The 128,033-nt window shown below is 44.6% G+C and overlaps 1 protein-coding gene and 3 long non-coding RNA genes across 7 annotated transcripts; 2 read left to right on the top strand and 2 right to left on the bottom strand.

Annotated features, from left to right (window-relative positions):
* Positions 1–15,441: 15,441 nt before the first annotated feature.
* FERMT2 (FERM domain containing kindlin 2) lies at positions 15,442–102,739 on the bottom strand. 4 transcript variants are annotated; one of them, XM_081192416.1, is made up of 17 exons: positions 102,558–102,739; positions 100,975–101,139; positions 83,000–83,233; positions 54,777–54,911; positions 43,159–43,191; positions 42,319–42,544; positions 42,115–42,217; positions 40,846–40,953; positions 39,081–39,215; positions 35,231–35,280; positions 31,467–31,591; positions 28,391–28,497; positions 26,984–27,205; positions 21,427–21,447; positions 19,241–19,365; positions 18,234–18,375; positions 15,442–16,998 (listed from the first exon to the last, which is right to left on the bottom strand). In XM_081192416.1, the coding sequence occupies exons 2-17, from the start codon at positions 101,129–101,131 to the stop codon at positions 16,825–16,827; spliced, it is 2,097 nt and encodes a 698-aa protein (XP_081048542.1). In that variant the 5' UTR covers positions 101,132–101,139; positions 102,558–102,739; the 3' UTR covers positions 15,442–16,824. The 4 variants fall into 4 exon arrangements, with proteins under 4 accessions (XP_081048542.1, XP_081048543.1, XP_081048544.1 ...); XM_081192417.1 differs by lacking the exon at positions 21,427–21,447; XM_081192418.1 differs by lacking the exon at positions 43,159–43,191 and having other exon boundaries at positions 102,558–102,738.
* Positions 24,200–25,823, top strand: LOC308587652. Its single transcript, XR_014008507.1, has 2 exons — positions 24,200–24,965; positions 25,052–25,823. It is a non-coding gene; the product is annotated as an uncharacterized lncRNA (long non-coding RNA).
* A 174-nt stretch (positions 102,740–102,913) lies between the features above and the next one.
* Positions 102,914–109,730, top strand: LOC308587485. Its single transcript, XR_014008408.1, has 3 exons — positions 102,914–103,339; positions 105,823–105,895; positions 108,521–109,730. It is a non-coding gene; the product is annotated as an uncharacterized lncRNA (long non-coding RNA).
* Positions 109,731–110,565: 835 nt separating this feature from the next.
* LOC308587445 lies at positions 110,566–112,383 on the bottom strand. The gene is made up of 2 exons (XR_014008390.1): positions 112,253–112,383; positions 110,566–111,693 (listed from the first exon to the last, which is right to left on the bottom strand). It is a non-coding gene; the product is annotated as an uncharacterized lncRNA (long non-coding RNA).
* Between the last annotated feature and the right edge of the window lie 15,650 nt (positions 112,384–128,033).

The raw sequence follows: 128,033 nt of genomic DNA, 5'->3' as shown, positions 1-128,033 counted from the left end.
AAACTTGTGATGAGGCACTTTTATATTATCTATATATCATCTATCTATCTATCATCTATCTATCTATCTATCTATCTATCTATCTATCTATCTATCATCTATCTATCTATCTATCTATCATCATCATCATCATTATCTATCTATCTATCTATCTATCTATCTATCTATCTATCTATCTATCTATCTATCTATCTTTCTGTCTATCTAAGAACTGGAAAAGACCACAAGGGTCATCTAATAATAATAATAATAATAATAATAATAATAATAATAATAATAATAATTTATACCCCGCCCTCCCTGGCCAGAGCCAGGCTCAGGGCGGCTAACACCAGTAAAATTACAGTAAAAACATAAGGGGGGGGGGGAAACCAATTTAAGGTACAGGTTAAAATGCAATTTAAAATGCAGCCTCATTTTAAAAGTAGCCCATAGATGAAAACCATAAGGGGAGGGAAACTTAAGGGTCAGACTGAGTGCAAACCAAAGGCCAGGCGGAACAGCTCTGTCTTGCAGGCCCTGTGGAAAGATGTCAAGTCCCGCAGGGCCCTGGTCTCTTGTGACAGAGCGTTCCACCAAGCCGGGGCCAGTACCGAAAAGGCCCTGGCCCTAGTTGAGACCAATCTAACCACCTTGTGACTTGGGACCTCCAAAGTGTTGTCATTTGTGGACCTTAAGGTCCTCTGCGGGGCATACCAGGAGAGGTGGTCCCGTAGGTACGGGGGTCCTACACCACATCTAGTCCAACCCCCTGCAATGCGGGAATCTTTTGTCCAAAGTGGGGCTCGAACTCCACAACCCTAATATTAAGAGTCTCATGCTCTACTGATTGAGCTATCCCAGATCTCTCTAGCTATCCACACACGTATACATATTCTCTCTCCTCCCTGCCTATTGATATCATGCAAGGGCCTTCACTGCAATTTCTCTGGTGCCTGCTAAAAATATTCTTGTTTAGAAAAGCCTACACAGATGTTTAGAAAGCTGATATGAGTTTTAATCTGTTTTTTTTAAGTCTGTTGTTACTTTAACTTTTCACAAGTCTTAAATTATTATTGTTAATTTTTCTTATTGGTTGTCTTATTTTCCTTCTTTTTGTAAACCGCTTTGAGGTTCTTTTTTTTAAAACAACAACGATCAAGTGGTGCTTATTTATTTCATGAAACAAATAAATGAAGATTTCGTTTGTTAATTGCTTCCTGCAAAACACCCTGAAGCCATTGAACAATAACCCGGAATAATGACACCCGCACGTAATATCCCTCATACGTAATCCCGCTAGCAGACTCAGGTGCTGCGCTGTGATGACTCTGCAGCCAAAGGGGTGGGGTGGGGATGGGGGTGGCATGGAACATTCTAGAAGAAAGCATGCAATGCTGAACAGATGCACTCGTGCTGCAACACTCTGTTGCAGGCCCTGCTGTTTTTTCTTATCATTCACGGAAGCGCACGAGCCGTCCTTGCGTGATACATTCTCGTGCCCTGATGCACAGTTTGGGAACAGCCTGACACCACCCAAAATATGCAGGCACCCCCCTCCGTTCATCATGTGTTTCCCCTTTCCCCAGGAATAACATCTTTGAGTAAATCCAGACAGAACTGCATTTGTTTCCAATCACCCCTTCCAATCCTAAAGGCATTCCACAAGAACATCAGGAAAGCCTGGCTGCTGGATCAGGCAAAGGCCTCTGTCGTATCTGGCATCCTTTTCCCCACAGTGGCCTACCAGATGCCTCTACAAAGTCCACGTCATGTGCAAGCCATGCGCAAGTGGCCAAAGTTAGCGTGCATATGCATTTTCTTTCCATTTAACCTTTTGAAAATAAAATAAAATAGCCATCGCTTTATCAGTGCAGCAAATGGATTTTTGCAATGCTTTGTTCTTGTTTAGTCGTTTAGTCATGTCCAACTCTTCGTGACCCCCTGGACCAGAGCACGCCAGGCACTCCTCTCTTCCACTGCCTCCCGCAGTTTGGTCCAACTCATGCTGGTAGTTTTGACAACACTGTCCCACCATCTTGTCAGAGCCAGTGTGGTGTAGTGGTTAAGAGCAGTGGACCCGTAATCTGGTGAACTGGGTTCGATTCCCTGTTCCTCCACTTGCAGCTGCTGGGTGACCTTGGGCCAGTCACACTTCTGTGAAGTCTCTCAGCCCCACTCACCTCACAGAGTGTTTGTTGTGGGGGAGGAAGGGAAAGGAGAATGTTAGCCGCTTTGAGACTCCTTCGGGTAGTGATAAAGCGGGATATCAAATCCAAACTCTTCTTCTTCTTCGTCTTCTTGTCCTCTGTCGTCCCCTTCTCCTTGTGCCCTCCATCTTTCCCAACATCAGGGTCTTTTCCAGGGAGTCTTCTCTTCTCATGAGGTGGCCAAAGTACTGGAGCCTCAGCTTCAGGATCTGTCCTTCCAGTGAGCACTCAGGGCTGATTTCCTTCAGAATGGAGAGGTTTGTTCTTCTTGCAGTCCATGGGACCCTCAAGAGTCTCCTCCAGCACCAGAATTCAAAAGCATCCATTCTTCAGCGATCCGCCTTCTTGATGGTCCAGCTCTCACTTCCATACATCACTACTGGGAAAACCAGAGCTTGAACTATACGGACCTTTGTTGGCAAGGTGCTGTCTCTGCTTTTTAAGATGCTGTCTAGGTTTGTCATTGCTTTTCTCCCAAGAAGCAGGCGTCTTTTAATTTCGTGCTATACTTGTGCAAATGGGTCTGCATTGCCAAAGAAAACAGTCCTCTCTCTCTCTGGGGTGTGTGCCCCTCTGCTTTGCAATTGCAGCGGGTGGGGAGAGGCAATATCGTTTCCATAGGTGCAAACTCCCTGGGGACCTGGGTGTTCGAGCACCAACAAAATTCCCCATGAAGGGGCTGGGCACCCACAAATTTTGGTGCATGGCACCCACAGCCCCGGGCACCCACAGTTGCAGGGCCAAGTTGGCACTTCAGATCCTTTCACTAAGGACAGGACACAGGTTGTGGGTTTTGCAGGTAGGGCATCACTAGAGCTGCTCATCACCTGTTTGGTACCTTCTGAGCTCTGAGAGTTGATGAAGCTGATGAACGGACAGTAGTCATCAATCCAGGCAGGCCGCTTTGGCTTCAACATCGAGCCACACAGACCGAAAACCATTCCCGGAAGATTCCTGTACAGTGGTACCTTGGTTCTCAAACACCTTGGTTCTCAAACACCTTGGTTCTCAAACGCCGAAAACCCGGAAGTAAATGTTCTGGTTTTTGAACGCTTTTTGGAAGCCGAACACCCGATGCGGCTGTTGGCTATTGTTTCAAACAGACTTCCGGAACAGATTAAGTTTGGCGCTTTTGTATTTGCTATTTATTTTGTGTTTTTGTTTTTGAGGCTTTTTCGGATTAAGTTTGAGAACCAAAGTACCACTGTATTCTGTTGTGGGGTCTTGCAGACAGGGTTGTTCTTTGTGGATGGAGACTTGCATCTGAGAATGCCTTTTGGCTGCCTCCGGTCCATTATGTTGTTACGGGCCATCGTTCATCGCCTCTGGCTACCCTATTTAACCTTTTCCCTTGCTCTGCAGCCCCCCTGGCAACCTCTACTTCCTGATTTGGGAAAAGAAACCTTGGGACGAGTTACCTGATGGTGTCTTCCCTAGAATCATAGAATCATAGAGTTGGAAGAGACCACAAGGGCCATCGAGTCCAACCCCCTGCCAAGCAGGAAACACCATCAGAGCACTCCTGACATATGGTTGTCAAGCCTCTGCTTAAAGACCTCCAAAGTAGGAGACTCCTCCACACTCCTTGGCAGCAAATTCCACTGTCAAACAGCTCTTACTGTCAGGAAGTTCTTCCTAATCTTTAGGTGGAATCTTCTTTCTTGTAGTTTGGATCCATTGCTCCGTGTCCGCTTCTCTGGAGCAGCAGAAAACAACCTTTCTCCCTCCTCTATGTGACATCCTTTTATATATTTGAACATGGCTATCATATCACCCCTTAACCTCCTCTTCTCCAGGCTAAACATGCCCAGCTCCCTTAGCCGTTCCTCATAAGGCATCGTTTCCAGGCCTTTGACCATTTTGGTTGCCCTCCTCTGGACACGTTCCAGTTTGTCAGTGTCCTTCTTGAATTGTGGTGTCCAGAACTGGACACAGTATTCCAGGTGAGGTCTGACCAGAGCAGAATACAGTGGCACTATTACTTCCCTTGATCTAGATGCTATACTCCTATTGATGCAGCCCAGAATTGCATTGGCTTTTTTAGCTGCCGCGTCACACCTGGGTTTTAATCGACACATGGGATCGAGGAAGGCTGCAGAGCGCAGACGTCTGGTGCTGAGATGTTTCTCCATTCTCCAAGGAAGTATTTGCCCAGTAAAATAAATTATTTATTACTCTTTTATTTATTAAAATTAGCACTTTATATAGCCCAGGGCAACCCAAAGTGACTTACAGCTAATTATTGGACAAAATGTCTCTAAATGTCTGCAGCTGCTCTCCTCATTCTTTTCAAGGGAGATAATATTAACAGACAGACACCTTCCATAAATTCTCTTCTACTAGCAGCCAGGCTCATAATAATGAGATTACTGGAATAATAATAATAATCTTATTATTTATGCCAAAAGTAAGGCAAATAGCACTACTGGAAAAAATAATAAAATAAAACTGATTCAGAACTTGAAGCACAAAGACTTATTTGTAATTGAATGATGCAGCTTTATTGCATACATGGCTAAAAAGGAAAATAGAGGACTCCCTGCACATTATAAAACTTTTCGGTTAACTTAATCTGTTTATTGCCTTCTATACAAACAGCAGTCTGGAACAAAAGCTTATGTTATTAGGCTGTTATTCTGCATGTACTGCCTGAACATCAGCTTCTGAGGGTGGGATATTTCAATAACTGTACAATGTGGTTTTACATTAAAATAATTTAATAAAACATTTTTTAAAAAGACTTTTTAAAAAAGAATGGAAAGAAAGGACACTTCCAAACACCCTTCAGATCTCTGAAAATAAGTGGAACTCAAGGCAAAACCTGTACCCCGCCTGTGATAATTTCACCCAAAATTTCTCTCCCTTTTGATAATTCTCAAAAGCAATTGCCTTTCTCCTGTTTTGCCGCTAAGCAGATACCAAGCGATTTCTGTCCTGTGATTCTAAACAAGATGCACACCCTTGCCACCTTATGTGCCTGTTCTAAACCCTTATAGGGATACAGTGGTACCTCGGGTTAAGTACTTAATTCGTTCCGGAGGTCCATTCTTAACCTGAAACTGTTCTTAACTTGAAGCACCACTTTAGCTAATGGGGCCTCCTTCTGCTGCCGCGCCACTGGAGCACAATTTCTGTTCTCATCCTGAAGCAAAGTTCTTATCCTGAAGCACTATTTCTGGGTTAGCGGAGTCTGTAACCTGAAGCATATGTAACCTGAAGCGTATGTAAACCGAGGTACCACTGTATATATTAAAAAAATCAACTTTTAAAACAGGATTTGGGTTAGCTGGGTAAAGACGGTGTCTGGCGGTGTCGTGGCAACCCGGGCTGCTTTGGAAAACGTTGGTGGTAATGTAATAGCCCACAGATTGTCCATTCAGCTAGCCTTTGAAGCAGAAATCCATAGTGTGGTTTTACAGAGAAGATGCACAGGCAGTTTTGCACCATCCGCTTTTTACAGGCCTGCCCACAAAGAACGCACGCGACCCGCCTTTCCCGCGGTACCTGTGGCACGAGCAGATTCTGGTTAGTGGTTCCAGTGCAACACATGCACCCCCTGAATTCACGGTATAGGAAAAGGCGGAGCAGGCCGCACATTAACCCCAGGGAGCAGGTGGGAGCAGCAGACTGACCTTGTGGCATGGAATCCTGTGTTTATAGCCCGCAACATACCGCAGCCATTAAAACCTTTCACCACTTGCGGGAGGTCCTTCATCAGTGTCCTTACACCACCGAAAGATCTCCGCCAGGCTGCTCTGACAGCTGACGGGTGAAGCTCTCTCCTTGGTCCCTTGCCAGGGACGGCATAGCTTGGCTTCCATGGGCATTAAGCATCAGATATGAGAGATGCGCTTCCTGTGCATGGTCCCTGGCCAAAGGTGGTGCTGGGAGCAGAGCCACCACACACAAGCAAACTCTCTCTCTCTCTCTCTCTCTCTCTCTCTCTCTCTCTCTCTCACACACACACACACACACACACACAAGCACCAGAGCTTAATCTCTGAAGTCTCTAGGGCCCAAGCCTACATAGAAATTGTATTCATTAGGTCCAGTCGCGACCGATTCTGGGATTGCGGCGCTCATCTTGCTTTATTGGCCGAGAGAGCGGGCGTACAGTTTCCGGGTCATGTGGCCAGCATGACTAAGCCAGAGCAGCGCACGGAAACACCGTTTACCTTCCCGCTGGAGCGGTACCTATTTATCTACTTGCACAGGTGTGCTTTCGAACTGCTAGGTTGGCAGGAGCAGGGACCGAGCAACGGGAGTTCACCCCGTTGCGGGGATTCGAACTGCTGACCTTCTGATCGGCAAGTCCTAGGCTCTGTGATTTAACCCACAGCGCCACCTGCGTCCCTTAGAAATTGTATACTTTGGCCCAAAACTGGTTCTCTCTTAAATCAGGAATAGGATGGCATCGGGAGACAAACATAGATTTGTAGAGTTAGAAGGGACCCCAAGGGTCATTTAGTCCAGGGGTCAGCAAACTTTTTGAGCAGGGGTCCGGTCCACTGTCCCTCAGACCTTGTGGGGGGCTGGACTATATTTTGAAGAAGAAGAAAATGAACGAATTCCTATGCCCCACAAACAACCCAGAGACGCATTTTAAACAAAAGGACACATTCTACTCATGTAAAAACACGCTGATTCCCGGACCGTCCGCAGGCCGGATTGAGAAGGCGATTGGGCTGCATCCGGCCCCCGGGCCTTAGGTTGCCTACCCATGGTCTAGTAGTCCAACCCCTGCCATGCAACCAACCAAGTCAGATGGACACCCAACATCTGCTTAAAAACCTCCAAGGAAGGGGAGTCCATCACTTCCCAAGGGAGACCGTCCTCACTGTCAGAAGTCAAACTGTTGGAGAGTTACAGCGTGGGCGTGGACCTGCTGGGAAGAACTGGAGCCAGGAGCCGGGGGTGCTGGCGGTTCCGGGTCTGGCGACGGTCCTCCAACCGATCGTCTATCTGCAGCCTCCGCTGAATAAGGGCGTCCAGCGTGGTGAGACGATCCATCATGGCCAACTGGTCCAGTATCTCATCCGACAGTCCCTCAAGATACTGGTCCCGAAGTGCAGAGTCATTCCAAGACAAGTCTTGCGCCAACAGCCAAAATTCCATGGTGTAGGCGGCCGCAGTGGACTTGCCCTGTTTCAAACGCCTAATTGCCCGGTTGGCTTGACTCTCCTTCTGGGGGTTACCGAATGCAGCCTCCAAATGGTTGCAAAACCCCATATAGTCTGTCAGCAAGGGGGAGTCTTGCCTGAGCAGCGGCAATGCCCACTTGGCCGTCTGGTCCTTTAACAAACTGATCAAAAAGTGCACCTTGGTGCGGTCGTCAGGGAAGTTCCAGGCTCGCCCCTGAATATACAACTTGGCCTGGGCGAGGAACTTGGGAAAGCTGGCCGGGGCCCCATCAAATTTCTCTGGCAAGGCCACTGGGTACTTGCCTGGAGCTAGGGCGTCGGCCACAGGAGCTGGTAGGGCGTCCAACCGCTGCTGAAGTGCCGTAACCGCATTGCTGAGCTGCTGCACGGTGTGAGTCAAGGCCTGGTTCTCCTGGGCTATTGCCAACAGCGTAGCTGCTTGGTCGGCCATGGCTTCTGGCTCTTCCTGAACGCACCCCAACAAAGAGGGAGTGCGGGTGTGGCGGGAGCAAACTGTGCTGGTCCAGGGGGGAGGTTACCGTGGGGCGAGGTCCAGGACCTGAGTTGAGGGTTGCCAGACAGTCCTCCTCGGGCAAAGCAGGGTCCACAGCGAGAAGCCGGGCAAGGACAGGAACTCTGGGGGAACAGGACTGGATGCTGGCCGAAACAGCTCACCAACGACGTTGCTCCCGCAACCTGGGACCGGGCTGCCTGGCCTTTATCTTCTTCTAAGGCCGGGGGCGGCCCCGGCCCCCAGGAGACCCGCCTCTCCTGGCCTTAAGGCGAGCACTCCTCCTGGGAGAAACCAGTTCCATTCGCCTCTCTGCCCTGAGCCTCTGCAGTTCAGGAGAGGCTGAAGGGTTACTGGACCCAGGGGGAGACTCACCTGTAGGCACTGAGTCCTCAACCACCTCCGGAGCCAGAGTGGATTCACCTGGTGCCTGCTCCTGAGGATCCGGCACAGGTGCAGGCGCTTCAGAATCAAGGCCCTGCCCCAGTTCAGCCAGCCCTGGAGGCGGGGACTCCTGTGCAGGCTGGGATTCCTCCGGTTCAGCCTCTGAATCGGATTCCCAGGCCATCACACAGCGTCTGCTGTGTCTTTAACAACCAATATGGGAGAGACATATTTTGTTGCAGCTGGGGCAGACGAAGGCTGTGCTGCTGCAGATGTGCCCTGGCATTTCTTCTCTCTCTGCTCCTCCCAGCAGTCATTCCTCCTCTGGTCACTACTGTGGATACAGAACCTGTCTGTCTCCTGGCATTGCAGCTTTCCGCAAAGGATTCCCACACAGCGGGGGTGATGTTGCCAGTCTTCATACAACGTTTGCAGACATCTTTATAACGCAGAGTTGGTCTGCCAACAGGTCAGATTACAACTTGCATGAGCTTTGGATGTTGGTCATGCTGGCCGTGGCTTCATAGCTGTCAACTGTCCCTTATTTGGCGGGAAAGTCCCTTATCCCAGCGCTGTCCCGCTGCTGTCCCTTATTGATGATGTCCCTTAAATTTCCTGGGTTTCAAAGGAAGCAGCTCCTCTCCCTCCCTTCCAGGGAGGAGGGAGGCTCCAACTGTGTTTCTTGGCTGCGTTGCTCACCCAATAAGGAGTCTGAGAACGACTGGGGGGGTGGAGCTTGCATGCCTTGTGCCAATCAAATCGGGGACTCGCCTTTGCTCAGCGCTTCCCAGCGGAGAGGTGACGGTGGTTTTCCTTGCTGCATCCCCTTTGCTGGGTTGCTGCGCTGTGGGAACCACCGCTTGAGGCTTCGTTTGGCTGCTGGCTGGGCTTTCTGCCTTTGGCTCGGAGGGGCTCAGAAGTTGAACATACCTGCGCTCTGAAAATCCCTTATTTTGGCTGCTGATCCCTTATTTTCGAGGCTGCTGATCCCTTATTTTCAAATCTGTAAGTTGACAGCTATGTGTGGCTTAGAGGAGAAATGGGTCCATCAATATCTAGAGGACCACAGGCTCTCTCCACTGCAACCTAAATCTCTCTTTCGTGGCCAGGGCTGGTTGAGGACATTTTAGTGCCTGAGGCAAAACAGAAAGTGCTGCCTCTTCTTCCTCCTCAGGTTTCAAAGGACAGCTGCCACTCAAGAGACCAATGGCCTGACTCTGTATACAGTGGCTTTACATGAACTTCCACACAGGGGTCTGTTCCAAATTCAGAATGCTGCTTTCAGCCCTTCACAGGATGACTACACAGATAAAGTCTCCTCTGCCCTGGGTCAGCAGAACAGTGGGCTAGCCATTTCGGCAGCCTGCCTGCACCAAAAAGGTTGACACGACCTACGAGTGCAGCGAAAGGATGACTGAAGGAGCTGAAGTCAATGCTGGGAATGAGATCCAGAGAGGAAGGAGGGTCAGCTAAGGGCCATGGGAAGGAGGACAGCTCTTTGAAGAAATAATAATCTTTGTTCCAGTGGCCAGCAAGGAATGCATGTGGCTGTGTTGTTTCATTCTCTCTCTCTCTCTCTCTCTCTCTCTCTCTCTCTCTCTCTCTCTCTCTCACACACACACACACACACACACACACACTCCCTTCACAAAATTCATGCAAAATTCACTGTGAATTCATGGTACATGCTCTTTCTGACCCACTCTTGCCCAGTCCACACACTGGCAACAAGGGACATGTCACCGTATGACCAGATTCAGGGAGTCGATAAGCTGCCCTCTGTTCGGGTTGTGGTTTCTTCCTCTTATGTAAAACAACAGGAGAACTCACGAAACCCTACAAAATAGCAAATGTGTCCCAGTGTGATAAGAACACAGAAAAGGTCTTCAAGATACAGAACCTCCAATGCTGCTGTACGAGATTACAAAACAGGAACTAAAGACTCACTCCAGAACGGGAACGTTTTATCTTTTGCAGAGATAATAAATTGGAACGTTTCTGAGAATTTGTACGTGCAAAATTCTCTTCAGGCTTTCTTGCAATGCTGAGTCAATTTCTCATCAGGGGGCCAATTGCCAGATCCCGACATACCAACTGTGAACTGACAGGACCTTTCCAGGGATAGGAGATATCTAGCTTTGGGGGGGGGGCACTAAATATTGGATCCTTGAATGTCTACATATTTCTGCTCTACTTGAAAATGGAGTGCAATAGTGGAATTAGGGAATATGTATTTTTGGACAACAGAGTTGATGGGTACAAAAATCATGACACCCACCACAAAGGAAGAACAACTCCAGCAGAGGTGAACAACTTGGCTTTGTGTATTTCAATCTTAGCATGGTCCAGTGACCGTTTTCGGTTGGCTTCTCTGATTTTTGCAAAAGTAGTTTTAAATGAGTCTCAGCCCACATACTTTGCCATTCCAAGTCTGTTAACTGAATATTAAGCTCTGCCTCCCAAGTGGCTTGTAACCTTCCCCAAGTCGGAAACTAAGCATCTTGCATATGGCTCATTAGATGTAAGAGATGGTTGTTCGTTTCTCATGAAGGTCTGCTAGAAAAACTACTCTTTTAAATAGCAATAGCTTTTACTCACGGTGTCCTTGCACTTGTTAGATTAAATATACATGCACAAAGCAGGCAGGTATTACTTATGTTATGAATGTGTTACATAGATTTTTCACTAAAACTCTTACAAACTCACACTCTTGAGGCAAAATAAAAAATTCCTTCCAGTAGCACCTTAAAGACCAACTAAGTTAGTTCTTGGTATGAGCTTTCGTGTGCATGCACACTTCTTCAGATACACTGAAACAGAAGTTGCCAGACCCTTCTATATAGTGAGAAGGTGGGGAGGGGTATTACTCAGAAGGGTGGTGGGAATGGGAGATTGGCAGATAGCTGAGATGAGCCTGTTGACAACTCTTAACGACTGTAATAGGTCTTACAGGAAAAGGCAAGGGGTGAGAAGGTGAGAAATGGCTTAGTCATGTATAATGAGATAAGAATCCAATGTCTTTGTTCAGACCAGGTCTCTCCATGGTTTTAAGTTTGGTAATGAGTTGCAATTCAGCAGCTTCTCTTTCCAGTCTATTTCTGAAATTCCATTGTAGTAAAACAGCTACTTTGAGATCTTGTATAGAATGTCCTAACACTCTTGAGGCAGACAGCAGAATAGAACAGACCTACTGCTCAGGGGCTCTAACAGAACAAAAAGACTTATTAACTGACTTATTAACGAGTATGCATTACTTAGCATTTTGGAGGCTCTTATCTCACAAAAGGTCTGCTTCTCACATGGCTTGCAATCCTCTCCAAGTTGGAAATTGAGTGTTAAGAAGCGTCTCATTTGGACAGTATTTCCAAAATTGTCCCACTCCTCCTCATTGAAGCTTGATCACACGATCCCTCCAAAAGGGTTAACGAGCGCTGAGCAAACCTCTGTATTTTTATGTGTGGTTTGAAGAGGAAAGAGGGAAGAGGAGGGAGAAGGAAATGAAGCCCTTACAAAGTAGCTTGACAGTCACAGAAGAAGCGCTCCAGCCACTGCTGCCTATGTGCTTATTGAGGAGAGGTCTTCTATGCAAGCACCAGCCCCTCCCAGAGAATACTGGAACCAAAGCATAGAATCATAGAATCATAGAGTTGGAAGAGACCACAAGTGCCATCGAGTCGAACCCCCTGCCAAGCAGGAAACACCATCAGAGCACTCCTGACATATGGTTGTCAAGCCTCTGCTTAAAGACCTCCAAAGTAGGAGACTCCACCACACTCCTTTTTTTTTTAAAAAGATTTTTATTGGTTTTACAAATTTTAAAAAACAGACAAACACTTAAGAAAACAAACATACACGTATAAATTCATAACATATTTTCATAAACCTCTTTTCTGGGACTTCCCCATACCCCCCCTTTCTGCATCCCAATGTCTAAAATTTTATAGCAACTCCCAATTGTTACTTTCCAACCTCAGTCATCTTAGTCATCTCTATATTCTGACCTTATGTCACTGTATCCCTTTGTTCCTAAGAACCAAAACACTCTAACATTCATTGAGTTTATAATAGTCCTTAAGGTAACTTTTGAATTTTCTCCATTCTTCTTCCGCTGTCTCTTTTCCTTGGTCGCGGATTCTGCCTGTCATCTCAGCCAATGTCATATAGTCCATCACTTTCATCTGCCATTCTTCCAGAGTGGGTAGATCTTGTGTCTTCCAATGCTTTGCGATGAGTATTCTTGCTGCTGTTGTAGCGTACATGAAAAAAGCTCTATCCTTCTTTGCCACCAATTGGCCGACAATGCCCAAGAGAAAGGCCTCTGGTTTTTTAGGAAAGGTACATTTAAGTACCTTTTTCATTTCATTATAGATCATTTCCCAGAAAGCCTTTATCTTCGGGCATGTCCACCAAAGGTGGTAGAAGGTACCTTCAGTCTCTTTGCATTTCCAACATTTGTTATCGGGCAGATGATAAATTTTTGCCAGCTTGACTGGGGTCATGTACCACCTGTATACCATTTTCATAATGTTTTCCTTTAAGGCATTACATGCCGTAAATTTGATACCGGTGTTCCATAACCATTCCCAGTCATCTGACATGATGTTATGACCAACATCCTGTGCCGACTCCACCACACTCCTTGGCAGCAAATTCCACTGTCAAACAGCTCTTACTGTCAGGAAGTTCTTCCTAATCTTTAGGTGGAATCTTCTTTCTTGTAGTTTGGATCCATTGCTCCGTGTCCGCTTCTCTGGAGCAGCAGAAAACAACCTTTCTCCCTCCTCTATGTGACATCCTTTTATATATTTGAACATGGCTATCATATCACCCCTTAACCTCCTCTTCTCCAGGCTAAACATGCCCAGCTCCCTTAGCCGTTCCTCATAAGGCATCGTTTCCAGGCCTTTGACCATTTTGGTTGCCCTCCTCTGGACACGTTCCAGTTTGTCAGTGTCCTTCTTGAACTGTGGTGCCCAGAACTGGACACAGTACTCCATGCCTAATCAGCAACATATTGCTGATTATTATTATTGTTTTGGCAGGGGGGAAAGTGTGGACCAGAAGTGAAGAGGAAATGGGAGGGGAGGAAAGGGCAAAGGGCAGGTCTGTGCCAAGTTTGTGTCCTAATTTCCATGCCAAGGGAAACTGAATCCAGCTGCGAACAGCCATCTAATTAAGAGATTTTGCAAGTATTTGCTTATTTTGCTCAACTTACTCTGCTTTTAGCAGTCACGGAGAGGCAAGAAAATCTGCTGAGCAATAAAATCCCACTCCCTGACGAGTGAAAACTCATGAAGCCTTCTCACCATGTTTCAAAATACCCCTTCACCGTCATGAGGGCTAGAAACCTGATTGTGTGTGTGGTGTGTTTGAAAATCTTAGGATGGTGACACTGATGGCTGTTGGGGTCCCTTCCAGCCCTACAATTCTTTGAAGCAAGATGCAAATCTACACCTGCGTTGTGCAGCAGAGGGTCATTCCTGCCTCCTGCTTATAAGCCACACTGTGTCTCCCTTTCTCTTTCCTGTTCCAGCCACACCTGACTTGTTGATTAAGCTCCTCCAGTAAATTCTTAGCTGGCATAAAACGGTCTGAGGAAGAGCTTCTAGCCTCATAGGAATTGAACTTTTCCCACACAAGGAAATAAATTAGCTTAACCCGTGGCTTTTTCGGAAGGTGACTTTGACAAGAGGAATTGTCACTACTACCAGAGAAGCCGTAAATGTAGACCTGAACGACCGTATTTTTCGCCCTATAGGGCACACTTATTTTGGGGGGGGGGGCAATAAAGAAAAAAACTTATTCCCCCCCCCCGAGCCCCAAAGAGCAAAGAAGCCATGACAGTGAGCGGGATGGATCCCACTCGCTGTCCTGGCTTTGTTTTTAGCCTCGGGGCTGGGGGTCCGGAGCTTACGGGGCTGGGGGCGGGGGAAGGCCAAGCTTCCCCCAACCCCAGACTGGTCCGGGAGTGATGGCGAGGTTGCGCTCAACCTCGCCATCGCTCCCGGAGCTTGCTGTCCGCAAGCCTTGGGAGCCCGGCGGGAAGTCGCGCCGGCTCCCAAGGCTTGCGGAGAGCTGCCTGAAGCCCGGGGTACGCCCCACTGCGCTCCCCGGGGTTCGGGAACTCCCGCCGGGCTCCCAAGGCTTGCGGATAGCTTCCTGAAGCCTGGAGAGCGAGAGGGGTCGGTGCGCACCGACCCCTCTCGCTCTCCAGGCTTCAGCGAAAGCCTGCACTCGCCCCATAGGACACACACACATTTCCCCTTCATTTTTGGAGGTGAAAAAGTGTGTCCTATAGGGCAAAAAGTACGGTAATTTTTGGACGAGAAATGCATTTGTCCGATTTAGTCTGTTTGGTGTTTGGCAACACTGCAACATTCGCATCTCCGTCCAAATCCCTGTGTCTTTTAGATTTCCTCATCTCACCTCGATGAGCACCCGCTCTTCCAGAATGTTTAACGGCAAACGTCCAAGTGCTTCTGGCAGAGCAGCCTCATGCCCTCACCCACCTGTGCATGCCTCCAAGCTCAGCTGAAAGCTTATGTGCTGGGATGGGGTAGAGAGGACGGACCCCCTCCCTGGGGCTCAGCCAATCAAACACCCTGCCCTTTCTCCCAGAGTTCCCTCCCATATCTAGTGGTCAAGAGATCCTGAACACAAATGGCTTAGCTAAAATAAGTTATGCAACTCTCCTGCTCAAGCCTCATCGAGAAAACCAGTTGCAGTGAGACCAAAAGAGCAACATGCAGCAAATTTGACATTTGTATGTCTCCATTATTGAGGCTTGCAAAACTGATGCGTTTAATGAAGATGGTTTGGCCAGATTGCCTTTATTAGCTTTGGAAGTTACATTTCATCTCCAACAGGAAGGAAGCCCACTTTGTGATTATTTCCCACTAGAAGCAACCTCTGCACGCTGCCTCTATAAAATTGCCTTCAGATTACATTAACCTACCAATTTGAAAGGGTACAGAGGCGATGTTTAGCTCTAAACAAATTCAGCCTGGCTTGTAGAACTTCATGATTTATTCCCCCCAAATGTAATTAGCATTGACTCTGGAACACTTATGACTGAGCAGCTCTGGGAAATACTATTATAGGTCAAGAAATTACCTCTGTGATGCACTAGACTCTTCCCCCGCCCCCCAAAAATGTATTTTTAGTTTTCCAGAGCAATACAACCACACATACTAAATGGACACACAGAGACTGGAGGTTAAATAAAAGATTTGACCTTTATTTAAAATACAAGGCATTTATACATAGTGTTTTATGTCACGGGACTAATAAGCACAATACTGGTTTCTCCCCTTGGCATAGGCAGGGCGAGTTGGGGGTCTCCCTGGCTGTTAGTGTTAATTTCAAAGCGGGGACCCTCGAGCCAAGGCAACTGAGTCTTGTTAAGGGCTTTGTGGCATAGCTATAAGGAAGTCAGGATTTTAACTTAGATTAAAAACATACCATAAGGCCAATGCGCTTGGTACTATTGCGATTCCTACTTTGGCTTGTGAGACTAGTTTAAAAAAGAAAAGAAATAAAGAAAAAGGAAGAAAAACCTGTACAATTTTATAAAATTTGTGTTTTTCTTTTTACATTAGTTACACGCACGCGCACACACACAAATCCTTATACTTCATAGACCTTTACTTCATATTGTAATGATGTCTTCCTTTTTGCATATCATCATAGGTAGACAGTGACTATGCTGGTGAATACTAAAGGTGTTCGTAATACAATACGGTGTAAAAAAAAAAAAGATAAAGGGAAAGATGAAAGAGACACACATGCACACACAATATATATATAAATGATTATCAAAAGGAAACAAGAAGTTATAACAGATACGCTTTAAAACCTAACGAAGGGAGTATTTTTCAAGGCCACGCATGATTGCTTTTTGTAAAAAGCTCCAGATCCTTGCAATGGACCTGATTTACGTAGTGCGAAAAATAAGTGGCCAAAGGACAGAGTCCGCCAAGCACCACTGCTGCACATGAGGCACCCATGCGCAAAACCCCAACGAAACGAATGGGGAAAGAGGGGCAGCAAAGAGGGCTTCCTGGATTGCACACCAAAAAAATAATAATGCTACTTCTAAAAGTAGGAGGGGTGTTGACACATGGATGTCAATTTTTACAATATATATATATATATATATGTATTTATTTATTAAAAACTCACAAAACATGCATTAACCATGATAAATAGACTTCATATAGATTAGGCCCTGGGTATCTTTATAGTTAAGATGGCTTAGAGGTGTTTATTGATTTGGTTAGCTTACATCTGTCAGAAATTAACCTGACCAGGCCCCACTGTCTGGCTGAGGTGGGGCAGGGGAGGGGCGTGGGGGCGAGAGGCACAAGCGTCAGCGTTACACAGTTTGTGTTATTGTCTTGCTCTAGCAGATTAACGGAAGTGCTGTTTAGTGCACATACAAACTGGTCTGCTAATGCAAAAGTTTCCATGATATTTAAAGAGTAAAGATACACTTCAAGCTTAACTTGATTAAGCAGCATATTTCAGATAACAGCTGTTGAAGTTAAATATTAATATGGCCGTTGAGTTTCTGTCAGTACAACGGGAGGTCTCATCCGACTCACACCCAGCCACTGGTCAGTTTGTAGAACATCTCTTCGTCTAAGCTTTCGTTCTGGTCTTTCGCACGCGTTGACAAGAAAATGTAGCCGCCAATGAACTCATGCACCACTTTGCAATCCACTTCGGTGCAGATGAAGGACACTCGGACGTCATCGGCAAATTCTACTGTTACCTGAAAGTGGAAGGCAAAGACAAAACTTTGTGCCAGCCTAAATGGTTGTGCCCAAGGGCCCTTCATGACAACACTGCCACTTAACTCACACCTATTCAAATTCTTATCCAAATTCCTCTGAAGAGCCCAGAGGAGTGCACACAGCAGTGGAGGAAGCCGCTCGGGAGCCTGGGGCGGGGCGAGGCGCTCTGCAGGGCCTTCAATGAGTCTGCCTGCCTCCTCCCACTCAGCCACCCTACAGCTGGGGGGGGGGGGAGGCAGCGGGCAGACAGTTTGGGCAGTGCGGAGCCTGTGTGCACCCAAGCCACCATATCTCTCATTTTGTCACCCCCCCTCAGTGGTGGCACCTGGGGCGGCCCAGAACCACTGCACCCCCTTCCTCCGCCCCAGAGTGTACACAGGAATTATTCCGTTCTATCACAACACCCCCATAAAGTAGGCTAGGCAGAGACTGACTGACTCAAAATCACACAGCTCCATGGCTAGCAGGAATTTGAACCCCGGCCTCCCTGCCCTAGGTCCAATATTTTATTCACTGCAGCACAATCCAGATGATTCTCCCAACCAAAGCTGAGAGGACTAAGAATACGGGGAAAACACATGTGATCCCTCCCCTCTTACATGCCATTTCCTTCCTCAGCTTTGTCAAAACCAGGAGGTTTAATTTGTGGCTCTGACAATGTTGCTGGACTTCAGTTCTTAGAAGCCCCAGGCGGCACGACTAGCTTCCAGGGATGATGGGATCTGTAGCCACAAACAACATGTAGGAAGCTAAAGGCTAGCCACCACTTCTCTAACCAGAGTTTGCTCTGACGACTGAATCGAGGAACTATGGTTAGTGCCATTCATATGGCTACATTTCCCATCTGACTGACAGAATGGAAAGACCTTAGATAGCCACAGTCTTTCCTTATCAAGTGACTGCCATATCCTTCAATAAGACAACCTAGTCAAATGCTGAGATCATCGATTGCTAATTCAGTTGGTCACATGAGCCACCATTTTTAACGTCTTCAATGTATAATCAAAGTGTGTAAACAATCTGAAGTTCTTTAGGATATATTTTGGCCCTCAGAATTTTCCCCGGGTCCCACACCCTCTGTTCTTAGGCCACATCCCTCACTGGTTCTGCTTCAGATCGCAGGTTTTGTGGCCTGACTGCCATGTGTCACTGAATGGAGACAGTGTCTCTTGCCGACCTTCAGCATGCCTAGAGAACTCTACGCCTTGCTTACCATTTTTATTTCCCAGTTCACGTTCCACTGTTTCATGTTGCTGAACCGCCATGTCTTGATAGCGTCGCTGGTGCTTGCATCCATCCGTATCAGCCGGTTGTAGGCGATCCCAATAAGTTCTTCTTTCTTGCCCCCTTGGAACCTGAGGTGTCCAAGTTGTATAAATAAACACTTTTACATCAATGTCTCAATCTTTCCAAAAGTGCCTAACAGTGAGAAAGTACTAACTGCCTCCAGAGAAGCCCACTCCTTGGGCTGTTTGCTGCACTTACTGTGCCATGAGTTAAGACTACGTGAAGCGTGGCTCCCAAAGGCAACAAAGCAAGCCTTCTGCACTGACTCATGCAGAAGAACAACGGGTAGCCTCCTTCAAGACGTGGCCATTACTCAGCATCGCTGTATGAGGAGCAACTGAATGGCCCGGTTACAGCCAACGCAGAAGCAGGGTGGAATCAGGTGGCCCACAAGAGGCCACGAAGGTGGTAAATCTGGAGAAGTAAAATAATGGCAAGATGCAGCAGGCAAGGATACCGGTAAGGAGTGGGCACTTTGGGAGCAGTTTCATCTGTCAGATTTGGATCTTGAGTACACTAGCAGTTTTCATGTGGCTCAGTACGTCCCACCCTCCCTCCGCCAGCACTTTGGAAACGCTGTCCTATGTTTACATTCAGTCTAACAGATTTTTTACTGCTCTGTATTGCTTTTTATTCAGCTGTTTTCATTGCCAGCTGTTTTCGGTGACTTACGTTGGATAGGCAGTGTAGAATAAAAAGTTTCGGGGTAGGGAAAACCTTTACTCGTGATTGTGCAAGGCACTCTTTCCCTCTGCCTAAATCCCAGTGAGACAACTCAAGAGCAGAAGGTTTATATTGTTATGCTCCCAGTTCCACGTTCTTATGGGCAGTGAGCAGGCATAACCCGGTAACTGAAGAAGCCCATATACCCAACTTGCCATTTCCATCTCTCACTTCTGAACATTGATGTTTTTGGTGGATAACTGCACAGACCTTGCAATGAAGTGTGTGATGCCGAACTCTGGGAGGGACTGCCAAGCTTGTATAAATCTCATTTTGGCTTCAATGAGACTCATCTGGGCGACGTTCTGATGGGCCTCCAAGATCCGGGCAGTGATCTGTAGGGTAGCAACACAGAGAGTTGATACTCTGCACTGACAGTGGCAAGAAGGGAACAAAATACAGAGAGCTGCACAAAGGGGGGGGGACAGAGGAGAAGGTCTATAAAATGACCCCAACATGCCCCTGCACAGTTTCTCACCTGCGCTTAAACTTGCAACTGTGCTCCTGCAAATATATTGTAAATACTGATCTCTGAAGATGTTTTTCTGCGTGATGTTTGTCTTGAAAATGTGAGCTGCTCTGATTATCATTATTTTTAATAACCCTGCACATTCACAGAAACAGCTGTGCACCCATTTGTCAAGTGGTGGGAAAGGGAGCGCGCCTTGGGAGACGCAAAGGCGTCTGAGATTGTGCAGGGCCGGATTCCCTTCCTCCCCAAAAAGGAAGAAATGGGCTTCGATATGTGCACCGACACGTGCACCGATATGAACCCGCAAATGGGTGATGGGCAATATCAGTTACATGCAAGTAAGAAAAAAATGTCCCCAAATTAATTAGCTAGTGAAAAATGACAAGTATACCCATGGCTGTCTCAGCTACCTTTTATTTTTTTATGACTAAACATTTTTTCTAATCTCTTTGAATGTGGAAAAAGAATGAGGACAAAGTAGGCAGCCTCTGCAGAAGTCTCTGGATTAAAAAAACAGGCAACGCTTCCAGGAACCAGAGTTCTCAGCTCCTCTGTCTCTCCCGCACTGAGGTTCCTGTTCCCTTTCCCTTCCTTGTTTCCCCCCCGTCCTAGTTAAGTCTTCGTTGGAAGGATTTGCAGTTTTTAAAAACCAAGCATGTTAGCAAAAGCAAAGGTCACAAATGTGCTGCCGAAGAAGCTGGTGGGGGAGGATGCTGAGCGAAGGAAACAAGGCTGCTCATTCTTCCTCCCCCATTCTAGAATATGCATTCTTCATTCATCCAGAGGGGCATTAAACGCAGGAGTGAAATCTTCTGCTCACTTGCAAAGAAGGCCTTCGAGTGACCAGCGGCAACTGGCAAAGTGCTTTCTCCGCATACAACCCGCCTGCCACCGCAGAGCTATTACAGGTGCTTGACGGCTTCGCTCAGAGCTGGGCTGGCAAGGGCCAAGAGCCAAAAGGGAGCGCATGCACATTTAGTCCCCGCACTTGGCAACGCCATGGGTAGCTGCAAGTCATGAATGTCTGGCCAGGAAGTGTTAACTTTCCATCACCTCCGCGGTCTCGCATTTTCCTTGTTTCTTATTTTATGTGTTTGACCATAAGCCTGTAGGCCTGGCCATCTGCTTCGTTGTTCTTAATGGCCGTGCAGCACCTAGTTGTTTAAACACTTGATTTATTTATTGCTACTATTAAGGAAGAGAAGGGACAGCAGGAGCACTGTGCAAGCAATGGGCTATGGGAACAGAGTGCACCATCAGGGTTGCTGCCTATCCATAACTCTCTCCCTGTCTCCTGGAAGCCAGAAGTCACGAGAGGGATCAGCGAGAGCAGCTGCATTAAGAGGTCTCCTTTTTTCCACGGCTCACTGACTTGGCAGGTGCTCACCCCTAAGCTAGAATGCGTGACCATTAGAGCATCCTTGCCAGATCAGAATTTCCATCCAGCCCAGTGCCCTGTTTCCAACGATGGAAAGCCAGATGCTTACAGAAAGCCCACAATTCCCTGTTTTGTCTTCCAGTCGACTGCTTGTTTTAGAGCTACAGTTTCTCTGAATATGGAGGCTCTATTTCACTATTGCTGGTATCTAAGCCCTTTATTGATCTGCCATTACTAGTGCATTTCCAGGTGTTAGTGCCAGAAAGCAAAGGAGGAGACGTAGCCACGTACAAAACACAGCCCACCCTTGTCTCAGAGGAAAGCAGGCAGAGGAGAGATGGAAGGGTGGGGAATCTCCGCCTGTTGCTTCTCGTTTACTCGTATGCCGTGACATAGCATAACACCACACGGAAGCGCTTGCAAGTCAACACACGCTACGCTCCTTATAGTGCATCTCTGAGAGCCCCTTCCCTGCTTTTAAGCATATATTCACAACACAGCAAAGTCTTTTAAGTGCTTATTTATTTTATGTTTACTGTCACTTACCAAGTCTCTTATATAGCCTGGCTGCAGAAGGCAAATGCGAAGAAAAGAAAAGGAAGCAGAAAAAAAAAGAGGCAAATCAGAAATATGGCAACAAAGCAAAGGGAGGAAAATGTGCAAATTATCAACAATTGTCGTTCAAATCAATTAAAACAAAACAAAAACTCAAAACCTTTTACCATGAACAACTGTCCTGGGGTGAAAAGCAGCAGGAAATGAGCACAAGCATGAAGAAGGGAGCAAAAAGGAGTGCAGCAAGACCAGGGGCTCCCCAGGCACTTTGGACTGAGGCAACCCAGGGCTGGCTGGGGCAGGGGGCAGCCCAAAGCACCTGGGGGGCGGCAGGTTGAGGAAGGCTGTTCTAGAGAATGGAGACTCAGCCATGGGACGACCTTCCACAGCCCACAGAATCTTGGAAGATTTTCACCCTGTCTTCTAAGGCAAGCTTTTAGCTGACCGAGTTGATGAAAAATGGAATGGCAAACAAGTCAGCAAACCAAAATAAAAATGCAGGATTATCATCTCAGACTGGAGAGCAAGAAAAAAGAAGCGCAAGTTAAACTGTGTTTTCTGCAGCTCCTGATCTCCAGATCCGTGGAATGAACTTTTGTTTTCTGAGCAAAAAGAATCACGTACTGCAGCATAACGAACTGTTGCTTTGAGTGTGTACAGCTCAATTGCTGAATGTATGCAAGTTACCCAAATCACATGCAAAAAAGCAGCAATCTCCAGCATGTTTCTGGCGCGGCGGCTGTAGTGAAATAAGAGGCCACCTGCAGTTTGAGAGCACCAGCTCCTCTCCTCTAGCAAATGTGAAAGGAAAGGTAAAATGGGAAGAGGGTTTCCTGTTTCCACTCTTCTTCTGCAGTCAGGAATACTCAGGCACAGCTTATATTCGGCAGAGAGTGAAAAATTGCTTGCAAAGACTACCAAGAAACCTAGAAGTACTCAAGCAGTGCAGTGCCACCAGCATATCAAGTACAGTGGTACCTCTGGTTACATACTTAATTTGTTCCGGAGGTCCGTTCTTAACCTGAAACTGTTCTCAACCTGAAGCACCACTTTACCTAATGGGGCCTCCTGCTGCTGCCGCGCCGCCAGAGCACGATTTCTGTTCTCATCCTGAAGCAAAGTTCTTAACCCAAGGTAATATTTCTGGGTTAGCAGAGTCTGTAACCTGAAGCGTATGTAACCTGAAGTGTATGTAACCTGAGGTACCACTGTACTAACCACTGGGCTGCTGCAGCATCTTGGAATGATTTGAATGTTTGACTGAACCACCACAGATCTAACATCTAACATCCATTTTCCCCAACCAAGTCTGTCTGTATATTCTGCTGTGGTTGGCCAGGGCAGAGGACTGCACCTGACTGAGCACTCAGAAGCAATGAGCTGCCACACAATATGAATTCTGAATGGCAACAACAACTTCTATAGGTAAGAGGAAGAGATCCGATTTCAACTAAATATGGGGGAAACTCTGCACCCCCGTTGGCACTTTTCACCAAATGTCTTTTTGCCAAGAACTACCTCCATTTTGAGGGACGCGGGTGGCGCTGTGGGTTAAACCACAGAGCCCTAGGGCTTGCTGATCAGAAGGTCGGTGGTTCGAATCCCCGCGACGGGATGAGCTCTCATTGCTCGATCCCTGCTCCTGCCAACCTAGCAGTTCGAAAGCACATCCAAGTGCAAGTAGATAAATAGGTACCGTTCCGGCGGGAAGGTAAACGGCGTTTCCGTGCGCTGCTCTGGTTTGCCAGAAGCGGCTTAGTCATGCTGGCCACACGACCCGGAAGCTGTACACCGGCTCCCTCGGCCAATAAAGTGAGATGAGCGCCACAACCCCAGAGTCGGCCACGATTGGACCTAATGGTCAGGGGGCCCTTTACCTCCATTTTGCAGAAGGGCTCGTGGGAAAAAGGCTCCCTTTCTGAGGCCCAACACCTGGCAGCATCTCCAGTTGAAATGCAATCTCAGGTAGAGTCAGGCAGGCAGGGAAAGTCCTCTGTGTTGAGAACTGTTGCCAGTCAGAGCGGACAGCACAATGCTAGAAGAGACAGACTTCAGTAGCAGAGCCTTGTCCCCAGCATCTCTGGGCAGGGCAGATTTCCTGCCTAAAATGCTGGAGAGCTGCTGCCACAGTCAGTGCAGACAGCAATACTGTGTGAGATGGATCAATGGTCTGAATCAATCTAAGGCAGATTCCTACATTCCTTAACTGTCAAGATTTGATTCCTAGAGCTTGCTGCTTATTTCAAGTGTGGCAGCTGAACTTCACACTGTAAACTGTGGAGCTCTGTAGTGGAAACCAGTCCTGCTGAGAGCAGTGGAAAGAGACCTGGCACGTGACGAGTCCACGGCTGCTGTAGATTCATAGATCAACAGATTGCTGCTTCAGAAGCAGCAGCCCTCCCTGCTCTCCACTTACTCCCTGCATTCTACAAATTCCACAAGGGCAGCATTTCCTTCGTTCCACCAACAACACATCACACGACATCCCTGTGCAGCCTCCCAGATCTGAGCAATCCAAGGAAGGCAATGCTAACAAAATACAAGTCCACACCTCTAGCAGGCTTTCCTTAACTGAAGCCCCTCCTGCTTCTCCACTCAATCCATTTCCACATCAAGGGAACCTTTGATGGCCAGAATGGGTACACTTTATCCTGCCCCCCACCTCTCCTGCTACCCCAACATCACTTCTTAATGCACAAGCTACATCAATGCAAGAGTTGTCCCCCCCCCCCCGCCCTGGTCTCTGCCCTCTTGCAGGTTTAAAGATCATTTTTAAAAACAAATAAATCATAATTTCATTACATACGCTCTTGCCATGCTGGTATAATGTCTCTTTCAGATAATAAATGAAAGTTATACAGGTTGTCAGCACTGTGCCAAAGGAAGGGATCCGCCCACCCCCAGTTTTTGCAGGCTGTCTGCAATCCACCCCCATGCTTTCTGTTACCTTAATCCTAACCACCTCCAACCTGGTGTCTCCCAGATGTTTTGTACTACAATTCCCATCAGCGTAACTGTGCCAGCTAAGACTGATGGGAGTTGTAGTTGAAAACATCTGGAGGGCAGCAGGTTGGGGAAAGGAAAGCTGCCCTGTACATCCTGTTCTGAATCATGCATAGCTGAGAGCTCCAAAAGCACAACACACTTCTTGGAAGTGTTCCCTTCCAGTGGTAGGAATGTCAAGCATTTGAAGTTGAAATGGGGAAAAAACCCACCACGGAAGATGTACTACAACCACAGCATGTTTTAATTTTCTGTGCACCGCTTATAGAGGTATTAAGTGGCATGGAAATGGTCTAATTAAATGAGTAAATGGATATACTGCTCAACGCCCCCTGTTTTGCTAGGACACCAAAGAGCAATTGTGTGGTGGCACACAAACATTAATAGTCACAAGTGCCAATCAAGGAGTTACACCAAAACTTACACATGACTGCAACAGCACTGAGTCACATGTTTTGGTGCTCGTTTCAGTTATCGCAGGACACAACTTATAATGCTACTAAACACTCCAAAGCCAGTTTGGCTTTGTTGCGGAAAACACAGGAATTGAATATACAAATTCAACAAAAACGTTTTGTTGAATTCATTCAATTCCTGTGTTTTCCCCACCAAGCCTTTGAAAAACAGAGTTTGTAAGGCAGCCCAAGCATGTTCAGAAGGCGACTTTGTAAACTGAGCTAAACCAAATCCTAGTGCTGATTTATTCTGCTAGCCATAGCTTTCATTCTAGACCTGACTATGCCAGTTATGAACTACTTATTTCCACTTGAGATCACTTGATTCTATCAACCTCCATGGGGTCAAACTTGTTTAAGTGGAAATATATTGGCAAAAAATTATTTTTTGTTTTGTTTTGTTTTACTGTGCTGGCTGAATAAAATTTCCAGGTAGTGCTGCTCAAGATAACCAAATCCTTCATTCAGCAAATTCCCAAGTTTGGTCACTTTTTAACAACAGCCTGAACAAAACAAATTAAGATTGTTTGCTTTGCAGACAAATGATTAATCCCAGATCAAAGCCACAATTAAGGAGCATTAATGAAACATCCTAATTGTTTTTAAAGCCATCAAATATTAAGAGGTAGCTTTTAAGTAAATTTATAGATGGCAATTAACTGCTTTAAGAATCAGTTACATAGACAAAACATCTTCACCATTGTGTTGGAGAGGATGCAAGGCAGTTGATAGGACAATTCCATACAAATCAGAATGCACAATATAATCCAAGTCTGGGTTTACTAACAATATTTAAGGAAGATCAGCTCAATTTACGTTATAAGGAGCTCATCACTTTCTTTTCCTGGTGGCAGCACGACTACTCCTAGCACAGAACGGGAGAGGACTTGAACACCTACTGCATATCACAGGTTGGGGACAGAATGTATGGCCTTATCTGAAAAACGGACGAGAAGAGTTTGTGCCTTGAACAACTCATCTGATGATTCCCCTGAAATACAGCGCCCCTTTATAATATAAAACATTTGAATGAACTGGCGCCCACCGACTATGCACATAGGTTTATGGCAAAATCAGGCACACTAAATCTTCTGTTCTGGGGAGAAGGGGGGAAATGGGGTAAACTTAATGTTCTGTTCATATTTTGTAGAAAACCAATAAAAAAGCCATAAAATAATTAAGAGGTACTCTGTAAAAAGTCACAAGGGAGTGGGAGTAGAAAGAGGGAGGGTGAGCTGCTCTTTCTGGGGCAGGGGAGTGTTCAAAGAGCCTCCTTAAAGGGAAATGCAAAAAATACTACTTTTTCCACTGGTAGGACAAAATCTTTTTGTCCAGTAGCACATTACAGACCAACTAAGTTTGTTCTAGGTATAAGCTTTTGTGTGCATGCACTATACCTAGAACAACGTAGTTGGTCTCTAAGGTGCTACTGGACAATTTTTTTATTTCTATTTTTTTTTTATTTTGACTGCATCAGATCAACACGACTACCTACCTGAAACTGGTAGGACAGACACTACAGGTGCAGAGAGATTTCTTAAATTCTGGTCTGGAGTGGGCAGAGTGGAAGGAACAAGAGAAAAACACAGCAGAGGCAGACAGCCTGAACTGAACATGTGACGTTCCATGCTCACCACCCACCACTTCTCAAGCAACTGAACAATTCCCACTAGTGGAAACAGGCACGACCTCTCTCCAAAGCACAGGGAAGTTGACACAACAGATCACACACCTCTGTACACTATGTTAATGAATCTGGAATGACCGTATAGTAATTATGAACACAGAGCAGACTCCCCACTCCATCTTCAAAGGAGCAGATAGGAAACACAGTCTTTTTTAACCATTTTTTAAAAATTAAATTAGATTTTTCAGTGTCACCAGTGCACACAATGCTTGGCTTCACCATAACACAGTGAAGGAAAGAGTCTTTCCCCCAATGACCTTACAATTATGTCCAATATTGAGCTGGCCAGCATAAGGAAGCGGGTCCAAAGTGGAGGAAACGATCCTTTGGGCGTATTTGGAAATCCACCCACCTTGTTTTCTGGACAAAGGCTCCAGCAAAATAAGACTCCAAAGTTAAGTACCTGCTTGTTTTTATACTTCTTCAGGTATCGAGGGGAAACCAGGCATTCAGGGTTGATGTCCGTGGTGACCTGCTCAGCAATTATCTGTGGGTCTGGGTTCAGGTGCTGCATTTTCAGAAAAGACAGGATGTTCTGAACTTCCAAGTTGTATGAACTGTCGGCCATGGTTTTGCCCTTGGAGGCTAGCCGGCAAGCTGCCATCCAGTGTGCATACTGCTTCTCCTGCAGTTTGAAAGGAAAAGGAGGTGCCCATTAGGCTGCAGCCTTCGCTTCATTTCACTCTGGTTCTGACAATTCCAGACCTGAAATTCTTGGTACATACATGGTAAGCCAAACTTAACACCAAATGCATTTGCAGGATAACCAACCATAAGAAAGGAGATAAAAGGGCTCATCTTGCACAAATATTGTGGCATTGTGTTTCGTAAAGTTGTGCTGGAATTAAGTGTCAATCCCAGTGAATGCTGAATCCGAACATCGCATCTGTGCATCTTTGCCACCCTGTTTTTTCACCTCCATATTGTGGGTTGTGGGTGGGAGAGAAACATATATAAAATTGGTGGCTTGTTTATGGCCACCCAGCACAGTTCATGGCTGAGGTGAAATTGTAACTGTGGGTTGTGCAACTATCCCGAGGTATATAGTTAAATATGAATCCTTTAGTACACAATTTGCAAACTACTACGGGATATGGAATAAAGAGTTCCACTAAATGTGCAGCTGAAAACAAGCCACCTTTAGTTACTTCCCTGCCTTCTGTTAAATTGAGAAAAAATTGCTTTTGCCACTGTTTCACCTCACTGGCTCTTGCTGCCAGGGATGGGGTCAGCACTGAGAAATGTCCTCAGGTTTTTGCTGGCAGCTACACAGTGAACATTTGTCACCTTAAACACCTTACAGGGCTTGGACGCAGGCTATCTAAAGGACCGCCTGTTCCCTATGATTCTTCCCACCTGTTAAAAACTTCTGTGGGAGGCTCTCATCTTGTGGCCTGCCACTGAGGACAAGGCCTCACTGTTGGTGGTGTCCAGGTTCTGGAATTCCCTCTCTTGAGGAGGCCTGCTTAACCCCTTCCCTCAAAGGCCTACAGACAAAACCACTCTGTTCAGATAGGCCTTGGATACTGACTCTCAAGGGCACTGTTGTTTTGGTGTTTCAGCTGCCTGTTTTCAGTTGGTTCAAAGAAACAAATGCACCTGCAAGCAAACTGCACATAAAATAAACTGGGTGCTACAGTACCCTAGTTAACACAGCCTCCAAGTCCATAAGGCTCCATATGCAGGGCCAGCCAGTCCCATAATTTTGTGGTTCCCAGGAGAGCCCTGCAGCGCTCACCCCCTACTCACTCTTCACAAATAAGCACGTGCAGTAGCTACCGTGTGACAAATCCCCATGATGCAAACTTACGTTATCACAACGGAGCCAAATTTCATTCATGCCTTCAGCCACGGGGATCAGAAGTTTGATGTTGAACTTCTGGCCAGAGATGTTGACATCAGGAGTCACCTCACACCCTACAATAAAAAAGAGCAAGGTTTTATACTCTGCATAAGGATGTGGGGGGTAGATAAAATGTGTTACACTACACGACGCAGGAAGAAGTCTGGTTTTGGGTTCGCTATTAGCAGATAACAATCATGGGAAGGGATGGAACGACTCGTTCCTGGATTCCCATTTGGACACAGAAGCAGCTGTGAATGAAACTGAGGCAGGGTGGAAAGCACAGAGCAAAATAATAATGGCCTACTGTTCATAATAGTATGGGACGCGGGTGGCGTTGTGGTCTAAACCACAGAGCCTAGGGCTTGCCGATGAGAAGGCCGGTGGTTAAAATCCCTGTGATGGGGTGAGTTCCTGTTGTTCGGTCCCAGCTCCTGCACACCCAGCAGTTCGAAAGCACGTCAAAGTGCAAGTAGATAAATAGGTACCGCTCCAGCGGGAAAGTAAACGGCGTTTCTGCGTGCTGCTCTGGTTTTGCCAGAAGCAGTTTAGTCATGCTGGCCACATGACTCGGAAAAACTGTCTGCGGACAAACGCCGGCTCCCTCAGCCAGTAAAGCGAGATGAGCGCCGCAACCCTAGAGTCGTCCGCGACTGGACTTGACTGGACTGGACTGGACAGGTCAGAAGTACCTTTAACCTTTATTCATAATAATGGCCCAATATTCGTAAGAATGGACTATTATTCGACCACTTGTGAAGGAAAAGGGGGGCGGGCAGGTGAGCCTGCTTGGACACTCCAGTCTCTGGCGTGGATGCCCTACCCCCACCTTTTGATCTCAAAAGTGAGGTTTGCTTATTTTTAATTTTATTTATCCAAAAGAAAAAGAATGCAGTACAAAAACACAGGAAAGGGAAGGGGAGAAATACAGCAAAAGGACCAATGCAATATATATATACAAGGTACAGCATGACTTCTTCAAGCCACAAAAAGTTCCAGCTGCATACATTAAAGTTGCCAAATGTCCACAGCTGTTGTGTCCTTTTCGTAAGTCTTTGCTGGATGCATATGGAATAAAGTTCTGCCAGGTGGCGTAAAATGCTTGTAGTTTTTCTTGCATACCCTGGATTTTATGTGCAATTTTCTCTGCTATTGCTAATGTTCAAATTTGAGAACTTAAAACACTGTTTTAATCAGTGCTGGGGTGGGGGTGGGGCGAACACTACTGAAATGGTGTAAAGGTAAAGGTACCCCTGACCATTAGGTCCAGTCGTGGCCGACTCGGCAGCGCTCATCTCGCTTTATTGGCCGAGGGAGCCGGCGTACAGCTTCCGGGTCATGTGGCCAGCATGACTAAGCCACTTCTGGCAAACCAGAGCAGTGCACGGAAACACCGTTTACCTTCCCACTGGAGCGGTACCTATTTATCTACTAGCACTTTGACGAGCTTTCGAACTGCTAGGTTGGCAGGAGCAGGGACCGAGAAACGGGAGCCCACCCTGTCACGGGGTTTTGAACCACCGACCTTCTGATCAGCAAGTCCTAGGCTCTGTGGTTTAACCCACAGCGCCACCCGTGTCCCTTATCTGAAATGGTGAGAATACCCCAATGTACAGGTGGATCTTGATGAATGTGGGCACCATCTTCAGGGCTGCAGCTTTTAACACAACCCTCCTCTAGAGATGGAAGCAGTGGGATTCTTAAAAGAAATCGCTTTTCTTGGAAGCAGTGAATGCAATTTTAGTCCTTTTTCAGCTCCTCCTAAAGAATTCTTTTAAAATTCAGTCAGCAGCAGCAGCTTTGTTCAAAAGCTCCCAAAAAGGTATTCCAGGCTTCCCTTCCCCAGAACACATCCTCGTAGCTATAGTCTGAGGTCATTTGGCAGCCTCTCTCCGTTTCTGCCTCAAAGGCTTTTTTTTTTTTTAAAGGATGTCAGCCATGCCTCTTTCACAACCCTCCAAGCTGGAATACTTTACTGCTGAATACAAGCAGAGCTGGTAGCCTTAGGAATGTCAGATGCAGCAGAAATTCCTTGCAAATGGTATCTGAATAAATGTCTCTGCATACTGAAAGGGATGGGGTGTGTGCTTAAAATCAGGAAATGCTATTAGATAATAAAATAGCTTAGTTTTGATTAGACAAAGTAGCACTGATTTTGTTTCTCAAAAAATTGTTTTTTCTCATGTCTTCTAAAAGCTCCTCATTGCAATTTGCTTTACCCTTTACGTAGTTAATTTGGGAGCATACATATTGCATATTGCATATTGCATTATGATTATGATTATGATTCCCCCTTTTCCTGACAGAGATAGAAATAAGAACAGGTAAAGTCTCTCTCTCTCTCTCTAATTTACTTATGCAGAATGAAGTCTTGCTTTCAGACCAGCAGCAGAACATTCTGTAGGGACTCTGCTTGTTACAGCCACACATACAAGGGTTTGTTTGTGGCAGATAAAGCAGTAGCATCATCTGCTTGGGAAATGGGGACACAGCCATGCTATTCTACGCCATGAGCCAACTAAACCCTCTAAAAGTCATTAATGTGGCACAATGGCCAACGTAGCTTTCATCAATTCTGACAGCCTTCAGGACGGCCTCTTCCCTGCCTACAACAAAACAGTATGACATGACAGAGGGGTGAAGTAGCTGCTGAACGCATCTCCCAGTGGGATGATATTGCATAACAAGCAAAAAGGAATGTTTATGCCCTTGCTCAGACCAGGGTTCTTCTGCCCATCTAGGTAGCAAGCAAAGACACCTTGATCACTTTTATTTAAGTGCTGCAGAATTTAAAAACAAACAAACGAACCAGAAATGCAGCACTGGAGGTGAAATGGGAAGAGGTATACCAAAATTGCATGTATTCCCTGACTGCCAGCCACATTCCCCCCATCTCCGCCCCACCCCGCTATAAATGTACACACAGAAAGTATTGCTTTGTTTTATTATGGTGTTTTCTGTGTTGCTTGACTATATTCCTCAATTCTCTGAAAAAACCCAATCGAAAAACTATTTTAGAAAAACCCTGCTTGCCTTTTCTTACCTCTCAAATTCATCTGGTGAGCCGGAGTCCCATTGGATTCTTCCTTGCTCTTGTAACAGGAAATAGATGTGTCTTTGAAGGTGCACCAGTACTGCTTGTAACCCTTCAGCGTCAGCTTCTTTGGCCTGTTAGCAATTAATATGAATATGAGGAAAAACCATGTTTGCACCCAGCATGTATCACATGCAACTCAAGTCCAAGAGTGATCACCAGAAACTAAATCTGAAATGGTGGCAGAATGATAACCTCCGCCTAACCATGTATAATGGTTCCCACCGTTCCTGTGAAGATTACAGAAAGCCCGCAGCCTACGTGCATTTCACTTTATGTGCCTTATTCAGCTTTATGCACACAGCAAAAAACAAGAACAAAAAATGGAGGAGGGTCTCAGAAAAAAACAACTTTGGTCACCCACCACTGAACCCAATATGTTTTGAGTATGAGCAATTTTGGTTTTAGGCGCAATCCCCAGAATGGAACCCCTGGCTAAGTTGCGGGCTTATTGTATACAAAAGGGACACATTGCCTTGGCTCATGTTTTCATCAGGGATCAACGCTGAATTATGTGACAGAGGAATGGTATGAGCTTGCCTGCTTACATACAGATAACCATCCCATGCCAACTGGGGCTTCCATATGAATGGTCAACCATGCAGCTGCCCCATTGACTTGATATTCTTTTCTACCCACCTTCTTTATTTTATTTTTTGGAGGGGAACTCATCAGCATAAGCCTCAGTGTGCATGTGTGAAAGTACCAGCTCACACAGAAGACAACGAGATGACCATTGGGGTCGCTTCCAACTCTACAATTCTAAGTCTCTGCGATTCTAAGTCATAGTGTGTGATGTTGTGTTGTGTTTTTACTATTTTTTGTTGGCAGCTGCCCAGAGTGACTGGGGCAAGCAAGCAAGCAAATACCTCTATATCTGCAGTTACTGAACTTCCCCTGCAACGCATAGCTATAGTCAGGTGTTGAACTGCATTTTCCAGGCTCCATCAACCGGATACCCCTCAGCTATTTTAGACGGCAAATCCCAACAGCCATGCTGGCTGGGGCAAATGGGAGTTGTAGTCCAAAAAGAGCAGAGGAGCACCAGGTTGATGAATCCTACCCTGTAATATGTGGTGCAACTCAGCTGTGGGTTTTTTGTAATCCGCATGGGCTGGCAATGACTAGGCCCCTCACAAACCAGAGCACTCTAGGCAAAGTAGCAGCAGATTCCAGAACCCTGCTGCAGTTGTGCAGAAACTGCTTGAGTAATAAATCAACGTGGATAGGTTTCTTGGAAGGCAGGATGTTTGCCAGCTGCTGTTGCTGCTGTTTATTCTTATTGCACTTGTGATTCAACAGAGGCATAGGCATTTGCCTCCAGTTCCTGCTCTCCAGTGCAGCTTTTTGTTTTAGCACCAAACAAGGTCCTACTTCATCCCCATGCTGGCCTTTTGGCCATTTGCAAGAAGGATTACCCATTCCACATGCCCCAAATATAGTGGTGCCCCGCAAGACGAAAAACCCGCTAGACGAAAGGGTTTTCCGTTTTTGAGCTGCTTCGCAAGACGATTTTCCCTATGGGCTTGCTTTGCAAGACGAAAACGTCTTGCGAGTGTTCCGATTTTTCCCCGCTTTCCCCCCCTTTCTCTAAGCCGCTAAGCCTTTAATAGCCGCTAAACCGCTAATAGCGCTAATCCGCTAATAGGGTTGCTTCGCAAGACGAAAAAACCGCTAGACGAAGAGACTCGCGGAACGGATTATTTTCGTCTTGCGAGGCACCACTGTACACACTTCCTGGTCTTTGGAGAAATCTACAGTGGGCCCAGCCTGATATTTTTTCTTCTGAATCTTGCTGCTCACTTAAAAAAACAACAACAAAAAGCCAGATTTTAAGCGCACTCTTTTTCTAGGGCATTGTACTCAAAAGTGTTTAGCCTGTTATATCCTTGCAACAACCCTGAGGGCTAAGTTTAGCAGAGAGCATGCAACTTGCCACATCACCCAGCAAGTTTCACAGAGAAGGGGTCATTTGAAGCCAGGTTCCCCACGTCATCTAAATCCAACATTCTGCCAGCACCACGCTGGCTTCCACTTTAAAACTGCAGCTCTCTGATAAGTCTCAGGTTGCCTGATGGTGTTTACAACAAAAGGAAATGCCCAGGAAACGAAAGGGAAAGGCAGTTCAGCGTCTCCCCACCCCACAATATGAAAAGAATCGGGGTGGGGATGGAGAAGCAGCTACCTATAACCCACTGCAAGGATGACTAGGACTTCCTGGGGACCGCCAATAACCCAGAAAGCAGCCCACGTTTTAATGTGTTGCCTTGCAAACAACTGTTCTCCACTTCCTCTACATACCTCGCTATATTACACATACAACCAATTCCTGGATTCCTGTCATGTCCAGAGTATGGTGGGTATTAGCTTGCAATAGACGACTAAGGCTGCCAAGACATTAGTCAAAGTCCAGACACAACTGTTTCCAGTTTCCACATGCCCTGATCCAAGATAATACTCTTCCTCCCCCCCTCCAAATAAAAAGCCTTATTTAAAAATCAAAATAAATCTGACTAAAGAATAGCACAGCTAGCCTAAAGCTGGTGTTTTCTGGCAGCTTAAATAGAGCAAACTGGCCAGAATCAAGCTTGTTTATTATCCATCTATGTGCTCATGAAGTCCAAGGAAGGTACTGGAGTGATATTTCAAGCTACGCAACAGTCCCTAATTTTAGGACAGCTGGGATGGCTGCCAGGGTGAACTCCATCACAGAAAACATTTCAGCACCAGCTACTGATCTAAGGAGTAGTAAAGGACCTGAACCAGTTTTAATATCTAAAACGTAAGATGCTGGGTCTAAAACCATTCTGCAGTTCTTATCCTCCAAGATGGAAGCCATTGGCTGCATCCAGTGCTATTCCCAATTTAGAGCAGGACCACCGAAATGAATGGAAATGACTCATTGAGGGTCATTAATTCAAATGGGTCTACTCTGAGTAGGACCAGCATTGGATCCAACCCATAAATTTGAACAATGGGTCACTTCACGCACAGACATATGTACAATTCTGGCATTATTTATTTAGCACTGAGGGATGGATTGCAGGTACCAAATCAATCACCACAACTGATGTTTTCATACACTTCAAATCACACACAAGTACAGTATATGAACCTGATCAGTGTGCAGAGATTAGCTGCAGTTATAATTGCATAGCTTGAAATACTACTCCAATACAGTGGTACCTCAGGTTAAGTACTTAATTCGTTCCGGAGGTCCGTTCTTAACCTGAAACTGTTCTTAACCTGAAGCACCACTTTAGCTAATGGGGCCTCCTGCTGCCGCCGCGCCGCTGGAGCATGATTTCTGTTCTCATCCTGAAGCAAAGTTCTTAACTTGAAGCACTATTTCTGGGTTAGCGGAGTCTGTAACCTGAAACGTATGTAACCTGAAGCGTATGTAACCCGAGGTACCACTGTGCCTGTCTTGGACTTCATGAGCACATAGATGGATAATAAACATACTCAAAGATACTCTTAGTTGTCAAGCCCTGGCAGTGAAAATAAATCCAGGGGCTGAGTGCATAAGATGTTTAAGCCATCTGTAACATTAAAAAAAATCTACTTCCTAAGTACATGTGGTAGAGGCTGCTTCAGGTTTCAAAGCCAAGCAGAGGGAGCCCCTAGAGATTCTAGGAAAGAAGCAATGCAATTTTTATCATTAAGGTTCGCTGATCTTTGCTGCACTCCCAGGATTTCCAGCCAATACTTACTTGAAGACTTTAATGAAGTCGGCAAGCTCCGGGATCGAAGTGATGTCACCCTGAAAACAAGACATCAGCCATTGTGTGTTTCATGTGCCAGAATCAAGAATCAGTACTGGGAGGGGAAATGCTTTGGGGACAGCAATTCAGCTTATTAAAATGCTTGCAGGGTTGCTTCAAAAAGGCAGCATCCTTGCTTGAGTAGGAAGAACAAGAAAAGACCTGATTCAATTAAAAAAACAATTATAGCAACAAAACTTCAAGGACTTTCTGGCTATGGATGGCCAGCTAGAAAACTGTGTTGTTTTAGATCTTTGGAGAGGCTAAATGGTCTATTTTTTTCCAGATGCTTTTAAGCAAGAAAGACAGGCTCCTATTTAACTTTCCAGTGCAGTACAGTATTATAATAATAATAATAATAATAATAATAATAATAATAATAATAATAATAATAATAATTTATTATTTATACCCCGCCCATCTGGCTGGGCTTCCCCAGCCACTCTGGGCGGCTTCCAAAAGAATATTAAAATACTATAATACATCAAACATTAAAAGCTTCCCGAAATAGGGCTGCCTTCAGATGTCTTCTAAAAGCCTGGTAGTTGTTGTTCTCTTTGACATCTGGTGGGAGGGTCTTCCACAGGGAAGGCGCCACTACCGAGAAGGCCCTCTGCCTGGTTCCCTGTAACTGGGCTTCTCGCAATGAGGGAACTGCCAGAAGGCCCTCGGTGCTGGACCTCAGTGTCCGGGTAGAACGATGGGGGGTGGAGACGCTCCTTCAGATATACTGGACCAAGGCCGTTTAGGGCTTTAAAGGTCAGCACCAACACTTTGAATTGTGCTCGGAAACGTACTGGGAGCCACTGTAGGTCTTTCAAGACCGGTATTATATTCATACCACTGAGCCTAGGGCTTGCCGATCAGAAGGTCGGCGGTTCAAATCCCCGCAACGGGGTGAGCTCCTGTTTGGTCCCAGCTCCTGCCAATCTAGCAGTTCGAAAGCACGTGCAAGTAGATAAATCGGTACCACTCCAGCGGGAAGGTAAACGGCGTTTCCGTGCGCTGCTCTGGTTTCGCCAGAAGTGGCTTAGTCATGCTGGCCACATGACCCGGGGGAACTGCATAGGCTCAGAATAATTTTATTTATCCATACCGAGTCCATGTTAAAATATTCTCTCTTGCCTTTTAAAACAAGATCATGGCCTGTTCAGGTGATGTGCCTAAGGGGGAAATCTCATTGTGTGTAGAAGGTCTAGGGTTGCATGTGGTGGTCCCATGTGGCCCAGGCCTACTAATTTAGCCCCAGTCCTTCTTTATTGGAGCAAGGAGGGTTTGAAGTGGGCCTTCTGCCTGCAGCTGTAGAAGTCTCTGCTCAACTGGGAGCCCCTTTGGAACTTCTCTGCTCAGCATGGAAATGTCTGGGATAAGTGGGCAGGGATGCAAACCTTGGGGGTGAGGCTAGCATGTTCCACTCCATGCCCCCAACACACTGATATTTCCTCTTCAGGCATTAACACCTGAGAAGGACTCATGTGGGAATCTAGCAAAAAAACGTAGACCATTCCAGACTGAGGTCAGCCCCCCACAGCTGATGACTGTCTGTAACAGAGTGAACCTTGCTTTGCAACAGAGAATGGCAGCTGTGCCTCCCAAGCTATAAATGACTTCCAATCCACTCCTCTGCCCTTGGGCACTATACACAGCTCCTTCTCTTTCAGCTGCTGAGGAATCAGAAGCTCAGGCCAATAGAATCCTGCCTTTACTGGAATGGGCATTCCTCAAACTTGCAGAACTGAATGGACACAGATTCCAATGGCTCTTGCATTTCAAGACAAAGGCATTCCAGAGTTGCATGCAGAGCTTTGCTTAGCCAACAGCTAATTTCCTTTCCCCATCTGTCCAAATATGCACATGCTTCTGTAGGAAGAGTTCTCAGTGTCTGAGATGAGTCTTCCCAGTGGAGGCAGTAACTTTACAGCAACAGAAAGAGCAGGGATCATTTCAAATGAGTCTTCAGGAAAGCGTGTGCCTGCATTTAAATTGTATCCTCTGATAAAGAACAAACTATTGAAACTCAGCAGCGAACCGATGAACTGGGTGAATGATTCAGTGCCTGATTTAGGGCAGCACAACTAGTCCCTCCCCCCACTGGGTGCCAAGTCAAAGGGGTGCCCGCCTTCTCAAAGCCTGGTAAGTGCTTGCCCTGCTTTGGGAAGGAGGTGGGAGGGCTCTAGGATTCTGCCAGAGCCCCTGCGCTTTCTTCCCAAAGCTCGCTTACCCAGTTTGGGGAAGACAGTGCAAGGGCTTGGGGGGGGGGGGCATCACATTTTGGCTTCGCTCAGGGTGCTATATTACCAAGGTCTGCCCATGGATGCCTGGAATTCCTTATCATCTTGCCACATCATCCAGTTTTTGTGCCTCAGATTACTCAATGAGAGGAACACTATATGGTGGGCTCCCCATACCCCACATTATTTAGGTTTTATGTTGATGTCTCTGCAGCTCTCTGTTATTTTTCTTTTGATTAACTCTGCTGCAAGTCGATAGGTAATGACTTGATTTCCGCTGCACTTTGCTTGTTTCTTCTTGCCTGGGCCTCTCTAAGAGACCCCAGCACTTTGCACTGATACGTCTGGCCCAATGACCGAGACAAGAATGAGTCCCACTTAACACTGCTCAGTTGGCATTTAAGTAGCTTGCTGGAAAGATATGGGGAAAAGGAAAGAACCCCTGTGCTAGGACAGGAAAGTTTAACAGGTATGCTCCATAATCTAAAGAGGATGAAATCCTTACACCACAGGCAGCAGGGCTAAATGGGTAACTTCCATTAAAACTTCTGCAGATTCTCCTGTTTTACACAGTAATCTTGATATCCTTCCTCTGATTTATTTACACATTTTAAAAGGCTGAGATGAGAGACTGAACCAAGTTGAAAGATAGGCAACATCAAAGACTTGTGTTGCATCCCAGCATAAGCAATCATGTAAAAAAATATATATGAGAGCAGGATGCTTATCTCTGGAGGGTGAAATCTGCAGTTCCAGAGACTCTGCAACCTATGAGCAATCCAAGTTGGTCCACAAGGGATGTGCTTGGCAGAACGACATGCTTGGAATTCCTTGGCAGTGCCGGGTCTCTCAGAATAAGCACTCTTTAATGACGCTGGGCTGTATAAATGAACCCAAAAGAGACTCGTGCTCTTGCATCAAGTTTCTGATCTGCAGTGTTTACTGTGAGCAACATAACTCCTAAGTGCAAAAGTCTCCTGCCCAAGTTTCGCTGAAACGAATGGAGTTGTGCAAAAGCACAACTGGTGCAGAGCTCCCACCCATTGCAACAACACTTGTGCCAGAGAAAATTTCGCATGGAATGCATTTCTGGCTTATTACATCACAACAACAGGTCTGTAAGAGAACAAAGAAAGCAGGAGATGTCTGATTCAATGGAGACTCTTGCAAGGGAATCCAGGGGTCTTGCTTCCTGTTCCATTCTGACTGTTTGCTAGAGGGAGCTGCTGGCCTGCTCTCTGTTGAGTCAGCCCATCCACTGTAGATGATCAGTGACATTACAGCAGGGGTATGGAGCCTGTGGCCCTCCAGATGTCAGGGATGATGCAGCAATATTTGGAGGAACACATGTTCCCATCTCTGAATTAGAGTTATAAAACCGCATAGTCTTTAGCCTGTTTCTTCACTGTGGGAAGTCTGCTTCTCATTTACAGATAGAGCTTCTCTCAAAATGTTCATTTAGGCCTATCCACTCAATTGCACGTTTTCTTCCAGATTGCCAGCCTCAAATGCTTTGGCAGAGATGTGCTCTTTAGGTCAAGATTGAAGCTCCCACTTCCTGCCCTTACCAGAATTGTGGATGTCTTCCCACCTTCCAGAGTAATCTCCAGGTCAGAAAGGGCAGCGTCAACTTCATCAACCTCTTTGTCACTGTTGTTCAAGTGATTTTCAGATGACATGATGGACAGCTTATTGATGTGGTACTGCAAGAAAGGAGTAAAGAGCCAAATAAAGATGACTGTAAATGAAACTGCACTTCGGCTAAGAGAAGATTGCCGTAACCAAATCCTCAAAAGAACTCCCAGGGCGGGTGGGGAGGAGTAGCTTTTTCTGCAAGGTAACATTCATGCCTGACATTTTCCTGGGAAGCTACTGTGTAGTATATTAAGGGTGTGGAGCTTACTGGGTGGTGCTAAACTTCTTCTCCAATTGAAGCTCTCCAATTTATATTGGCAAGACCAAAAGGTACCAAAATCTTTGTGACCTGTTCAGAGCTTGGTGATCTTATGTGTGTGTGTCATTTAAAAGACCAATTCTACTTCCAGAAGATGGCAAATGTGGTGCATCTCTTTACCGTCATGTTAATTCCAACTACCAATTTACAGAGGTATTTAACACTAGTCCTACTCAGAGTAAACCCCCTGAAGTTAATGGACATGCCCATGGTCTCATCTGCAGTACAAATATGAACAAGTATCAAACCACTACAAAAAGTAATGGCTCCCCCCCCCCCCGAGTTCTGGGGAATGTAGTTTGTTAAGGGAGCTGAGAGTTGTTAGGAGACCTCCTCACAGAGATAAAAATCTCAGTGTGGTTTAGTAATCCCTATTTCCCAGCGATGTCTGGGAACTGTAGCTCCGTGAGTATTATACGTATCTCTTAACAAGTTACTTGAAGGTCTCAAACATAAATGTTAGGCCTTACAACTTTAGGTTTTTTCCTGCACAATAGCTGTGGTCTATTTCCCACACAGAACTACAGTTTCCAGAGTTTCCTGGGGAAAGAGATGGATTGTTAAACCACTCTGGAAACATATCTTTGAAAGAGCCAGGCAGCATATCAGATACAAAGGACACTTATAGGAGAATGCCCTCACTTGAAATAATTATGATGTGATGCCCCCTTCAAGGGAATAAAGTGTGAAGGGGACTTGAGTTGGCATTAAATCTGTTTATATGTTGAAATTGGAATGCAGAAAGGGACGGTATGAGGAGGTCGGGGAAGTAAGTTTTAAGAAAATAAGGATTTGAAATTATGCTTGTTTTTTCTTGTATGTGTGTTTGTTTGAATTGTTGTGTTTGTTCATATAATTTGTGAAACTTTAATAAATATTTTATTTTTTAAAAAAATTAAATCTGTTTATATGGCCTGTATTGTGTGTGCCAAAAATGGCAAACTGTGTCCTATTCTAGAGAAGGAGGGTAGAATGTATTTTTGGGAAACCCAGGGATTATCACCAGCTGTCTGAGAGGCTCAGTGCCAGAACCCTGTGGTTCAGTAACCTAATGTACTTGTTATTTGCTTAAAAGCCAACAAAAAAGGAAAGATGGATACAAACATGTTTGCAAAAAAGAATCCAAATTCCTTTGCTTGAGACATAACAAGGAGGAAAATTATTTTGAAATCACCTAAAAAGGTTCAAGTAAACCCTAAAAAATGGAGAAGAAGCCAAGATCTGTCAGAACAAACAATTCTAGCCACTGAAAAAAATATAGGGCAAGACACAAAGCTCAGTCAGCATGTCAGAGGCACTAATACTTTCTAGAGAAAGGTATCGTTAAGATGGCAAAAATTAAAAGTTCAGAGATTTGGACCTACAGCATCTCCACTCACCTGCAATGCTGCAAACATCATCATTTCCTCCTCTGTGCACTCTATTTCTTCCAAAAGAATAGCCCATTTCGACTGCTCATAGAGTTGGTTGATTCTGATCGCATCGTACTATGGGGACATGACCATATCATTTGTACAGGACCCTGCTTAAGGATTATAGCACATAGCTTTTTGTAGTCAAGTAATAAAATCCTGTCAAATCATTAAGGCTTTTGAATGCCTTCGTTTCTATTTGCTGCATCAGTCTGAAATACCAAAGAAAATTTCCAGCCTACAAGGGAGCTAGTATACAGTATCTCCAGCCATTAGTCACCCCCACTGCTATAAAGGAAAGACATCACAAAGAAACCAGCTATCCCAAATCTGCTCAAATTGTTTGCCCAATCCTACACATTTTCCAGCCTCATTTGCAATTAAGCCTTCTGTCTTTGTTCTATCAACACTGGTTAACTAGTGGTGCTTCTAGATATAAGTAGGATGAATTAGTGTCACCAAACAGTCATTCATTACCTAACAGTTCTGCAAAAGTTTGAGCTGGGTTGCCCATCAGATTATGACTGTTCCAGTTTCCATAAGGTAGGCATGTCCAAAATCCGTTTTGGGGGCCTAACCCGGCCCGCCAGTCGGTTTAATCCGGCCCCTGTGGCAGTTTATTTCCGGGGGTAAAATCCTTTTAAAAAGCTCAACAACTTTGGGGTAAAATCATAAAACAACTTCAATCCTAAAAAAGAGCAACAACTTTGGCCGGCCCTTCGCTTCATCAAATCTGGCCCTCTTTGAAAAAAGTTTGGACACCACTGCCATAAGGAGAGGGAGCCCAGCAGATAATACCTTTCCTAGGCTTCCTGAAGCCACAAGTTTCTGTTTGTCTAATTCAAAATCACTCTCTGTCCCCCCCGCCTTGCCTTCTGTCACTTCAGTTATGCCCCCAAAGGGTCAAAATTCATTGCTAGCCTGAATATTGGAAAAATAAAAATTTAATTTTCACAAGACACATACCAAATTATTCCACTAGCTTAATTAAATCCATATGCAGAATCAGCATTTCCTCTCTAGAACATGAAGCGCAACCGTGCTATTGGTATGGATTCAGCTTCTAAGCAGGCAAGAATTGCAGAGCCGTCGAGCCTGTGCAGTATTACTGGGTTTAGAACATTTTGGCTCCTTTCCCTGCCTTACGGTACATGTGTCATGCATGCCCTTTTCTGTCTCTCCATCACAGACACTGAAAATCCTGCAGAAGATATCCCAGCACACATAGCATTATACCTTAGGATTCAAATCAAAGAAGCTGTAGTACTTAAACCGAAGAAGTAAGGCTTCATTCTCCTTCACATCCTGCTCCATAAGTGACCTTGAAGAATCCAGCCACCTGCCAACACACAAAGAAAGTGCTGGCTTAGTCATTTCAAATGACATTTCCCCCCTTCTTCTTCAAAATATAAGCTGCTTAAATAAGCTTTTAAAACCTACCCCTGGTTGATCTTGGCCTTATCCAGAAGCGCCTGTGGTTTATACATTTTGGCTAAGATTTCTGGGGAGGTGATGGGCTGGCTGACGGCAAGTATACCTGGATTCCCTTCTGATAAAGCACTATCTCCAAACCAAGCTGAAGTTGGCGACAAAGGGCTCCCATCATGTGAATCGTAAGTTGGCGTCATGGTTTTGCTATAAAGCCCTGGGCTTGAATAAATGCTTCCTAATTTGAGAGAAGAGAATTAGAACAAAGTTATCATCAGAATAAAAGATAGCATTTTGTTTCACTGGACGAAGAACAAATAGACAAATAGACAAGCGAAGAGTTCCGCAAAGAAATTTAAGTGTGCAAGGAGAAGGGAGCACAGGAGTTTGAATGACAGGCAAATTTGGCTCCCATTTCCAGCATATCACAAAAAGCAAGAACTTGCATCTCAAGATGCTCACTGGAGTTCATACATTTCCCCATGATCTGTGAATCTGTACTTCACATTATCATAAAGCAGATACTGCTTGCAGGAGTGTAAGTAACTGATGCTTCTAGGGCTCTGCTTCTGATATAATGCTAAAATCAAAACAGTATTTTTGTTTAATATTACTAAGCCACTTTTCCAACAACATAGTCAAACTCAAAGCATCTCGCAACAATATCAATATCCTAAATAATTGTTCAATGGGAAAAGACGACCCAGAACTGCATTTCCATGCTTTATAAGTAGAGCAAAAAACTAAGAACGTCCTGTTGCATGAGGATTTTCAGACTCGTGTAGATGAGAGGTAGGAAAACAGTCAAAAGAAAAGTCACAGGAGATGAAGTCCTACCCACATAGGGCTCACCTTTCACTGGGCCGATGTAAAGAACATCAGAGCCTACAGAGAAGGAAAGAAAGTAAGTCAGAAGGTAAGATGAAGACGCAGAAAGAAGCAGAAATAAGAATAGCAGGGGTGAAAAACAGGCAGGGGTGAAAAACAGGCAGAGATGTTCAAGGGTGCAACTAAGCACATGATACATGTGAAGAGGTCTGAACTGTACACCGGATGGCAGGGGAAACAGTAAAATAAAGCCTACAGGCAGTAATTTTATAATGGCAATGTGCATCAAGTGACAATGCAAAACAGCAGAAATCTGAAAGATCAATAGCACACGCCTGTAACGGTGTTTTTAGCACCAAGCGCCCATGTTGGAAAATCAGTGCTGTGAAATTAGAGCAGACTGTTGTCAGGCTGGGTAAGTCCATTTCCACCCAGTTCTCCAGGAAAATGAGGACTTGGCCAAGATGAGCAGTATTACTTCTATCTGACAAGGGAGGAAATACAAAACTCCTGCTTCGTCATCTTTTGCCTATACACGCAATGGGAGGAAATGAAGTAGTCCATTCATTACTTCCCTTGCTTGGCAATTATCTCAGTGCTTTTGCAAACATTACTCAGAACACTGGAAAGTGGAAATAGTTTTGCCTTTCCTTCTTCTTCTTTTTTTACTGAGCAACTGGGTAAGAATTCTGCCTGACTGCTGCTCTTTATAAATACCAAAGAAAAGGACTCTGCATCTTTTTTTTGGGGGGGGGGGAGTATGGAAGTTCCTATATCAGATATAAGATGCTTATTTCTAAATGTATAAAAATCCTTATGTGTCAATACAACTTTGTGCAGGGAGCCATTTGTAGCAGTTAGTTTTTACCTAACACACAGCCAACTGAGTTAATACACAGGATAGCAGAACTCTTGAAAAACAGACTGAGTTTTCACTTTTTCACGTAACAGCTGCACATTGCACAGAAACTCTCCGTGTGAAATGAAGATGATGACGTCACGGCATGAGGACTTTACCACTTCAGAAATGAGTATCTGAAGCAGCCCTCACTGAAGGCAGTAAAGAGTTTCCCTTTTCTTGGCTGAACTCTGAGAAACAAACACGGCTGCCTGGATTTCAGCATGCTGCTCCCCAGGCTCAAAACCAACTCTTCTTAAAATAGTTCACAAGAGTCTAAGCTGCACAATCTCTTTGTGGTGAGCTTCTTATAACCTCTTGCTATACATGTGTTGCAAGGCTCATTCTTCAGAGTTTTAGAATATTTGCCATTATTCTGTGTTAAATTTAAAAGCCTGGTTTAAGCCTCCTTTATGCAGCGACCCACCTCCTGCTATTAGGGAGATCAATAAGGCAAGTACAGTATTTTTCACTCTATAGGACGCACCAACCATAGGACGCACCTAGTTTTAGAGGGGGAGAACAAGGAAAAAAAAATCTCCCCCTCTCTGCGCAGCGCCCCTTCAGCGAAGCGGCAGGAGAAACGGAGCCCCTTCCATTTCTCCTCCCGCTTCGCTGGAGGGGCGCTGCGCAGAGAAGGAAAGCTGCACAGCACCTCTCCAGCGAAGCAACGCCAGGAGAGCAAGAGGGATCGGTGTGCACCGATCCTGCTTGCTCTCCCGGCTTCAGGCGGCTATCCCTGAAGTCTGGAGAGTCTTGCTTCTCCTGTCAGAGGCTTCACGTTGCTTTAGCTGAAGCCATGGAGCCTGCATTTGTTCCATAAGACGCACACACATTTCCCCTTAATTTCTGGAGGGAAAAAGTGTGTCTTATAGAGCGAAAAATACGGTATGCACCTTAGGGTAGGGGTAGGCAGAAGGTAGACTGTGATACTTCTTCTACAAGGTGGGGGTGAGAAATTTTGCCTCTTGAGACCCTTAAGGGTTGGAATTCTCATGGTTCATTTTGCTCCCACTCAACAGAACTGAAAGCTTCACTAGACTTTTGCTAGAGTTTGCTTGGATAGTCTAGTCCAACACTAACATTAACATTAAACCTTCCTTAAATAAAGAAAATGATTCTGTTTGCAGTAGAGGATCCAGGGTCTTATTAACAGCAGAAGTAGAAATTCAGAGAGCTGGCTTCCCATGTGCATCATTAAGATGGTGCTGCCACTGCTCCAATCAGTTTAAATCTATTTAATTGCTGGGTGTCCAGATTAGCTTCGGATCATTTGGAAACTTTGCACCTCCAGTCTATTGGAGTCTAAAGGAACTTGTACTATACACTCACAACAAGCAGAAGCCAATTTTGTGCCAAAAGTATTTAATAGGACAGAAGCACCAGCGGAAATTATTCTCTCTCTCTCTCAACAGAATATTTTATTAATTTGTAGTAAAATAACACCGATCAATTCCAACAAAACCTGTAGATTATTGAATGCTTATATTAATCACATATAAAAAGAAAAGTCGAGCAGGGGCACTGCCTAATACTGAATCATTGGAAGCGTTTTCGAAGTCTCAGCTATCTGTGATGTGGTTTCTCCATAAGTAAGCTTGAGTGGCTGGAGATCTTATAAATAACATAATTTCTATAGACATAGTTGAGATATAGGGACCATACCTTACCAATATGGCCATGCTTAGTTTGACCTCTAACAACCCTTCTGTGTTGTGTAAGGGGCTCAGAAACGCCCGCTCTCACACCCAACACCTGGTGGCCTTGTAACATATACGTTTCTGTAAAGAGCTGCAAACTGCGAAGCCACCTCTGGCTTGATCTAAAAGAACCCCAAAATATATTTGGAATATGAGAGCAGCAGTGGCTGAGGACTTAAGTTCAGTATTTGTTCAGCTGTGGAGTAAATAGGCAGCAGCAGGGGTGGATTTTAAGAAGCAATGAACAGCTGAAACTGAATTTAACTACCACTAGAAGAACACACTAGTGTAGGTGTGTGGAAAGCCTTTGCTGAACTACAACTCCCATCACCCCTGGCTATTAGCCATGTATGCTGGGGCTGCTGGGAGTTGTAATTTAGCAACACCTGGACAGCCAAAATCCCACACCCACCTGCAACAATGTTTCCTCTGAAGCATAGTTCTCATTCACTGCTGTAAATCTAATAACATATAAGGATTGTAAACTATTTTTTCTAACAATACTGTGAGGAAAGTCGCCATTATTTTTATTTTACAGATGGAGAATACAAGCTGGGAGTGGGAGAGACCTGTTCAGCTTATAGACACCAGGGGTGAGAAATCTCATGCCTTGGGCCCAGAATACAGCCCTCCAACTTCTCTAGGTCCTGGACTCTCCCCCTGGAGTCACTGGTCCACACCCTCTGAGTGTTTTACCTGGTTGGATTCTATGAAAGGGCTTTGAGCTTAGTTCGGTTGCGTTACTGAAAACAAATTCCTAGGCTTAGAATGGGCTCAAGAGGCAGGCTGCTATTTAATTCTACATATGTTTTGCACTTGTCTGTGTTTTATGGTGCTTTGGATTTTAGTGAACGAACACACACACACACACACACACACACACACACACACACACACTCCCTGCCTTAGGACGAAACAGTACAAGCATTTTAAATTGGTGCATAAATTGCTCTATTACAGCACGAAGAGGGTTTTTATGCAGAACACATAAGAACATAACAGTCCACTGGATCAGGCCAATGGCCCATTTATTCCAGCATGTGGTTCTCACAGTAACCAATCATATGCCTGTGGCAAACTCACAAGGAGGCTCTGAGCACAGCAGCCCTCTCCCCTTCTGTGGTTTCCAGTAACGGGCATTCAGAAGCAATGCTGTCTCCAACTGTGGAGGCAGAGAATAGCTATCCTGGCTAGTAGCTATTGAGATCCCTCTCCTCCATGAATTTGTGCCATCCTCTTTTAAAGGGTGGTTGTCATCACCGCCTCCTAGACGAGTGAGTTCTGTAGTTTGACCATGTGCTGCGTGAAAAAGCCCTTTCTTTGATCTGTCCTAAGTCTTCAAACTTTCAGCTTCTCTGAATGTCCACGAGTTCTACTGTTATGAAAGGAGAACAACTTTTCTCTATTCCTTTTCTCCACACCATGCATAATTTTATAAACTTCTATCATGTTGCCTTGTACTTGCCTTTCCTCTAAACTAAAAACCCAGGCAAAAACAGGTGTGTGATATCACTGGAGCCTGAAGGACGACGACAACTGGAATCCAACTGCCACCAAGAAAGGCTGCTGGGATTCTAAGGAAGCAAGCTGCTTCTGCACAACCATCCTGCAGCTCACACAGGAGTCAATTCACTGTGCAACTGATTATTCCAATCTGCATTTATTTCAAGGAAGGCTGTAAAGAAGCAGTGCTTAATAGCTTGCGGCTGCAAAATGAGATGCCTATGCACAAAACCCAAGTATTCCATTTCTTCCCATTTTCGCTTTAGAAATGTTCCCACTTGGAAATTAAGAGGCATTCCTCCTTGACAAATTGTTTTTCTAAAAAAAAATACAATGCTATCAATGTACATTACAATTTCTAGAGTAAAAAAAAAAGGGTAAACAAAACAAAATAGAACAGTCTTTGGCAAAAGGAGTCTTTCAAAAGCAGGCAAGTTAAGACAGACATGAGAGCAAATGCAATCGCATGCTACTTGAAACCGATAGAGGTTCTTCCGTATCCTTTTTCTCTTGCAGCTTTTAAAACAATATCCTTAACACTTTAACACTTTGCCCTTGCTGCTACCGCATTTCATTTGGTGGCAATTCTATGTCCTTTATTAACCACTTGGAGAATTAGACCCCCCCATCTGCACAATACAGTCATACGTTGGGTTTCAAATGGTTCAGGTTGCGCGTTTTCAGTTTGCGCACCGCGCTGAACCCAGAAGCACTGGAACAGGTTACTTCCGGGTTTCGGCGCTCACGCATGTGCAGAAATACTAATTCACGCTTTGCGCATAAGCGATGAATCGCAATCCACACATGTGCAGATGCGACGCTGCGGGTTGCGAACGTGCCTCCCGCACGGATCACATTCGCAACCCGAGCGTCCACTGTACATCTAAAATTGTGTCACACAACTTTAAACAAAGAGTCCTGGGAGCTGCAGCTTGTTGCAGGTCCGAGAGTGCTTAGGAGACCGCCTATTCCCATCAGAGAGCTACAATTCTTGGAGTTCCCCTGGAAGAAGAATTAATAAACCACTCTTGAGAACAGTAGCTCTAAGAGGCAAATGGATTCTCCTTACACAAATTTGTGATTCTGCTTTAAAAGTATAGTGCCTAGGGGTTCTTAGTTGGTGAAACTGTAGAATCAACAGCATTCCAGAACAGAGGGCTGACCTGCAATTTGAGCAAAAATGGGTCACGGAATCTTGGCTTCCACTTCACTGCAAAGAAGGGATACTGAGAATTTGCAGGGGAGAGCAAATGAGCCACCAACCCCACCACAGCTGCCCTTCGCTTGCAAATCACACTCCCCTGTCCTTCTATCTATGCTCTGCTTTGCAGTTGTAGCAGGAACCCCCCCCACCCCAATCATTCTGTTTGTACAAACTTCACACACACACACTCACACATTACATACGCCACATTTCTGTTATAAATTCATAGAAAAATCAACCATACATCGGATTTGCACTGTTCCATTTTTATTTTACTCCATATGACAAAGACTATCAAAGGGGGGTGGTGATTCTGGTCCGGCCATAATCCCTTCAACATACCAGCACATCCACAGGAGCCCTGCCCAGTTGCTATGTCACCCCTGATAATCCCAGACAGAAGACAATCAAAAAAGACAAAGAACTTGCATATGGGAATGGATTCAGCACAGACTGAAACAAAGGACAATAATCAGATTTTCCCTCTGGGGGCAGGAAACTGCAAACTCCTCCTTGTCACCTGGAAAGTATTCATGGGGAGGGGGAAAGGAGGAAAGCCAGGTGACTGGACACTCAGGTTACCACCACAACTCCTCCCTCAACCCCTCCTTTCTGTAATGTATGCATGATGTCAACCCCTTCTGTAATGTATGCATGATGTCAACCCCTCCTTTCTGTAATGTATGCATGATGTTTCTGGGGGTGGGCTTGACCTGGAGGAGGGGAATTTCAAAAGTTTTTATAAGGTCTTGCAGGCCATTGTTCTGGGTCTTTTCCTCTCTCCTGCGAGTGAGGGGAATACCCTGTTGCAACAGTTCAATAAAGGCCAAGCCTACAGGCTGCTGTTTTGCTCCAAGTTATCCTGGTTGGTGTCTTTACTTTTTGTCCAAGAGAGCCCTCAGATTTTTCCGTTAACACAGTGGAAAAGCAATAGCCAGTGAATTTAGAATCACTCAGTAGACTGACACGTAGGGGGAAGGCTTTTTCTTCTACAGGTTTGTCTGGATCCATAGGAAAGAGTCATCCATTTTTCTCTCTTGGGGGGGAAACTAGACATTGCACTGGAGGTATGTTACCATATCCCAGTGGTTTTAACTCTCTCTCTTAAATCTGAAGCTGCTACAATCAGGAAGTGAGGGAAGTAAGGAGAGACTCGCTGCCTAAACAACCTTCCCTTCTCCATCCATTTCCCTCACTCAAAATCTTCTCCCCACAGACCTAACTTATTTTCCACCAACATGGGAAAAGTTACTCCTTTCTCTTCTCCTGAGTAGAAAAGCAGCTGGGTTACGTGTATGCAATTCCAGACAGAAATACAACCTTCTCTCCTCTGGTTAGGTATCCTCTCCTACAGTCCTGACAGTGGCCTCACACAATGCTTTCATTTAACAATGCTGGAAGACTTGTTTTCCTTTGTTTTCTGTGTGATATCTAGTTTGGCCCTTAATGACACTTTGCATAGCAGGTCTCATGCTGAACTCAACTGTGTTTGTCATGACACTTAGCCAAGTGCCACAATCTGTGTGTGTGTGTGTGTGTGTTCTCTCCTCCCTATTAATGAATTTTGTTTTTTGTTTTTTTTTTAAATCTTGCTTCTCTCTCATATTTTGAGCAAAAACACTCTTTACAAAGCAACTAATCAATTTATTTACAATTCTGGGTTTTATGGAGGAATGCCAAGGGCAGGAGAGGACAGACTACAAAGCAGGATTGCTAAATTGCTCCCTTCAGTTTATCTGATCTTTGAAGCACTGTGATAAAACAAAACAAAAAAGCCACAATGGTGAAGAGGCGAGGGGAGGTGAGCCAGAGTGTGATCCTTGGAGAGCAATATCCTCCCAAGGACTGAAGACCTAGTGTTGAGAAATCCTGACACCCCCCCCCCCCTTATTAAGCAGGTCAAAGAATCCAAGCCATTAGCAACAGAAGCAGGAAAACACACACACACACACACACACACACATAGCGCAACCTAGTAAACAAAATTCATAACATCTGAACTTTCACATTTTAAGATAGGGATGGACAACATTCTCCAGAATTCTTGTGTGGTCTGCAGAGACATGGCCAGAATCCAAGATTCATTCTGATGTTTAAGTAATTTTATATAGTTCCCATTAATTGAAATCATTTTTTTCAACTCATACAAAAACAATGATTTCTTTCCATGATCAGGATTTCCCCCTCTCCCAGGAATGACCCATACCCTACCCCTCCACGGTTGAGGGTTGTCTTCTACATAACATCTCTATCCTAAGGTTAAGTGCAGAGTCTCCAGCCACTAAATAATACAAATCAAAACAGTTATGCAATTCAGTAAGCTGCATGAAACCCAGATGTACGAATGAATACACAGCATACACATGGATGCCCTTGGTCACAGTGCATTTCTGACCTGCTAGCCAGTGGTGAAAGAGTAGCTCCCTCTCTGTTACCAACTGTGGCGCGTAGGGAACTGGGACTGCGTGGGATTTCATTCTAGATCAACAACTCATTTTAATGAAGTCATGGCAGGTAAAAGTTCGTGGCCTTAAACTGGGTTGCAGTGGGCGGGAAGAAGGTATGTAACTGGCAAGAATGTATTTGTTATTCATTCTAGAAAGTGAAGAATGCTCTTTGGAAATGAGCGACTGGCGGGCTTGTGGCTTAATGCCAGTGGCCAAATTACTACCTTTAAATGAACTGTGTATGAATACGAGTGTATATTAAATCCTTAGGCTAACAAGGTGTGCAAGAAGGGAGTGCTGCAAAGGTAAGTTGTAGCAAACCATTCATTATCCCCCGGCCAAATCTTTAATGTTTCTCAGAATCCAATTCTAAGACTTGCTGTAACGTATGTGGAGTGGAATGTACCGTTGTCTACGGCATGGCAACTTAACAAAACATCGTGTCCCTGAACCAAAATTATGTGGCATGAGCAGATTTTTTTAAAAATAATCCACAGTGCGCTGCTGCAAAAGGAACTGAATCTTACATAATGCCTTGGGGTGTGCAACAAGTTGACATTCTCCTATCTGCATAGCAACTGCGAGCAGATGTTGCGCTTGTGCATTTACCCCCTGCTCTTCCGCACAACCCTGGCATGATTACTGCATGCAGAACACCTCCTCATCCCTTGTCCACAGGTGGGGGTGGTGAAAAATCAGCCTAGGACTGATCAGAAGGTCGGCGGTTCAAATCCCCGCAATGGGGTGAGCTCCTGTTGCTCGGTCCCTGCTCCTGCCAACCTAGCAGCTCGAAAGCACGTCAAAGTGCAAGTAGATAAATAGGTACCGCTCCGGCGCTGCTCTGGTTTCCGTGCGCTGCTCTGGTTCGCCAGAAGCGGCTTAGTCATGCTGGCCACATGACCTGGAAGCTGTACGCCGGCTCCCTCGGCCAATAAAGTGAGATGAGCGTCGCAACCCTAGAGTCGATCACGACTGGACCTAATGGTCAGGGGCCCCTTTGCCTTTACCTATGCAGCGTTAGTGAGGGACTCGAGCATGTTTTACTCACATGGCTCGCTTCCTCCATGAATTTGCCTAATGCTTAAAAAAACAATAATTAAAAAACAGAACAAAACCCACTGCTGCTCACCACCAGGTTTCCATCCAGGCAATCTTCTATCCAGAAATTGGAACAGCTGTGATGGGAGATCATGGATGGGGTGATTACCTAGAGCTGCAGCTCCATGGTACAAGATTTGCACACAGAAAATAGTTCAGCCTCCAGGTTGACTGGACTGACTGGTAGTGGCTCTCTAAGGTTTCAGACAGGGACATTCCTAGCCTGCTGGGGATTGTACCTGGGACTTTCTGAATGCAAAGCACATGCTCTGCAGCTGAGGTACAGCCCTTCCCTATGGAGAATACTATATACAGAAATAGGTTTTAAAAACCAAGGAGAGAACCAATCATTCTAAACAATGATGTCTAAACAATCAATAGCCAGTTTTAATTACACTGGGAACCTACTCAATGGACTTGAGGCAGGTAAGAGCAATTCTAGATTAACAGGTAGGGTTGGTTTGGGTTTTTTTTAACTTGTCTAATAGTAAAAATGTGCACAGGGGAACATGAGGAAAATGAAGCAAGAGGGGGAAGACACGAAAGGAGAACTTTTCAGAAAGAAAACAAACTAATCACTGTTCTAATACACAGACTAGTTTTGCAATTCCCCTTCCAAAGCACTCCCATTCTCTCAAAATAGGGTGAATTTCAGGAAACTATGCAAGGCATATGTTTTAAATTCTCACAACAGCATGTAGGGACTGGATCTCTTGTAATTTTAAGAATTTTTTTAGTTTTAATTATTTCTTGGAAGGATCAATGCACACTGGAAAGCTCTATGATGCTATCTTTAATTATGTATGCACGCTCAGAAGCATGGGGACAAAGGAAGAATATCGAGATGTAAAAACCTAATTGTGGTTGGTGACACAATGGCAGGAGTCTGTCCTATTGATTTCTGACTTCCTAGCAAGCATGCGGAGCCTTACTCACTTGAAGATGATCCTGCAGTAAAGCAGCAATCAAGAGTAAGTTTGACTTGAAGTCATTCACAGGGACATGACACCTCTAGCTGCCCCTTAAGATGAGGAGGCTGGCATTTTAAATGGAGCCAGACAGGAAAGATGTTTCAGGCATTAAGTTACTACTTGTGTTTACATCAGTAAAATGATCTGTTAGACATTTCTCCACAGGGGTTCCTTGGGACTGGCCCCAGCATGCCCTCTTCACACCTCCGAGTGTCTGATGTCAGTACTTCCTGCTGCCAACTAAGAAGGGGGTGCTGGTCTTCAAGCCAGCACACACTGCCTCACAATTAAAATTAGATGGCAGCTTTTGGCAGGACAGAAGGCTCCAGAAGCTAGAGATATGCAAAGAACCAATTCCTCATGGGGTTGCTTAGAGCAGGTGCACCCATGACCCTAGCAGTCACTCTGCTGGAAACTGGTAAGACACAATTACTGCACCAACACACCCCTATGACACTGGGTGCCTATAAAGCAGTATATTAAACTTAACCTAGTGTTAAATTTGAAGTTTAGTGTTGGTATTCAAGGCCCTGAAAGGTACATGTCCTAGCTACAATTCAGACTTCCTCCAAGAATCTCAATCTGACCAAACCCCACCCCCACGTTGACGGATCCCAGCGTTGCATCTGAAAGCTTTTTAGAACAGAGCAATTTTCAGTGCCGAATTTGTTCCTTCCAGATGTCAGTGTTTTGTCAGAGGCCTTTCAAACATGAGGAAGACTGCAGAGAATCCACTGCATGTTTCTCATTAGGGCATTCTTTCCTTTTCCAACGTATCTGGTTTGGAAATTTATTTTTAAAAGCAGAGTACTATACAGTTTTAATGATAAAATAACTATTGTCCCCCTTTAAAAATATTTCAAACACGTTGTGTTATTGCAGTTTTGCATTTTAATGCTAAACACCCAGGGCTCCATTTGGTGGCTGGGATATAGGCAAACACCACTACTATTTTTTGACAGTATCACCATCACCCACACTACGTGGGTGTTCAGAATGTCACATCCATACAACAGGGCTGTTCAATCCAGGGCTAGTCTCAAAATATCTGCAATGCCTGGAAACGTCCCATCGTCTTCAAATTCACAACTTCCATTCAGAAGCACCCTATCCAACTCTATAAACAAGCCAAGTCATAGCTTGTATGTAGGAAGAATCCATTATTAGACAGCCAGCAAAGAACATAGGGCTACTTTTTAATATATCTGCAGGCTGTGCTATTAAACCAACAAATACAGATAAAAACAAAAGTTCTTAAGCTTCCCATTATCCACTGGCAGGTGAAAGGAGAACTACTACTGCTTCTTATTACAGAAAACAGTTAGCACTTCTATTGACACAAAGCTAAGTTATTATCCACTGTATTGGCTGCAGAAATGATGAGCAGGTGTGTGTGTGGGGGGGATTTGGGAACATACAAAGAGATGTCCCCCAATTCGACGCTGCACCTAATGCACTGTTATCCATGCACAAGGCCAAATGGCTCAGTGAGTTAGGCACAATACTCAGATTAGCAGTTGTCACAGTGCCACTGTCTTAATTGTGGAACAGGGTGAGTCTAATTACCAAGCAGCATACAGCTCCCCAATGAATTCTGTAGATTTTAGCTGCAAGGCCATTTCCTGCAAGGCCATCAAGAGATTAGGTGTGACTGTGCATCTTTCCATTTAGCACCTGCTCCAGTTTCAGTTCTAAACTTTCTCTTCCTTAGCATTCCCAGCCACCCACCCAGTGACATGTTTACATCGCTCTCCATACTTCTCTCCTTCCCCAAGCTCTTATTATTCCTCTTGTTCCTCTAAAGCAAAATATAGGCTCCACCTGATCCAGGGGTGATTAATGGTCCTTCCAGCTCAAGTGTCTCATCTTCATACTGGTCATCCAGTTTTTTCTTTTTCTTCTTTGTGGGATCTCTGGGCTTCCTCAAAAGGGAGAGTTCCTCTGGATGTCTGATGTCTAGGAAAGAAGAATAGGAGATGATAGTTTAATCCTTGCAATCCTTGTTGTGGACCTCAGCAGCTGTTTGAAGCATTTGTAAAAACTTTTAAGTAAACCGGAACCACTTCGTACTCACACAAAATTGGGTAGGGAAAACAATCTAGCACTGTGTGTGTGTGTGTGTGTGTGTGTGTGTGTGTGTGTGTGTGTGTGTTGTTATGCCACTTCAATACATAGCCAACATCTACATGCCAACAGGTCATACAAACTGCATATGATTTTGAGAACATTCTCACCAGGCAATTCCAGAACCTCAGCTGAAATGACATCTGCCCCCAGAGGAATTCTGACCCACCACGAACAGTGGGGAGTTGATTTGATTTGGTTCTCTTAGTTGCAGTATTATAGCATCTTTCAGATATATTTACACAGAGAGCCATGCTCCAAAATCTTTGAGTACAACACTGGTTAGGTTAGCTTAGCCTACCCTCCCTCTTTATTACCAAACAAGGCAATTTGTATAACACCCTTGTTTATTTTAATCTTATGCAATATTTGTTTTGAGTTTTTTGTTGAATCAGATAAAAACTGTAACACCAGTTAAACCAGTGGTTCTTAACCTTTTTTGAGTCACTGGCCCCTTTCATAGAATCAAAGAATTGTAAATAGCATTTTCTGCACCCAGTTCACAAACCCCCTGAAGCCCATCCAAGGACGCTAAAGGGGTCCATGGATCACAGGGTAAGAACCCCTGAATTAAATGATGTACACTGAGCTTCTAGTTTTCCATTCAATGGTCAGTCTAGAATGCTTTTACATTCTAGACAGGCAGTAGTGTTTGTTGCAGCAAAACTAAATAGTCCTAATGGATTTATTACAGCATAAGCTTTCATGGATGACAAGAGCTCTAATCCCCTCCTAGGTTGTTTACAGTCGTGATTTATTGTTTTATTGATACTGTAAGCCACCCGAAGAACTTTGTCATTGGATGGCATGCAAATATTGTAAATAAATAAGAACTACTCCACAGAAGCTTTTGCCACAATAAATCTGTTAGGCTTAAGTATGCCGTGACACTTTGTTTTTGCTAGTTTTAATGCATCTCAGAAGGGATTTGAAAAAGGAATCCAGCATCCCACTGGCAACAGGAGAGAAAGGAGAAGGGCTGTTTGGCTTTCTACTTATTCTGTTTTTTGTTTTGAAAGAAGTGCCAGCTACCTGCCAGAGGCACAATTAATTTGGAATATGTCCATCTGGAACATTTTCACCTGAGCTTTCTGTCAAGACATTTTTTTTAACTCCACCTCCGAGTCTCCCTCCCCAACTCCACTTCTTCAACGCAAGTGTTTTATGAACAAGATAGCCTAATTTTCCACTGAACTTTAAAGTCCTTTGCAACTCTATTATTGTCCCTTTCATTAATTACTAAGCTGCATGACCTTCATTCTATTGGTCTCCTTCCCTCCAGCCCCAGAACAACTAGTCACTTCTATGAATGAAGAAAAATAGATAGATAATTACACACACATACACACACATATCATATATTAATGGCATTAAATAATTGTTGAATAGTAATAATATGTTCCACATGCTTGCTACTACACCTTGTTTTGGTGTGGGAAAATGGAAACAGAGTTTATACTTTCTCCTAGGACCTATAATACAAATGTTATTAAATACATCTGGTCAAGTATTTTATGATTCACTTACTCCAAGTGTCAAGTGTTTTGTAACAAAAACAAAGCCCACACTTTTAGCAGAATGCTCCAGCAATTAGTATTATTTCTCGAGGTTCGTAACTAGAATTTTTATTTATTTTACACCTGCAGGGGTTACTTATTAAAAAGAACCAGAAACAAAAAACTGAATGTTGTAGCAAACAGAGTCACCCAACTGTTAATAAGCTTGCTCAAACCTTGAGGGAGTTGGGGTGAGATAATACCCAGGGATGCATTCTCATGGCATCTGCAGAAGTAATTAAATCTGCTTGATTTTCAGTGTAGTTACATCTCATAGCAAATTATGTTCCCAACAGTGGAACTTTTCCACAAATTTTAAAAAAGGATGTTCCATTACACAAGGTTTTGAGGGCAGCGCCAATCTTGCACCTCCCCCACCCTGGAAATGCAAATCTCACATTGCACAAAACCAGCCTTTGTGCAAATGCACCACAAGTGAAAGTATTATGACTTTTAGAAGACATCTGAAGGCAGAGAAGTTTTTAATGTTTGATGTTTTATTGCTGCTTATTCTTATTCTTATTAATATTATTCTGTTGCAAGCCACCCAGGGTGGCTGGGGAAACCCAGTCAGATCGGTGGGGTATTATTTATTTATTTATTTATTTATTTATTTATTTATTTATTAGGAAGAGAGTATCTCTTGTGGGACGCGGGTGGCACTGTGGGTTAAACCACAGAGCCTAGGACTTGCCGATCAGAAGGTCACAGTTCGAATCCCCATGACGGGGTGAACTCCTGTTGCTCGGTCCCTGCTCCTGCTCACCTAGCAGTTTGAAAGCAAGTCAAAGTGCAAGTAGATAAATAGGTACCGCTCCGGCGGAAAGGTAAACAGTGTTTCTGTGCGCTGCTTTGGTTTACAGTTACAAATCCACTGAGTGGTAGCATAGTCAAGACCGCATTTTACCAGCTTCTTTACAAGAATATCATGGGGCACCTTGTCAAATGCCTTGCTGAAATCAAGGTAGGCTACATCCACTGCGTTCCCTTCATCTACCATGACCCGGAAGCTGTTACGCCGGCTCCCTTGGCCAGCAAAGCAAGACGAGCGCCGCAACCCCAGAGTCAGCCACGACTGGACCTAATGGTCAGGGGTCCCTTTACCTTTATCTCTTGTAAATATGCAGCCTCTCACACACGGTACAGTTAGATATACAGCATATGCACACAAGAACATTTTCTGGAGTCATCAGCATTTTGGGTAGTGAACTAAGTTCTTCGCTTCTTAGGAACATGGGAATTTGGATCATGGCCCTATTCACACAGTGACCAACCAGATACCTGTGGGAAGGCTGCAAGCAGGGCTTGCATCTTCTACCACTTGTGAGTTTCGGCAACTGGCATACAGAGGAACGCTACCTTTGAGAATGGAAAGGTATCTGAAGAAGTGCACATGCACACAAAAGCTTATACCCAGAACAAACTTAAGTTGGTCTCTAAGGTGCTACTGGGCATTTTTAAAAAATAATTTATTTTGAGAATGGAGAAAGAAACAGCCCTTGTGACTAGCAGCCACAGATAGCCTTACCCTCCATGAATACGTTTAAATCATCTTTTAAAGCCATCCAAGTTGGTGGCCATCACTGTCTCTTATGGACTGAATTCCACAGCTTAACTACACTCTGTTCCTTCTGTTGGTCCTGAATCTCCCAACATTCAGCTTCACTGCATGGCCCTAGGTTTATGAGGGACGAGGGGAAACCTCTCTCTATCTACTTTCTTTACACCACCACATAATCTTATGTATCATTATCGCTCAGCGCTTCTAAAAGGCCTGCAGAAACCTTGGTCACTTGGCTGTGCGAGAGGGGTAGATTTGCTCACTTAAGGCAGTAAATATCAAGTGAAAAATGAACTTTTCATCCTCTCCAGCAAGGCTCTAGACCCATGGGCTCCCAACGTAGGGCACACGCCCCACAGGGGGGAAATTAGATTTTTAAGGGGGGCAATTTGAGAATGGGTTATTAACAGTGAATGGCCTTTTAGGCTTCCTCCACGTGAATAGGAGTTCACTTTTTGAATAATAAGAATTATATGTCACGGGGGGGGGGGGACATCAGGATTTTAGAGATGTTTAGGTGGGGCATGGGACGCGGGTGGCGCTGTGGGTTAAACCACAGAGCCTAGGACTTCCTGATCAGATGTTCAGTGGTTTGAATCCCCTCGACGGGGTGAGCTCCCGTTGCTCGGTCCCTGCTCCTGCCAACCTAGCAGTTCAAAAGCACTAAAGGGTGGGAGTAGGATCTATTCTACTTGCTGTTGCACGCTAATTAGAAACACTTAAGAAAGGCAAGGCTGCGTGAAAACGTCAGGTTTTACTCCAGCGTTTTGAGGAAACGGCTGTATGAAGTTAGTGGTGGTGAGACCTCAAACTGGAGGTGGTGCTGACAGGGAGATTTGAATCCACACATTTACAAAATGTTCCCTGGCCTGTACCAGTAGGGTCACCCAAGTCTAGACCAGGGACAGCAAACATTTTCAGCAGGGGGCTGGTCCACTGTCCCCCAGACCTTGTGGGGGGCTGGACTATATTTTTGGAGGAAAAATGACAAATTCATATGCCCCACCAACAACCCAGAGGTGCATTTGAAATAAAAGCACGCATTCTACTCATGTAAAAACACCAGGCAGGCCCTACAAATATCCCAGAGATGCATTTTAAATAAAAGGACACATTCTACTCATGTAAAAAAACGCTGATTCCCAGACTGTCTGCGGGCCAGATTTAGAAGATTGTGCCAGATCCGGCCCCCAGGCCTTAGTCTGCCTACCCATGATGGTCTAGACCAGTGTTTCCCAACCACTGTTCCGCGGCACACTAGTGTGCCGCGAGATGTTGCCTGGTGTGCCGCGAGATGTTGCCTGGAGGGAGGCGGGCGAGTCGGGCGGCGAGAGGCGGGGCGGCGGCGGCGAGGAGAGGCCGCCCAGCGCGGGGCTCTTGCCGTCTGCCTGCCTGCGAGCTCGGCGGGCAGCGCCTCCGTCCGCAGCGCCCGCCTCGCGGCTCTCATTCCCTGCCAAAGCTCACCCAGCCAAGCCGCGCTCTCCTTCCTGCCTCGCTTTGCTGCCTCCTCCCCCCCCACCCCCAAAGCTTGGAGGTTCCCCGGCAAGGGGGAGGAAAAAAAATTGAAACTTACACTTTCGTGCGTCCCTCCCGGCGTGACGCTGCGTGCTGACGTCACGGGGCTGTAATGGTGGTGTGCCTCGAGATTTTTTTCATCAAACAAGTGTGCCTTTGCCCAAAAAAGGTTGGGAAACACTGGTCTAGACCAGCCTTTCTCAACTTGTGGGTCCCCAGATGTTGTTAAACTACAACTCCCATACCCCTAGCTAGCAAAGCCGGAGCTCAGGGGTGATGGGAGCTGTAGTCCAACAACATCTGGGGACCCACAGGTTGAGAACTGCAGGTCTAGACCAAATTCATGATGTAAGAAAATGCTGCTATGATGAGAGTTAATTGGCAAAGAGATTTAACCTACTTGGGGAAACTGGTGTGTTCCAACTTGCTACTATAGCTCTCATCATTACAATAAACAGGCTTTAAGGGTAGGCAAGTGCTCCTCCAGTCAGTTAATTATATGGAGTAGATCCTACTCCCAGCCTTTAGGGTCTACAGCAGCTGTGCTTTTGGCAACCCTCAAGAGGAGGGATTTCTAGAGAAGCAGGAGTGATCACAGAGCACCATGTTTCTCTTGCTGTTCCTGATGTGCAGAGGGCATGCTCAGGTGGCTCTACTGGAACCTGTGGAAGGAGCAATTGTCCACCGTTTCCCAATCCTACACTCTTACTGTGATCTAGCAGTCACAAGTAATATGTACTTGTAATATGTGTAGGTCATATCTTTAACTGCAGCCAAGTTATGTCTGTGCTATTTTACATAAAGATTAGACAAGTGCACGAAATCTTTTACGGTATCAGATGACACTAGCAGAGGAACAGCCTAAAAGCTTTTCCACACAATTCTAAGCTCTCTCTCTCTGTCAAGAGTGCCGTATCAACAGCTTTATTTGCTTGACCTTCTGAAGCTTGGTGCCCATACCTTTGAACTGGGTGCCAGTACAATGGAACAAGGTGGTGTGGGGTGGGGGGAGCCAAGTATCAGTCTTAAAGGATTAACAGCACTTGGATTGCTTATCTGATAACACAACAATAGCTCTTACTCAGTCTTCTACACTACAAAGGCAGGCCCACACTGATTTACATTTATATCCTGCTTCCTTATAGGGGGGAAGCCCTCCTCCTTCTACAGTAAGCCACAGCCTTTCTTTATAAATTATATGCTTAATTATATGGTATCTGAAGAAGTGTGCATGCACACAAAAGCTTATACCAAGAACAAACTTAGTTGGTCTCTAAGGTGCTACTGGACAATTTTTTATATATATATTTTGACTGTGTCAGACCAACACGGCTACCTACCTGAATCTATATGCTTAATGGTTATTACTATTCAGAGGTCAATTTAGGCAGGTCCACAGGTGGCACCAGATAGCCATTTTTCAAACAGCATATTTTAGGTCACTGTAACCCCTATGTAAAGGAGCACAAATGGCTCAGGTATTATTAGAGAGTGGTTTTAGTTGTGTTACATGCATTTTTAGTCTTTAAACTTCCTTAAAGACATTTTGTCCTCTGATGTTCACTGAGCTTGTTCATTCATCCGTTCTTACTTTAATGCCATTTAAACATTAGTTCCATTTGCTATGCCATCTCAACCCAAGCAAAGACACTGTGGATTAATCCCCTCCAAAGTCACACGGTGTTCCCTTAAAATGCTGTGATAAAACGTGTTAGTGCTTGGTTATGCTAAGGTGTCCCTTGACTTAGAAACAGATTTCTGCTTGGAAGGGGTTCTCTACCAGTGAAACCTAGACAGCATCTTAAAAAGCAGAGACATCACCTAGCCAACAAAGGTCCGTATAGTTAAAGCTATGGTTTTCCCAGTAGTGATGTATGGAAGTGAGAGCTGGACCATAAAGGCTGATCACCGAAGAATTGATGCTTTTGAATTCTGGTGCTGGAGGAGACTCTTGAGAGTCCCATGGACTGCAAGAAGATCCAACCTCTCCATTCTGAAGGAAATCAGCCCTCAGTGCTCACTGGAAGGACAGATCCTGAAGCTGAGGCTCCAATACTTTGGCCACCTCATGAGAAGAGAAGACTCCCTGGAAAAGACCCCAATGTTGGGAAAGATGGAGGGCACAAGGAGAAGGGGACAACAGAGGACGAAATGGTTGGACAGTGTTCTCAAAGCTACCAGCATGAGTTTGCCCAAACTGTGGGAGGCAGTGGAAGACAGGAGTGCCTGGCGTGCTCTGGTCCATGGGGTCACGAAGAGTCGGACACGACTAAACGACTAAACAACCAACAACCAGTGAAGCTGGAAGTTAGAAAGCAGCACCTTCTGGATCTGATCTGTAATATTGTGTGTGTGTGTGTGTGTGTGTGTGTGTGTGTGTGTGATGGGGAGCCACTACCAACGTGCATGCTCCATAATTGCTTCCACAGATACTGTACTATCTTAAAAGCCAGCACCCAAGGACTAGGGTGGGAGGCTACCCTGGGAGGGGTGGTGGTGGTATGGGCCTCGTGATACTGATTGACTTGGGTCTGGGGTGGCTGTTGCTAAGGGATGAACTGTCCGAGGAGGAAGAGCTGGCAGGGTATGGAGGACGCCTTTGGCAGGGAGCAGCCCAAGTCAATCGATGGGAGGCCACCAACCCTTTGTCTGCAGAGATCAGGGAAGGGGAGGCAGTTCTGCTGGCTCCCTGTCCTGCCCCATACACAGAGTGGAGTGATTCCCTAGCAGCAGGGTATGTTGTCAACCAGCCAGGAGTCAAGGCTAAACAGCTGGAGAAGCCCATGGGGCTGATCTCCATCTTATCACAAAGAACACAGCAGCAGCACTTCCACAAATGGGAAAGACCCATGTTCCCTCAGGGAAGCCCATGCCTCCCAAGTAAACCAGTCTTGTAGAGTGTCTTGGAAATGAGCAAGCTGAATCTCAACTTTAAAAGCTGGCAGAAATGCCATGGTGCATCTGGAACAGCAAAACCTAGGGCCTTCACCTGTCCCAATTACAACAAAACCTGTCCCTTCCATATCTGTCTCTACAGTTGCAGCAGGCGCTGTAACCTTCCAACTGTTTGATTTCACTCTCAAAGGCACACTGTCTCCCAAGACAGAGAGATGCCAGCCAACCACTTATGTTTAATACCACGAGAAGTAAAGCATTCAAGGTCTTTCGGCTGAGACAATGAGACATATACTGCCATTACCTTGACTTTTGGCTTGCCATACTCATGGGGTAGATTTTATTTATAGTTCATCAGCAGTCAGTAGCTGTTACTATGGGGCAGACAGTGCTTATTTCTAGGGCAGTAAGGCATTCAATTATGATTAAAGTGACAGAATGAGGTTTCCAAGTTGTGGGCTAGAAGCCAAATCAGGCTTCTGAAAGGACAGCTTCTTGGAAAAATCAATCAACTCCTTCACTTGCCTAAGAAAAAGAAAATGTGAAGAATCCCAACATGGTTATCAGGAGATTGAACTCCCTCCACAAATAAAGACAAATGTTCTCATTTTCTTTCAACAATATTTGTCTCAGTGTAATAACCATTCTTAGCGTCTTCTATGCTTCCAAGAGGTCTTAAGGTGTTACATATATTTAATGAACTATTTTCAGTTGCATAGTAGTATCCTGTGAATAGCATGGGCAATCTGCTTAATTATTTGTCATCGTAGCTTAATGGAACTTTTAGGATACACCTCTAAATACCAAGAGCTGGGGCAAAACAAAGGACAGGTGGTGCCTTCAAATCTTGCTTGCAAGAGTTCTAAGGACATCTGGTTGGCCACTTCTGAAGGTGTTGGTGGCACCCGTCTGTCTCGGGATACAATGGAGGAATGCACCTTTGGGGGTGGAATTAAATTGTTGGAAGGTTACAGCAACCACTGGGGGATTCCACACATTTGCCAAATATCCTCATTCCCAGTCGCGATACCTACTTTAGGTTATCTGAACAAGCCAGCTTATGCATGGCTGTCAACAAGGCTAAAGTTTTTCTGTTGCAAAAGAATAATTAGCCAACTAGCTTTGTTTAGATCTGTATTTAAATTCTGCAGTGCTATTGCTGAAGTTCTTGAAATGTTACTGTTTGTGTTTTTTAAACTGGAACACTGAGTGCTTTAAAACCACTTTCTGTATGTTGTTATTGCAAACCCCCTTGAGGGCCTGCCGACCACTTTAGGCCAAAATGACAGGATGCAAATTTATGGGCGGGGTGTGTGTGTGTGACTGGTTACATTTGAATGATCTGTATCCCAAGTTAGGCTTGATCAGGAAAGTGCTAGCAGGTCTGAGCTCCCAGGATTTGAGAAAATAGATCATGTGAACCAACATGCAGCTCTGTTCCCATACTATGCCCTGCTGCTCATTATCAAAAACATTCAGTACAGAGTGAAAACAATCCCAAGTACTTCTTGGTAGACCAATGGAAGTGTAGGATAACTGGAACAAGACAACTTGTATGCCGGGGGAAGCCTCTTTAGGCTACATCCAGTGCACTGGCAGGAGCTGAGGAAGGAAGGTGTGAGGCTGAGTGAGGTATGGTTTGACCATTGGGTATGAACCCAACTACCGAGAGCATGCTTCAGGCAGAGTAGAAGAGTCAAACAATGAGAGGGGGCTAAAACCAGGACCCAGACCTTGAGTCTGTGCAGTTTCCCATCCATGTTGGTTCTGCTTGGTCAGAAGGGCACAAAGCCTGGCTCCAGTATTTATTTCGAACCAGAATAACACAGAGGCCTCAAACTGCCTGGGCTGGTGGTGTGCCCTCTCTATTCCTTGTGCGCTGGAAGAGGGCTCTGGGGGTTGAACGCACACTACAGTGGTACCTCGGGTTAAGTACTTAATTCGTTCCGGAGGTCCGTTCTTAACCTGAAACTGTTCTTAACCTGAAGCACCACTTTAGCTAATGGGGCCTCCCGCTGCCCCACCAGTGCGTGATTTCTGTTCTCATCCTGAAGCAAAGTTCTTAACCCAAGGTACTATTTCTGGGTTAGCGGAGTCTGTAACCTGAAGTGTCTGTAACCTGAAGCATCTGTAACCCGAGGTACCACTGTAATAGGTTAGGTCCCAACACTGGACAAGTTCTCAGTTCAAGGCCTGGATTCCCTGGTAAGAGTTCAGCTTCATGTGTGTACCATTAGGAAGCTGAAGAAGCCGTGATTTTGGGTGTTTTACTAGAGCCCTTTTTAATCACCCACTAAGTGTATCGTGAGGAGTCTACCCCCCACCTTTCCTTCACAGAATGAAATGAAAGCTTTCCAAAAAAGGGGTTTTAAAACATGTTTTGAATAAAGAGATGGTCTTGGCAATTGTGCTGTTTAGTTTCTGTAGCTGAAGCAAAGAAATTCCATGGGCTTAAGGACTACCAGATGGCAACGTTTGTCCCGTTTTCCAATTACTGCAGAAGCTGAATTGCAAAGGCATAGCGCAAAGGTGTACAGGTTACATTCAGAATCATATGCAACAGTAAAAAGAAAAAGGGGGGGGGGAAAGAAAGTCTGAAGATAGGGTTTGCTGTTTTAATCAACTCACAAAATCTCTAGACTAAAAACCTTTGTTGTCTGGTATGCTGGAATGATCTTCCAGCAACTACACCTGGGTGCATAAAAGTAAATAGCTGAGGTCTTAAGGGAATTTGCAAAATTAGCCTTGCTGAATATAACTGAGAAAGCACATTTTGCCAGAAGCAAAACACTGCTTCGAAACTGACAGCTTTCCCAGTTTGTTCTCTGCAACTGAAGAGCAGTAACAAAAAAAAAGGTGGGGGGGGGACATTAACTTTAAAGTTTCCTCCTGCAATTTCCCTGCTGTCAAAGCACACTATTACATTGTACTTATTTTACTGAGGATTAACTTGGTGTAATACTCCAAGAAAGTTTCCGTACTTCAGAGAAGGCAAGTGACTTTCTATGTCAGTGTAAATTAACTAAATCTGTCAATTCCATCTCTCACACACAGGCAGCCATTGCATGATAGTAGGAAAAAATCATTTTGGTGGGAGTTGGTGCGGTGGAATTCACTCGTGTACTGCATTCCCTTGTATGAATGCCATTTATTGTTTCTTGCCCTTTAATCAGAGCTTTCAGACTTAGGACAAGCTTCTGAAGGGAATTTCCCTCTGCTTGGATGATGCCAGGACCAGCCCCATTTGCTGCGCCAATCAAGAACTTCACTGTTACAATGAGCTCCTCCTCCTAGCACAGAACCAAATACCAACTATCCACTGCCAACATCATAAGACTATGCAATATAAATACGGGTTTTCAACTTTTAAAAAAATGCATTATTTTTTAACATTGTGTGCAATGGAGGGTTCTTCCCAAGAGCTCTTCTCAAGGCCTTTAAATAGTTTCCCTTTCTCTAGTCATCAAGCTACTCCCCAATTTTCTCCATCTCTCTCTTCCCTCTACAAGTTTTCCCCACAAACCCTTCTCTCAGCCAACAGAGAAAACACAGTAAATGTGGAAATGACCCTAGTTAAGTGCTGGAACATGCAAGCAACTGTCTTGCACGGCTGATGCTCAACTGTAAGGGAAAGACTGGCTGTTCCCACAGGTAAGCCATCCCTGCACCTATGAAGCTAGAATGACATGGTCAGCATGGATTTCAGAGAGATGAGTTCTAGCTTTATCCACAACATACATGCAAACCCTTAATATGGGACAAAGGAGTTAACTCCTGCCCCACCCGGCAGGCTGAAGTGGTACCGTCTAGTAACAGAGGAACCTTACATGTCCGATGTTCACGCAACACGGTTGTCACTCTGCTTTCCCCTTTCCCCTGGCCTGTCTTTGGATGCAAAATGAACATGTAACACACAGGTGGGAAACCTGCTGACCTTGATCTCGATTTACATGGCCCTGACACCCTCTGAAACTGCCTTGTTCTTCTATCCCACCAGAGTTCCTTTCTTCCTGTTCCTTCCTGCCCCATTTTTCCCAGCTTTAAAAAAATGTTTATCTTTCTTTCAAATTATTCTGAAACGACACAGAAAGGGAAGGATTTCATTTTGATAGAAAACGATTTTTGAAACCTTTCCCCCCATGGTTGTATGCCTCAATAACTATGTATGTTCCAGAAAGCCACCTAAAGTTGAAAACAAGGGAAACCAAAGTAGGGCAGGCTGAGCGATTCCTAGAGAGTTTTTCTTCATTGATATTATCTCAGTTTTCACTAGTTTTTCCCCTGGAGGGGAAAGTAAACCCCTTCTACTTAAATGTTCTTTTAAAAAATGGAACAGAATAAAGTAAGCTCAAAGCCTCAGGGTTGGTCAAACGACTGCTGTGCTTGATCATTAAGTGGTATGGTCGTGTTTCATTGATTCTCGTTGCAGAACACACAGCTAAGAAAATGCTGTGCCAATTTTCACAGAAACATACTGTTATAAGAATTCTAAGGTCTCAAATATAGAATAAATGTTCATAAACGTAAAGGCAAACACACATGCATAAGTATATAAACCATGTGTCTGAAATAGTACAGGAGAGCAATCCTGAAGCCATTTTGACTCTCCCAAATGGACCTCTCATTTCTCTGCAAGGAGGAAGGAAATGGGGAAAGCTTTCCAATTGTCTTTGGACTGTAGGGGCTTACACCTCCCTGCAAATACAGTCTGGCAAGTATCTGTTAAGCTGAGCAAACTTTCAATATGTGTAAGAGATTCCGGGAACTAAAGCATTTCAAAGGAATAGCCAAGCTACCCAAAAAATGCACTCAAGTAAGGCATTATCAGGTATCCTGGCAGACAGGAGAGAAGCAACACTCCCAAATTTCTGCACACCATTGTTCTGGGTCTCTCTTACCTCCTTGCAAGGAGGGGAGGGAACTCTGTTGCAATGGGCACAGATGTCCTACTGAAGTCACTAGAGAGTATGTGCATTTCAAGACTGCAAAAAGATGTGTGATTCAAACTCATGCAGTTATCTTGACAAAGGACTCCGGTTTACCCTATATGGGGGAGACCAGGCAGTCCACAGGACATATGGTACAACAGCTCCCAGGAAAGCATGCTTTGTGGATCTGAATCTATTCATACCTAAAGTTATGTGGCACTTTCCTGGAGAGAGAGAAATAAGTCTTTCACTAAAGAAACTCACAACCTACGGTAAATATTGTGCTACTGATCTTGTGAACAAAGGATGGTTCCTAAGTTTCTTTAAAGAACAAGGCTTTGTGATCATGACTCCTGCCCGAGCATAAGCAAAAACATACATACACAAAAGCACAACCCAAGTGATTTAAAGATTTTCTTGGCACATTTTTAACATGCTTAATAAGTTATATCAGGACATGGAGAAATGAAGAACACAAGAGACAAACTGCATGACCATCCACATTATGACTACGTATTTAGATTTATCAAACCCAAGTGATTACAGATGAAGCTACACAAAGGACAAAATACAATTCTAAGATGGAACACTTCTTTAAAAACCAAACAAAAAAACACACCAAGTGCTTCAGTGTTTAAAACTTAAGTGACATGTCAGTACACTAAAGCTTGTGGTTTCAGAGAAATGAAAAGGGGGTGGAAAGAGACAGCATGTAAGCTGAAAAGTTGGGAAAATCCACTTTAGGGCTGGAGAAATTCCCTTAAAAAAGGAAATGGGACTGAATGTGGGGATATTTCTCAGCGCTGTCTGGCTCCAGTGAATCATTAATGATATTGATGTCACACATCGACATTAAGAACAAAGAAACCTCAGACAGGACTTGCCGCTAGATTTTTATTGCTATGGGAATCTGAGAGATGATCTTCCATCAGAGTTAGAGTTTTATGCAATTTAACTAACAATAAGGCTGTCTTTGAGAGGAGAGAGGTGATTTGAAACAAGCCACATACCAAACATTACCACAAAAGCAAGGGTAACATTTCACTGAATTATCCATGTATTTTACTCAACTGAATGCATGGATAATTCTACTCTTAAGATCTGGATAATTTTAACTATTATCAGATATTCAGTAATAGGGCCTCACCCCACTGCACTGACCTGGTCTTCTTGGACTTTAAATCTTGAGTCCAAATTGGAGACAGAAGCTTAGCTACAGACATTAACAGAGTTTATATCAGAAGTGAGATTTTAAGTGGGATCTTTTGCCAATGAGCTACTGCTTAGTAATTATTTGGGGGATTTGTTAAGATACACGTCAGAAATGAATAGTGGGGTGGGAGTTGGCTAACAAATGCAAAAGGATTTGTACACAAATGAAGACTACACATAATGTGAAGAGTGCAACTGGATCAGAACTGGAAGTTAATTTGTCCTTCATCAGTTTTACCAAGATCATTATATACTGTATATATAAAGAAAGCATGTTTGGGATGTTTTATTGGCGATTTATGCATTTGGCCTATGCTTAAAATATTCACTTGAATGAAGGTCAAGTGTTTCCATTCTCTCCAAAGCTGAAACAGCACTTTGTGAATGCTCTTTTTCTGGGGAGGGTCTGTTGCAGTGCCAATGGGCTTTCGGGAAGCAAGGCTAATTGGAAGTGTCCCAACATACTGAAGATATAAAAATATAAAACAGTAAGAGAGAGAAAAGAGGGAAGAGAGACTTGCAAGCAGTGGAATTGTTTCCTGCCAAAATAATCTCCCTGATCATCTACATGAGAAGGCTCTCGCTACATTTTAGGAATTTTCTACATGGATTTTAAAACAATTGAAACACATGGGGGGGGGGTCAGATTAAGAAAAAGCTTATGAGTCACAAAAGAATGACAATGTACTGTATAACTATCAGATGTAGGTTTTTGTTGACAAAAAGGTTACTTTCAATATGTGGAGGCTGGAAAATGTTCTAAAATTAATGATTTTTAATGGGAAACATTCCAATTCTTGGTATATTTTTATTGAAACTTTTCACCATACAATACACTAAAAATCAAACTAATATAAATAAAAATAAAGAAGAAAAGAGAAAACAAAACAGAAGAAAGAAAGAAAGAATTAACACTGTGAATTAACACAAGTCAATTTGGGAAAGTGGAGTGGATACTAGTACCAGTGAAATCTTAAATCAAAGCTGTAATTAACTTTTTTCAGATGACTATCCGTAGAAAGTACATTTCTACCCAGGGCTCTGTTATACATGCTAAAATTAGTATGTTTTATTACTTTCAGTGCCTTCATTTTTGTCTTTATCTGCCCCAGCCACAACAAAACAGGTCTCTCCCGTATTGGTCTCTTCATCCACAGCAGGCACTGTAACTCTCCGATGGTTTGACTTCATCTCCAAAGGTGCACTGCTCCGCTGTCTCTTGAGACAGATGGATGCCAACATCGACATACTTTGCCTTTGACATACCAAAAAATCCTGGGGATCTGAAGGCCATTTCACACATTAACAGCAAATACAGATTTTCCAGCAAAGACACACTTTGCTAGAGAGCTGCATCTACTCCTGCCTCTCTCACAAAGAGTGGTTTGAAATACATGCTTGTGTCATTCATTCCCAAGTAGGGCGCCAACGGAGGTGTTTTAACCTTCCTGTACTGCCAAAGTAGTGCACATTTACACACCTCCACCTTGAACTACCTCTTCAGAAGGCTAATTGTAGGGAACAGTCTCCATTACCTACTCTTTCCAGTTGCAAATGCCAAACCATTCGAAGGATCATTGGAGGTATGTTTCAGTAGCAAGTTAGGCCAACTGACATATCATAAAACTTTACTTCCTTCCCATACTGGCTGATGATTTATCTTTCCTCTGTTTGAGGTTTTTATCTGAGGAACACAGCAAAAGACATGCTAAAGTAAAGAGAGGGGAAAGCTACAGGGAACAGAAAGGTGTGTGGATTACTTGCCAGGAAAATCCCACTGGGATCCTCTGTGAGTCTGAGGCCTTAACAACAATTAGCCACAGGTTTCATATTTCTCATTATCCAGAAGCCTACTGACATGATAATCGAGGACTCAAGTTTCTGGCTGTATTGGGAGAATGCCCTCCCCGGAAAATTTCCTCCCATAAGAACTTGGAGAATAGGTGATATAGTACTGTCCAGGCCAGAAGAATAAAGCAGGTGCTGCTGCTACACGTTATTCCATCTAATCTGATAGATATCAGGTTATTTTTTTCTGGGACCAATGCACCTATATTCTTATTAATAGCCATGACTAATGAGAGATACACTTAGTCCTCACTAGTAACGATATGAGTATGCAACAAACTACACTCATGCCCTGTCCAAATCTTTTCCACTTTGCAATGGATACTTTAATCTGATCTGCAAAGGTTTTAAAACAAAGGCAACAGATAATTACGCTTTTGTCTCCAGGAAGCAGACAGGAACAGGACATGACTGCCAATAGAATTGTTTTCACTTTAAGGGAACTTTTGGCTATGTCCTGGCCAGTACTGCAATGTAGCAGACCAGTGATCCAGTTTAAATGTCATGCTGGACATACAAGAACCCCTGACAGTTAATGGGGGTTGAGCCTCACAGAGGGACTATCAATTTGCAAGCAATCTAACTGGTCTGTTCAACAGCACTGCACTTACCAATATTTCAAAATAACTGGCAGTTAAAACCTGGCTACACAGGCAGCAGAAACTGTTCTATAGCCAAGTCAGAAGTTGAGAATTTATGAATGTTGTAGACTTTACAGGCAAACCCCACCTTCCTCCTTCTTCACCCTTACTTTAAAATATTCCAAATCTGAAAAGATTTTCGGAGAAACAATATCTGTTTCAAATTATCTCCTAGCCAGTTTCATATTGCCTCCCTTTACTTAAGAGCACATATAAAAGCTCAGGCATTATGCCATTCTGCAGAGTTTTTGTTCCTCCCAGGCTTGCTTTTTATGCCTATCAAGATGTAGCCAGTTGTCACCTAACATGTGCAACTGGAAGCACCAAGCAGCTCTTTATAGAATTTTATTGGCAGCCATGCGGGTGGAAATTTTAAATAGCATTTCTGAATGCCAGAGGACATTATGTCCTGAATGAGACCCTCTCGCTGGGGGAAGAAAAAAAAAAGGGGGGGGGGAGACACGCCAATCATACATATAGGCTAGTGCATAGCAACTTTTGGAGATGATTTCTACCTTACTGCCTAGCTTTCTTTCACTGCCACCCATTCAAAATACAAATGATACACAATGAGATTATGTTTCAGCACCTGAAGAGACAGAACATCCTTTACAAGAACACACACCTTAGTCATGCAGCCACTTTCATCTTCACCAAGAGCAGTTGCTGAATTTATCTGTATAAATAAAAGGCATACCAAAATGCTTTGCAGAAGCTGTGAGGCACAAGTTATTTGGTGAGCACGCACATGGTGAGAGTTGGTCCAGCAATGTTTGAAGGGCACCATGTTGACGACCCTTGAATTAGGCGAAGTGTTGGTGCAAATTTACTCCATGACTGACCACGCTTTTGAAACACAGTCACTAAAGTCCGAACCCAAATGCTATTATTTCTATTGCAGATAAACTTGCTCCCAAACATATCTAGAAACCTGTGTATGCAATTTCGAATAACATCCAAAGCAGAGACTGATCCAAACCATTATGGTCCCCCTGGCCCTTAATGTTTCGATTCCACCATTCTCCTTTGCCATTTGTGTGAACTGTGTGTAGAAATAAGCTGTGCATTTTGGAAAGCCACTGCAAGGAAGCAGGAGCTGACTAAAGTGTGCTGAAAGTTAAGGACCCTCAGTCAAAGGGGGCAACATCCTTTACAGTCTATGCTTCGCTAGTGCAATCCCTGTTCTCCAGAACATCCCTTCTGCTTTAATAACCTTAAAAAAAATCTGTGGCCAGCATCTGGAATGTGTAATGTAAAATATCCTTCTGAGAGCTGCAAGCCAGTTGTGGGTGGGGCCAAATGCAAAAGGGAATGGAGCAAAATAAGACTTACCGTACTTTTGTACAGTAAGGTTACATTAGTAGGGTGCCACAGAGGTCTGTCCTGGGCCCGTTGTTGTTCAATGTCTTTATAAACGAGTTGGAAAGATGAATTGAGGGGATGCCCATCAAATCTGTAGATGACACCAAACTGAGAGGGCATAGCTAATGCCGTGGAAGTAAGAATCGGGATTCAAAATGACCTTAACAGATTGGAGAACTGGGCCCAAACCAACACAATGTATACAGCGACAGGACAGTTAGTATGTTGTCAACAGATTGACTTGTGGGGAAATCAAATGATTATATCCCTACTCTTTCCCACCCCTCCCCCACCCACTCCATTAATTGGAGCCAGTGTGGTGTGGTGGGTAAGAGCGGTGGACTCCTAATCTGGGGAACCGGGTTCGCGTCTCCGCTCCTCCACATGCAGCTGCTGGGTGACCTTGGGCTAGTCACACTTCTCTGAAGTCTCTCAGCCCCACTCACCTCACAGAGTGTTTGTTGTGGGGGAGGAAGGGAAAGGAGAATGTTAGCCGCTTTGAGACTCCTTAAAGGGAGTGAAAGGCGGGATATCAAATCCAAACTCTTCTTCTTCTTCTTCTAGTATACACCGAGAAGTATTAAGTCTTAGATGCTCAGGTTCTTTGTTGTTGTTTAGTCATTTAGTCGTGTCCGACTCTTCGTGACCCCCTGGACCAGAGCACGCCAAGCCCTCCTGTCTTCCACTGCCTCCCAAAGCTTGGTCAAACTCAGGCTGGTAGCTTTGAGAACATTATCTAACCATCTCGTCCTCTGTCATCCCCTTATCCTTGTTCCCTCAATCTTTCCCAACATCAGGGTTCTAGAGCTTTGCTAATAAAAACACTGCTACCAATGGCTTTTGTCTAGGCTTGATAAGCTGGACTTTCAGTCTTCATTGATGAACAAAGCAATCAGTGTTCTGGTATATGAGCCTTCTGTGCTACAAGGAAAATGCTGTACTCTACCCTTCAAGAAACACAGAGCATAAAAAAGAGCTGTAATTGTACACGTTCATAACATGCTCACTTAACAGAAGTGTGAGAAGGCAAGAATTTCCAAAAACCTAAGCATTTAAAAGGAAGATAGTATGGTGGCAAAATTCAGCCTGGTCAGTACTGCCCAATTCACTGCGAGCAAGATTACTCAGCTATGTCTTATATCAAATTCTTTTTCTACTTTGCATCATTTTACCGCTGTTCTTAATCAGACACCAGGAAATCCTAATGGGCACAAAATACAGTTTCTAACACACACACCCCAAAGCCATGTATTACCTCAGTTTCAGAAGAAAATTTGCAAGTGGCGGCTCACTTAATATTTTTCTTTAAGGTCTCCCCTATGAAATTGCCTTATATACTGTTGTTCCTTAAGACATTTATCTTGAACACTAAATATAAATTGATTTCAGTATATTAGGCAAAGTAAGGTCTCTCTTAAGGTGGTGTGAAAAATCTAAATAAACACCATCATAGCTTTTCAAATCCTCTATTTCCCTATGTGCTCTGCGTCTTCAAGAATAAGCCTCAAGTAGCACTAGCACATCATGTGACTTCCTCCGTTCTGCGCTACACACAAAAACAGTGACGGGAGTAGGGTGTGCTGACACTTAAGAGCAACATGCTGCCCACGCCAAGAGCGTGATATGCTGCCTGGGCCAAACAGGAGCCCTATGCCTAGTAATAACAGATGACAAGCAAAGTGATACCTTGCTCTATGCCAAGGGAGGCTGGTTCCAAGGTGCCCAAAATGCCTTGAGGATGGTGCATACATGAGCCTCTCCCTCTCTGCCCCCTTGCGCAGTGCACTGGGAGCCAAACGATGCATGGCATTGGCAGCTGTTGCCAGAATAATTGTGCCGACCCATCCCTATTTTACCACAGCCGCGATCCATTAAAGGAGGACATGGACACACTCCCTTTATTAGTACTATGAAAGTCATTCCTCTTCCACCACAAAGTCAAGCATTTTAGCAGCCTATTTTTACCCAGCTCTTCACTCACGGGTTCCAAAGAGCCATGTGTCCCACAGTTACTCGGATTCTCTGAAGTCCTGCAACTCTCACAGCTATCTAAGAATAAACATCCTTTCCCTTCTGGCACAAGGGGAAACTGTGGCTCAGGCTGCTTTCTTAAAGACTATCATTATCCAGGCCTTTTCACAACCAGGAGGGTGAGGAGGCTAGAAGAGTTATTTCCAGAGGGGGGAAGCGTAACCAGAAGAGTTTAGTGACAGGATTTGTAACAAAAAAGAGCTAGGGGGATAGGGGCTACACACAGCTTTTCCCTCTCAAACAGGAGGATTCTGGAAAACAAAAGTTCACAAGGTAACAGTGATGGGGGTAGGAGAGAAAGACAATGATAGTTGTATATTTGCACACACAGCTTCAGGCATTTTGTTAGGAGCATGTACTTTGCCATGGAAAACCTGTTGTCTTTGTCCATGGAGTTTTCTTGGCAGGGATACTGGAGTGGCTTAGTGATGTATGGAAGCGAGAGCTGGACCATAAAGAAGTCTAATCGCCAAAGAATTGATGCTTTTGAATTCTGATGCTGGAGGAGACTCTTGAGAGTCCCTTGGACTGCAAGAAGATCCAACCTCTCCATTCTGAAGGAAATCAGCCCTGAGTGCTCACTGGAAGGACAGATCCTGAAGCTGAGGCTCCAGGACTTTGGCCACCTCATGAGAAGAGAAGACTCCCTGGAAAAGACCCTGATGTTGGGAAAGATGGAGGGCACAAGGAGAAGGGGATGGCAGAGGACAAGATGGGGGGACAGTGTTCTCGAAGCTACCAGCTTTGACCAAACTGCGGGAGGCAGTGGAAGACAGAAGTGCCTGGCGTGCTCTGGTCCAGGGGGTCACGAAGAGTCGGACACAACTAAAGGACTAAACAACAGTTTATCACGGAATCCCAATAAATCTACTTGTAAGAATCAAAGAACGAACAAAAATATTTTGTTAAATAGCTGCTACACTGCCTATTATGAAAAAATCCACTCATCTAGCAAACGTTAAGAAATTTATTTAAGAATTCAGCTGAAGAGGGACGCTCTTTTACTCTAATAGTAAAAGGGAGAGCAGAAAAGCACACAGAGACAAACATGGAAGATGTGACATGTACACACCACCCCCTCGGCGTGATTCATCCAGTAATGTAGTTGTTAAAAATAGAAAGTCTCTCCTTTCATTAAGTTTCATCAAATTTAGGTTGCGTTTTCCCTGCCGTCAGAATTAAAAGGAAAATTGTACACAAGACATTCTACCACAAGTATTAAGTAGTCAGACAAACAAGACGATAATGAAAATAAACACTATTTACGACACGGCTATCACAGCCCCATTATAAAGGAACATGCTGAGAATTTTAAGTTTTCTGTTTTTCTTCTGCTCCCGAGGGGAGAGGGGAGGAGTGGGGGTGGGGAAGAGCCTATCCTGTGAAGGGGTGGGAGCACAGAGAAATTTAATCCCAGTGGGAAACTACTAGCCAGTGTTTCCTCTAGTTCTTTTCTATGCAAGCTGCATTGAGACATGGGGGGGGGGGGAGAGAATCACCACAGGGTTTCTTTCTGAGTGGGGGAGGGAAAGACAGATCACATCTGGAAAAAGACATTACGAAGTTCAGCAAAGTTGTATATCAGAGCATACAGGAAATTAACTCTCACTTACAGAAGAGCTACTGTCCGGCAGGGGCTAAGAGGCTGAGTTGTGAAACAGAAAGTCCTGGATCAATTCTTGCTTTGGCTGTAAAATTTGCTAGATGTCTTGAGGCAAGCCCCTAGCTCCCTGCCTCAGTCCCATCATCCAAATCCATTAACACCGCAATAATTACACCAAGCACACACTTTTGAATGAAGAGTTCAATACATATTCTCATGGCTGCTGTAAGGATTGCTGGAGAAATAATATGCTAAGCTCAAGAGAAGTCTAAAATGTTTAATATCGCACAAAATGCCACAGACACATACTTCACTTTTCCCTTAAGAATGAAATTCTCTTTCTGTATTTACATCAGGGGTGGGGAGATGAAGGCTCCCTACCTCTGCTCAAATTTAAGTACAGTGGTACCTTGGGTTACAAACTTAATTCGTTCCGGAGGTCCGTTCTTAACCTGAAACCATTCTTAACCTGAGGCGTGCTTTTGCTAATGGGGCCTTCCGCCACTGCCGCGTGATTTCTGTTCTCATCCTGGGGCAAAGTTCTCAACCCGAGGTACTTCTTCCAGGTTTGCGGAGTTTGTAACCCGAAGCGTTTGAAACCCAAGGTACCACGGTACTGTATGGCAATTATAACATGATGATCTTAAGGCACATAGCAAATTAAGCAATTTAAAAACACTCAGTCAAGACTTCCACAAGTATCACAACACATACAGTGAACCCTCGAGTTACGTACCGCTCTAGATACGTAACTTTTGGGTTGTGAACGTGGCAAACCCGGAAGTGTATACTTCTGGGTTTTGCTGCGCACGCATGCGCAGAAGCGCTCAATTGCGCCACGTGTGCACGCAGCAGCGACGCCTCCAATTATGGACTTTTCGGGTTAAGTACGGACCCCCGGAACAAATTGAATTCGTATCCGGAGGGTTCACTGTATTGCAAACACAAATGACCAAACACACCAGAGTAGCTTAAAGCAGTTCCAATCAAACACCAATTAAAAAGCCAAAGCTCTTCAGTCACCACCTGCCTCATTCCCAAAGATAGGATATCCAAAGAACAGCCACATAATATTATCTCAGCATGTGGACAGGGTTAGGCCCAACATACTTTTGAGGCAGTCTTCTTAATGATACTGCTGTGCCAAATTCAGAACAACAAAGAAAATCTTGTTGACTGCTCCCCTCTATTTCTCCCTCCTCCCTGAAAGAAATTTGTGGATTCCCACCTGCTAAATCTGCACACACACTTTTTGGAAGAGTAGTAAGACCTCCTTTTGATCTGGCTTTCTAGACTCAGTGTGTCTAGGGTTGCTGTAGTTTTTAAAGGAAGCATTTTAATAAAGTGCAATTTTGTTGTACCAATGGGTTTATGCTTGTTATCTGCCCCAGCCTTCAGAATCAGTATGGAAAATGATCTAACGTGAACTGGAAGGACATTTTAAAATCAATCATCAATAATACTACATGCTTTTAAATTAATTCTCCAATTTGTGGCTATCACTTTGATGCTATAATACGTTTGCTTACAGTGGCTCACTTCCTGCCTCTTGGCAGAAATAGGTCAGCCAAGAGTTATCCATTTTTATTTTAAAAGCAAAAAAAAAAGATTGATTATAACAAAGCTCAAGTTGCAAGATTCCGGTTGCAAACTCTGACTTAGTTTTCACTTCAGAACTGGCCTTTATTTAAATAAGGCTGGACAATACTGACACCAACATCTCTCAGAAGACACTACGCACAGAATTAGGCAGATAATACAAAGTTAAGTGTTGCTGTGGTCTGTTAACACTAAATCAAAATTTTTGACTGAAAAACAATGCTATGGGCAGGGTTGCGCACTCAGAAATCTTTCTCTTTGCATATTCAAACTCTTATCTGCAACTCTTATCTTACTAATAAAGTAGAGGGGGAGCAAATTCCAATTGCCAATTTTAACAAGAATCCATGGGCTACAAATATTTTTTTTTTTTTTGTACATAATTTTTATTAGTTTCCATAAATCAAAACACAAAATAAACTATTTCAATATTCATATCAATTCACCAAAAGAAAGATAAAAGACTTCCTTCAGTCGTTCCACGAATCGTCCAAAATAACAGTAAACAATATATCCGCGTTTCCATATTTGTAATGCCTTAAGTCGTTCTCACTCTACCATTTTTTTTTTTTTTAGCATTACCCTTTACCTCTTACAGAGCACCTCTGAAACCTACTAGTGTTGTCTGTTCATCAATTAGGCTTTCCAGATATTTCGTAAAACTTTCCCAATTTTTAACAAATCTCTGATCTTTTGTATATCTGATTTTACCTGTCATCCTATCCATCTCCACATAATCTAATAGTTTAGATCTCCATTCCTCTGTTGTCGGTACACTCTCTTGTTTCCAGTTTTTAGCTATTAAGACCCTTGCTGCAGTTACTGCGTATTGGAACAGTTTGTAATCTTTCTTCTTTATCTCCTTTCCTACCAAACCTAGTAGAAACGCCTCGGGTCTTTTAGCAAAGGTGTATCTTAGCATTTTCTTCAGTTCGTTATATATACTCTCCCAAAACTCTGTGACCTTTCGGCATTCCCACCACATATGGTAGAAAGTCCCCTCCCTTTCCTTGCATTTCCAACATTTGTTACAGGATCCATACATTTTGGCTAGTTTAACCGGGGTTAGGTACCAACGATAAAACATTTTCATTAGGTTCTCTTTCAGTGACACACAGGCTGTAAATTTAAGATGTTGTTTCCAGAGTTTTTCCCACTCTTCTAAATAGATGTTACGACCAAAATCATGGGCTACAAATAACGCCTCAGGGCTGCATGTGAGCGCTACAGGTTGCCCACTTGTATTCATGCTCTCTTCCCCATGCCCTTCTTTTCCCTGCAGCACTGAGTAGGTAAGGATTCTCTCTCTCAACATATAAACAGAAGTTTGTTTGATTAAGGATGCTCCCAATTTATGGTTCAATAGAGATCCTAGAACTCAGCATGGATGGGCGTGTTAGTAAAGGTTATTAGACATGAGGCACGAATGGTGTTTTGCTTCTGACAAGTAACCCAAAGTAGAAATTTGACATAGTAAAAGAATTCAACAGTATGTAACTTTAAATTGATCAGCACAGCTTCTGTAGCAAGACAGAGGGCCAAACTAGATGCAAGGATGTGAAACACATAATTAGAAAGTATTTATAGGCATTGTTGTTGTTGTTGTTGTTAATTTAAAAGCAGGGAGGGCTGTGAGATTTTCACTGGTATCAATGGGAGCCCTTTTCCTGGTGGGGAGGGGCGGGAGATTTTCAATGAGATTGCAACTGGGGAAGGAAGGATTCCACTCTCAATCTCACATACTGCAATCCTGATTAAAAGCTCACCCTTGACTGCTGTCTAATTCACATCTAGTTTGGTACTAAGGCACTCTCAATAGCTTTTTAAAAAGCAAAACCTGGATGAAGGGCAGGATCTTTTAGAATAAATTGTAGCTGAGGAAGTGTGTGACCGACCTAAACACCCACATATTTAGCACAGTGTTAAGAACACAAACTGGCCTCAACTATAGCTGGACCTTTGGTCTGATCCAGTGAGCCTCTTCTTACGACGTTTTCTTATATATGCATGCACATGTGTGTTATGAATCAGATTTCATATTATATTATTAACATCTGTTGTAAACTGCCTTATCATTCCAGTTAAAGGCAGGGTATAAATCTTTTAAATTAAACTTGTAATATTTATATTCACCAATATTCATAATAATTTAAACACACACACACCATCCAATAAAAGAGACAAATCAAATCAACAAAGATATCACCAAAACCAGCACAACAAAAAAGAACAAAGGCCAGCAACATTAAAGAGCTAAGGCAGCTTTAGCTTGAACTCTGAGTCAAAAAGATTTGAACTTGGACAACAAGTTGGGCAGCTTTGATCTATGGGAAAAGAATGGCCTTTTGATAGCCATTTTTCTTATAAACACAGCATCCTCATAATCTGCCTTTAGTGTCAGTACATCTTATGACCAGTTCCCAATCTTCCAGTACCTTCAAATAAGGGGATTTTTTCAGTCTAAAATGCAAAGGATACAGGCAGTGCTTTTTTTCTAAAAAAATGTTTAGGGGTACTCTCATTTTGACTCAAGAAAACCACAATTTTATAGTTCAAATTGGGAAAAATAAATACAGTAAATGGACAAAAGTACAAAGATTCACAAAATGTTTTATCTCAGGGTCCAAACTAAAACAGTGGTAGTTAACACAGTGTCCTCCAGATGTTGTTGGACTTCCAACAGCCCCAGCCAGCATGGCGGGAACCACAATGACTATTATTAGTTTAGGGAAAGGTGCCCTATCGATTAACTTTTGATTTATATAATTGTTGTTGGCAACCGTCTGTACTGAGAGACAATGGAGTGCTCCTCCGGAGGTTAAGTCAAACCATTGCGTTAACAGCACCAAAGTGTGTATGGATGTCCTGGGTTGCCCAGACATCAAGACCCCACGCTCAGCCTTGATGATGTGGCCCAAAGGAAAGCACAGCAATATGTTTGGCACCAACTTGGCTGCAGGAGTTGGTGGAAGGAGGCATACAAAACGCCATCCCACCATCTTATGGGCTCCACTTGGGATTAGCCTACCTTAGCTTTTTCTTCTTCCGAAGATACCAGCAAGCCACTGTAGGTTTAGGATCAGAGTTGTCCTTCTCCTAGATGGGCTACCTTCTCAGGCTGATGAGCCCCATGTGCCCTCCACTTCCCTCTACAGCATGTACAGAAGCCACCTTCTTGACTATTGATCCCACTATTGGTCTCATCCACTAGAACCTGTCTTCGCATGCAGAAGTCCCTAACTCACTGAGGATTTGAGATCCATCGGCTACCCTCACCTGGTTTAGCTGGCCAGCAGTTTCCTAGTGACAGCCCACTGACAGCTTCTTGGAGCCACAGGTGTGAGCGGAGTGCAGGGTGGGGACCAAAGGTGGACAAATCATCACCACCATAAAATCATAGAATTGGAAGGGACCCTGGGGATCATTTAGTCCAACCCCTGCAATGCAGGGCTATGCAGCTGTTTCATACAAGGATCAAACCTGCAATTTTGGCATTATCATCATCATGCTCTAACCAACACTGTCCATCTGCCTAGGTTGCCGCAGCCACTCTACAAACTACCCCAGAAGGAGTACAACATGTACCACTCTCCTAATGCCTCATACACATAATTATGTGCTTAATATAACACTGTTCCAAGTTACAAAGAATCCTAGAATGGTAGCACTGGAAGGGATCGCCAATGGGTCATCTAATCCAACCCCCTGCAATGAAGGAATCACCGCTGAATAATCCCTGACAGCTGGCCATCCAACCTCTGTTTAAAAACCTCCAATGAAGGCAAGTCCATTCTGGAATGTACTATTATCATCTATTAACATAAAACTATTAGCATGTTTTATGTCTTTCAAAGAACTTACAGCGACTTTTATACTCCAAATCATGGAATATTTTGTATAAGGCACCTTTCTAAAAAAGAATGGTCTTCCACCCCATCCCTGCAATCTTTCTGGACAAAGCCTAACACAACTCTCTTGTGAGAAAGGTCTAGGAATGGCCACAGAGAAGGCCCTGTTCCTTCTGGAGGTTGATTTAGCCTCTACACAGGAGTTTTCCTCAAGCCTCTGCATTTAAGCTCTCCCAACTCCTTGGAAACTAAGGCGCCAACTGAGCTCCAGCCGATGGGAGATATCATCCACAAGTATATCAAAACCATTTAAACAAAACAAGAAACCAGACGTGTTTGCCAGATTTCAATGGGATGCTGACAGGATGAACATTCCTTTACCAAGCCAATGAAAAATCCACATATTAAACCACAATTTCAAGGACACAAACCCCCAATAAACTCTATTTTAAATTGTATAACAAATTCCAAGTGTCTGGGGCTGTACCATAAGGAAGCCAAGAGGAAGAGGAATGTCTAGAGAGCATGCAACTGTTCGCCTGCCACAATGTTCCTTCATTGTACAAGCTGCATAGGGGAAATAACACTGCTTTCCCCTTCTTTAGTGTCTTTGAACCAGCAGTACCCATAACATCAGTCCGCTTCACTATCTCAGATCTTTGTAGGATCCTGATGCACCACCTGTCTCCACATGTACCTGCCCTCACAACCAAGACCCTCAAGGGTTCCTGTTCCAGGTTCATATGATGTTTGCCAGGGGTTACCCTGGGAGAAGCCCTTCTTAGTGGAACTGCCCTATGGAATGCTCTCTCAAGGGAGCCTCACCTGGTGCCTACTGGTTAAAGGCAAGGAGTTTTAATATATATATATCTGACCTTGGCTGGATTTGTTGTTTTTGTGCTGCTCCCAATGATTTTATGTTTTTCTTTGCTATATTTCTGCATGGTTTTAATTTGTATGTTTTAAATGTGTTTCTAAGTGTTGTATACTGCTCTGGGTATTTTATTAATCTGTGTGGTATAAATTCCATAAGTAGTAAATATATTTGTGCATAACTGACAGATTCCCACTGTCTGACTGGTATTTTACTAGTTCCACCAGCCAAAAGTTTTTCTTTCCTATTTTCACAAGGGCCATGTGCAATAATAAACCCTTAGGAAGTTGAAGAATCAATCCAGAGGACGCAGGCTAATCTGCATTTGCTAGAAAGCTGATGCTTCAGATAACTATCGCATTATGGAACAGGTATCAAGAACGACTGCCGCAAGCTGCTTGACACATGAAGAGGCAACATTTGGCTCCATAACCAGCAGATACTCACTGAAGGTCTTGCAGATGTCAGACACAGCTTTGAAGACTCGATCAGAAAAGTTCACTTTCACCTTCACGTACTTCATGTTGGGGAGCTGAAGTCGGAGGAGTTTGTGCTGAGGAGTAAACTGTAGTTTGGCATCTGCCTGTATTCCATACTTATCCAAGGTCCAGTGAGTTTTAAGGAGCCATGTTCTCTTCTTTTCCCACCACAGGGCGTGGTCGGACCAATCTTTCTTGACGTCTAGGACAGCAAAGATAAAAAGATTAGGAAACAAACAGAAAAATCAAGTGAATTCAGTCTATACAGGTTACTGAAATGTTTCTTTAGCTACAGAGTCATAAGCTGTTACTTCTACAGAGTGATAATTAAATGGTACTGATTTTTATTTTTTAGGACAGTTATTCTTCAAACAGCTTGAAGTCATATAAGTGCTAATATACTATTTGGAAGCTGCATTAGTGAACATTTACTCTTAAGGTGGCTAAGCAGCAGATAAGGCCAAAAGAGGTAATAGTTTCAGCTCATCCAATGATAATACTATTTGGTCATGTACACAAGACCAAGAGAACAAAACTAGTATCGGGTCCAGACACAAGAATTCAGTTTCCTTCAGCCCAGAAAACAATTATATGAAGCAAAACTTCATCCCTCTGCCCCCCTCCGGAAGTACTTATTAGCATGTAATAAATATTCTGAATATATTTGTGCAGGTCTATCCATATGCAAAGGTAAGGTGGTGCTTGCCAGTGCATTTTTCAACCTCAGAAGAATAGCTTACATTAGATAATTGGCTGTGAAAAAGGTGAGTCTTTGCAAGAGATGTTCAAAAGGAAGTGAGGTTGGCACATCAAAGCCTTTATCGGTCTTACCAGGTTCATGTTTCAAGATTCATTTACTACAGCATAAAGGTAACTTGTTCCAAAGTAATTCTGCACATTTTAACATAGAAAGTTGCATAACTTATTTCCAAACTGTGGTGCTGTGAATCTAAGCTAGTCTGGGTTTGGCCAGAGCCTGGCTACAACCCCAAATACACCACTTTGAGTTCCATGATGGAACAGAGGTGGGATATCAATAGCACGTTGCCAACCCAAATTCTTACAATAATCTACTCAGCCAGATTAAAAACAGGTTGGGTGGAATTTAGTGTAGTGATATAATTGTTCCATCAACGCAAGCTTTTTTGTTTGCCAGAAAAAATGAACACCCCACTCCCCACAAACACTGTTCTAGGGTTTCTCCAGATTCTCTCCCCTCTCCCTTTCAATTCTGATAGGGCAGTGAGGACATGATGGGGCAGGAACCACCATTGGTTAATGTACCTGTGTGTGCTTCCACTAATAAGACTCATTAGTTGACTCCTAGCCACTGATCCAAACAACCCAATCACAAAACTAAATATAGATGTGTGACGATGTAAATTCATTTTACGCAAATGCTCACAGCCTGCCAATAGGACCTGTCCTCCTTATTTAAGGGGTCTAACATTTGATCTCTTATTTAAGAACCATTGTTGGCTGATGGCAGTTTCCCAAGGACACTACAGAGCACAGCTGAGCTATGTGAGGGAACTACCAGGCAACTGGCTAGTAATGGTAGCATTCTAAGGGCACCGCTGAATGTATACAGTGGTACCTCTGGTTGCGAACAGGATCTGTTCTAGAGGCCTGTTCGCAACATGAAAAGAACGCAACCCGCAGCGGCACGTCTGCGTGCATGCGCGGGTTGCAATTCGCCCCTTCTGCACGTGTGTGACATCATTTTGCGTGTCTGCGCATGTGGCGAAACCCGGAAGTAACCCTTTCCGGTACTTCCGGATCGCCGCGGGATGTAACCTGAAAGAAAGTAACATGAAGTGGATGTAACATGAGGTATGACTGTACCACAATTCCATGTTGGGCACATAATTCAACGTCCTAAAAATCTCAGCTTTCATTAGTATAAAAAGTTTCTATTCATGATGGCTGCTTGAAAATGTGTGGGAGCATTTGATGAAAGCTGACCAAACAGGATTTCTAGTGGTTGTTGCCTTCCAAGGCTTCTTGCTTCTGCCTTAGTTAACAAAATTGGAATTATGGCAAAGGATGAAAACCGCCCCTACAACCCACAGAACCTTTCTTTGCCCAATGCAGATTTTGAATTACTTTTCAACGAGTTTTAACCAAGTGCATGCAACCCTGGCTCAGAGCTATTTAATGGCTTAGGACAGTGGTTTTCAACCTGTGTGCTGTGGCACCCTGGGGTGCCTTGAAGGATGGTCAGGGGTGCCGCATCCCTCCTCTGATGCCCTCTCATGTCTCTGCCTCCCAAAGGCTTGCATGGCTATTTGTTGCAGCAGCCCTGGCTACAAGCTCCGCCTGGACTCAAAAAGGTTGAAAACCTCTGGCTTAGGAACATCAGAATCCTTTGCAAATTTAAAGTAAGAAGTGCTCTATGATAAGAGAGGAAAGGCTTATCTACACACAGAACAAGAAACTGTTTAAAGGGACACAGTGAAGGCGTTACACCACCACAGCAGCTAAATTGAAGGTCATAAGAAATATAAAGCACTTAAGATTCTACTTCCTAACAAGAAAACATTTTGAGAATTATTGAGAAACACATGATCTTTCTGAAAAGCTTAACATGGGCAGAGAGGAAAAGGGAAGGCACAGTTGGTTCTAAAGACATCAAAGCACTGACATCATAAAAACAACAAATTCTTTAAAGAGAAAGAGAAGCAACTTCTGTTGGTGCAATATAGCTGGACATCAGGAGTGGCAGCCAGGATACTCTACCATCAAATTAAACAAAACCAAATATAGAAAAGCATGCAGCTTGCAACGAGGCTTGGCTGCTCTCAGAGAATTCTGTCAAATGACTATGATGAACTATGGGCCAAACTTCTGCTTCTCTGAAAAACACTGAGGGTGGAGGAATGGTCTTGGCACTGAAACAAGCTTTCTGCATCACCAGCACTTCTGCTGCTTCAGGTTTAGATGTATGTGGCAGATTCCAGATTGCCGTCCTCAAGAGCAGTTTGATCTAAAACAAATACAAACTTCTAAATTCACCATTTCCAAGCATTCTATGATAATTGTTTCCAAGACTACTGGTATACAATGGCCCAAGTACAGACGTAACAGACATTGGGCTGGAACATATCTTACAGTAAGCCACAGTAGGAAAGAAACCATTGCTTACTGTAAGTGAGCTAAATGCTGGTGCATACTTCTCAAATGTATACTACACTTCACTCTGTCTTGTCCAGTGCTGGGAGAAACAAATCACAAGACTTGACCTAGCTTTACGTGAGGCCAACATTCCTAGTTTGTCCCAAATGAAAAACAAGTACTGTACTATGCCTTGGCCTCTACTAATCCGCTTGCATGGAGATAAACAAACCATGAATGTTGGTTCACATGTAATTCCAAGCCAAGCTTCATGGTTTGTTTCTCCCAGTTCCAGATCAAGATAGTGTAGATGTCCATATCTAGAGGAGTTTTCGTGCATTAGCTTTTCCAATACCCAACTGCAATACAGAATGCCCCCGTTTCTGTACCCATGGGCAACCGAATTTCAACCCAAAAGAAAACAAGTCTCCAACACTCATAAGCTCCCTTTAAGTTCTGCTACTTAAAAACCATTAATGCCATGTTTCCATTTAAAAGCGCAAGCGATCTTTATAAACTTTTCTCTAAGCCAGAACACTGCAAATTTTCAGTGGGAAAAGGGAACCGGAAAGTCTCAACTGGATGAGGCATCTGAATGCCTTATTTCAAGGCACTGAAGAGCACGGAACCAACTTCAACTGTTGAATAGTGGCAGAGGCTGGTTCATGAACCAAGAAGTCTATAGTTCTAATCTTGCCTTTGGAATGAGTTCATTAGATCAGTGTTTCCCAACCTTTTTTGGGCAAAGGCACACTTGTTTCATGAAAAAAATCTCGAGGCACACCACCATTACAGCCCCGTGACGTCAGCGCGCAGCGTCACGCCGGGAGGGACATGAATTGCTAGCAAATTACATAATCACCTCCTTGAGGGCTGGCTCATCTTCTCCGAAGGCAGAACCCCATTAATTAACAGCACAGACTCACACCATAGCCAAGACGAGGGGGGAAAACCTCAGTCATGCACAGTCATGCACATGTGGGGGCTAAATGAGGACGAAGACCGGGCAGAGAGCAGGGTTCAAATCACCCCACCTGGCCAGGACAATCCCTGGGTGCTCCCTTGGGCCACTCGCCTGACCCACCTCGCAGGGCTGTTGTTGCGAGGATAACACGGGGAGAACCACGCGCGCCCCTGGGAGCTCCTTGGAGGAGAAAGCGGGCGATGAATGCAATGCACGAAATATATGAGAGGCGACCAGGTTTTGCAGGTGAGGGGCCCCCGCCGGCCTCCGCTTCCAACACCCGGCGCAACGACGCCAAAGTTTCCCCCCGGGCTCGGCTCGGGGAGCAGCGCTGCTCCCCCCGGCTCCCCTTCACCCTCCCGGCTCTCTCTGCCGCCCACTGGGGACCCCCCTCACCTGCCAAGTCCGGAGTGCCGTGGAAGTTGCATGCATGCATGCAGGGCGCCGCGTTGCCATTGCATTGCACTGCACTCCATGCAACGCCTGCACGCATGCATTGCCTTGCACGCCCGCCAAGGGGTCTCCCCGCGGTCCGATGCGTCCCCTCTGGCGCGGATGCAGCATTGCAAAAATAAAAAACCCCCGACGCAGCCCTACCTGGGGGGCAGCCTCCGCCTCCGCCGCTCCGCCTCCGCGGGGATCCCCAGGCTCCATCCTGCCGCCCGATCTCCACGGGGGCACAGGCAGGCTGCGCGGGGTCTGCGCGGAAGAGCCCCTGCCCGCCACCGCTGCGCTCATTCCATGGCCGGGAGAAGAGCGCTTCAAACAAAACGCCCGGCCCGCCAGGCCACGCTGGGAAACGTAGTTCGCGCACCCCGTGCGGGCGCGGAACCCAAGGGCGAGGGGACTACGGATCCCGGCAGCCCCCGCGCCAGGGACGGAGGGGGAGAGGCCGGGTGCAGGGATGGAGGGACGGGTGGGCGAGCGAGTGAGTGAGTGGCAGCCGCCAAGCCTTGGCCGAGAGCCAGGAAGGGCCTCCCCGGAGGAGGAGGAGGAGGAGGGAGGCGCAGAGCGGGAGGGAGGGAGGGAACCCCAGGGGGCATCTAGTGACGGCACCCCAATCGAAAATTTGACTTTTTTAAAAAAAATCTTTCAAATTTTTTAATTTCTCCCGCGGCACACCAGGCAACATCTCGCGGCACACTAGTGTGCCGCGGAACAGTGGTTGGGAAACACTGCATTAGATGGCCATAAACAAACCTCTCATCCTTCCATTTGCAATATGAGGCTAATACTGACATACCTTACAAGGCTGAATACTCTAATACACACCAAACATAATTTATTGCATTAGAATTCCTAGTTTTTGGTTACTGGGTTTTTATTTTAAGAGGCATTTGACACACAAAGCAGTATGGGTGCATTTCCAGACCATAATAACAGTTGCTAACTATGTTTTTAGGAATGCAAGTAGCAGCCCCAGTCATTCCATTCTATGATATCCAGCCACCCATCCAACAAAACATTGCTGATTTACATTTCATTCTACTCTCTCCAAAGCTCATAGCTTGATCACAAGTAGTCATGCTGACTCAAATGAAGTTAGGAGAAAATGTTCCAAGTAGGGATACTTGAAGGAGACACACATTCCTTAAAAGAAAATGTTATCAGCACAGCAAATGGAAGAGTCATAAATAGGAGACACACGAGATAAGAATTAACTTTGGATTTTTTTAAGAGTTCAGAATGCTTGTACTTTGGTCCTGAAAATGGGTGGGTTGGAGAATACGAAATTTAGCAGGGCAGACACACAATCGCAAGGTCAGGGTGGTCCAACACATGGCCTATGGGCCACATGAGACTTGCGAGGCCTTTTTTGGTGGCCTTTGGCAACAATGTCAGTGATTAGAAGAAATATACAGCAGCAGAAGTTGTTGGAGAAAGCCTGCGTAAGTTACGCACTCCAATTCTCACACTCCCCCTTATGATACTTGTCTTGGTGCCTAGCTCTCAACTTACTTGTAGCCAAGGCAAATTTTGCAACCTGTGCAGTAATAAAGCCTGCCAGTGTTCCGAATTCCCTGGGCTCTAGGAGCACGTCCAATTACGGCCAAGTGAATATGTCTTGTTGCCAGGTTTGGCGACCGACATCTCCACCATTTGGCTGGTGTGCAGCTGCGTTTTCTGCTGCCATGCACACCCCCACATGCCCCAGCACCAAGACACTGGTGCACGACAACGTGCTGGCCGATCTGTGGAGATTTCTTGCCAGTTTTATTCTAGATCATTTTATTTGATGTTTTAATGTGTTGTAAACTGTGTTGAGATTCAAAGCAGTATAGAAATGAAATGAACATCAACCCTCTGGGAGCCAAGCCAGCTGCAAGGGTCCTGTGCCTTATATATAAATGATTAAGGCACAATCAGTGAGTCTGTCCATGAGTTGGAGTCTGTGTTACATCTGGAAGCTGGAGCAACAGAGCTACCGTATTTTGCGCCCCATAGGACGCACCTAGTTTTTTTTGGGGGAAGAACCAGGTCGGGGAACAGTGGGAAGGTGCGCTCCGCCTCCCCACTGTCCCCCGAGCTTGTGGGGCTGGCGATGGGGAGAAGTGCGCTGAGCCCGGGACTGCAGGCAGCTCTGCACAGCCATCGGGAGCCGGGCGGGACTTCGCGCCCCGCTCCCGATGGCCGCGCAGAGCTGCGCTGAGCCCGGGACTGCAGGCAGCTCTGCGCAGCCATCGCAGCCGGTCTCCCGAGGGTTGTGCAGAGCTTCCTGAAGCCTGGAGAGCGAGAGGGGTTGGTGCACACCGGCCCCTCTCGCTCTCCAGGCTTCAGCGAAAGCCTGCATTCACCCCATAGGACGCACACACATTTCCCCTTCATTTTTGGAGGGGGGAAAGTGCGTCCTATAGGGCGAAAAATGCGGTACTTTCTACTTGTATCTATCTGAATAAATATCTGCAAAGCCTACAAGCTATATGTATAGATCATTTTCCAGCCTAATCTTCCACAGCAGTAAACTATTTCAGACTTTGCTTCATGGTGACTTGAGTTGAGGGCAACTTCAGCTATGTGGGTTTCTCACCTCAGATTTCCAACAGATGATATAAATCAAATAACTAAGAATTTGCTTTATTAATGGTCATCATGGGCTCATTTCCCCCTAATAATACTGATGTAGAAATCCCTGTCTACAGCCATACTACCCTGAACACGCCCGATCTCTTCTGATCTCAGAAGCTAAGCAGGGTCAGGCCTGGTTAGTACTTGGATGGGAGACCGACTGGGAATACCGGGTGCCGTAGGCTTTTGCCTCCTTGGGACGCGGGTGGCGCTGTGGGTAAAACCTCGGTGCCTAGGACTTGCTGATCGCATGGTCGGCGGTTCGAATCCCCGCGGCGGGGTGCACTCCCGTCGTTCGGTCCCAGCGCCTGCCAACCTAGCAATTCGAAAGCACCCCCGGGTGCAAGTAGATTAATAGGGACCGCTTACTGGCGGGAAGGTAAACGGCATTCCGTGTGTTGCGCTGGCTCGCCAGATGCAGCTTGTCACGCTGGCCACGTGACCCGGAAGTGTCTGCGGACAGCGCTGGCTCCCGACCTATAGAGTGAGATGAGCGCACAACCCTAGAGTCTGGCAGACTGGCCCATATGGGCAGGGGTACCTTTACCTTTACTTAGAAATCCCTCAATTCGCTTTTCAATAGTCGCTGAATGGAAGGCCAGACAGTTTTTCACGGTAAGCAACACCCTTTTCACTTGAGCAGATACTGTTCCCCAGGGCCAGTTCATAGCTCAGAAGAATTGCCGAAAGTCACCAAGGGAGTGGGCTGTATACTTTTCGTGCAGTGGACCCAAAAGATGCTGCTGGAAGCAGCCGCCCTCAAGATCCCTCAAACCAAGCCAGAAACCCGCAAACAGCTTAGCAACCCTGCTTTAGAAACTGTTCTATAAACCACAACAAATTACAATTAAATTAGCCTTTTAAAAAATATAGGCTCAGTTCCCTAGAAAGTTATGGATAAATAACTCTGGAACTCTGGAAATAGAAACAACAAAGTCACAGTCTTAAGAGGAAGCTACTGATTTGGGCTGGGTCTAAACTACAACCCAACTGTTTCCTGCCTGCGGTATAACAAAACCAGTACTTTAGGATTGCTAAGAAGACTGCAATCTTTCAGACCAAACCAGTTCTCAGTGCTGTTTCTGTCTTCTTGTAAGGAAACGTATAAGATTATTCTATTCTATGCATGCAGTTAATTTGAAAGGAGCAAGATAAACTGTTCTGTCCTCTTGGAAGTAAACAGAACTAAATGAACTGATAACAAGAGACAGCAGATATCTATAGGAATTCCCTCTAATAGTTTTGGCAGCAGAAAGGGCTAGGAAAAGAGCAAACTATTTGTCATATGACTCCTGCAATTTAAAAATATTTTAAAAATCCTACTTCTATGACCCCTGCCTGAGTATTTCCTTTAAACTTGTAGCCCCTGAATGACTAATTCAGTTATAAATGTTTCCTGTTACTATTTATTTAATTGTAAAAAAAATTGTCCCATTTTGAAAACCAAGGTTATGGTAACAGAATGTACATTTTAAATGACAATGAACTATTTACGGCAAAATGAATATTTTCTTTCTAACAGCTTGTACAGAACCTTGGTTCTCGAACGCCTTCTGACTCAAACGTTTTGGCTCCCGAATGCCGCAAACCCAGAAGTAAGTGTTCCAGTTTGTGAACGTTTTTTGGAAGTCAAACATCTGATGCGGCTTCCGATTGAGCGAAGGAAGCCCCTGCAGCCGATCAGAAGCTACACCTTGGCTTTCGAAAGTCGAACAGACTTCCAGAATGGATTCCATTCGAGAACCAAGGTATGACTGTACTACGTGGGCAAGGTTCACCTAACCAGTCCTATCAGCTGAAGCTGTGCACAAGATCTTCCATTTGCACAACACGCAGCTACGGTAATGGCTCGCCTCTCCAAAAAGTTATGGGAGAATGTGATGCTAACAACCAATACCAAGATGATGGTCTACCAGATGTGCATGTTGGGCACACTGCTTGCTTTATGGTAGACACACGTGGGCAACTTACACCTGGCCAGGAGTGATGCCTCAATACCTTCCACATGTGCTGCAAAAGGAAGATTTTGGGCACCACATGGCAAGACAAGAGTCTCAAACAAAGATATGCTATTCCAAGTCCACATTCCCAGGATGTTCACTCTCCTGTCTCAGCGACGTCTACGCTGGCTTGGTCATGTACACAGAAGGGAAGATGACAGGATTCCCAAGGACATGGTCTACAGGGAGCTGACGTCAGGCCCCAGGTCCATTGGCAGACCAACTCTTGTGTTACAAAGATGTCTGCGAACGTGACATTAAGGCTAGCAGCATTAACCCCACCACGTGGGAATCCCTTGCAGATGACCATAGTGCCTGGAGACAGACTGTCAGGTTGTATATCTATAATAGTGATCAGAAGAGGAATGACTGCTGGGAGGAGTGCAGAAAGAAATGTCATGCTACACCTGCAGCAGCACAACTGAATGCCTTCATCTGCCCCAGCTGCAATGAAACATGCCTCTCCCGTATTAGTCTCTACAGCCACAGCAGAAGGTGCTGTAACTCTACAACAGTTTGACTTCACCCCAAAGGTGCACTCTTCCACTGTGTCCTGAGACAGAAGGATGCCAACCAATCTTGGCAAGACTCTCTTAATCTAATCTACCACGAAGGATTGTGTGTGGACAGGATACAAGATGTAAATATATACATCCAACACTTTTTAATAAAAACCTGGGTATCAAAATACTTATAAATATTAATGGAATGAAGACAGAAACAGCCAAGAGCCATAGAAGAGCTCTTGAGTATCTTATGCTGTTGAAATTGCCATTCAGATCCAATTTGAAGCATTTGGACCATTCACTGGTCTGATCCAAAGAAGCTGTTCCTATCTCCTAAACAAATCTATAGCAGTTAAACCAAACCCATCATCTTGTTGGCAGTCGGGGGAAGCTGTGAGCATTGACAAGTCTCAATATTACCATCCTGCCTCCTAACACCCGAAATCAAACAGCACGTTTTTGACCAGTTATTTAAAAGCTATCCTTTCACTGGGGGCGGGGGGAGAGAATCCATTTCACTATAGGCACTGCATAGCAAATGCTTTACGCTCAAGGGCAAGTCAACAGCTAGATATTGTGCTTTGCGGCAAATCCTGCCAACTGAGTAACGAGAGTGCCAAAGCTTGTGTGTCACTTCCTCTTCGGAAAGGACGCTGATGGATGCTTAGCATACAGAGTCATTTGCCTTATTTAAAGCCTGCTTGCTATCATGTCCCTGTTTGTTCCTCCTCCTTTACTTTGACAAACCAGATTCACATGCCTGTGACTTCCTAAGAAGAGGGGGTTTTCCTTCAAGAGGATGCTTACATCAGAGCGGACACATTAAATCACAAGTCTAAAGAACCATGCCAGCAAGCAGCTGACAAACCAAGGAATCTGAAACTCAATTTAACTCAGGCATTGAAGGGCACATTTTTGTCCACCTAAAATAGATAAGACTAATTAGTGATAAAATTCTAATCATACACACAGTAAGCTGCAGGAAGAACACTATACTAGTGTAATGCAGCCTTTTCTAACCTGGTGCCCTCCATATATTTTAAACTACAGTGTAATGTTTTGGGAGCTGAAGTCCAATCTGGAAGGCAGCAGGCTGGTGAAGGCTAGTTTAGAGCAAGCAAAGAGATTTAATAACAGCTCTGTTAAATAGCAAGAAGTGCCAGACTCTTAGTCACATCAACAGCACAATCCTATGCATATTCAGAAGTAAATCTCACATTATTTAGAGAGAGGCTTACTCCTAGGTATGTGCTTTCAAAGTACATTTTCTTTTCTGTTGACCACCAAGCTGGCTTCCCCTCATTCAAAATATTAATCAAGGAGCCCAGTTACATGCAGACACCCCAAGGGGATATCACAGTGGGGGTTTCTGTTTCAGTTTCCCAAACTACAGTCCCCTATTCAACAATGCAAATTGTTTATTTTATACCCAGGGGAGCTTTAAAAGCCTTTTGCAATGCAGAAGGGGTGGAAGAATGGAGGGGAATTTGGGGAAATGTTAAAGAAAGCTGCAATTTGCATGCAGATCTCCCTGTAGCCATCTATGGACTTCAGCCAAAAACCCAAATTAAAGAGGAGGGGAAAGGTAGGGCTGAGTGATGAAAGGAACTTATATAAAAGGCAACAGAGAAAACTGAAGACTTAGTCATTGAAATTATAACAACTTTAAATGGAAAAATTGCAATACTGACCATTTGGACTGAATTGTTTTTATTTCTGTTGCTTACAGAAGGTTCATTACAGATTCAACTCAATGAATCTGCAAGCATTCCCTCCATTACAGTAAAACCTCAAGTGCGCGCAAAACTGGTAAATCAATAACACTGCATTTTCTTTGTGTTTTATTCATAAACCTTCCTTCTCTCACCAACCCCCACGTTAATGGGAAAGAGAGAAATCCACCACTAAATGAATGCTTGTGCCCTGAATTTCACACGTTTATTCCTAAGAGAAACACTTGAGCTTGCTATCATCAGATTTCCAGTAACAGAAAGGTACTGAAGGAACAGACTATCTATCTGATTTGCAGGGATTCAAAGTTCAACGAAAAACAACTGAAAAGGTTAAAGATTGAAAAACTCCACCGAAATAAAAAAATTAAAAAATGTGTAAAACAAGGGATGGAAGAATGACAATGAAGAAAGAAAAGATCATAAACCACAGCTGTCTCCCTTATTCCAAAATAACATCCACGCCCAAGCAGAATATTGGGCTATTTAAACATCGCATTTCCATCATTAATTACTTAATCAGAAAATGAAAGTATTCCTGAACCAGCCTGTGGCAAAAGGTAATATTGCACATTATCTGTGCTACCACTGGATTCTATCCATGATTCGAAACGTGCATCAGATAGGACAGCCAATCTTCTATAAATAGCATTGTAACTTAAGTTTGTTCTCCACGTTGGTCAGATTCAGAGCAGGAAGTTAGTACAATAGCTGTCTGACAAATCACTAGCAACGAATTGAGAATGCTTCCAGGCAGCAGTTTACTGTGAAATAGGTGCTGCTCGTGCATGCAGCTTTTCTGCACTGTCCAAATGACATCATCATCGAATGCCGGCCCATATATTTTACATTTAATCTGGATTTCCAATTACTGTGGAAAAACTGTTAAGTAAAGATAACTAGTTATATGATATCGCTGGTGTGGAAGCTCATTATCAAATTTGGGGGTGGTGGGTGGTTTTGTCATGTGCAGTGTTCAAAACTCCCATTGTTCTAGACAGGGAATTTCATTAGCGCGAGCAGTTTCTGAGGAAAGGAGGGACCTTTTTCTTCCTCCCCACTTCCAGCCACTCTCTGAAGACTGGAAAAGAGACCCTCTTAAGAATATTAGAGGGGTGGGCAGGTGAAGGACTAGACTATGTGAAAAACGAACATAATATTTTAGCTGCAGTGCATTCATTTTCAGCTTTGTTATAGAAAAAGCGCACCTACATTCCGTTGTTGCACCCATAACCTAGGTTTAAGGTGCCATTTAGCTCCTAGCTTTCATATCTCAGTTTCTAACACTGGTCGTGTACATGGTGATTTTTTCAGTGATAGTCTCTATTGCCATACCACTATTTCCACTTGGCTCCAGACTTGAACAAAACCTAACTACAGTGGTACCTCGGGTTACAGACGCTTCAGGTTGCAGACTCCGCTAACCCAGAAATAGTAACTTGGTTAAGAACAGTTTCAGGTTAAGAACAGACCTCCAGAACGAATTAAGTTCTTAACCCGAGGTACCACTGTATTTTGTTTCCGGCAGCCCAAACAGTGCAAGTGTGAAGGCACATTGGAATTTCAATCGAGTTTGGAGGAGCTATTCCAGGAATAGACAACCTAAGGCCCATGGGCCAAAAAGCGGCCCACAGGGGTTGTTTAACTGGCCCATGAGCAGCCCCCGAACCGAGCTGCCCACTCAGCAAGTCCCCATGCGCTGCACTAAACCGTATTTATTTTAGATCTTGTTGATTTATGTGGAAATTGTTCAGTTACATTGTGTATTCTTTAATGTTTTGCTTCTTATTTATGACTACTTTTATAGCTGTATAGTTACATATTTTTAATGGTTTGAACGGTGGAAAGGCGGCATACAAATGAAATTATGTATGTATGTATGTATGCTTATGGAACAGGGAATTAAGAGAGCAGGAGCAAGGGAAATGATTCTTCTCTTTCACCTACACTGTTCTTGGTCCCACCTCTCCAATTTCCTAATCCCAGAAGCAAAATGTATTTAATCAACAGGATTACTGAGTAAGGATAGGCTTATTCTTGCTCATCAACACCACATTCTTCCAATCTCAAGACAAATATCCCTCTGCACAAGGATGCCTTCTCCATGGCTAATGTCACAGACTCTGAACTGAGGAAAATGGCAAGATGGCTCAGTGTGTTTCACACACAGAGCTACAGTATAAGCAGAAAGAGTCCTTGAACCCATCAGTTAAGCAATTCAAGTGATTTTCTAAGGCTTACCAGTTACACAGGGTGCCACAGTTGTAGCAACTACAACAGCATTTGCTAAAGTGATCTCTGTTAAGTTTTGTAGCTGCCGGTTACTTATGCAATTAACAGTTTCATTGAAAGCAAAGAGCAACAATCAAAGATACCTTAGCTTACCATGTAGCTTAAATAACCAAAGCAGACAGCCACATATGAAAGCCCACACAATATATCACAAAATTAAAGCAGCATTGCTAGTCATGTAAAGGATTTGTCTTGGTATCCCTGTTTCTATGACAACGACAGAGGCCCATGTCTTCCACCCATTTGCAGGAACCCTGTGGCATCCCCCCCCCTTGTATCTCTTAAAAGAAGTGATGGGGAGCCTAAGGGCCATATTCCCTTGTGCCTAACTTTTCAGGGGCCATATGACAGCAAAGGTTGTACACATCCATTAATGCACTCACACCCACAGATTCATTCACTCACATGTGAATTGGGCTTGAAAAACACATTTCAGTTCCCTCCCCCCAAGTCTAAATGCCAGAGGGTGGCAGTCTTCATGGAGACAGCAGCTGAGGAGAGGAGCATTAACCCTTCCCTTCCCCAGCTGCAATATGCACAAAGCTAACTCTGCACAGAACACATGCATTCACAAAAATCAGGCTTGAAAACAGCTTTCCATTGGCAGCTAGGGAAGCTGCTTTTCAAGCCTAGATGCCACATGGGGAGGGTTCAAGAGGGGAGAGTGAGTCACAGAGACACAGAGAGGAATAAGTCTTTCCTGTCCAGTTAAACCCCTCTCCACAAATGCCAAGGGCTGCAATGGGAGTCTGTTTTCAAGCCTAACTGCTACAGGGGGCGGGGAGGATGGACGTTGGATGAGAAAGCACCACAGGCTACATCTGTAGCAGTTTCTGACCCTCATCTTAAAGGATGGACCGTACAGTGGTACCTCGGGTTAAGTACTTAATTCGTTCCAGAGGTCTGTTCTTAACCTGAAACTGTTCTTAACCTGAAGTACCACTTTAGCTAATGGGGCCTCCCGCTGCTGCTGGAGCACGATTTCTGTTCTCATTATGAAGCAAAGTTCTTAAACCGAGGTACTATTTCTGGGTTAGCGGAGTCTGTAACCTGAAGCATATGTAACCTGAAGTGTATGTAACCCGAGGTACTACTGTATTATACATATAACTTCTTACTGTCAGTAACCTGAAACATACTCAGTGGGATTTGAAGCATGCTTAGGATTGCAGTGCAAAATTGTTATATGCAACAGGTGAACAATGAGAGAGAACACAGGAAGCTGCCTAATACGGAGTCAGACCATTGTTCTTTCTAGCTCAGTCCCACCTGATTGGCAGTGGCTTCCCAGGAATTCAGAAAGGATCTCTCCCAGTCCTAGCTGGAGATGATTGGGATTGAATGTGAGAACTTCTGCATTCAAAGCATATGCTCTACCCCTGAGCCATCCCACAAAGCAAACATTAATTTGCAGTGAATTAGTTAGGAATATAGAAAGTAGCCTTATAACGAGTCAGACCATTGGACCATACATTTAAATACTGTCCACACCAGTAATCCCCAAACATTTCGCCTTGGTTGACCACTTAATAAATTTTCTGGCTGTTTTTAACAATTGAACTGCACTGTGCTAGATGGTGTATTATTTTAATTGTATATATTGCTTATTTCTAATATAATTGTATTTTATTGTATTACAGTTCGATTACCGTGGAATACAATATAGTACAATCAGTAAGTAATAAAAACAAGAAGAATACAATTAAAATATATATATGAATATAATATCTGACAAAGTTCACGGGCCACAGTGTGGGAACCCCTGGTCTTCACAGACTGGAATTGATACTCCAAGCCCTCCCTGAGTTGCCAGGGGTGGGATCTAGGACCTTCTGCAAGGAAAGCCACTGAGCTACAGCTACAGAAGTGACCACTACAAATTTATTGTCATTCGGATTAGAGACTTATCCTCCACAAACAGATGTTCTTCTGCTAAATGGAAGCAATCAAAAAGCTGCATTGTTTACAGAGTTAATGAGAAGATGCATACAAAGTACTTCTATTCCAAACACATTGCTATCCCAAGATTTTTTCAGAACAAACAGGATGGACAATGCTGCAAATACAACTTTTTTCATAGTTTTCGTTTACAGTCATTATCTTTTAAAGGCCAGTTTAAAGAAATGTAGTTCTATTTTTTTAAAAAACACAGCTGCCATAACTATCCCAAGTTTCAGAACTGTTTTTACTTGTATGGTCCTGTTAGCTTTTAACTTGATAGATATTACAACCTGGCCTACATCCAAGGTCAAAGGTATTGTAAAAAAGTTTCCACTATTTTCATCTGGCTTGTAGAGGGGACTTTGACCCCAGCATGATCTACACATTATCAAAACAGCAAGCTTACACAACCTGCTTCCAGAGCTTTATAAAGCCCACTGCAAAAGAGACTGACGCATGATCCTCATTATGAGACATTTACACAGAACCGTAAGAGTTAGAATGAGGATGGCCTCCCAAAATATATGTTTGAACTTCAAATAAGCTTTTATCCTGTGGAGGGCGATTAAACTCATCCCACAGAGCATCTTAAAAACTTGCTGTCTCCACTGAATTCCATCCTATACTTTGAGCAAATTATACACATGTGGACAATTCTCATCAATGACACGCAAAGCCAATAGAAGGCATGACTTATTCATTATGTAAGAGACTGTGGTGCTTCTTCGCTTAATATTTGAAGAGGCTGAACAACTTTAAGTGCTGAGGCCTGCAGTCACCTTGAAACATTCTTTTCATAACCCAAGGACAAAAAAATATTTCTAAAACTGATTTTCTACAGTCCCACAAGCCATGTCAAGCCTCAGAGTCCTTCACGCACACACAAACTTCCTTTTGAACCAAGTATTTATATCTGCTTTTCCTTCCTTATTACATCAGTACGAAGTTTTAGTACAGTGCAGGATGACTTCTGTTTAGCTGCACCAGCTATGACTTGTGTACATAACTAGCCAGCAAATCAAGTATTTACATAGCACCAGAAGTGTGCTGCGGAGCTGATAAGGATGTTGTGTTTAAACTAGTATACTATTCAGACACAAATGCATTATTAAGGAAGGAAAGCATCAGATTACCAACTGTATAAACCTCAGCATCTTTTACCAGCACAGGAACTTTAGCACTGAACCACAGTGCACTCCACAAAATGCAGAACACATTGATGAAAGCTCACTAGGCACAATGTGCCATGCAGAAATGTTCTAATGGCAGTACTGTACAACTTGCTGTATAGCAACAGCTACCATGTCTCATTAACAGGTGCCTGACATAGCCTAGGACACTCTCTAACGCAGGAGGCTGCACTAAGCCATAACACCATACACTTGCCTAAGAGAGGTAGCTAGCTGTAATAACACTGCAATTACTCTTTCAGAAAGTCAGAAGTTTTTTGGGGGGGGCGTGTGCAGGAATAAGCATTTTAATAACTGTTTGCAATAGTAAACACTGCCCTGCTTAACGATCTTAATGTTTTTGTAATAACTAGCACAGACCCTCCTTTCCTATCACTTGGTCTAAATTCCTAGAAACTGAACTTAATGAGTCCAAAGAAAAGGAACAGCCACATACAATGGAGTATTCATTAATCTAGAATTTAGAAACCACCTATCATATCTGAGAAACTTCCCCTAATTTGCAGTGAAAACAATGCTAGCCTAGATTCCTTCAGTCACGTGCAGTGCATTTCTGGTATTACATGTGAAGTCTATTCCCCTCTCAGAAGCTCAGGAGTTTTGGAGTAAGGGGGGGCACACCATCTATGGGTAAATCCTCTATGTGAAGCTTAAACATACAAGCACAGTTTATGTAGTTCTTTTGACTGCAAAAATCAGCCTTTACGTTTAAACACATGTATGGTCAAATCAAGATCCTTAGACCAATGACTCCTTCGCTTCTGCCACATCACTGACCCAGGATGGCACCTTCTACTACTTGTCATTACATGTCCCTGTAAATACTATCACACTTGTATTTATGTGCAAGTACTGTAAAGAATCCAGCAGCCATTGTACATGCTACAGAAAGTATGGTAGCTAACCAGGAGAAGGGTTAGACTCAGAGGTGGCCTGTATTCTGCCTGCTAGAGAAAGAGATCCAACATCAAGTTTCTCTAACAAAAAACCTGGCATTTAAAAATAGTTATGGGTTTCTGAAATCAGTCCCATGTGCGATGCAAATATGCAATTTCATTTCCACACCCAGCGCTTCGCCTTCCAGCTTCCACCAAAGCAAGGAGAAAGGCCACACCTTTCCCCCTAATAGTTACAACTTACCAAGTTTTTCCACCAATTTCAGCATGACGCCGCCAATATGGACCTCTCCTGTGACCCTCAGAGTTACATCTCTGTTCAGGTCTGTGACATGGACGCTTAACTCCCACGTCCCATCCGCATAGCAGCCATCTGGCATCCGTATACCGTCCAGAGCCATCGTTCCTCCTTCCTGCAAGCAAGCAGCAGAGGAAACGGCATTCATTAGCTAAGCAGAAGCCTCACACTCGCAGCTCATAAGCCTCTCCCTGCTTCCCATTTACTGAAGGAAAAGCATGAAGGAGCCAAATCCAGGGAAGGCAAACAAGCTTTCCTTAAGTCAGCTGCGAAGAAGAAAGAAGAAGAGGAGAAAAGGCTGAGCTCCCAACACATGGCTCAATTTACAAAGAACTTAGTGAGGCAATTGGTGGGGGAGGGCAGAGTCGGACTGCAAACTTGGAAGAACGCAAGCATGAAGGCAATGCAAACCAAAACCTTATTTAGCCCCAACTCTGCCTAATATATTTAGAGGAGGGATTACAATGCCCTTATTCAGCTTCTCACCTACACCTAAAACAAAATGTTTTCCTTATTTGTTTACTGTTCACCTTCTCTCTCTCTCTCTCTCTGTGTGTGTGTGTGGGGCACACATCATCCATACTATCAATTTTCACCAGGGCACTCACTCAACACGGATGCACTGACATGCTCCCTCCTTATTACCCTGAGTCTGCACATCCTCTCCAACATCTGTGCTAAAAGGGGTGCGAAAAATTAGAAATGGATAGTACCCCTCCGCCGGAAAAAGAGCGCCACCCCTTGACCCATAAAAGGGTCTCCTTAGCCTTTCCCTCCTAGAAAATACAGCTATTACTACTACTACTACTACTACTACTACTACTACTACTACTATTAATGGTATTTTAAAGGCGAGTCAAGGGCAACTCTATATAGCAGCCAAGACTTCGCTTGGGCGGAGAGTGAGAGTCCGAAAGGAACAAGGGAAGCTCTATTCCGGCTGTGCAAGAGGGATGGGGAGGCAGGGGTGGAGGAGATGGAGGGAAAAGGAGAAAAAGGAAGAGAGGAAGACCCGACTTTGCCCCACAAGAACCTCCATCCAGAGGAGGGTCGCATGCGAAGAGGGAAGAGACTCTGGAAAAGAAACCCGGGGGAAAAATGGGGGGAGGAGGGAAGGGGAGAGAGACGGAAAGGGGGGGGGGTCAGGCAGACATATCCATAGACAACCACGACCCCCATTCGCACCCAGCCCAGCCCCACAACGCGGTGCCTTAAGGATGGGCATGTGCAGGGATGCGCCCCTCGACCTACAAGTGGGGAATGGCCGGGGAGGAGAGGGGGGGGAAGGCAACCCCCTCAGCTTCCCATTATCTTTAAAGGGTGGGGAAGCAAAGCCCACCCCCCACAAATTCATACATACGAAAACCCCTCGCAGACACAAAGCCCCGTCCTATTCACACGCACTCCCTCGCCCGCAATGCACGCGTGAAACACGGCGCCTTCCCTCTCACGCACCATTCACACGTTCGCACAAATTCCCGCACACATAGAGAGAGAGAGAGAGAGACCCTCCGCGCCCCCCCCCCCACTCGCCTGCCGGGCTGGGCTCCTCTTCTTCCTCGGCCGGGGAGCGTCCCTTCGTGGGGGCTGCGAGGAGGAGGAGGAGGAGGAGGAGGCGGAGGGCGCTTCTTCTCGCTTCTGGCCACCGCCGCGGACGCCGCCAGGACGGGAGCCTTCCCCGCCCCCCGGGGCGCCGCCTGAGGGGAGGGAGGAGGAGGGAGGAGGCGGCGGCCAGAAAGGCCCGAGGCGGGGCGGGAGGGGGGGGGAGAAGGGAGGGAGGCGCCGCTGCCCTTTTATGGAAGCGGACGGCGGAGGAGCGGGGGCGCGGGGCCAACATCCGGGACTCCCCCGTGGGCGGGAAAGGAGGAGCGGGGAGGCGGGGGGAGGAGGAGGAGGAGGAGGCTGCCGGGACTCCTGAGGGAAGAAGGAGGGAGGGGAAAAGCGCGGGAAGCCGCCGCTCTGAGGCGATTTACCTCACAGTCGCTCTCCCGCCCCACAGCAATGGGGGCTTGCGGGGAGACCCTCGCCGGGCTGTGTGGTCTTCAACGAGGGGTTCCAGTCAGGCTGCCTGGCTGGGGAACTTTTCCTTTTCCCTTTTTCCTTCATTTTATATTTTTATTGTGGTCTCTGGGGCCAGTGATGGGGTCTGGGGAATGCAACCCCTTTTTCTTTTTCTTTCTTTTTTATTAAAGATTTTCTTGATTTACAAAATCTTTATCTTGCCGACTTAACGTAACTGGCCCGCCTTCGTTTCGTCTCCTTTGCAAGCCGCCCTTCGCCCGAGGATCCCAGGGCGGTTAACAGGAGAAAGGTGCGCAATGAGAATACAAAATACACGATAAAACAAAACAGTTACAAAGCCACAGAATAAACCAGCCCGAAGAGACACCTGGTTGGCAGCCCTGAAAGCAGGAGGGGCAGTTTCTTAATAAATACATAGATACACGTGTGTATAAATAGATACGTGTGTGTGTTTCAGCCTTTGCCGACCTGGTGCCCTCCAGTTGTTGCAGGTCGACCACTATCGCTTAATGGGAAATTCAGGTCATAACCAGAAATTTTTAGAAACAGCTCGCTTTCTCCAAAATATTTTTTTTTATGACAAGTGAGAGGGAAATGCACGGAAAAGTGTGAGGGTCCCTGCAAACAAATGAGGGTGAATGCTCAACAAACAGGTCATAGCTCAGTCGGCAGAATGTGAGACTCTTAATCTCACGGTTGTGGGTTCGAGTCCTGCTGCGGGTTGGACAAGATGACCCCTCGGAGTCCTTTCCAACTCTACACTGCTATGACTACCGTCTGCTACCTATAGATTTTCAAAGCGATCCCTACTAATGTTCCTATTCTTCCCTTGACTCCCAGCTCTTTTCCCCCATTTTTTAAATTGATTTTCCAAATTTATAAACAAACACACATAAATCCTAACTGTAATCATTCCACAATTGTTAACATTGTTAGGTGACTTCCTCAAATCCCCCTGGCTGAATTTCAATGTATATCATTGTAACAGTTTTCCAAGACTAATTTTTCATAAAATTTAGTCACTTCACTTCTTTCTTACTTTTCATATAAACTTTAAACATATTATATAAAATCACATATTTATATCCTAAACCAATCTGGTATTTGCAAGTGTTTCTATTTAAATTATCTTAGCATATTTAAATATTCTTTAAATTCCATCCATTCTTCCTGGTACTCCTCCTCCTCCTGGTTGCGGACTCTTCTGGTCAGGTCAGCTAGCTCCCCAAAGTCCATCATCTTCATCTGCCTTTGACTCAATAAACGAATGGGAAGTTAATTTAAACACGGGGCGTGTAGTGAGGATGTTAATGATAAAGAAGCAGGGGAGAAACCGGTGTAAGGGAAAAGATGCCTGCCATAGAGTTGTCTTTAGCCCAGATAAGACGCTTCTGACATTTCTTGTTTAGGAGCAGCTTGACAAGAGGAATCTGACATTTGAAGCCCATCTCCAGGATCCGTCTGTGTGTGGTGGCTCTTGATGCACTGACTCCAGCCTCAGTCCACTCCTTGTGAAAGTCCCCAACTCGTCTGAATGGTCTTTTTCTGACAATCCTCTCCAGGCTGCGGTCATCCCTGCTGCTTGTGCACCTTTTTCTTCCACGCTTTCCCCTTCCGCATAACTTTCCATTAATTTCCTTCGATACAGCACTTTGGGAACATCCAACTTCTTCTGCAATTACCTTTCGAGGCTTTCCCTCCTTATGGAGGGTCTCAATGATGGCTTTCTGCACAACTGTCAGGTCAGCAGCCTTCTCCGTGTTTGTGCTTCCCACTGAACCAGACTGATAGACCATTTCAAGGCTCAGGAATCCATTGCAGGTGTTATGGATTGAATAGCTACTGCACCTTTTCACAATATTCTAATTTTCTGAGATTCTTAATTTGGGGTTTTCATCATCTGAACGCCATAATCATCACAATTATAACAAATAAAGGCTTGACATATCTCACTTTGCATGTCATGAGTTTATCTCATATATTAGTTTCACCTTTTAAGTTGAATTACTGAAATAAATTAACTTTCCCACAATATTCTAATTTTTCAAGTTTCACCTGTAAGTCTGGCTTGGAGGGAGAATGGCATGGATGCAGTGACAGCCCCAGGCCTTGAAGATATCAAGGCAGAAATATCGTCCCCTCTTTCTGGAGAAGCAGCCCTACATGATTTGGTTTTCTTTGGACAAGAGACAGCAGGAGGCTTTACGGCATCCATATAATAAACATAAGGGATGCTGGTGACGCTGTGGGTTAAACCACAGAGCCTAGGACTTGCCAATCAGAAGGTCAGCTGTTCGAATCCCGCGACGGGGTGAGCTCCTGTTGCTCGGTCCCTTCTCCTGCCAACCTAGCAGTTCGAAAGCACGTCAAAGTGCAAGTAGATCAATAGGTACCGCTCCGGCGGGAATGTAAACGGCGTTTCCATGCTCTGCTCTGGTTCGCCAGAAGCGGCTTAGTCATGCTGGCCACATGACCCAGAAGCTGTACACCGGCTCCCTCGGCCAATAAAGCGAGATGAGTGCCACAACCCCAGAGTCGGTCACGACTGGACCTAATGGTCAGGGGTCCCTTCCCCTTTATAATAAACATATGCAATTATGCAAGCAAACAGGCACTTCTACTGCAAAGCCCTCGAGACTTCTCTGCAGTGCTCACCTGTCCAAGCATGGACCACACCTGCACCTGCCTAGCTTCAGCGATGTACCTTTAGTTTTAGACCATACTTGGGGGGTTGAAGTCGGCTCCAAATAAGAACTCTCTTCTCTGTCGCAGGCTCAATGTGCAGGCCCTTTTCCTCCCCTACAACAACGCTGGCTGAGAACTGGCTGCAGAAGCCGTCTTGCAGGTAAGCTACCCATCTGGGAAAACATCTCCAACGGTTAGTTCCTCTTGAGGGAACATCAGCCTATTGTTCGTGACTATTAATAAGCAATCACCTTAGCAAAGAAGGGTCACCCAGCAGCTGTAACAATATAGAGACTGGATAGGAACCAAGAGTGCAGCCGGGGAAAGAACAGAGAGCTCATTATGTCAGCGAGGGTGGGAATGGGATCAAGGAGTCCTATGGAAAAAATTCCCCCGAGGGAGTCAATCTGTCCCAAAATAACGTCTCAAAGAGTCTCACATAGCACTGATACCCTGAAGATTTAATTCCACACACATTTTCTCAGTGTTTTCACTGCAACAAGCTTGCCCCAGGAGAGAAGTGGAGTGACGTGACCCCATCCCACCCTGTGATTGTTTTCTTTTAACCGAGGGTAATCACATCATTGCAGGGCCCTAATTGCATTATTACTAGTTTGGGGTCAGTGGTGGAATCCTCCTGAAATAGCCTCGGTTTTCCGAAAGTATCAGTCAAGTTTATTTATATGCCCCTTTCCTGCCACCATTATGCTCAGAGTGGCTTTGCAACAGATCTAGACCAAGCAGCAACGTAACAGATATTACAGAAAAATGCATAACTCACCAAAGCACAGTGTGTTTTAGAGGTTAATGTGAAAGAGTTCTGGATCTGCCCTGCTTGCTTGGAAGGCGGGAAAGAGAGGCAATGGTGGTGGTGGTAGGGACATGGGGGGGGGCGCTGTGGTCTGAACCTCTTGGGCTTGCCGAATGTAAGGTCAGCAATTTGACTAGCTCCCTCAGGCTGAAAGCGGAGAAGAGTGCTTCACCCCAAAGTCGAATTTGTCTGGACTTAACCGTCCAGGAGTCCTTTACCTTAGATGAATTGGAGGGGCTGATTGACATAGAACATTATTATTGGGTTGCATATAAATGCTGTACATAATTAAATAAACTCAACACTGCAAACTACTTCAGAGGCACTTGTATTTGAGTTGAAAACAATGCATTTATAACAACAGGCATAATTATTTCTGCACACGTAAAACTTTTGTGTTGCATGGATTCAGACAACCAGTGCCATGCAATGGTAGTGCTGAGAGCATGGTGGATCTTGTGAGCATCCCAGTATGTGTCAAGACAGCAGATGACCACATCCTGGCTGAATCTGTGTTTCCCCAGTTGTGGCGAGACCTAATCATAGCTAGTTGATGAAATAATGGCTTTCAAATGCCAAACTGGCAACTTGGGCTAAAACTTTTGTATGAATCTAGCTCTTTCTGCATGTCCAGGGAACCTGTGGAGCGAGGATTTGGATTGCAACCACTGTGCTCATTCCCAGCATGTATGCATAGATGTACAATGGCCAAATATAGGAGCTCCCCATGTGACCAGGCATCCTTCAAAAGGTGCACAGAGCCTAGGTGGGTATATCCCTGGCTCTGTTCAGAGTTTCTGTTGAATAATGCAGGTCAGAAATAGGGGAGCAGGTGCGACCTGATTTCCCCTCCATGTGTTCATTGGCTGCAGTACAGTTGTCATGTGAAAAAGGCTTTTGCCCAATAGCACACACAACTGGAGGAAAGAAGATTTGCATGACTAACATATGCCTTGCTGTGTGTGCCTAAAAACTAGAAAACTGAATTATAACAGTTCAAGCTTGTTACTTGCATAACTTCTCTCAGCTTGAATGCAAAAACAAAGGAGGCCAGTTTGATGTTTTAACTTCTATAATATTTTGCTTCCAAGTTCTCAGTGAGCTCTGGACTTGGTGAAAGTCTCCCAGAAGAATCAGAAGACTGGCAAGAAACCCTCTTTGCTCCCAAGGGCTGATTATTTACCAAGTAGTGTTTATCCTGTTGTGCATTACATTGCTTTATAAATTGGTCATCTGTGGGACAAAGTATGTGTTACATTAAATGTTAAATTCAATGCAATATGCAACAGGTCGCCATATCGATCAATCTAGGACTTGTGTTCTGCAGGGGAGGCCTGGCTGGTTGTCCCATCAATAGATGCATTGCATTGTATAGTGTCAGCTCCAAGGCTGTGGAAGTTTCCCCATTCACAGAGGTGGCTTCCTTCTGATGTCAGCAAAAATATTTTTTTGCACTGACATGGCAGGGGGAGGCATTAATCTAATCCCACTTTATTGATTCCTGATGTACTGAATGGATGTTATGCTTGTTGTGCTATTTTAATATGTTTTAATTCATTCATGATAGTTGGTTTTTAATTTTATATTGTATAACATCCTAGGGTCACAGAATTGTTGGAAAGGTCTTTTTGCCCAACCCTCTACAAGACAAATCTAAGGGTGTAAGAAGAGGCTGCCCACTGGATCAGACCAGTGGCCCATTTATTCCAGCATTCTGTTCTCACATTGTCCAACCAGATGCCTACATGAAACCCGAAAGCAGGACCTGAGCACAACAGCACTCTCCCCCTTATAGCCTCCTAGATTATAGAAGGACCACAAGTGGGGCTGGGAGTATTTCCACCGGCCTTCAATACCACTGTTCAAATATGAAATTAGGCCCAAGCCAAAAATGTCATTTTCAGGCCTGTCTGATTGATGTCCACTTGACTCCTGCTAGTTCTCCACATGATTTTTCTGTCCACCCTCAAACAGGTGGATCGTGTGAAGAAATGCAGTGTGTGAGCTGTTGACTGCACAATACATTTTGCTGCAGTTCTCCAGATAGATTGGAAATTGCGCCCTGGAATTTGAAGGCAAGGTTGGGAATTCAGGCAACTTGCGTCATGAGCTGTTAAGGAGCTGTAAGCTCTTCCCATTTGTTTGCAAGAACTGCTCGGATTTTATAGGCAGCTGTATCCAAATAAGGTACTGAAACAAGAGGGCTCAGAAGTTGACATAAATTACATCAGCCAGACCTGGCTTCAGTTTAGCTACTGGACCTGACAGTCTTATGGCTCTCTGCCTTTCTCTCTCTGCAAGTTTGGTATAAGAAAGCTTTTTCCCCTTTCTGCTGCTCAGCACCTCAGTGTCACAGCCTGGCTCAATAGTCTGTAACAGATGGCCAGTTTTAAAATCAGATTCATCATTTTTCATTCCTCATTACATAGGCATTGCTTATGCAAAGCATTAACCTTCATAATTGCCACTTACTTTGGGGATCAGATACAGGGGTTTGTGGGCTCTTGGGCACCAGGGTGCCAGTGGACCATCTTCCTCTCCATCACAGAGACCCCTCCGCACATGGGACCTTTCCTCTGTCGTGGTTTGGGGCAGCTGATGGTGCTTTTGCTTTTGTTCCTACACCGGGGTGATGAACCTTAGGCACATGGGCAGAAGGTGGCTCTCCAGGCCTCTCAATTTGACCCACAAGACTCTCCCTTGGTGATGCACTCTCCCCATTGCACAGCCCCCACTGACCCTCCTGCTCTGGGCCCTCCTCAAGTGCTTATGCTTGGTTGCAGTGTGTCTTTGAACTGTAATGATGCCACATCTCTGCTAGGATGGAGATGTGTGTCTGACTTTTGCATGGCTAGACCAAGGCCTACTGCACAAAGGTAAGAGCTGCATCCATTGCGCTACCTAATTCTGCCTCTTGTCCTGCCCACCACTAGTATGTGGCCACCTGTATCATTGCCCACATCAGAATGCGGCCACCCACCAGGCTGAAAGAGATTCCACACCCCTTTCCAATACCAACAAAAAAGTCTATGCTGGTCCTTCCAAGCATCAATGAGAGAGTCAGACTCCAGGCAGGTGTCAGATGCCTCTCCCATTGGGAAATGGGAGCTCACTCCAAAGGTTCTGGCTAGAGGAGAGCCCTCTGGGTGGGTCACTGTGAGAACAGGATGCTGGACTAGATGGGCCATTGCAGGGGCGCCGACTTATAAAAAATATTGGGGGAGCCCGCGAAAGCTCATGAATAATAAATAAGCTCATGAATATGCAGATAAAGTGGCACCGCCTCCTCGTGAGCGAATAGGGGAGAGCGTGCTGCACCTATTAATCAGCTCCGAAGGAAATTGGGTGGAGCTTTTGCTCGGGAGGGAGGGCAGGAGGCATGCAGCCCGACCCTGTGCATTTTGGGCTGGGGGAGGGGCGGCGGTGGCGCTCTGCTGGAGGGGCGCCCGAGATTATTGGGGGGGCGGAGCCCCCCCAAACGAATTTTTGAGGGGGCTCGGGCCCCCTCAGGCCCCATGGAGTCGGCGCCTATGGGCCATTGGCCTGATCCAGCAGGTCTCTTCTTATGTTCTCTGTTCCTCCATGTTCTACATGCAGGTGTCTGCTAATGCCGGGCCAAATCAGATACATTAATGTGGCATAGCCGATATTTATAGCACATTGGGAGAATCTGCACCATAAACATAAACAGAGTGAAAACTGATTGACCTAGCAGGGCTTCCCTCCAGGAACTGTTGAAATTGTCATGCTGTGATGGGGGCTGAAAATTCTTTATTGGCAAACCCATCCATTTTGTAGAGTTCAAGTAAGTTCAGCCTGTGATACAGGAACACAGGAAATTGTCTTATACTGAGTCAGGCCCCTGGTCCATCTAGCTTATTATTGCAGTCCAGGGTTTGATATACCTTCTGTTAGTGACATAGATGCCTTATACCAAGTTATTTCTTGCTGTGTGTGTGTTAAATGATGTGCTCTGATACCAAACTGATCACATAAGTAGCCATTGCTTGGACATGCCATTAGGAACATTAATGTCAGTTATTTTCAGCAGAAAGTGCCTTATGCTTCTTGGGAATTCCAAGAAACCCAAAAAATCAGCAGAGTTTTGAAATCCCTGGTTAAAATGAGAGGAGTGTTGAATGGTTCTGTCTACCATATTTTTTCAAAATGTCATCCAGTTGTATCCAAACATAGATAAAACCTGTTCTTCAATCTCAGGAATCATCATGGGAAATTTGGTAATGATATTTTAAGAAATGTCTAAATGCAAAGATACAAACATATTTGTTGTTGACGTCTGTCTCAGGATACAATGGAGGAGTGTGCCTTTGTGGGTAAAGTCAAACTGTTGGAAGGTTGCAGCACCTGCTGTGGCTTTAGAGACTAATATGGGAGAGACGTGTTTTGTTGCAGCTGGGGCAGATGAAGGCATCCAGTTCAGCTGATACAAATGTACCATGGCGTTTCTTCTTTCTGGACTCCTCCCAGCGGTTACTCCTCCTCTGGTCGCTAGTATGGACACATGACCTGACAGTCTGTCTCTAGGTACTGCAGTTATCTGCCATGGATTCCTTATGAGGAACGGTTGAAGGAGTTGGGGATGTTGAGCCTAGAAAAGAGGCGAGTGAGAGGATATCAAATATCTAAAGGGCTGTCACATAAAAGACAGAGCAAGCTTGCTTTCTCCTGGTTTTCTCTTTGGTTTTCATTGGACTCCAACCAATGGCTTCAAGTTGCAAGAAAGGAGATTCCAACTCAATATCCAGAAGATCTTTCTGCCAGTAAGAGCTATTTGACAGTGGAATGGACTCCCTTGGAAGATAGCGGGCTCTTCTATATTGTAGGTTTCTAAGCATAGGTTGAATGACCATCTGTCATGGATGCTTTAGCTGAGATTCCCTCATTGCACAGGTCAGACGAGATGACCCTCAGGACCCCTTCCAACTTTGTTATTCTATGTATGTTAGGGTTAGCAGCATTTGGCATTCTGTGGGTTCAATCTGGAGTTCAATCAAGATTCAACCCAGATCCTCTGCACACAAGGAACCCTGTTATGCACCTCAACTGCATTCTTTTGTGTGCACAAAAGGGTCTTTAACGACTTTCCACTCAATATGATCAGCCAGATTCACATCCAAATAGATGAACTAGCAAGGAAACAAAGGAGCATTGTGTTATTGATACATTCCTTGTGTGAAAATCCTGATACAGTTGAAAAACCAACTTTTGCCAACCTGGTGGCCCCCACATGTTTGGGCTGCAACTCCTATCAGCTGCAACCAGCAGTTAAAAATAAATGATGGAGTCATTTGCTCCATAACTACCTCCAAACGAATCAATGAAGTTTGAATGTATGGCTCTTTGAGCAGATCGCACACACGATATCATAGTTTTCCGATTTAACAGCTGGGATCTTGCGAATTGCATGATTATCTGATTGAAACTGGAGAATGGTGCAAGCTTAGCCGCTGGCATGGCCCTTGATGCCTGCATGGATGGGAAAGTAATAGGAACAATGACTTGTTCTAGGGGCGGCACCTTAGTACTCAAAAGGGAACAAGAACCTTGTGGTTAGACCACAGACCTCGGAAACAGGAAATGCGGATTTGTCTGTCAGTACCTAGCTTTGCCACAGATTTCTGCAGGGCATGGAGTCAAGCCAACCCACTCAGGGCTTCTGTGAAAGCATGCGGTGAAATGTTATACCTTGAGATGTATTTGCCCACCGAGATGGTGACTGAATGGCCAGCCGTGGGTCTGCCATGCCTCTTGCAAACTAAAGGATGGGTGTCTGATTACCTTCCACGATTTCATCATCCACAGGTGGTTGCCATGGTTTTTCAGACTGCGTTGTTGTAGAAACTGAAATTTTAAAAATGCACTTAGGAAAGAAGAGCAGAGGTAAATCCAATAACAACGTCAACCACACTTGTATAAGATAAATGGACATTAAAAGGTAGCTATTTTAGCCCTTGGGGTAAATTCCAAAATCCATATTAGGTCAAACAATGGCCATTCTGATCAGGGTTTTATGGGACTTGTAGTTCAAAACAACTGGAAGGCACCAGGTTGGTGGAGACTGGTCTAGATGGTAAAACAAAGTCGGGGTAGGGAAAATTGGCTGATGGTGGAGTCTTGGAGTTTGCATCTGGTCACTGTCTCAATTCAAAGTGTTGGTGCTGACCTTTAAAGCCCTAAATGGCCTCGGTCATAGAATCATAGAATCATAGAGTTGGAAGAGACCACAAGGGCCATCGAGTCCAACCCCCTGCCAAGCAGGAAACACCATCAGAGCACTCCTGACATATGGTTGTCAAGCCTCTGCTTAAAGACCTCCAAAGGAGGAGACTCCACCACACTCCTTGGCAGCAAATTCCACTGTCGAACAGCTCTTACTGTCAGGAAGTTCTTCCTAATGTTTAGGTGGAATCTTCTTTCTTGGAGTTTGGATCCATTGCTCCATGTCCGCTTCTCTGGAGCAGCAGAAAACAACCTTTCTCCCTCCTCTATGTGACATCCTTTTATATCTTTGAACATGGCTATCATATCACCCCTTAACCTCCTCTTCTCCAGGCTAAACATGCCCAGCTCCCTTAGTCGTTCCTCATAAGGCATCGTTTCCAGGCCTTTGACCATTTTGGTTGCCCTCCTCTGGACACGTTCCAGTTTGTCAGTGTCCTTCTTGAATTGTGGTGCCCAGAACTGGACACAGTACTCCAGGTGAGGTCTGACCAGAGCAGAATACAGTGGCACTATTACTTCCCTTGATCTAGATGCTATACTCCTATTGATGCAGCCCAGAATTGCATTGGCTTTTTTAGCTGCCGCGTCACACTGTTGGCTCATGTCAAGTTTATGGTCAACCAAGACTCCTAGATCCTTTTCACATGTACTGCTCTCAAGCCAGGTGTCACCCATCTTGTATTTGTGCCTCTCATTTTTTTTGCCCAAGTGCAATACTTTACATTTCTCCCTGTTAAAATTCATCTTGTTTGTTTTGGCCCAGTTCTCTAATCTGTCAAGGTCGTTTTGAAGTGTGATCCTGTCCTCTGGGGTGTTAGCCACCCCTCCCAGTTTGGTGTCATCTGCAAATTTGATCAGGATGCCCTTGAGTCCATCATCCAAGTCGTTGATAAAGATGTTGAATAAGACCGGGCCCAAGACAGAACCCTGTGGCACCCCACTAGTCACTCTTCTCCAGGATGAAGAGGAACCATTGATGAGAACCCTTTGGGTTCGGTTAGTCAGCCAGTTACAAATCCACTGAGTGGTAGCATAGTCAAGACCGCATTTTACCAGCTTCTTTACAAGGATATCATGGGGCACCTTGTCAAATGCCTTCCTGAAATCAAGGTAGACTACATCCACTGCGTTCCCTTCATCTACCAGGCTTGTAATTCTGTCAAAAAACGAGATCAGGTTAGTCTGACATGACTTATTTTTCAGAAATCCATGCTGACTATTGGTGATCACAGCATTCCTTTCTAGGTGCTCACAGACTGTTTGCTTAATGATCTGCTCCAGAATCTTCCCTGGTATTGATGTCAGAGTGACTGGGCGATAATTATTTGGGTCCTCTCTTTTCCCCTTTTTGAAAATAGGGACAACATTTGCCCTCCTCCAGTCTGCCGGGACTTCGCCTGTTCTCCAGGAATTCTCAAAGATGACTGCCAGTGGTTCTGAGATCACATCTGCCAGTTCTTTTAATACTCTCGGATGCAGTTCATCTGGCCCTGGAGACTTGAATACATCTAAACTAGCCAAGTATTCTTGTACTATCTCCTTAGTTATTCTGGGCTGTGTTTCCTTTGCTGAATCATTTGCTCCAAATTCTTCAGGTCGGGCATTGTTTTCTTTATCGGAGAAGACTGAGGCAAAGAAGGCATTGAGGAGTTCAGCCCTTTCTGTGTCCCCTGTTTGCATTTCACCATCTTCTCCTCTGAGTGACCCCACTGTTTCTTTGTTCTTCCTTTTGCTACGAACATACCCATAAAAGCCTTTTTTGTTGCTTTTAACCTCTCTAGCCAGCCTGAGTTCATTCTGTGCTTTAGCTTTTCTGACTTTGTGTCTACACGTGCTGGCTATTTGTTTGAATTCCTCTTTGGTGGTTTCCCCCCTTTTCCATTTTTTGTACACATCCTTTTTTAATCTTAACTCAGTTAAAAGTTCTTTAGATAGCCACCCTGGCTTCCTCTTAACAAACTCCCACCCATCATGAACTCCCTTTCCTTTTAGTATTACTGTCCATGGGATCTCACCCAGCACTTCCCTAAGTTTTATGAAGTCGGCTTTCTTAAAGTCAAGAAATTGAGTCCTATTATGCTTGGCTGCTCCTTTCCGCTGTATAGTAAACTTCAGAAGAGCATGATCATTCGCGCCTAATGATCCTTCCACTTCTACCCCACTAACCAGGTCATCAACATTGGTTAGGACCAGATCTAAAATGGCTGTTCCTCTTGTTGCTTCTCCCACTTTCTGGACAATGAAGTTGTCTGCAAGGCCAGTGAGGAATCTGTTTGACCTTATGCTCTTGGCTGAGTTTGACATCCAACAAATATCCGGGTAATTAAAGTCCCCCATTACTACTATCTCCCTTCCTTTTGCATGCTTGGCCATCTGTTCCAGGAAGGCATCATCTATGTCCTCCGTTTGGCTTGGGGATCTATAGTAAACTCCCACAATGAGGTCTCTGTTATTCTTCTCTCCCTTAATTTTGACCCAAATGCTCTCACTTTGGCTTTGAGGTTCTAAATCTTGGATCTCTTCACAGGTATACACATCCCTGACATATAACGCCACTCCTCCTCCTTTCTTGTCTGGTCTGTTTCTCTGAAATAGATTGTATCCCCCCATTATTACATTCCAATCGTGGGACTTATCCCACCAGGTTTCAGTGATGCCTATTATGTCATATTTAGTTTGCTAAATATCCAGTATATCGTTCTGCCCGGACACTGAGGTCCAGCTCTGAGGGCCTTCTGGCGGTTCCCTCGCTGCAGGAAGCCAAGTTACAGGGAACAGGGATGCGGACTTATAAAAAATATTGGGGGGGGGGGCCGGGAAAGCTCATGAATAATAAATAAGCTCATGAATATCCAAATAAAGTGGCGCCGCCTCCTTGTGAGCGAATAGGGGAGAGCGTGCTGCGCCTATTAATCAGCTCCGAAGGAAATTGGGTGGAGCTTTTGCTCGGGAGGGAGGGCAGGAGGCATGCAGCCCGACCCTGTGCATTTTGGGCTGGGGGAGGGGCGGCGATGGCGCTCTGCTGGAGGGGCGCCGGAGATTATTGGGGGGGCGGAGCCCCCCAAACGAATTTTTGAGGGGGCTCGGGCCCCCTCAAGCCCCATGGAGTCGGCGCCTATGACAGGGAACCAGGCAGAGGGCCTTCTCGGTAGTGGCACCCTCCCTGTGGAACGCCCTCCCACCAGATGTCAAAGAGAACAACAACTACCAGACTTTTAGAAGACATCTGAAGGCAGCCCTATTTAGGGAAGCTTTTAATGTTTGATGTATTACAGTATTTTAATATTTTTTTGGAAGCCGCCCAGAGTGGCTGGGGAAGTCCAGCCAGATGGGCAGGGTATAAATAATAAATTATTATTATTATTGTTATTATTATTATTATTATTATTTGAAGGTCGGAGAAGATAGCAGACAATAAGCTGAAGTTCTGTTAGGTACATATTCCGTCTTAAGACACAAATACAGATTACCTACAAATGCTCAATGGCAGTATCTCCAGATGAAAAAACTTGCTCACTAGCATCTATGGACCAGCAGCTTTCACAGCTTCAGAGGCCCCAGAGATATTGAAGCAGTTGATTAATTCTTATGCAACAAAAAAAACCTGACCATCAACATATATAAATCTTTGTTACTAGCAAACCAATTTGATATACAGTGGTACCTCGGGTTACATACGCTTCAGGTTACAGACTCTGCTAACCCAGAAATAGTGCTTCAGGTTGAGAACTTTGCTTCAGGATGAGAACAGAAATCGGGCTCTAGCGGTGCAGTGGCAGCAGGAGGCCCCATTAGCTAAAGTGGTGCTTCAGGTTAAGAACAGTTTCAGGTTAAGAACGGACCTCCGGAACGAATTAAGTGCTTAACCCGAGGTACCACTGTACAGGTATTGAGGGAGGAATGGAATAAAGAATTAGAGATCTCCATTTCGACCACACGGTTTTATGTGCTATAACAGTGGTGTCTCTGGACCTTAAATTGAGGTTCATACAACAAAAAATAATTTTTAGATTATAATGGATCCCATTACATTTTTTTTTAAAGGGCTGTCTAAGGTATCTAACTGTTGGAGATGCAATAGGAATAATGCTTCTCTAAAACCTATGTTGAAAGATTTTTGGCAGAAGTAACAAACTATCAACAGAACTATACAGAACAAGCTTACATTTACAGAGCAAAACGTCCTTTTGAATTATATACCCAACACATGGAACCTTACAAAAAGACAATAAGAGTGGACTCTCTGCACCCTTACCATGGCAAAAAGACGGATACTGATGAACTGGAAAAATGAAACTGCAATTCCCTTCTCCGATTGAATTGAAGACCTACAAACTCTCAACATATGAACAACTTATACCTCTAACTTACATATAAACGCCTACTCGCCATGGACAAATTCAATGATATTTGGAATCCTTTCTTACAAATACTGTAATAGGTTAAGATCTGGTGGAGTACAACAACAACTTTGCAAAGTAAAAACAATCAAAAAACAAAAAAAATGGCGAAATCTGGCAGGCAAAATGTTCCCGTGGGCTAAGACACGGGTAGGCAAACTAAGGCCCGGGGGCCGGATCTGGCCCAATCGCCTTCTAAATCTGGCCCACAGATGGTCTGGGAATCAGCGTGTTTTTACATGAGTAGAATGTGCCCTTTTCTTTAAAATGCATCTCTGGGTTATTTGTGGGGCATAGGAATTCTTCATTCCCCCCAATATAGTCCGGCCCCCCACAAGGTCAGAGGGACAGTGGACCGGCCCCCTGCTGAAAAAGTTTGCTGACCCCTGCGTAAGCATAAGCGTAGGGCTGTTTGAACCCTGGAGGAAGAGGCTGTAACAAAAAAGGTTATTTCCACAGTGCCTGAACTCCTGTGGCTTTGACAGTCATTTACAGGAGGCCTTGGGTATGAAAGGCTTTCATATGAGCAGGCTCATTAAAGACTCCGATGCCAACAGCTGGATCTGTTTGCACATCAAACACACCCCATGAACCGCCTTGCCTTGTTGTTTGCTGGGCCCCGAGCCATTAGAGCTGCTCCTTGCTCCATTCCATGGGTTGCAGGGTGACCCTGCAGGCTTCCTGAGCTGCTTCCACAGCCTGCAAAGAGAAAAATTTGGTGGCTCCCCACACCTTGTGGCACCTTAAAGAGCAACAGATCCATTCCTTCTGGGGGGCTTTCGTGGACTTGAGGGCACTTGGTCAGACAGATGAAATGTTGAAATATATATAAAAAATTAAAGAATTGTCCAGTAGCACCTTGTTGTTGTTTAGTCGTGTCCAACTCTTCGTGACCCCATGAACCAGAGCACACCAGGCACTCCTGTCTTCCACTGCCTCCCGCAGTTTGGACAAACTCATGCTGGCAGCTTCGAGAACACTGTCCAACCATCTCATCCTCTGTCGTCCCCTTCTCCTTGTGCCCTCCATCTTTCCCAACATCAGGGTCTTTTCCAGGGAGTCTTCTCTTCTTATGAGGTGGCCAAAGTATTGGAGCCTCAGCTTCAGGATCTGTCCTTCCAGTGAGCACTCAGGGCTGATTTCCTTAAGAATGGAGAGGTTTGATCTTCTTGCAGTCCATGGGACTCTCCAGAGTCTCCTCCAGCACCATAATTCAAAAGCATCAATTCTTCAGCGATCAGATCAGTAGCATCTAAGAGACCAACTAAGTTTGTTCTAGGTGTAAGCTTTCATGTGCATGCACACTTCTTCAGATACACTGAAACAGAAGTCACCAGACCTTGTATATAGTGGGAAGGTGGGGTGGGGATGTTGTCTCCTTGGTTAAGAAGGAATGGGAGAAATATATAATGTATCTAAGAGAACACTGTAAACAACTGAAAACTTTGGCAGGATTTGAGTAATGCTTGCAATGTACAAAAAAACTATGGGAAAATGGACTATTAAAAAATTAGAGAAAATAAGATAAGCAGATGAAAAAAAGAATGACAATGGTAACCATGGAAGGGTGGAGGGAAGTCAAGGGATTCAGAGAATCCTAAATGAGGAGGTGAATGATGTGTTTGAATTTAAATATCTTATGTAAATATTAATAAAAATATATTTAAAAAAAGAAATGTTGTCTGCTTGGGGTTTCCATGGAAAAGCTCAACTGATGTGTACAAGAGAAGAATAGTGGTCCATTAACAGTTGCAATTGTGGGAAGCAATACTATATTTCTTTCTATGCTGTGTTATGCTCTGCTGTCAACCATGGTGGGAATATAAACCCACAAGTCCCAATTAAGTCCATGTTTTTAATAGAATAAAAGAGGTTGTGTGTGACATTTAGAGCTCAGGCTTGCAGCTCTTTTAGGAAGTGGGCTTCTCTAAAGACATGGTGCTGAACCTCTTCTCTGCATTTAAAATGCCTATTTTAAGACAGTCAGATAGCAGCTGTGTGGGGCTGGCAGGGCTGCTAATTGTAATTGCCACAGGCAGGGGTGGAGCAGAGATTTTAACCCTTTCCAGCCCTGCTGCAATCTGGATGAAAGGTGCTCCTGTGAAGCTGCTGCTTGCATCTGGAGGGGAAGTCTCATTTCCCATGGCATCTGAGGGCTGGGCTCTAGTGGGGGAAGGGGCTCCCTCCAGTAGTAGCTGCTGCTATTTGCATTTTTTAAAAAGTACATGTGAAATGCAAAGGCTCTGTTTAGTTTCAATCTAAGATAAACCATTGAAATGTTCCTTTGGGTTACCCAGGGGGCCAGCAGTGTTTGTGGGAGCTCTTCCCCACTCCTACCTGCTTTGCTCTGGTACTGCTTATACTCCCCAGTGGCTGCCAAGAATGACAATGGGAAAAGGAACGTTGTTGTTGTTGTTGTTGTTAATAGGTTGCTATTTTAAGGAAATGTAAATCAAAGCAACAGGAGACGGGTGGCGCTGTGGGTTAAACCTCAGAGCTTGCCAATCAGTACTTGCCGATCAGAAGGTCGGCAGTTCAAATCCCCATGACGGGGTGAGCTCCCGTTGCTCGGTCCCTGCTCCTGCCAACCTAGCAGTTCGAAAGCACGTCAAAGTGCAAGCAGATAAATAGGTACCGCTCTGGCGGGAAGGTAAACGGTATTTCCGTGCACTGCTCTGGTTCGCCAGAAGCGGCTTAGTCATGCTGGCCACATGACCCGGAAGCTGTACGCCAGCTCCCTCGGCCAATAAAGCAAGATGAGTGCCGCAACCCCAGAGTTGGTCACGACTGGACCTAATGATCAGGGGTCCCTTTACCTTTACCTTAAGTCAAAGCAACACACATCAATATACGGTACATGATGATGTCCCTTCACTTGTTTCCAAAACTACTTCAAACCACATTGTCAGGAGAGAAGCATCTCAAGGTGGGGTTGCTGTTTTGAGCAGGAAACTTGCATCGTAATCATTCTGTCCGAAGAGCTTGAAGCTGGAATTTCTTGCAATTTCAGACGTTCAAAACCCAGAAGACAAAACTATGTCAATATACTGTTTGAAAATATAGATTTTAATGCTCCTTTCCAGATTGTTTTGATGACTGACTCATGTCTCTGGAAGACTTTTTGCAACTCCACCCAGAAAGAGTAACTGTTATTTAAGAATTTTCCATTATGGAATGAAATACCAAAGCTTGGGGTGGGGTAGGGAAGCAAACACCATCCACATTTGGGGCGGCATTCTTCTTATCATTGTCCCACATTGGGGGGCATTCTTGTTATCAATGCCACACTTGTCACTAATATCCATTTATTTTGTTTCATTCCTCTGCTCTACCTTTCTGTTGGCTCAGGGTGGAGAGCAACACTTTAGAATAGGAAAAAAATGGTCAAGCAGAGCCGCCAGCTTTTGAATAATAAATAAAACACATCCATTTGCAACAATTTTTCAATGATTTTATTTATATGTAATCTTCTTAGGTTTGGGCTTAGCTGCTGAGTTTCAGCTGAACCAGGAAAGTCTGAGGGCATTTTCAGAGGATATTCAATGTCAGGCTTTGGTGGACGTCCAGGGACAGGAAGTTCTAGTGAGCGAGGAGGCACTTCCTCTGTTGGGTGTACATGGATGGAACATCAAGAAAGGGACCTTAGTTTCATCTCTATTTGAATGGAGGAAAAGATAGCAGGTGGTCCCTGCTATCTTGGGAAGAGACCCAAACATTAAGAGAGGAGGCTATGAAGAGCCATCAACCCACAGTCATTCACCCATGCAAAAAGTCAATCAGGGACCAGAGCCATTGGTGGGCAGAGCTAGAGCTGCAAGTGGGTGGAGCTAACACCAAATTGTTCTTCTTGTTGTTGTTGTTTAGTCCTGTCTGACTCTTCGTGACCCCCTGGACTACAGCACTCCAGGCACTCCTGTCTTCCACTGCCTCCCGCAGTTTGGTCAAACTCATGCTGGTAGCTTCGAGAACACTGTCCAACCATCTCGTCCTCTGTTGTCCCCTTCTCCTTGTGCCCTCCATCTTTCCCAACATCAGGGTCTTTTCCAGGGAGTCTTCTCTTCTCATGAGGTGGCCAAAGTATTGGAGCCTCAGCTTCAGGATCTGTCCTTCCAGTGAGCACTCAGGGCTGATTTCCTTCAGAATGGAGAGGTTTGATCTTCTTGCAGTCCATGGGACTCTCAAGAGTCTCCTCCAGCACCAGAATTCAAAAGCATCAATTCTTTGGCGATCAGCCTTCTTTATGGTCCAGCTCTCACTTCCATACATCACTACTGGGAAAACCATAGCTTTAACTATATGGACCTTTGTTGGTAACACCAAATTGCTCCACCCCTTTACTCTCTCTGCCACCCTCTTTGCCTGATAATAATAATAATAATAATAATAATAATAATAATAATAATAATAATAATAAATTTATACTCTGCCCATCTGGCTGGGCTTCCCCAGCCATTCTGGGCGGCTTCCAACAAAATATTAAAATACAGTAATGCATCAAACATTAAAAGCTTCCCTAAACAGGGCTGCCTTCAGACGTCTTCTAAAAGTTTGGTAGTTGCTTTTCTCTTTGATATCTGGTGGGAGGGCGTTCCACAGGGTGGGCGCCACCACCGAGAAGGCCCTCTGCCTGGTTCCCTGTAACTTGGCTTCTTGCAGTGAGGGAACCACCAGAAGGCCCTCAGACCTGGACCTCAGTGTCCAGGCAGAACGATGGGGGTGGAGACGCTCCTTCAGGTCTACTGGACCAAGGCTGTTTAGGGCTTTAAAGGTCAGCACCAACACTTTGAATTGTGCTCAGATACATACTGGGAGCCAGTGTAGGTCTTTCAAGACTGGTGTTATGTGGCCGCTCCACCGATAATAAATGCTTATCTTCCTCTTTCTGCCATGCACCCCTCTCTCTGCTATTTCCAGTGGAATGTACAGGCAACTCCCAATTTATGTGAGGGTTAGGTTCCAAGGCACTACACGTTTAAGTGAAATTGTGTGTATTTGAAACACCATTGAAAATGCCTGCAAACCCCCCATTTCACCCCTGCTCCTCCCTGTTCTGCCCCTTCTCCCTCCTTCTCACTGCCGTTCCCCTCCAAACCACTGCTGTTTATTGGATTGCTTTTCTCTCCCTGGCTGCCCACACAGTCCACCATCATTGCCCCAGCATTCTCAGCATTGTTTCGGTTTGGCTGGTATTACAGCTGTGCCCAGGGCAAGAATGGATTCTGTAGTGCCAACACAGCCGTTCCATTGACAGCTCAGCGTTGATGTGGAAACTCCATCCCTGGAAGAGCCACAGAAATCTGGGAGGGATGTTGTTCTTTCCCAGGCAGCCTTGGCAAAAAGGTGGCCTTCAACCCCATGTATTACAGGCCGTGTCTAAGTGCAATTTGTGGGGAAACAAGCCAGAAGGTGCTGAAGAGTTACATTGCTCATTACTGTTCACGTCACAATCAGAATATGATATACAGTAGTTCTGTGCACTCTGGATTTAAAAATAAAATTTAAATGTTGCCAGCAGGCAACCCGAATTCTGGGCAAACAAAAGCTCCCACAAAATGCAAATCTGAATTCCATAAGCTGGAGAAAGCATGCGTTTGCAGAACTTACTCCATTTTTGACTAACTTCCCTTATATAGTCTATGTTTGTGATCAATGGTATGGATCAAATTGCTATGCAGAACACTGAAGATCTCCACACACACTCCAAAAATCCTGCTGGAAATCTTATTCATAAAATCCCCCCACTTTTGAATCTACAGCAGCATTTCTGCCCACACACATCTAAGCCAGCATTTATTTGTACCTTAAAAAAAAGGGGGGGGGGAGGAAGCCAAGAATCTCAAAAAGCTGGATTCTGCACAGGGTGACTGCAGTTAGCAACAGCTGTGATGTCTTTGAGAAGAATCCATTTATGCTAAGTAGAAAATAGTTTAGTGCCTGCACACGAGCAGAATTATCTGGGTATAGGATCCCATGCAACAAACTGTGTAGCAATTACTCACTTATTCCTTATTCTTTTTTAATGGAAATTACAAAAGCCCTCAGCTTTGCCCCAAAACACTCTGTTCTCTCTAGGAGAAACACAGTTTGCACCACAACATTACAACAAAAGGCTATTGCAGTGTTATGGAGACATAAACTAAAATCACTCAAGACATTTCTACCTCTATACCAGCCTTTGCAATCTTGGCAAAGTTTTGGACTAGAGCTTTCAGCAGCCCCAGCCATCATGCCTTTCCCCCTGATCTTAATGCACAGGCAGGTTGATATCAAACTAATCTCCCATCCATGGGGAAAATGAAATTAGCACTATAGAATGTAAATAGCAGCGTAGACCAAGCAGATAACTATTTACAGAAAGAATTGTTCAGGAACCCTTTGTAGTTGCAGCTCCTTCATTTCGGGAAGGGGCCATAGCTCAGTGGTGGAACATCTGCTTGGCATGGAGAAGGTTCCAGGTTCAATCTGATTTCTTTCTGCAGGGCCTGTAAGACAGAGTTGTTCTGCCTGGCCCTTGGCTTGGAATCAACTTGATCCCCTCCCCCCTTTCCTTTTTCCTTTCTCCTTCTGTGATGGCTCTCCTATTTGGGGACTTCCTTGGCTTTTTTCTGGCCCACGTAGGACCAGTCTGGATAGTTAGCCTTGGTGAAGACTTGACGTTTTCATCCCCCAAAAGTTTTTGATTTGAGTTTCTACTGAAATTGAGGCTGCATTTTAATGCTGTATTTTAATCTTGTTTTTAAGTTGTAATTTAATCAATTGTTTTTATACCTGGTGTTAGCCGCCCTAAACCTAGTCTTGGCTGGGGAGGGCGGGGTATAAATAAAATTTATTTATTTATTTATGTATTTATTTAATAATAATAATAATAATAATAATAATAATAATAATAATAATAATTCCATAGCATCTCCAGGTCTGACTAGGTGTGTTCCTTGCCTTAAAAACTGGAGAGCAGACTGGCGGAAATGACTGGCAGAATCCGTGACCAGGGAGAAGAGTCGGCAGAGGAAGATTGGAAAAAATTTAAGGACTATTTACAAAAATATTGTAAAATTAAGGAATGTTGAATGATGTTGGATTAAATTAAGCGGTTTTTAGCTGTAATGGTAAAAGGAATTTGATAAAATGGTTTTCTTTTATTTAAAGTTATAATAATCTAAGATGTTGGAGAGAAAATAAGGTGTTTTTCTTCTTTTTATTTTTAAGCTGTAATGCTTTGAGATAAGGATTTGCTGTATAAATAATTTGAACTGGATATACAAGAAGGGGAGGTATGAGGAGGTCGGGGAAAGATGTTATGAGAAAATAAGCTGTGAAATTTATGTGTTTTTGCTTTTTATGTTTGCTTTTTTCTTTTTGTTTGTAAAAATTGGAAACTCTAATAAATATTTTTTTTAAAAAAACAAAAAACTGGAGAGCCACTGCCAGTCAATTTAGGCATTACTGAGATGGTCCTACCCTCTGGTTCTACAGGAAACAAACTTGATCCATCTTCCATCTGGCAGCCGTCCAGATGGATGGCTTTCCCATCACCTCTGTGTCTTCTCTTCTCCAGGCTAAACATACCCAACTCCCTCAACTGTTCCTCCTAAGGCTTGGTTTCCAGATACTCTAGAGTCAATGTAAGAATGTTTCCCTTTGAAAATTATTTGTTTATCCAATGCATTGCAAATAATACACAAGCTGTTTTCTTTCTGTGTCAGCCACTTCTCCCTGCTACCCTGGACCCCTGGTTATGATGGGAGAGATATGGTGCTTTTTACCAGACAAATGGCAAGAAGGGGAGCAGTCCATCTATCCTTTCCTCCTCCTGTCATCCTTTGCTTTTCCATTGCAGACTTTGTGGCTGGGTTTTGTTTTTTAAAAAGGAGGTAGAGCTACAAAAAAAAAGTATTAAAAAAAACCATTCAAGAGGAAGGAATCATTGAACTACTCCTCAGATGTGGTTTGACAGCAAGACAACTTATTGGAAGAGAAATATTATGCCTTTTGCCAACACTTGGATGGAAAAAAACATTGGATAGCAGCAATAGGATTTCTTTGCCGAATCATTTGGGTTGCATACGTCCATCCCAGTAGTGATATATGGAAGTGAAAGCTGGACCATAAAGATGGCTGATCGCCAAAGAATTGATGCTTCTGAATTCTGGTGCTAGAGGAGACTCTTGAGAGTCCCATGGACTGCAAGAAGATCAAACCTCTCCTTTCTTAAGGAAATCAGCCCTGAGTGCTCACTAGAAGGACAGATCCTGAAGCTGAAGCTCCAAGACTTTGGCCACCTCATGAGAAGAGAAGACTCCCTGGAAAAGACCCTGATGTTGGGAAAGATGGAGGGCACAAGGAGAAGGGGACGACAGAGGACGTGATGGTTGGACAGTGTTCTCGAAGCTACCAGCATGTTTGACCAAACTGCGGGAGGCAGTGGAAGACAGGAGTGCCTGGCGTGCTCTGGTCCAGGGGGTCACGAAGAGTCGGATACAACTAAACCACTAAGCAAACAACACGTCCATCCTTTTCTCCTAAAGGTAGTTTTGTACAGCCAGGACTGTCCTTAGGGGTCAGACTTCCTGGGTAACAGCTGTTGTCTGGGCAACTGCAGAGGGCCCACTGCCCACTCACTGGAACAGGCATCCCCAACCTGCGGCCCTCCAGATGTTTTGGCCTACAACTCCTATGATCCCTAGCTAACAGCAGCAGTTGTCAGGGATGATGGGAATTGTAGTCGAAAACATCTGGAGGGCCACAGGTTGGGGATGCCTGTTCCAGTGAGTGGGCAGTGGGCCCTCTGCAGTTGCCCAGACAACAGCTGTTACCCAGGAAGTCTGACCTGCACTGGAGTGTACTGGCCATGCTTCCTCTCCTTGCTGCTGCTGACAAATGTGAGGCAATGCAGCAGAACCCTCCACCTGCCTTGCACTCTCCCCCTCAAAGCGATTGTGCAGATCGGGCACAGAGTGGGTAGGGGCACCTTGGAGAAGAGGACGTTGGCCAACACAGAGGGGGACAAGAAAGGCCCTTCCGAAACCTCCCACCAGCACTGCAGTTTCTTCCTTCTGCAGAAAAAGCAAATTATTTGGGGGAAGGGTCATAGCTCCACGGTACAGCACATGCACCCAGGCGTTTGATGACTGGCAAATTTAGCTGCAAGGATTTGCAACTGCTTTTTACAATGTTTTCAGATTTTATAATCTTTGAAAAGTTGTGCTGGTTTGTTTCCCCCCATTTGAGAGGAAGGGCAGGATATTAAATTTTAGAAATTTTTTTTACAATACCAATGAATAACAGTAATGAGGAAGATCCCAATATCACCAGATAGGGCCAGGTGAAGCCCTCATCTGAAACACTGGACTGAATCATTGCTGCCCCTGAATAGTTGTAGCACTTGAAATCTGCTGGGCAGTAAAGAGTTTTCCATGCAGCTTTGAGCTCATATTCTTCTCTGTTCCTCAGTAGATGATGATGATGATGTATTGAATTATATACCACCCTATACCTGGGGGTCTCAGGGCAGTTCATAGAATAAAATCAAACTGTAAAACCTATTTTATTCTATTGCTTCCACCACCATCTCTGCCTTAATGCAGGCTTCCCCAACCTGGTGCCTTCCAACTATTGGGACATTAGATCCCATCAGCTCCTGCCAACATGGCCATGGGCAATGGAGGGCACCAAGACTCAAACGTGCCTGGAGATCCTCTCCTCTAACCCCAACTATCTAGGCCTGGCTGCAATTCACCAGTAGCAAGGGAAAGCTAGTCTTTGGCTTCTATGCCAGGCACTTTTTAATATATATATTTAAGCCAACACCCCTGCATTCAGTGGTTTTCATTTTTGATGCTGTGTCAGGATTCTGGTGCAACTCTTGCATGCTGGACCACGTGATAAGAGAGGTTATGGGACCTCCCTGGAATCCTTCACCTGATCAAATTGGACCCACAAGCCACAGTGCAATGGGAGATCAAGGATTATAGATCAGTGGCTACCTGGGAAAATGATTTACAGAAGGTGCCGTTTTGAAAGGCTAATAATTTGTAAGGGAAAGGAGTGAGGGGAGAGTTCATTGCTGAAGAAAAAGCTTTTGAAAACAAGGGAGAACCATTAAAATAGATGTTCTGGATAGAAAACATATTTTGAGGATGAATCAACAAGAAGAGGTTGGGGAGGGCGGGAAGGAAGAGAAAAATGCACCCTTTTGGTTAATGAAGAAACCAGAAGGTAACGGACAATGCAATGTTCCTCCAGCCAAAACCAGGGCTGCAGCGAGGACTCATTCTGACTCATGCACACTGTTTAAGGCCAGAGATAAAACAGGCAGCTTTCCTGGCCATATAAATACAAAAGTGGATCAGAGAAGAGCATTTGACCAGGCCCGGTTATCTTGCAGAGGATGATGTTCTGCTTAGCAGATGGATTGAGAGGCATGGTTATATACTGCCAGACCTCTAGAGTGGCATTCCAGTATACAAAAATGGTTTGGTGCTTCCCACTATTGCTTGTTTTCGTGTCTATTTTTGTAAGCTACTTATTAGACTTTCAGCATTAGGTAGCATATAAAGCAGGCATAGGCAAACTCGGCCCTCCAGTTGTTTCGAAACTACAATTCCCATCATCCCTGACCACCGGTCCTGTTAGCTAGGGATGATGGGAGTTGTAGTCCCAAAACAGCTGGAGGGCCGAGTTTGCCTATGTCTGATATAATGTGTTGGATTTTCTTGGCAATCGGCCATTTACATGTATGTTTAGAATCATATAATTGTAGTGTTGGAAGGGATCCCAAGGGTCATGTAGTTCATCCCTCTGCAATGCAGGAATATTTTTGCCCAACGTGGGGCTCAAACCCATGA

The sequence above is a fragment of the Podarcis bocagei genome, assembly GCF_964188305.1.
Source record: "Podarcis bocagei genome assembly, chromosome: 1".
Taxonomy (NCBI): Eukaryota; Metazoa; Chordata; class Lepidosauria; order Squamata; family Lacertidae; genus Podarcis; species Podarcis bocagei.
The sequence above is the reverse complement of the archived record's forward strand: the minus strand, read 5'-3'. Positions and strand labels throughout refer to the sequence as shown.

Coding starts and splice junctions, on each gene's coding strand:
- FERMT2 (XM_081192416.1), bottom strand. CDS start 101,131: ATGGCTCTGGACGGTATACGGATGCCAGATGGCTGCTATGCGGATGGG. Junction 42,218..42,318: donor AAGGCCAAGATCAACCAGGG/GTAGGTTTTAAA, acceptor GTGTGTTGGCAG/GTGGCTGGATTCTTCAAGGT. Junction 18,376..19,240: donor ATCACACACTTCATTGCAAG/GTCTGTGCAGTT, acceptor TGGACACCTCAG/GTTCCAAGGGGGCAAGAAAG.